The following is a 142,994-nucleotide window of genomic DNA, read 5'->3' on the forward strand; positions in this document are numbered from 1 at the left end:
ACTGCCTATGTTTTCTTCGAGAAGTTTCATGGTTTCAGGTCTTACATTCAAGTCTTTAATCCATTTTGAGTTAATTTTTGTGTATGGTGTAAGGTAATGGTCTACTTTCATGTTTTTGCACGTGGCTGTCCAGTTTTCCCAACACCATTTGTTGAAAAGACTTTCCTTTCTCCATTGCATGTTCTTGGCTCCTTTGTTGAAGATTAGCTGTCCATAGATGTGTGGGTTTGTTTCTGGGCTTTCGATTCTATTCCATTGATCCATGTGTCTGGTTTTGTGCCAGTATCATGCTGTTTTGGTTACTATAGCTTTGTAGTATATTTTGAAATGAGGGAGCGTGATACCTCCAGCTTTGTTCTTTTTTCTCAGGATTCCTTTGGCTATTCGGGGTCTTTTGTTGTTCCATATAAATTTTAGGATTCTTTGTTCTATTTCTGTGAAAAATGTTGTTGGAACTTTGACAGGGATTGCAGTTTATTTTTTTAATGATATGTTCAATGGATATGGAATTCTAGGTTGACAGTGTTTTCTGTCAGCATTTAAATAATGTCACTCCATTCTTTTGGCTGTATAGCGTGGGATGAGAAGTTTGCTGTCATTCTTATGTCTGTTCCTCTGTAATGTGTTTTTCCTCTGGCTGCTTAGATTTTCTCTTTTATCACTAGGTTTTAGCAATTTAATTATGATGTGTGTTTTGTTTATTTATCATATTTAGGGTTAATCTGGCTTTGTGGATCTAAATTTATAGTTTTCATCAAATTTGAAAATTTTTGGCATTCTTTCTTCAACATTTTTTTTTTCTCTCCACATCCTGCTTTTTCCTGAGACTCTTCATTATACTTGCTAATATCCTACAGGTCACTGAAGCTCTCCATTTTTTTCAATCTTTCTATGCTTCAGTTTTTAATAGTTTCTATTGCTCTATCTTCAAGTTCACTGCACTTTTCCTCTGCAGTATCTAATCTGCTGTTAATCCCATCCAATGAACTTTTCATTTCAGATATTGTATTTTTCATCTCTAGAAATTCCATTTTTTAAAAATATCTTCTACATCTCTCCTAATATATTCATGTTTCCTTTTTATTTCTACATATTTATAATAGCTGGTTTAATGTCCTTGTCCAGTGGCTCCATCATCTCTGTAATTTCTGGGTTTCTATTGATTAATTTTAGTCTCTGGTTATTAGTCATATTTTCCTGCTTCTTCTCATGTCTAATAATTTACTTGAATGCAGGACAACTGTGAATATTACTTTGTTCAGTGTTTGGTCATTGTTACCTTCCTTTAATGAGTGTTGGGCTTTATTGTGACACACCATTATGTGTCTATCCTGTTTAGCCTTCAAGACCTGTTTTTAAATTTTGCTAGGGTAGATCTAGAGTAGCCTTCACTTGAGAGACAGTTTTGTCTTATTACTAAAGTGTAATACCTCTGGGGTCTTCAATGAATGCCCAAGACTCTACTCTGGCTAGTCAAAACTTGCATGTCTCTCCATCCTGTAGGCTCTGAGAATTGTTCTTCTGACTTTCCAGTCATTCTATGCTCTGCCTGGTACTCAGCAAAGATCTCAGGGGATCCACATGCAGATTTCTGGAGTTGTTTTTCTGTGTAGCTCCCTCCTTTCCAAAACTTTGCCCTGCAACTCCCAGCTTCCTCAGCCTCCCTCAAACTCCAACCTGTCTCCTCAATTCTGCAAGGCAGTTGGTCCCTGTTTGGTTTCCCCTTCCTTGTGATTCTGCCTTCCAGAAAAATGCCTCTGGGCAGAACCCCAGGGTGAATGTAGGGCTCACTTCTTTTTGTTTTCCTTCTGATTTCGCAGTCCTGTACTACCTGTTGTCCAATGTCTGAAAAACAGTCCCTTCACTTTTGTCCAATTTTCCAGTTAAGTCTGGTCCTTACTCTATTATGGCCAGAAGTGGAAGTCCTGGGGAGCTTTTTAAAAATTCTCATTTTCCCGGGTCCTAATCCAGACTAAATAAAATTCTCTAGAGCAGGGGTGGGCAAACTACAGCCCACAGACCAAATCCAGCCTACAGTCTATTTCTATATGGCTGACAAGCTAAGAATGGTTTTTACAATTTGGATGGGTTGTAAAAAAACACAAAGAATGTACAACAGAGACTACATGTGGCCCACCAAGTCCAAAATATTTACTATTGGCGCTTCACAAAAAATGTTTGCTGACCCCTAATCCAGAGGAAGGAGCTGGGAACCTGATTTTTAAAAAGCTCCCAAAGTGATTATATGATAGCCATCTCAAACCAGTTGGTAGACCAGTATTTGGAATGCATTACTGTGGTGGAAAGAATGTGATCTTTGGATCCAGAGAGACCTGGGTTTTACTTCTTGATCTTGGATAACTGCTCTTAAATCTCCATTTCTACAGTTATAAAACGGTAATAATTGATATGCAGGAATGAAGATGAGAGATAAGGTATTCAGGTAAAGTACCTATGTGTGGTATAGCACAGGCCACCATAATTTTTTTTTTTCTACTGAATAAAAAGCACTCAATCTCTCTCTCTCTCCTCTCATTGGGTGAATGCTTCTGGTTAAAGTTACAAAGTGTGCTGATTAGTTCCACTAAAAACATGTTAACCTTCTCACATTCCCCACATCTGTTCCAAACTTTCCCCAGCAGCTTTCAGGCCCCTGATATATCTATCTACTCCTCCCTTTCTCCAAGATGGTGCCCTATTTTACCCTTTAATGGATTGAGACCTTCTAACACAAACTCTCTCAACTTTCCACCTCACTTTCTCTTTTGAGCTTAATCATTCCATCAGTACACCTAAACATCTATCTTCAACTGTCACTGTAATCTTTCACCATCAATTATCTAATTATAATACATTTTTTATCTTAGACTTTTCCTCTACTTACATACATGGACAAATTGCCTTTATTAAAAAATATGTCCAACTTATCATTCTATATTACCACTCTTTTAATTTTCCAATGAACTTTGCCTTCCCTGCCTATACTTCACCACTTCCCTCATGCTTTATCTACAAATTTAGTTTTTGTCTTCATATTAGACTACTGAAAAGACTTCCTAAACCCCAAATCCAAAGCCTTTCTATAATTTCTCATCTTACCTGTCTTACTGAAAAATTCTCTCGACTTGCCTTCTGGGACATTATATTTTCTGGTTTTCCAATCCAGTCTACACAAAGCAGTGAGTTTAACCCTCCTTGTGCAAACATTGACAGGTTATACCTTAAAAACCTTTAAAGACTATCTACAGCCTACGAAATTAAAACTCGGTGGCTTCACATTCAGGGCATTCCAATACTAGCTTTTCTGGCTTTATACCACGACTCTCTCCTAAATATTTACCTCACCACAGCCACGATGGCTTACTCACTGTTCCTCAAACATTCCCAGTGCTTTAGTACCTCCTTGTTACTCCTGCCCTATTTTCCTGTTTTTAAAGTTTAGCCATTCTTCAACGCCCAGCTCAAATGTTACCTCCATGAAGCCAGCTAGATGTGCCATCTCACACTTCTTAAATATCTGTGGATAAAGGATTAACAAAACTCCTTCTGCTCTACGGACAAATTTGATCCTGGGTTAACTTTCTAGCTCTGTTCCTAAGGAAAAATAATGGTAGAATGTTATTACTAGGACAGATTGCTTATGATAAAAATTACCTCTAATTGGCAATTTATACCTAGACTGGGTGAAAACTTGTATACATACCTGGTGGGAAGATCTAACTTTGTGCTTCTCTGAATGCAGTGACTCTTATAACAGGCAAGTCTCTTGCAGTGACCTAGAAGCTATGTCTGTGGAGTTATTACAAGAGATAGTGGCTCCTGCTGTATATGAGGCTTCTACACCAGGGTAGCTCTCGCACTTATCTGTCTTGTCTCTTGCACCTGAGTTATCATTTGTCTACATGTGCAGAGAATAATTCTTGGATGGCTGTGTGAACTGCCATGAGGACTACTCCCTCCCACGGAAGAGAAACACTTAATGATGCTGAGTTGGCACACTGTTTTCTGTGTCCTATATGCTTTTGAGTGAACTGGTGACAAATGTGACCTATTCAGGTCTTGAGAATCCAAATATTTAAGTCTAAAAAGGTTCCTTTGATAGGCATCAGAGGGCCATTATTTAGCTCACAGCTATTCATTTTGTGGGGCTCCCTACCCAACTCCCCCCAAGATCTTTGAGGTTAAGACCACATCTTTTTCATTTAGCAAAGTCTTTGTGGTATTGCTGTGTCATCTGGGTGAGTAACTTGAACAATCTGAAGCTATTTTGTCACCATTAATAGAATAATTATTTCCTACCTTAAAGGGGTCGCTGTGATGATTAAATATATGTAAAAATGTTTCCTAAGCAGTAAATGCTATGCCTAGGTGGTAATACTAGTATCATTATGCTAATACATAAATTAATATTCCTTCTTCTAAAAATATCCCTACAAATATAGCAATATTTATTAAACAGTTCATATATGAAAATTGATTTTCATCCCAATCTTCAGAAAATTGTAAAAGCAATTTATTAAGGAGGAGGCCACACTGATATGAAGCTGATGTTGCACTAAGAACTATCCTGCCCTCTTTTCTCCAACTCAAAGTCTGGTCTGCTTTTAAGACAGCAAAAAATTGTCTGCTCATCCCTTGCTGAAAGTAAAACAGTTCACCATCATTCCCACCCCAAACAAGTGAAGAGACATAACTTGTCCAAACAATGCCCAAGGCATTTAGTGAGCTGCTGGAAATATTTTAAGTCCGAGAACTGTAAGTGAAGTGAGATAGTTAAAATCTCCCTTTTATACTCCTGGCACCTCTTACATCAAATGCTAAAAGACAGAAGCAGCATTACTAAAAACTATTTTTGAAATTCTCAGGTATAGAGAATAAGGTGGATTAGAGAAGCAGGCATTTTGTAGTTTGTCTGGTAGGTTTCACCTTTAGGTAGCAGCATAAAATATCACTTTATAAGCAGAAATCAAACTTGATGTACTGTGGTTGGGGAAAGGCCACACAATCAATACTCCAACTCTCTAACAACACAGGGACAGTGGCTGTAACTCAGCCAAACCACTGAAAGAGTTTCATCACAGACTTCACCTTAACAATGAAAGGCTACGTCCGTTCCTGTTCTGTGTAACAGTGGACACAGTTAAATGTATTATTTATCCATATTTATTCCAGTCCCATGCTTCCTTAAATCTTATAAAGTATGATTGAAAATACTACTCCCTTTCTTTTTGCTCTCATCACCACTAGGACCCAGACGTTTTCTCACATTCCTTAGAAAATTTTATTTTTCTCTGTAAGCCCAATATTAGAAACTATCTGAGAATCAAGGGATCCCATTCCCTCCAGATGTGTTCTAGAGTATTTTTCAAAAAATGAAGCCAAGATCATTTCTATTAGAGAAATAAAACTGCATTAGCATGACAGGCCAAGGGAAAAGTTAGGACAATCTGACTAACTTTTGGATCTATTTCTTTTTCTGTGAGAACATTTTAGGTTTAAAATTTGGCTGATTCAGCGAAATATTAACTATAGCCATATATAATTTTGAAAGGCACCCTAACTTTAATAATCCTTTGATAACAGTGACGACATTTCCTTAATAATTACTCTACAGAAAAAGTGAGCACATATGAATACAAATTCAGAATTTGGTTCTGTATAAAACAAGAAAAATAGTTAAGGCCGTAATGTGGAAGTGGGGGCCAGGACAGGGGAATATAAGGCCAGTCATGCACCTCCAAAAAAACTGACAATCTTATAGTGTGTAAAGATACTACTGGCTATTGGTGATGTGTGATAATGGCAGAATCAGGGAATGTCCACAGACTTGATGACTGCAGGTGCAACACAGTGTTATGGCCAAGTCACAATGTGACCACTCTTTATATTAAAAGTAAGATTGTCTTGTACTTTCCTGTGGTCTTTCCCTCACCCTTATGGCTCCCATACAGGAGTGGTAATCGGCATTCAACTGCTGAAGGCTGTGAGAAGGGCACGAGGACCTCCCAGAAAGTGTACATGACCAAAGCTAAGGAACTAACCTGGCTGCCACTGCAGACAAGCTACATCACCAGAGTCCTTCATAATGTTCGCATCAACAGTAGGTATAAACCTTGGAGCTACAATTGAGAGTCACTCACCAGAAAAATGAGGTAAAAGCTTGTTAGCTTCACATAAACCACAGCAAAATGTATTCGGCACATATATAAGCTTTCTTCAAATTCTTTGTGTAGCAGCCTACTGGTTTTGAAAACGATAATGCTTTGTAAGAAAATTCACTGTTCAGAGACCAAAAAAAAAAAAAAATCACTCAGGGGGAAAATATAACTAAAGAACATTTATTTGTTTTTCACTAAGACTTTATCTTGAGGACATAACTAAACTGTGTCACCACCCCCCACCCCAACTTGAAGAAGGGTTAGTACAGTGAATGATATAAAGCAGGTATGAACAGTTTGAAGGACTGGAACCAACATTAACTGACAACTTCCATTTAAATCATCATAAAAATGTTTAAGTAAAAAAAAGGGGGGAATGGGGGTTTCAGATTGAACAAGATCCTCAAATTTCATCTAATACATTCAATCCTGGCTAGAGTGTACCAAAATGGAAACAGGATTACTATAATACAAAACTTTCACTAGCGCAGCTGTACACCTCTGTGTTCCAAGCCCACCCCCATCCCCCTAATGCTTCCAACTCAACTATTTCCCGGCCTGCTGGGCCTGCCGACGAAGGAGCACGTAGATCTTCTCTTTAATCCAGTCTTTGTTATAAGGCTGGTATGTCTGGGTATCAGCTCGGTAACTGAGGAACAGAAAGGTAATAAGCAAAGTTATAATGGTCAATTACTGTCATGTTTTTAAAACCCCAAATTATAACTGCCCAATGACGGCAAGGATATGCGCATGTTCATACATGAACTTAATGAAAACGTAAATGAGATAATTACATAACTGTTGAAGTTTAGATCACCTAGTAAAATCTTACAGCAGAAAAAGAACTCAAGGCCTAGAGTTAGGAAGTTAAATGCTCAATGTGTTACACAACTACTTCTTGACAGAGTATGACCAGAAACCGTGTGTTCTTTCTCCTACATAGTTACTATTTTTATGGTTCCTTTAGTGATTAAAAAGCAAAACCAAACACTAATACAAACTTCAAATTTGCTAAATTTGTTTCTAATTAACTTAAAAATCCTTAAAAACATGTTACTGCCACAAAGATTTCTTCCCTGAAAAGTATTAACAGAAGGACATCTTTTAACCTTATTTTAGGAATTGCTTTTTAAAATAATGCTCGAGGCTGACGGAGAATTATTAGAAGACATAATGAGCTCCAAAACGGCTCTTAGAAGAGAAGGGTCAGGAGTGCAAGGCCCAGCATTAGCAATGAAATTTGAGGGTTTTTGGAGTCTAAGGTGTCATTTAATAGCCAATCACACAAGGTATCTTTACAGGAATCAAAACTAGAGACATTCCAGCTGACCTACAACTGAAATCTAACTGGTTAAGCAACAAATTCATTTTTGGAGTAAAAACTAAAATTATAGTATAAGTATACTACACTGTACAATAAGTAACCAGAGACTGCCCAAATACAAAGCACATCAGTGTTTCAAAGCCATGTATACCATCTGTTGGAAACACTGCTCAGCATCCGAAAGAGGCAAAGATGCAGTTTGCCTAAAAAAAAAAATACCTTAGGGATATCCTAGAAAAACAAAACATGTAATTTATCAATTACTGTTTCATTTTAACCAGAAGTTTCATTTTTTAACTTTTCAGCAAAAAATTATATATAAATACAAACGATAATAATAAACACCTATTAGGAAGTTACCAATTGCTAGGTATTGCTTTAAGTGCTTATCTCAATCAACTCAATCCTTCTTACAACCCTGTCAGTAGGTTATGATTATAATTTCTTTTTTATAAAGAAGGAAACCAAGGCTCCAAGAAGTGCAGCAACTTATTAGCTAACTGACTCAGGGCAAGTGGTGGAGGACCAGAGTCCTCACTGTGAAACACTGAGCCAGAAACCTATGCTCCAATTTCTGGCAAGAGAAACAAACTCCAAAGTAGGAATGCTTTAGACCCTTGTCATAGTCTTCCCCTGAATGGTAAGGTCAGAATCTGGTTCATTAAAAATGCACAAACCTTCTACTTTTACAAAACGCTTCACCAAATAAAAAGAATTTGGCTTTTTACTAATGGCCTTTTGTTACAATGAGAAATACTCTACAAAGTAAAACAACTTTGACTATCCTTTGTTCATGCTTCCTAATTAAATAAGTGCTAATTTAGTCTACTTCAGGGTATAGCAGAATAGAAAACAATATTCATATTAACACTGGAAAAGAACTAAAAAAGGAACAGAATTTTTCAGAGCTATAATATCTAGGTGGGACAGCCTTATTTAGACCATTCCCCCAATAAGATCACTTGGGTTTGTGAACATTTAGGAATCCATCAACCCACGTGCTATTTACCAACTCAAGAAATAATAACAATGCCTTCTTTATGGAAAGCTGTGTGTTGATGGCTGTTAACTGGCACTTGAAAATGAGACAATTAAATGTTCAGTACATTAACAAAATCCCTAGCTGTTGGCACAAATAAGTCTTTTAGCCTAGTGTTATGGCCAGTGCAGGCTGGTACAAGAACAGGTTGATATAAACCAGAATGCAGGTTTCTACAAGGACAGAAGCTGTGGGTCTGAGCAGTGAAATCAGCCAGTGTCTTCATGATCCCGAGTTGTCTTCCTGATTAGCAGTACCTTCTCATTACAATCACCAAGAATGAAAATGTCCCTTTTGTCTCTAAGCAAACAAAGAAAGCCTGCATATTCAAAAGACTGTTATCTTAATCTTATAAGAGGCTTATTTAAAAAAAACCTTACATATTAGAGAACTGTGAAGAAATTTGTACTCTAACTTCAAATATATGAAATACAACTCCTCTATGCCTAAATTTTACTATTAAAGCATGGTCAGTTTGTCCTGGGTTTAACTGACACAAAAATTATATATGTCACAAAATATAATTTTACTTATTCCATTTCCTCCTATACTGGTTAAAAATTTTTTTTTCAATGTCCTGTCATTGCCATGCAAATTTAATAGAAGCAATGAGTACACAACAATTTACAAATCAAAAATGGACTCAATTCCAGGTCTGAGGAGTAAAGGCCAAGTCACAATCCTTGATTAAAGAGAGGGGCAGGATGTGTTGTCATAAGAAATGCCACGGCAATAGGTGACCTCTTTGGAAACAATACCTTATTTCTCCTGAATATTCAAATAACAAAAGGGGCATAACAAAGTCACATGGGCAAAATGGTTCTAAATCCTAAATTTGATTTTGAAAGTTTGCAGAGACCAAAAAAGTTTCAACATTAGAGATAGAAACATAAATAGCCACAGTTTATAGTTTTCCAGACAATTAAAAACTATAGATTAGGGGCCGGCCCTGTGGCATAGCAGTTAAGTGCTTGCCCTCAGCCGCTGGTGGCCCGGGTTTGATCCCAGGCACGCACTGATGCACCGCTTGTCAGGCTGTGCTGTGGCGGTGTCCTGTATAAAGTAGAGGAAGACGGCCACAGATGTTAGCCCAGGGCCAGTCTTCCTTGGCAAAAAGAAGAGGATTGCCATGGATGTTAGCTCAGGACTGATCTGCCTCACACACACACACACACACACACAAACCTATACCATCAATCTTTCTTCTATTCTACCTCAACTACTGTAGCTGGAAAGAATTATCTAGGGAATAAGTCTTCTATTTTGATTTAATAATGCAAATATTAGAAATCATTTTAGCACACTAGATGTAGTTTCTGGTTTACATTTAACAGCACAAAGTTAGAGATGTTACATTCTGTCGTTAATGACATACTTGTAGTATGTCCCTAAAAAACCACTCTTCTACCTTGTGTAATTTTCACACTGTCAAAAAGCCAACAAAACATCTCTTTTATTAGTTAACAGTACAACTGAACTCACTTGTGGAATTTGAAACTCATCTCATTCTACTTGTGGCAAATTTTAAAGAACCAACCTGCTCACTGTAATTAAAAATAAAGCCCTGCCCTGACGTTGTTACTCTAGGTAAACACCGAGTTCCTGCTGTCCTGTGCTCATCAAGCACTGGGTCCTCACAAATGTTCCAGGCATGGTAGATTTATCTAAATTTGACAAATGAGCAAACTGAGGTCTGGCAATATTAAGCTAATTTGCCTGAGGGAGCTAGCAAATGAGAGAGCCAGGATTCAAACTCAGCTGTGTCTAATTCTGCAACTCCAGTTAGTTCCTAACCACAACCTCCCAAGATGAGTAAAATCCGAACCTCGGCTTTAAGTAACTAACGCCCCACCTGTTGAGAACGAGCACCACATCCCAAAGCATCAGGATTAGATACCTGACGTCTTAGTAAGTGATTTTTATGAAATCACAAAGACAGTCATTAATTTTTAAAATAAAATACTTCATTTAAAGAATGAAGTGAGGGTATGCATAGGAACTCTGTTAAAATCTTAAGTTCCAACTGAAATAGCTAATGTTTAAGTGTGAAAATTTCCTAAAACAAATACCCTTAGGACAAAAATATATTTAAAAAAAAAAAACACAGTTTTATCAGATAAATAACTTTAAGATTTCTGAGACTATAAGACACTGCAAAATTTAGCATGAAAGAAGTCTAATTACATTCTTTCACTTTTGTTTAGATCATCCTCTCAATTCAGAATATAGCTCTGTAATATAAACAAAGGAAAAGGAAGATTACCAATAATTTTAAAAAGTTATGCCTCATATCATATTATATGAGTGACGTGCATTTGTACAACCAATATTTACTCAACATCAACTATGTGCCAAATGCTATTCTAGGCAGTGGGGATACAGCAGTGAAAAAAAAACAGAGCTCCCTGTTCTCAGATTAAATTCTAGAAGGTAAATATACATATTATTGGTGACTCCATATTCAGTAGATGATTCTGCCAACGGCTGGGCCTTGTTCCTTGAACTCCTCTCCTCCAATGATCTCGTCTCTTGCCCTTCCTTGGCAAGATCCCTATACACTGTCATTACCAGCAACTTCAATCTCCCAGTTTCAAGCATCTCATTTTCTGATCACTACTTCCTAATACCCCAACTTCAACAATCCTCTGACCTCACTAGGACCTATTAATCGATCTTATCTCTGTCTCCACCCGCCCCCCACTTACATTTCATGGTCGTTCTGTTCCCTGCGTAACACACCCTTGCATACCCTCTCAACTTTTAGCAAAATCTTTCCTAATTCTGTACCTGTAGACTCACCTATAACCAACCAGGTATAAGGGTGACTAGGAAAACACCATCATCACGATGGCTAACTTCATTATAAATTCATTATCAGGTACCTCATAAATTACACATTTCCCTAATCCCTTCACCCTCCTTGATTATTTGCCTCTTTTCACAAACTTCCAATACCTCCTCCCTCACCCTTAATTTCAAATGATGTCCTTCTTCCTATTTTCCTGAGATAACTAAAACAATCAGAAAGTAATTTCCCCAAGCTTCCACCACATCTGCCTGCCCTCCTTCCTTTACTATTAATGAAATGTCCAAGATCCTATCTAAAGCCATCAATTTCTCCCTCTCTACTAGATCATCACATGAGCCTGCAAACTTACCATTATTTCTTTCACCTTAAAAAACAAAATTTAAAAAAAAAGCTCTTTCTTCCTCCAGCTATAACCCCATTTCTCTGCTCTCCTTTTGAGCTAAATTATTATTCAAAAAAGTCTACAATTCCTCTTTTCTCATTACCTTAAACTCACTGAAATCTAGAAAGATTTTACGCCTGTCACTCTACCAAAACTGATTTGGAAGTCACCAAAGACTTCCACAGTGCTAAACCAGGGGTCAATTCTCAGTCTTTATTTATCTGACCTATCAATAATATGAAATACTTTTGAATTGGCTTCTAGGGTATCACCACTCCCTGTCCCTCCAATTTCGTCTCTTTCTACTCTCCCCATCATGCACCCACTCCTCTGCAGCTTCACAGGCTTACTTTTTTTTGTGATACTTTTATTTTATTTTATTTTTTTTGAGGAAGATTGGCCCTGAGCTGACATCTATTGCCAATCTTTCTCTTTTTCTTTTTCCCCCCAAGGCCCCAGTACACAGTTGTATATCCTAGTTGTAGGTCCTTCCAGTTCTTCTATGTGGGACGCTGCCTCAGCATGGCTTGATAAGCAGTGAATAGGTCTGCGCCCAGGTTCCAAACCAGTGAACCCCGGGCCGCTGAAGCTGAATGCGCAAACTTAACTGCACGCCACCAGGCTGGCCCCCTTCACAGGCTTACTTTTAACCTGTTTTACTCACTGCTCAATTCCCAGTGCCTACAACACACATGGTATATAGTTGGCACTCAACAAATACTTGCTAAATGAATATATACGTGTGTCTCTTTCTGCATGTGGTCAGACTACAAGCAGATCAACTATAGACATTACAAATCAACACAGCATAATATCTGCAGCTCTGTTGGCCTCTTATAGTTTTGAGCTTTTTACAGTAAAATAATTATAATAAAAACTTTCTTATTAATACATTTTATTAAAGACCAGAACTGGATCACTTCAATGTTTTGAGTGAGCAAACTGAAACGGCTATAACTGAAACAACGAAGAGGTGCAGAAAACAAAACTTAAAAAATTCCAAGGAAATGCTTGTTTTCACCAGGAACCTTTGCAAGACAGCAAGTCCAGGCCTGGCTCCAGTGGTGATCCAGGAAGCGCCTATGAGTAGGATCTATATGCTTTTCATCACTGAAAAGCTCACTTTCTTCTAGCACAGTGTCTGGCATGTAACAAATATTCAAGCATCTGATGACTGAAGATCATCTCACAAGGTGCTTCCATTTTCCTCTGTAAAATTAGCTACACTTTTACTTAGTCTCTTGTCCAAAAATGTTGAGAAGATTAAGTATTACAGACTAATTTGCTCCTTGGTAATAGTGACGATAAGTAGATTATCGATACAAATTATTATAACAAACATAATATGTTAGAAAAAAATTTTAATTTGACAAATCTCTGAGAATAGAAAACACAAGGGTCTAAAAAATCTCACTCTAACATACCAAAACATACATAGTTAACACTGGTTGGGATTAAAATTAAATTCCATTTCAGTCCTACATATATTTACATCTTAAAAATAATGTCATGAAAACAAAATAATCTTAGTTTTAATCCAAAGCCAATTGCTTTAGGACAAAGACTACAATGGAAAAAAAACTAAGAAAGAAATTATTTGATTTAAGGACAAAGAACCAGGACTTGAATTCTTAGTTATGCACCCTCTCCGCATCCTCCTAGTAAGCACCCTATCTGCATCAATTGGCAAAGTTCTTAAGATTTTCCGGTGCCTTTAGCTTTATGTTGCCAACTTAATTTATAAGCCATATGTAGACGAAATATTAATTATTACACAGTAGTCAAAATGCAAAGATCAGTGTCAGGCAAACAGTGAGCTCCCAATACCATAAATTGCCTCAAACAGATGGATAAACAATAGAAAAATACAACTTAAGAGATATAGTGGCTAATACTTACACAAGGCAGCTGAGGTCTGCCAGATCATCAATAAAATCAAACAACTGACTGATATCATATGTGATAGAGGGGCTGTTGGGATTCATTCTCTTCAGATGTTCTTCATACATTTTACAGACGCCTAAGAGAGGGGAGAAAACCAAGATCTTAAAATTGCATACACTTTAGATATGAGTAGTACTATATGTTGATATAATAATATTTATTTTTATAAAGTTGGGCTGGGGAAAGTCCAGTAAATTGATCACTTTTGTTTTAATTGTGACCTCTAGCGAATTTTGAAAAATTTTATAAATCACCAGAATGTTGGTAAATATTTTGTGCTCTAATAATAAAATGATTATTTGAAGCCATTGGATCTAAAAGGACTTTAAAGACTTGTCATATGATGGTTCAAACAAGTGCTGACATTGTGGGTCTTACCAGTTTTTCAATAAATAAGTATTCCTAAAGCCTCAGAGTAAATAAAGAAAAACACTGCACTTGGGAAGACGGATGACAAATGGATGCTTTTCTTTTCTTTTTTTTTGTGAGGAAGATCGGCCCTGAGCTAACACCTGCCAATCCTCTTTTTGCTGAGGAGGACTGGCCCTGGGCTAACATCTGTGCCCATCTTCCTCCACTTTATATGGGATGCCGCCACAGCATGGCTTGACAAGCAGTACGTCGGTGCGCGCCCAGGATCCGAACCGGCGAACCCCGGGCCGCTGCAGCGGAGTGTGAGCACTTAACCGCTTGCGCCACCGGGCCGACACCAAATGGATGCTTTTCTATCCTGCTTTCAAATTTGATAGAATGCAAAGAAAAAACAAAAATAAAAATGGCAACGAGGAGGAGATTATCATAACAGAGCACTTAAGATCCTGGACTCTGAATTCAGACTTGAATTCCAGCTCTGTCCTTTACGAATGACTCCATCCCCCGGAACCCTACACATCAAACAGAGATAACAACAGTATGTCTTCACAGAGCTGTTGTGAAGATTATGTGAAATAATGCATATAGAGCATCAGCACATGTAAGAAGCATATATCGTACTCAAAATAAGTAATAAAAAAAGACAATGAGTAAAGTCACTGATAGCAAGCCCACTTTATCATCATTTTTGAAAGAGCACATTATTTATTTAATTTTTATTGAGTGACACACTCTTCTCTTGTTCCCACAAAATGGAAATATAACCTTTTCAGTCCATTCCCAATACCAAATACTTGAAAAACAACTTCTATCCTGTATGCACAGGTCCTTCACGTACCTCTAAATTGACTTCATAAATTTCCTAATAAATAGTAATATTCAACCACAGAGTTATCAAAAGCTATCTTAGTTAGGGTTTTTGATTGATACCAGAACACCACACCGTGATCAAAGAATATCATTCATTGGTTACTGAATAAAAAGGTCGAAATGAAAAGGAAATAAAAACTAGGAAAATAACTTCATTGTTTATCTTAAAAAGGCACTGACCTGCAGCTACCATCATACTTAACGGTGAAAGACTTGATGCCTTCCTACACAGATTAGGAAGAACACTAGAATATCTGCCCTGGCCACTTGTATTCAACATTGTACTGGAGGTTCTAGCCAGGGTGATTTGGCAAGAAAAAGAAATAATAGGTATTCAGATTGGAAAGGAAGAAGTGCAACTATCTCTATTCACAGATGACATGACCTTGTATACAGAACATCCGAAGGAAACCACACAAAAAAAACCTATTAGAACTAACAAATGTGTGCAACAAAATTGCAGGATGTAAGATCAATATACAAAAATCAATTGTATTTCTATACCCCAACAATAAGCAATCTGAAAATGAAATTAAGAAAACAGTTCCATGGACAAAAACATCAAAAAAAGAACAAAATTCAGGGGCCGGCCCCTGGCTTAGCGGTTAAGTGCACACGCTCCGCTACTGGCGGCCCGGGTTCGGATCCTGGGCGCGCACCGACGCACCGCTTCTCCGGCCATGCTGAGGCCGCATCCCACATACAGCAACTAGAAGGATGTGCAACTATGACATACAACTATCTACTGGGGCATTGGGGGAAAAAAAGGAGGAGGATTGGCAATAGATGTTAGCTCAGAGCTGGTCTTCCTCAGCAAAAAGAGGAGGATTAGCATGGATGTTAGCTCAGGGCTGATCTTCCTCACAAAAAAAAAAAGAAAAGAAAATTCTTAGGAATAAATTTAATGAAAGAAGCATAAGATGTACATTGAAAACTACAAAATGCCACGGAAAGTAAAGAATTAAATAAATGGAACAATAATACCTCTCTCTCTCTTTTTTTTTTTTGCTGAGGAACATGCGCCATGAGCTAACATCTGTGCCAGTCTTCCTCTATTTTGTACGTAGGTTGTCACCACAGCATGGCCGCTGCCGACTGGTGTAAGTCCGCGCCTGGGAACCAAACCCAGGCCACCAAAGCAGAGCGCACTGAACTTAACCACTAAGCCAGAACGATATCTCTTATTCACGGATTGGGAGACTTAATATTAAGATGGTAATACTTTCCAAAATGATCTACAGATTCAATGCAATCCCTATCAAAATCCAAGCTACTTTTGCAGAAATTGACAAGCTGATCCTAAATTTGATATGGAAATACAAGGAACCCAGGATCGCCAAAACAATCTTGAAAAAGAACAAAGTTGAAAGACTCACACTTCCAATTCTAAAACTTACTATAAAACTACAGTAATCAAGACAGTGTGGTACTGCTTACACATAAAGATAGGGATAAGGATCAATAAAATAGAAACGAGTACACAAATAAACCCTCACATTTATGGTTAACCATTTTCCAACAAGGATACCAAGACAATTCAATGGAGAAAGAAAAGTCTTTTCAACAAACAGTACTAGGACAACTGTACATTCACGTGAAAAAAAATGAAGTTGGACCCATACCTGACACCATATATAAATATTCACTCAAAACGGCCCAGAGACCTAAACATAAGAGCCAAAACTATAAAACCCTTGGAAGAAAATATAGGCACAAATCTTCATGACTGGATAAGGCAAAGGCTTCTTAAATATTATACCAAAACGATAAGCAGCAGAAGAAAAAATATATAAACTGGACTTCATCAAAAATTTTTTTTTCCCCCCAAAGCCCCAGTGGATAGTTGTGTGTCGTAGCTGCACATCCTTCTAGTTGCTGTATGTGGGACTCGGCCTCAGGATGAACGGAGAAGTGGTGCCTCGATGTGCACCCGGGATCCGAACCCGGGCCACCAGCATCGCAGCGCGCGCACTTAACCACCAAGCCACAGGGCCGGCCCAGGACTTCATCAAAATTTAAACCTTTTGTGCCTCAAAGGACACTATCAAGAAAGTGACAAGACAAGCCACAGACTGGGAGAATATCTTTGCAAAACATATATCTGATAAAGGACTGTTAGCCAAAATATACAAAGGACTCCTAAAACTCAATAAGAAAACACCTCAATTAAAAAGTGGGCAAAAGATGTGAACAGACACCTCACCAAAGAAGATATACAGATGGCAAATAAGTGTTATAAAAAGATGCTCAACATCATGTCATTAGGAAACTGCAAATTAAAACAATGAGATATCACTATACACCTATCAGAATGGCAAAAACCCCAAACATTGACACCACCATATGCTGCCACGGATGTGGAGCAAGAGGAACTCGCACTCGTTGCTGGTGGGAATGCAACATGACACAGTCACGTCTGAAGACAGTTTGTCAGTTTCTTACAAAGCTAAACATAGTCGTACCATATGATCCAACAATCACACTCCTCAGTATTTACCCAAAGGAGTTGAAACCTTAGGTCCACACAAAAACCTGCACACGAATGTTTATAGCAGCTTGATTCATAATTGCCAAAACTTGGAAGTAACCAAGATATCCTTCAACAGGTGAATGGATAAAACAACCGTGGTACATCTATACAATGAAATATTATTCAGCAATAAAAAGAAATGAGCTAGCAGGCAATGAAAAGACATGGAGGAATCTTAAGAGGATACTGCTAGGTGAAAGAGTCAATCTGAAAAAGCTACATATTGTATAATTCCAAAAATATGACATTCTGGAAAAGGCAAAACTATGGAGACATTAAAAAGATCAGTGGTTGCCAGAAGCTTGGTGGGAGGGAGGGAGGAACAGGTGGAGCACAAGGGTTTTTAGGGCAGTAAATGGCAGACACATGTCATTGCACATATGTCAAAACCCACAGAAGGTTCAAAGCAAAGAGTGAAAACTAATGTCAACTACAGACTTTAGTTAATAATAATGTATCAATATTGGTTCCACAATTGTAACAAACGTATCACATTAACACAGGATGTAAATAGGGGAAACTGGGAGGGGGCAGGGAGGAAAGAAGAAATATAATGGAACTGTACTTTCTAAAAAACTACTCTAAAAAATTAAATCTATTAATTTAAAAAAAAAGGGGGAAAGAGGGAAAGCTCTGCTTCCCAGGGGAATATTAACTACTATAACAAAGAAAAACAAGAAAATTACCATTTGGCAACCACCATGTGAGAACTGATTCAGTACTTCAATTTTAACTTTAACTTTTCAAATGGAAAATAAATCACCATTTCTCATTTAAAAAGAAAAAAAGAGCTATCAAACCACAAAAAGACATGGAAGAACCTTAATGCATACTGTTAAGTGAAAGAAGCCAGTTTGAAAAGACTACATATGGTAATGATTGCAACTCTTATGACATTCTGGAAAAGGCAAAACTGTGGAGGCAGTAAGACGACCAATGGTTGCCAGGGGGCAGGGGGTGGGATGAATAGGTGGAACATGGGATTTTTAGGGCAGTGAAACTATTCTGTATGATAATGTAATGGTGGACACATAACACTATGCATTTGGCAAAACCCATAGAACTGTCTAACACAAAGAATGAACCCTAAGGTAAACTACAGACTTTAGTTAATAATGTATATCAATGTACAAATACTGGTTCATCAACTGTAACAAATATACCACACCAACCCAAGGTCTTATTAATAGATGACACTATGTGGGGGTGGGGAGAGGAAGTATATGGGAACTCTGTAATTTCTGTTCAATTTTTCTGTAAACCTAAAACTGCTCTAGAAATAAACTGTATTAATTAAAAAAAATTTAAAAGAGGTTAGGCTTCCCTAAAACCAGCAAGGTAAGTAAAGAGCATTGCAGAATCAAAGACCAAACATGATAATATAGGTAAGCTAACGACCTGCTTAAGGCAGCGTGTGCACAGCCGATCTTAATGGCAAGTACGGATGCCAGCAGAAAAAGGGACCTGAAAAGAAGAAAGAACAAGAGCCTTGCTCTTCTTTACAAATTAGGGCAGAATTTGATGGCAACCAGGAAGGCACGGTGCCAGCAACTCAGAAGCTGTCTCTAATTATTACAAGTAGCATTTTTTCACAGGTCTACCCATTGTTGGTTTTAAATGGACAGATTTTAAGTTTAACCCAGTTAGCTTTGGATAATCAACAAATTCAGGGACATGCCCAGCAGCAAAAGCAGTGACTATAAAATCTTTATAGGAAGAAATGAAGAATGGACAACTTGCTAGAAAGAGTGCAGGGTGTGCACAACTGGTTTACTTGATGTATTGATTAAATATAAGAATGAATCCAATTTATGACAATCCAATCTATGCATTCACATCAATGGTTTACTGAGTAAAGAAACATTAAGGGCTAAGAGGCCCCTTCACGGTGGTGTGAGCTTATCAGATACACAATAAATTATACTGATTTGGTTCCATCTGCCTTTATTCTCTGAGCTAATTTTTATTTTCTAACAACATTCTGATGGACTGTAACTAAACCTCAATACCTTTTAATGTTTATTTGTTTAATAAGCAGACTATTAGGTTCTGAAGGTGCCCCTGGAGCCTGCCTTAACAATGCAGGGGTGCTTGAGTTTAACCAGAACAGACAAGGGTACCTGTAAAATATTTACATAACATAATAATGAAAACCAGAATATCTACATAACAATGGGAAGCTTTGGAAAATCATTCATTATATACGTGAGCTTGATTTAAAAAAAAGTAAAGTAATATTTGCAGCAGAAAAGACAGTCTATATAATTAATGTTTCAAATATTCAACAAATACGGTCCTAAATATCTACTTTCTCCGCTCAAATTAACAATTCAAGAAATCTAGAGGAAAAAACAAACTCAGTCCCTAAATGAGACATATTCTAATAGTGAATGTCAGGAAAAACAATAACTCAAAGATGTCTATCCCTCGATTACTGTTTAAACTCACCTTCCATGCATTCATTCACAGACTCATAGTCAGCGTAAGTTCTGCCTTCTGGCCTCTTGGTAGGCTGTACCAGCAAAATGGTGTGAGACTGCAGCAGAAAAAAGTGATTTCAATATAAGTTTCTAACTCATATCTGAGAAATTCATAGTATGATATTAAAACACTATTAATTAGGGTGCTCTTCCTACACTATTTATGCCTTTGCCCAAGGGTGGCTGCAGAAGCTGGATTCACAGCTCCTCTGGAAGGTCTCTCTCAGCCTCCCAGTCCTTAACGGCTGCTTTCTCAAATTCCTATTACACTTACTGCCTGGAAGTACTCAGCATCAACTACTTTGTACTGTTTTTACTTTTGTATCTTTCTTCCCAACTACATCATAAATTTGCTTAGGTTTTCAATCTCCATTGATCACTTTCAATCTCTAGCCTTACTAAGTCCCTAATAAAAACTCAGCGATGGGCTGATGAAAGGAGAATAAAAGGGAAACACTACAATGCTTGCAAGCTCCGAATCAATCTGTGTTCTTTTTCCAACCTTAGCACAAAGGTGGAGTCACATCTTATCCAAGGATTAGACTCGAATGTCAAGGCATAAGATAAACTGGCAATATAACATTAATATATATAGTTAACATTACCCTAGAAAATACATTAAACTATCCACCTAGCTTATAGGTGATAACTTAAGGAGCTACATGGTACCAAAACCATGTATTTTTAAACATAAGAATCACACAAAATAGATAATCACACTATAAGAAATGTGAATATGTCTGAAGAACAGCAGATAGACTGAAGTCTTTCACCTCATACTCACTGGGGGGCATGTTTTTTGCTAGTGGGTCTATTTCAGAGCTTCTGGATCTGGGCACTATTACATTTTGGGCCGGAAGATTCCTTGTTGTAGAGGATACACTAAATACCAGTAGTACCCGCACCTCCCCCACCCCCATCCCCTCCCAGGCAAAGCAAAATGTCTCCAGACCACTGGTCTACTGAAATTATGCCCCCTTCCAATTTTTTTGCCAAACGTGTAAGGTTGATTAATTAAATACAAGTAAATTGCAACCTCACTGTAAACCCAATCCTGAATCAACCTATTCACATTCTTTTCTACTCTTTTGCTGTATTATTATTTTTGGTCCAAAAAAAAACCTCTCTTAATGACAAGCCCCCCAAACTGTTTTGAAATGATCAGAATTTTTAACCATCAACAAATTGGAACTGAAATAGCTAATGCCTAGACTTTCTAAGTAAGCACCAAAAAACAGTACTTTGAACACAACATGAAAAGCAAAGGAATTTATCATCCTCCTCCCTCCCCATCAAGAACCGAATCATTCTAATGAAAAGTTTGAGAGGCTGTGAGATAAAAATAAAACTTACTGACAAGAGATTAAGGGTAATTCTCACCTATAATGACCCGAACAAAGTCAAGACCTTGGTTAAATATTGATTAAACGCCAGAGACAGCATTATATATTTGTTATACAGAAGTTTCTGTAAGCCACTAACTCAAAAAAAGTAGATTCAACAGGTCATATGTTGAGAAGAAAATAATTTACAGAAACCACACTAGCATTCCTGCAATAGGGCTTGCCCTTTACACTAGCCATACCAGTTGCTACTATATTAATTTTGTTCTTACTCTAATGCAAATTAAACAACTAATTTACTTAAGAGAGTAAAGATATGGAAATAGCTTTTTATATCTAGTCTTAAAATGAACCTGTGGCAAAGTTCACTATTTTCAATACTTACTGTCCAAAGACAGGATTAAAAACTAAGAACAAAAAATGACCAAATTTACAAAACCGTAGTCAAAATGGTTATTCTCTTTTAATGGCAGTGCTTTCCTGTTACCAGTTTAAGATCATAATATCTCCCAAACCAGTTTTGGTCACTTTCTTCATATTGGAGCTATTTTTAAAACTCTTTGATTTTATTAAAAATCCAAATATATTTGTCTTATCAGTTTTCTCCTTCTTCTGGACAAATTTGGTCCTTGCCTTCCTTATGGTCCTCTTTCTTGGGGGAATGACCAGTACTCTCTCTCTCTATATATATAGATATATTCAAAATATAAGTACAGGGGCCGGCCTGGTGGCACCAGCAGTTAAGAGCGCGCGCTCCGCTGCAGCGGCCCAGGGTTCGCCGGTTCGGATCCTGGGCACGCACCGACGCACTGCTTGGCAAGCCATGCTGTGGCGGTGTCCCATATAAAGTGGAGGAAGATGGGCACGGATGTTAGCCCACGGCCAGTCTTCCTCAGCAAAAAAAGAGGAGGACTGGGAGATGTTAGCACAGGGCTGATCTCCTCACACACACACAAAATATATATAAGTACATATAGGCAAATGTGTATATATATTTATATTTGCCACAACAGGAAAATAAGATTGTGAAACCTAAATCAGCAAAAAAAGTTATGCAGAATTACCTTAATAAAATCCTTATTCTGATTACCAAGCACCTGTGATTCACTCTAATGAATACTTAATCTGGTTTTAACTTTTTTAAAATCTCACAAACATGAACTCTAAGAATAGTCATTCTACCATTGCAGAAATATTACAATACATACAATTTGTCTGTTAGCTTCAAATGCTTCCCCCGAACTACCAAAAAAAAAAAAAAAGGAAAGAAAAGAAAGAAATTTAAGCTTGTATCTCCAGTACTTAAGACTTTTGAACCAATAACTGTTCACTTTAAATACAAATTCTAATTTCTAATTTTACTCGGACTGATAAGGAATTATCGCTGATATCTGTCCAATGAGAATGGGTCGTTGATATTAACTGCTGTCACCTTCTCAGATTTTAATCGAAGCATGTTAACACAATACCAACTAGTGACATGAAAGTTAGAGAAAGAAGGAAACTCAGAGATAAAATGACTTGCCCAAGGTCACACTGCTAGTTATGACAAAACAGGAACTGGAAACCCAGTCTTCTAATTCCCAGTTCTCTTGGAGACTATGTTGGGTCAAAGACTGAAATATCTCAATTCAGAAAAGTACAGCGTGAGAAAGTTCCTTGTTAACGATAGCTACCTAACTTGTTAACAATAACTGCAGCAACCAGAAAACGAAAGTTGAAATGTGGAAGTAAGCATGATTCCCCATAAACCCTGGGAGTATCTCTTTTTGAGGATTTAAAAAAAAAAAACCACCCACCCATTCCACTACCACCCCGGTCGGATTCTAAGGAAACTGGAACCTCAGCTAGGCCTATCTTTCCAGCCTCCAGCCCTAAGAGAATATAAATAAGGGTAGGAACAGGATTGAAGAACAGGATAAACGCCAAAACAGACATCTAGGGATCTTAGAAAAGAGAAAAAACGTTACACGTATACATGATTAAAAAGGCAGAGCACAGGAAAACAAAAGGGAAGCACACTACAAAGCAAAGACGACCCCTCCTGGCCCACACGCTGGGTGCAGTAAATTGAATCTGTCAGCTTTGGGAGGTTTGTCTGACATCCCTGGCCATTGTTCCTACAGTACAGGCGGGAGCGCTTGGAGGGAAAGAGCAGCATCCCCACGCCTGCCTCTCCCAAGCAGCCATCGGGAGAGAGCGCATCCTCCGCACTGCACACCTCGCCCGGGCCAGCATGCGGGCGCGCAGCCGTAGGGCGGACCCGGGCTCCGGGGCCTAGCACCAGGCCCAGCGTCGCCGCGGCGGGAAGGGAAAGGGTCGACCCATAAGCTGGAGGGCCGAGGAGCAGCACGCTCGCGCTGGATGGGGTGGCTGGAAGATGTACGGGGCTGGGATCGCCCCGGAGGCTACAGGCTCGGGGAGCCGCAGAGGCTTTTCTCACCATCGCGCCAAACTCTTTCGCTGCTGCCGCTGCCGACACCACCGCCGCACACGAGCTCAGCCGCAACGCCGCCAACAGCCAATCCCCGCGAGAGGAGCCGCCGGAAGTCGTCAGAAGCGCACCGCGAAGAAGCCTTTAGGACCATAGAGGCTCACACACTTCCGGCAGCTAGAGCAGATACCGACTCTGTCTCAGCCATCTTGGATAAGGGCGAGAAGACACACGGGGTATGTTTCGGAACTTGAAAAAGAATCTTTCTTTCCAAGACGCTGCCTCCCATACTCTCGTTATTAGACATATGGCCAAAGTGATCACGGACATAGACAGTGACACAAGTCATCTTTCATTGGCCCTACTCAAAAATGGCGGTAGTATAAGACTTACGGGCCATAGGTCGGTTGTAACCCGGAAGTACCTTTCTAAAGGATGGGGTGGTGAAGCCATCCGGAAGTGGATATAATGAAGAGGTGCCACTTGGCGGCCATGGCAGCTGTAGTATCGGTGGCTCCGGGTCAAGGCCCAGCGGAGTGGAGTAATATGGGCAGCACCGGGTATAGGGCAGGGACAGCTTTGTATCAGCTTCGCTGTTGAACCCCTAAGAGCGATTGTTAGAGACCTGCAGGACTCCTTTCCCCATTCTAGACTCGGAGGAGAGTTTGCCGGGACTGGTGGGCTGGTCCCAGCCTGGGGGGATCACTGGTGTGGCTGCCCCAGGGAGATAGGGGCGTCCGGAGAACGAACAAGTTCGGTTGGGTTTTCCTCATTTTCCTGCTGCCGCCTGGGACGTTGTCTGTGGAGAGAGCGGGCCCATTGTGGCCACCTTCATTCCGACAATTGAGGAAATCGCTCATTCGCATATTTCCCCATTGACTCTTCCCGTCTCTAACTGCTAACCCACGGGAATCCAGTGATTGACATCTGAAAATACGGGGGCTGGGACCTAAGATTGCTGAAAGTTCTCTCTGGTGCTAATATCAGCGAAAAGGGGCTGTTTCCAGGTACGTTCAAGAGAAAGGTGTCTCGTGAACACATCTGCTGGTGGGGAGGACGAAAGAACTGGAAAGTCCACTTGTTCTCTTGGAATCACCACACGCATTTGAGAACCTAAGCACCCTTTGAAGCCACTGAAAATTTGTAGACTGGTGGTGGTGGGTGAATAAAGGAGGGCAGAATGGATGATTTCATCTCCATTAGTCTGCTGTCTCTGGCTATGTTGGCGGGATGTTACGTGGCTGGAATCATTCCCTTGGCTGTTAATTTCTCAGAGGTAAGAAATTCTCAAATTTTTGTCAGCTGTCAGGATGGCCGCCAGGAAGTAGTGACGGTTGTAAAGGGAAGCTACTTCCCCAGTTAATCTCAGAGCTAAAAGTCTTGTTAAGAAAGACTGTCTTTTAAAAAGATGCATGACATTTACTAATAGAAACAAACCTCATATTCAGCGCTGGAGTTAAGGGGAGGAGTTGATCCACTGAACCCCCTGAAATTGCATACCACAATTTGGGGCTCTGTGCGTTTTCCTGGAAAGAGGCACCATAACATTCTTTTGATTCCCAGAAGTTCCAAGGAATCAAAGTTCTAGATTGCTATCAAGAAATATAAATGGACAATGTTATTTGTCCATATGAGTTGAAATCAATATAACTTCCCTCTTTGAGAAAATCAAGCACAATTTTTTGGAGGAAAGGTAGTGTTTTTGGATACCTGTATTAGAATGAAAGTAAGAAAAAAAACTAGGTTGTTCTTAACTCACGTTTCCTTTTAAAGAAAGAGCATTGGAGTGGATATTCAAAGTTGTTTTCAAATCTGTTTGCTTAGAAATGAATTTTTTGTTAATGTTTTGACGTTTGGGTTAATTTGTTTGGTTATTATTACTTGAACAAACATTAACTAATGGGGAAGAAAGATAGATGAAAGCATTGTTCAATGAAAATGCAAATAGTTTCTTCAGGTTGTCATAAAGAGTTCACAGCATGCACAGTGCTCAAAGATTTGGGAGAAAAATTCTACTTTCAGAGGGAACAGCATTTCATAAGGAGGCCCTGGGGTTCAGCAGTAAAATAGATGCAGTTTCACTGCAGGGACTGGTGGGCTGGTCCCAGCCTGGGGGGATCAGCGATGTCGCTGTTCCAGGGAGATAGGGGCTTTCAAAGCAAAGGGGAAAGGAGATTGGCCAGAAGTAGAAAGGAAAGGTATGGATGAGATGTGGGGTAGGCCTTGAAGAAACCTGAAGGAAGAGGAGGCATTGCTGGTAAAGAAAATAGCCTGTGGGTGGGAAAGAAGATGGGACTAGATGTTAGGAGTTTGAGAAATAGTAAAGCCCACAGCCAGATGGAAGGGAGGCTTGAATTGTTGCTGCTCTTTTTTGTTTCCTTTTTTTATCTGTACTCCTCAGCATCTAATGATAACATTGAGCTAAATTTTATTTAGCACGTACATTACCTAACTTCCTTTGAGAAAGTCAGGTACAGATGAGGAAACTGAGACTCAGACAGATTATGTAATCTGGACAAGTTCATGAAATGTGAGCTGTTTTTTAAATCTAGGTTTTTCTGACTCAGAGCAGTTCTTAGCCACTCTGTCCATTGTGGCCAAGGTAGGAAGAACTGGTAGCTCATTCACCAAATCTAGGCCACAGACCTACTTTATTAGGTTAGCAGAGTGTTTAATTTTATTATTGTTAGTTTTTCCTCTGTATTCCTTCAAGACATCAGTTGGCTAGAGCTGAGTAGCCATAGATTGTCAGGGTCCTCCTTGGCTCTGAAGCCTCCTTCACTCATTTGGGCCACCTGCCTGTGCAGTGCCTTGTGAGTCTGCTATCTTTCCTCTGACATAAACCATATTTTCTTATAACCACGTTAGAATTGAATTGACGTTATTAGGGCTGACACTTGTGAGGTTTAAGTTGGTTTGTATATTTGAAAACTTATTGAGGTAACATTTATAATTCAAATAAGGAACTGATAAAACTTTTTATTTCTATAAAATGCTTAGAACTCTTCCATTTTCAGTATTCTCTCGAACTATCTTGAGTGATTTTTGCAATATGCAGGTATATGCTGCTTTTCTTTTTGTATGTGTTTACATTTCCTTTCAGTGAAATGAGTGGTGTAATTAACCAGGCCATTAATAAAGATAATTAGTATGACATGTCAATTATGGCTTTCTAAATTGATGGTCAAGTGGTCTTTTCCAGCTGTAATCTTAAAATGCTATAAATCAATATTCATAGTATCTGTTTATTACTACAGCAGAAACAATGCATTTTGAGATGTTAGAATAAAAATCAAAGTTATATATAACTTAGTCAAAGACATTTTAGAATTCAACTGGTGTTTTCTATCTCCTAGGAATTAAGCATTTTTTTCTAGACAGATTGTACTAGTATTATCGACCAATCTATCGTGAAACTATTGAGATGATAAATTTGTAAAAAATGAACTTCATTCATAGAGGCTGGGAAGCACAGTTTCTACCCTTAGAAAATAGCTCCCCAGATTCCTACATTGACTCAACAACTTTCCTTTTTAAGGAAATCTACTTTTCTTAGGGACTGGAGTTATTATAAATAAAAGGACCAATAAACCTAATTTATTTTACGGTTCATTTTCATTTACATGAGAAAGATGTGTTTTTAATTCATGTTCTTAATCTAGGTGCTGCTTTGTCATTCAGTACTTTTTTCTTCAAAATTTCTCAGAGCAGGAACAAAAGATCAATAAAGCCATTAATTAAGGCAGGATTACTATTTATAAATGAGTTAAAAATTAAGTAGTCTGAAATTGCTGTAGTGGCAGTGTATACCTGCCATGTCTGACTCTCAAGAGGTTTATGTGACATTGATTTCTCTGTCACTTTCTCAACATTCCTTGCCCCCAAACCAACTTTCTTGATGCTTTGCAACTTCTTTCTTGCCTTTTGACCTGGCAACTGTACCTTCCTGTCTAAATGATTTCTAAAACAAAGGAAAAAAATCTCGCATTCTCAAATGCATTTATAAGTAACTCTGATAATCAAGATGCTCTCTTCTTCAGCATATGGGAAGGAGAAAAACAGAACTTGTAAAGGAGGCCAAAGCATGCTTTACACAAATGAGATCCTGTCTGGAAGGGAGTTGGACACAGCACTTTAGCACTGTGTTATGTTTTTTAGATTTAGTTTTCTTTGGCTCTAAATGAAAATGTTACACAAGTAGGTAAAGAGCCTACAACTTAGTATTACTGGTATAAACCCTGTTTAGCATGTGCTCTTATTGATGAATGAATTAAGATATAAATGATGGCCAAAGGGGGATTTTAGATTAATTATCTGAGGATTGTTATTTGCCTGAGCATGTCTCTTCTTTGTCACAGAGCTGGTAACAGAGAGCAAGCTGCGTTTGCACCAGAGCCCTAGGGTGGTGCTCCTCAGACTATCTGGTAAATGACCAGTTTTTCTTCTTGTTGAATTTCCATTCCATTGCAGACGAATATATTTGTAATGAAATATTAAGAAAATCAAGTGGAAAAAAAGATACGCAAAATACAAGCCCAAATGCAGTGTTACTAGATTTAACAGACTATAATTATAATAATCGTATTGCTATAAAATTTTTTGAAGAGTTCCTCTCAGTTTTGGACCTTTCTTGTTGCCGCATTTTTCCTGTGTTAAAACAGTATAAACCCATAGGTATGCAGATGAAAGTAGTGCTGCTCCTACTTCAATAAAGAATTTAAGATGATGAGTAATGCGCTAATTTCAAAAGGAACTGTCTGAGACAGGTAGTGTGGTTTAAAATCAGTGTTACCACTTGAGCAAGCTGTTTAACATCCGTGTCTCTTCTGTTAAATGACCTTATAGGATTGTTGTGAAGATGTAGTAAAATAATATAAGCACAGGGCTTAATTCTGTGTCTAGAACATAATAAGAACTTTAGAAAACATTGAGGATTATTTTCGGTACTGATTACAAACCCCCCCTCTCCCCCCCCCTCAAATCATGGAAACTTCTCAGCAAGTTGTTTGGAATCCGAGAGATCTTGTTTGGGGGTTGGCAATCCTGTTTACTGTGAATGTTCCATTTGGAGGGGCCGGGGCTTTTCCTCTAGTCTCTCTGCCTTACAGTATTTTTTTTAGTATTTAACTTTTTCTTCATTATACTTATTCTCATTTTAAGCTTTGTTTTGTTTTTCATTTGTGAAAGTTTTGTGTCTATAACAACTGACTCATTCATAATAAATATCTTTGGGGCTTTGAGTTATCACCAAATCCAAGGTTTGTGTCTACAGAACAAATTTGTTCAGTATGCTATTTCTCCCACAATTGGTTCTTTTTGAAGAAGATTTGACAAAGTTGCATTTTTAAGAACTTTTGCGTTGTCTGGTATATTAGTCTTTTATTCTCTTATGGTAATACAAAAGATTTTATGCCTTGTTGGAATTTCACTTCTAAACTCTTAACATTTTAAACTTTGCATTCTCTGTAATTTACCCATATCTGGAAAGCAATCTGTAACTTTGTCTTTCCTCAGATTATTGTCTGAGAAAGTTACTGTCTCCTAAGTATCTTTACTTGGTGAAAGTAGGTTTAGATCAGTTAAAATCCAGCTACAGTCTGATTCGATATTATTTTCTTGAAAACCTTTCTTTTCTCTAGGGTATTATATGGATCAACATCATTGAAACTTATCTATATAATTAATAATACTAATAATAGTTAAGCTTATTGAGCTCCTTCTATGTACCAGGCACTGATGTGTATTATCTTATTTAATCCTTAGGCCAAGACTGTGAGATAGATGCTGTTAAACCTCACTTTACACGTGAACATCCTCAGGCTTGGAGAGGTCACAAACACTGGTAGAGGTGGGATTTGAAACTAAGGCAGTTTGATTACCGGTCCAAAGCACTTGGCCATTAAATGATTTTTCCTTTCCTAATGAACACTGTGTAAAGAAGGAATGAAAATATCATGGATCTAAATTGGCATCTTTAGCTCCCCAAATTAGGAACCTTCTTTATTTATTTATTTTTTTTGTGAGGAAGATCAGCCCTGAGCTAACATCCGTGCTAATCTTCCTCTTTTTGCTGAGGAAGACCAGCTCTGAGCTAACATCTATTGCCAATCCTCCTCCTTTTTTTTACCCCAAAGACCCAATAGATAGTTGTATGTCATAGTTGCACATCCTTCTAGTTGCTGTATGTGGGACGTGGCCTCAGGATGGCCAGAGGAGTGGTGCGTCGGTGCGCGCCCAGGATCCGAACCCGGGCCGCCAGTAGCGGAGTGCGTGCACTTAACCGCTAAGCCACGGGGCCAGCCAGGAACCTTCTTAACACCACTAACATTTTACCCCTTAAGCTCCCCAAATTAGGAATAGAATATCTTTAACTTCGCCAACTTTTTACCTTCCACAGTATATCTCCTGCTTTGTGCTTAGACAGTGTAGCAGAATTGAAACTACAGAGGTAAACAGTCTCCAAATACCGTTGAAACCCATAAGAAAGAACTATGTCTTAGATGCCCTTTAACACCTGCCAAATTGGAATCTGAAGCAGTTCCCATTTTGAACTATCCAAGATTAATTCCACACTCGATATCTTCATTGTTTAGTCAATAATAAGTGTGCTATTCAAGAACTGACATCGTTTTTGAGGGAAGAAGACCTGAACTGGATTCAGAATGCTTTTGTATGTGACAGTCTTAACCTCTCCTCTAAATGAATAATTTAGATGTGAGACTGTTGAATGATAATGAGGTTTAAGATCCTCGGTAGCTCAATTTGGAATTCCAGGAAACAAATAGTAATGCTATGAGTAAAGGCATTTCTTAAAATTTATGATGGGATTATAGAAATCTCAGTCCTCCTTGAATGCTAATATTCAACCTCAATCCTCCTTGAATACTAATATTCAATGTCTAACTTTACTGAAATAAAATAGAAATAGGTATCACTTAGTCTGGAAATTCTTCTCCCCCAATTATACGGATTTTTAAGTGACAGAGTCTTAGGGTTAACTACTAGATAATTACATCAAACCGTCTATTGCAAACCCTGTGGTTATCTAGGGTTTAATTTTCTATTAATCAAAAAATTATACTCTAGCTTCTGCACCTTGTTGTATGTACCTTTCATTAATTCTTTATGCATTTGAGAAGGCAAATTGGGAGAAGAAGACAGGTGCTAAAAGCAGAAAATGAAACAATGAAATGGGTTTTATAGAGAAACAGGTTAGCATAGTGCTTAAGAGTATAGATTCTGGAGCTAGACTATGTAGGTTGAGATCGTGGCTCTGCTATTTGCTGCTACATGAACCTTGGTAAATTAATTGAACTTTTAATGCCTCTTTTGTAAAGTGGGGATAGTAGAAGTACCTACCTCATAGGACCGTTGTGAGGATTAAATGAGCTAATATATGTAAAGTGATTATAATGGAACACGCTAGGCATAGTAATTATTTAATAAATATTAATTATTATAATGGAGCTGAAAGAGAAGAATATTGGCGGCACCTCTCTTGTGTAGAACTTGTCCATCCAGAAACCTCATTAATTTAAAGGACCAGAAAAGTCTGATTAGCTAAATAGCCTGAAGAGCAAGCATTTTACTTGCTCTCTACTGTCCTTGGCTCTCACTCGGCTCCTTTTTCTGTAATTCTAGTAGGCTAGTATGCCAGTTATCAATTTTTTGCCTCTCAGCTCCAAATTCTTCACTCTTCATTGACTACCTTGCGAAAATGGATGGGAGCCCTTTAAATATTTTTCCTTTGCCAGCTGGCACAACGTTGAGTGTTGTCAATAAAGGATACTGGCGAGAAATTGTAAGAGGAGGGGGTTTTCCTTCTTGGTTCTGGCATGCTTGCTCAGCAGGCTCCTAGGTGACTTCTCTGGCACCAATTCCTGTAGCGCAGGCAGCCTCCGCAGTGTCCATCTTCCCCAGCGCAGGCTCCTGTGCGTGTGTGGCTTCTCCAGTGCCCATCTCCTGCACTGCAGGCAGCTTTTCAAGTCCCAGACTCCTGCTGAACACACAGCAGTCAGTAGTTCCCACTGGCACCCGCTAGAGCGGTTTTATAGGAGAGTCTCTCCAGTAAGACACTGCCATGAGCAGCTTTTCCAACACCCTAGAGTGCAGATTTCCAGCAAGTTCCACCAGTGTTGCACCACAGAAACATCTCTGCCTGTGATATTGTGATTTAAATGAGAAATATATATTTGGTTTTCGTACTGTTTCTGGCATAGAGGTCCTAAAACCCTTGGAATTTCCCAAGTGGTGAGAGCCCTAAAGGTGTCTTTTGTTATGTGAATGAGGTGACTTTTGGAATGCCCCTAGGTAACCTAAGGGTGGGGGCTGGTTGCTGGGAGAACCAATCATGTGATTGGAGGGTTGGAACTTTCAGTCCCACCCAGGAGGGGAGGGGCTGGAGGTTAAATCAGCTGCCAATGTCCAATGATTTAATTAATCTTGCCTATTTAATGAAGCCTGCATAAAACCCTAAAAGGGCAGGGATCGGAGAGCTTCCGGTTGGTGAACATGTGGAGGTGCTGGGAGAGTTTCGAGCTCAGAGAGAGCATGGAAGCTCTGTGCCCTTTCCCCATACCTTGCCCTATGCGTCTCTTTCATCTGGTTGTCCCTGCGTTATATCTTTTTATAATAACCCAGTAATCTAGTAAGTAAACCGTTTCTCTGAGCTCTGTGAGCCCCTCTAGCAAATTAATCAAACCCAAGGAGAGGGGGTCATTGGAACCTCCAATCTATAGCTAGTCGGTCAGACCTGGCCTTGCGACTGGCTTCTGAAGTTTGTTGGAGACGGCGGTCTTGTAGGAGCGAGCCCTTAATCTGTGGGATCTGATGCTGTCTCCAGGTAGATACTGTTAGAATTGAGTTAAATTGTGGGACACCCAGCGGGACTCCCAGCATGGCTTGGTGTGGGGAAACCTCCCCCCACCCGCCACACACATACACACAAGTCGGAATTGGTCCCAGAACCTTTTACTGCCATTTATTGAGCTCCAGCCATGCCCTCTCCAGCAGGGTTTGGATCTCAGCCCTCTTGGGACTTTTTCTTTGAGCACTCTTATCTCGGTCATAGGATTATCACTGCTCCTTTTATCTGCTACTTTTATATTCTTTAGAGTTCTCTCTTACTAGCTAATTTCTCATTACAGTCATGCATGCTTAACAACTGGATAAGTTCTGAGAAATGCATCATTAGGCAATTTCCTCGTTGTTGTGGGACCATCACAGTGTACTTACACAAACCTGGATGGTATAGCCTACTACACACCTAGGTTGTACGACACTAATCTTAATGGAACCACCGTTGTATATGTGGTCTGTCACTGACCGAAATGTTATGCAGCACATGGCTGTACCCCAGTCCCCTGTTATTCTTTATATTAAACGTTCCATGTTTAAATTATTTTATAATTACTCTTTCTTGATTGGACTCTCACTAATACAACTAGGTAATGGGTCATAAAAGCGAATAACTACTGAGGCTGACCAGTGAAGCAGGCCTGGAGTAAGATGAAACAGTTCAAGTGTCATGATAGATGGCAGCTGACCTTGGGTGTCAGTGCTTGAGAGTAGTGAGAACCTGGGTCAGCTGAAGAGCATGTGCCATTTGATGACACCGGCCCTGGTGTTGCCAAATCTTCCTACTTTTCAGAAGCTGCAAATCCGTGTTTTTATATGAAATTTTCTGAATTTTACATTTTGGCTACTAATTCAAATATTATTACATCACTCTGTGGGCCAAACAACCCAGGTTTGTGAGTTACCAGTCTAGAAGCTCTGAGCTGGACTATCTGATTTCTTTTTTTTTTTTTTAAAGATTTTATTTATTTATTTATTTTCCCCCCAAAGCCCCAGTAGATAGTTGTATGTCATAGTTGCACAGCCTTCCAGTTGCTGCATGTGGGACGCGGCCCCAGCATGGCCGGAGAAGCGGTGCGTCTGTGCGCGCCCGGGATCCGAACCCGGGCCGCCAGCAGCGGAGCGCGCGCACTTAACCGCTAAGCCACGGGGCCGGCCCTGGACTATCTGATTTCTAAGCTGTTTGAAAACTAGACACAGCAAACTAGAAGGGATGGGGGAAGCTAGTAGAGGAAATATGTCACAGCATGACAACAAGGGGGAGACTGAAAAGCATTGCAAATTATTACAAAACCTCGAAGTGCAGTTGTTTAGAACTACTTAATAAAGGGGAAAACATCTCTGTGTTTACATTAAGGGTGTTGTGCTCTCTTATCCGACCACAGTACAATAATTGATAATGATAGCTACAGTGTCAACTTATGTGTCAAGTTCTGTGTGGATTTTAACAGTGACCTTGAAAGCAAAGAATTCTTGTCCTGTTTATAGGTGAGGAAACTGAGCCTCAAAGTTTACTAAGTTCAAAGCCACTATTTATATTGCGTCTAATTAAATGAACAAATTTTTTTAGAAATCCTGGCTATATAATGGAGGCTCTTTGTGAAAAATTTAGAAAACATGATAATGTGTAAAAGGAAAATAAAATCATGTTATCCCACTGTACAGTGAGAATCACTAGTAACATTTTTGTTTCTTTCCATTCTTTTTTTCTATTTGTTTGCATTTTTATTATGGTTGATGACATGGCGTATGTGTAATTTTACATTCTCCGTTCTTTTACTTGGTACTATAACATAGGCATCTTCTTTTATTATTAAAAACATGTTCTTGGCATTTTTTAATGTCTTCATTACGTTTAGTTATTTTATGTACAGAAATTCTTATTATGCATTTAATTTGTTCTTAAGTTTTTGTCTTGATAATAGTGTCGAATGAATATTTTTGTGTCGAATGCTATGACCATATTTCAGGTTGTTTCCTCAGGGGTAGAATGACAGGACCAGAGGGCATAAATGTTCTTTAAGAAGGTTCTCAATCTATATTACCAGGTTTTTTTTAATGCATTTTTTCAAATAAATGTGAATGACACTGTATTCTCACAAACATTGAGTGCTATCATTGTTGATTTTTAAAAGTTTGCTAATTTCATAGAGAAAAATGTATTTTTATTGTTGTGATTTTTCTGTTCAATTGACCTTCTTATATATTAACAATATATTATTTATGGCCAATGTTTTTCCAGGTTCTTTCCCAATGGGTTTTTGTTTTTGTAGTCACAGTGAACAATCCTACGGGATTTCCATTTGTGTTTAGTTCTTTTATGTTTAGAAAGGACTCTGATACAAAAAGTAAAACACATTAGTCTTGTTTTCCAAGATTGGAGGAAGTGGCATTCGTAAAGCATTGCTTGTTATTACCTCTGTGTCACATGAATTGGGAAAGGGGAAGCCTATATGCCCCTGGCAAAATGGCAAGGATCGTAGCATTGTTCACCCAAACTTTTATCCAAGTGTCTGGGTTTTGTTTTGTTATTTTTGCAGAGGAGGGGCTCTGCATGCTACTGGTGATATTGAAGATAACTAACAACAACAATACTCTGTGCTAGGTGTGCTGGTATTGTGCTCCTACGCGATAATAGAAGTAGTCATCGCAGCCCCTTCTTACAGAGGAGGACACTGAACTTGCTCAGGGTCACACAGCTGCTACTTAGAGGCAGGAAGCTTTTTGGCGTCTTGTCTCAGTTGTAAGGACTTGAAGAGATAAGTTCATATTTGAATTGTCTTCATTACCTGTTACTGACACTCAGCAGCAGATAATGTAGTAGTTACATTGATGTTAGAAAGCATCTCCTACTTGAAGCAGGTTTGTTTGTAAGAAAATGAAGAAAGGTTTTGTTGCCTGAACAGGAGTTCCTCTGTGCCCTATAATATTTCGTCTCTTCAGTGCCTAGAGCTTTGAAGGGATCAGTCTTATAACAAGAGACACATCTTTAATTTTTTAGGAAACTATAGTTGATGCTTTCAGTACTAAAATGAGCATGGTACCAGGGGGATTAAAATAAACTATTTTCAATATTAAAAGCTTTTAAAATTATCGGCTTATATTTAGTTGAACCAAACAATTTATTGACTGTTTGTATGAGCAAGGAAAGAAAAACCATTTAACTACCTTAGTGTCTGCCAAGAAAATTAAACTGACTTCAAAGCTTTGCACCGATAGTTAATGGCATTGAGTACAAGCTGTTGTTTTAATTAATACGTCTGGGTCAATCCTTTGACTCAGTCAGGCTACAGCTGTGAAATTGTAACGTGAGAGAACATAAAACCAATGGCATTGCACAGTTTGTGCCTCTCTTGAGCAGATATTTTATTTCTCTGACAGAAACTATTGCTCTGGGAACTCTCTTTTCATCTTGAACTACACTTGGAATTTGTAGTTCTTCATTTAAATACACCCTTTTAGTGATTTACCGTAAGCAAAGGAGAGAACCGGTCAGCATTTTAACTTTGACATACACAGTTTTGAGATTGAATCCCAAGTTGTGAAGTTATATGAAAGAATATAACTATACAAATAACACATCTTTAGTGCTTGAAATAAATCAGGTTGTGTCTAAAATCATTTAGGTAGTTAAGAAATTTTTAAAAAATAAAAATTGAATCTACAGCCCATGGCAATAATGCTTATTTTTTTGACTACTGATTCTTTTTTTCATCAAAAGTGTTGCCTCTGTAGTATTGGTCACCGTGAGAAGGTTAATAGACATTTACCAAGCTGATAAAATTTATGTACGATAAATAATCTTTTTTAAAGATTTTATTTATTTATTTACTTTCCCCCCAAAGCCCCAGTAGATAGTTGTATGTCATAGGTGCACATCCTTCTAGTTGCTGTATGTGGGACGCGGCCTCAGCATGGCCGGAGAAGCGGTGCGTCGGTGCGCGCCCGGGATCCAAACCCGGGCCGCCAGCAGTGGAGCGCGCGCACTTAACCGCTAAGCCACGGGGCCAGCCCCTAGGATAAATAATCTTTATATCACTTTGCTGAAGATTGAAACAGTGAACAAGATTTTGAGCTCCTTGGAAAAAAATAGGTATCATTTCAGATATTTGCATTAATGAAACAAATGACAGCATTGCCTCGCATTTACTGTGATGGAATCCCATTATGGTTCTTTATTAGATGTACTTGAGTATCCCTTGAGCCAAAGCATAAATTCCAAATCAATTAACTACTGAAAATTCTTGATATAGTTACATTTATAAAGAATATGTTAGGCGTGTTTCCCAGCACAAGTATTCTAAAGAGGTTCCACTACACTTGTATAATGGTGGGTACCAAGTCCCTCAGGCCTTGCATTGCTGGGCACTTCATTCATTCTTTCAGTAAACATTTAGGGAGAATCTGTTATGTGCCAGGTACTGTCCTATAAACTAAGGGGTTTATAGGACAGTACCTATATAATTATATAGGTACCAATAAATATATTGCAGTACTTGCAATAAATTTAAAACAAAAATCTCTGCCCTCACAGAACTTGCAGTTTTGGGAGAAGGTTACAGGGACAAGCAAACATAGTGTTCAGTGAATGTTTTAACTTCATTTGGTGAATAAATGTGCTTTAATTTCAAAATGAACTGAAAACATAATACAGTAATTATAGCTCACATTGCCTTCCCTCCAAGGAAATATTACAGAGCTAGATGATTCACTCAGATTTACCTTGATGATCTCTTCCTACAAATTCTCAAATTCTTTGTTTCTGAATTTTTTTATGGCTATACAGATCTCACACTTACACTGTAGATCGAGGTTTTCCAGGCTTTTGGGTTTCACAGGCCAGTAATATTTCTGAAATTAGGGAGGACTGATACAGGATAGCCTGCTTTTAATTTTGCCAAGTGAGGACACTAAAAATAAAAACTGTTGTTACCATTATTTCTTAAAAGGAAGGACCAAAAAATAGGTAGGACATAATCTCAGAATAAAGAATAGTTCTCAACATTGAAGAAATAAAACCTTATAAAAACTCATTCCATTGTCCTTATTTCTCTTTGCCATGGACCTTTAGAAACTATCAATAGAGAACAATTATAAATAATTATACTTTTGGTTTTCCTCTTGATGTTGCTAACAGATTCTGCTGACTCACACTATTTAAACAGGTTGTATGATTGAATGGTATCTTTTTTCAGAGATAAATTTTATATAGTGAATTGTATGTATTGTGTCGTGTGATGGACATTGTCTTGGAATGTACAGGGCAGCAGACTGCAATGTCACATCTGATCGTGCTTCTACCACTAACTAGCCTAGCCGTGTGATCTTGGGCAAATCATTTCTCATCTTTGGCCTTTGATTCTTCATCTATAGATTGAGAGAGGATCATTTCTTACATTTTCTTCCAGTTCTTAAACTTGGATTCTGTGTTGATAACTTTGGTAGCTAGTATCCATCTGTTTTTTTTGTGAGAAAGACCAGCCTTGAGCTAACATCCCATGCCAATCCTCCCCTTTTTGCTGAGGAAGATTGGCCCTTGGCTAACATCCGTGCCCATCTTCCTCTACTTTATATGGGACACCGCCACAGCATGGCTTGACAAGCAGTGCATCAGTACGTGCCTGGGATCCGAACCTGTGAACCCTGGGTCTCCAAAGTGTGTGCACTTAACCAATGCACCACCAGGTGGGCCCCAATATCCCTCTTTTTAAAGTATGTGTCTAAAGATTAATAAAAATTTTTAGTGTGTCTTTCTAAAAATTTGGAGCAAGCTCCTGTTCATATTCCTTCAGCTGAGAACATTTAATTGTTCATACGTGATTAACAAAGAGATATAATTTCATGACTGTGTGCTTTACAGGCTTACCATGATTTCTTTGTAATGACATTAGCTGCACATGGAGATTCAACTATTTTCTAGTTTGCTAGGGCCTTTGGGAAATTCTTATAAAATCTATTGCAATTGATAGTATTCAAAAGTTTGGTCCATTTAAATATAAGTGAATAAAACTATGGGTAATTTCACCTTGGCTACAAGACTGTCTAAAAATATTAGATTTTTAAAAATTACTGAAAATTTAAAAGGCAGCATTTATGATAATTATTTTTTACTTTCTTTATGGATTTGAAGTTTTTGTTTGTAGTGCCCATAATGTCTAAGTTATTCTGGATGGTATGTGTCCCTCCGTTGTGTTAAGTGGTGCTACTTCACCTGCATCTTAATTTTGTGTGGTATGCAAGCCTCAAAAACTCACTTCTGGGGCCGGCCCCGTGGCTTAGCAGTTAAGTGCGCGCGCTCTGCTGCTGGTGGCCCGGGTTCGGATCCCGGGCGCGCACCAACGCACTGCTTCTCCAGCCATGCTGAGGCCGTGTCCCATATACAGCAACTAGAAGGATGTGCACCTATGACATACTACTATCTACTGGGGCTCTGGGGGAATAAATAAATAAATAAATAAATAAAATTAGGAAAAAAAAAAAACTCACTTCTGCTCCTGCCTTTAAAACTTGTCTCAGTGTAGTACTTCATGTGGCTGCAGTGTAGAATATTATAAAGCACTTGTAAATGCCTAGTGATTTTGTGGATTGATCCAGAATTGTGAACACCACTGGTTTCTCCATGCAGTTATTGACATAAAATTGTAATGAGTGATTTTGAAGAAATATCTGTATGATAGATGAGACTATTTAAGATAAAATTTTGGAAATGCCTTTTAGTATTCTACACAGACCTCTGACCCTGGTTTCAAAGGGCTGCCATGAAAAACCTTTGTTAAAACTGAATATTTCTAAAATGAATCCTTTCAGAGGTCCTGGCTGAGTAAATTACTATCCAGGTAACTTTTTTATAAATATGTAAATTTATGGAGTAAAAGGTACAGATCTTAATACAGTTTGATGAATTTTGACAAATGTATACAAATGTAACTCACATCCCAGTCAAGACTTAGAACATTTCCATCATCCTAAAAAAATAACCTGCTGCCATTTTCCAGTTAATCCCCCCTACCGCTGCATTCCCGCACTAACCCTTCCTGCCAGAGGCAGCCACTCTTCTGATTTGTATTGCCATAGATTAGTTTGGCCTGCTTTTAAACTTTGTATAAATGGACTCATACGGTACGTACTCTTTTTGTCTGAGCTTCTTTCATTCAGACATCAGGATAATGTTTTTGAAATTCATTCATGTTGCTGTATGTAGCAGTAGTTTATTCCTTTTTGTTACTGAGTATAAGTGTACCACAATTTGTTTATCCATTCTCCTGTTGATGGACCTCTGATCCAGATTGTGGCTATTATTGATAAACCTTCCATGAACATTCTTGTATAAGTTTTTTTGTGGACATACATTTTCATTTCTCTTGGTAAATACCCAAAAGTGGAATCTCTGGTTTAACTTTATAGTTGACTACCAGTTTTCCAATGTGGTTGGACCATTTTATGCTCCTACCAGCAATGCAGGCGAGTTTCAGTTGCTCTGTATCCTTGCCATCATTTAGTTTTGTCAGTCTTTTTAATTTTAGCTATTCTAGTGGGTATGAAAGAGGTATCTCGTTGTAGTTTAAATTTGTGTTCCTGTTAATTAAATGATGTGGAACACCTTTTCATGGGCTTATTGGCCTTTCATATATCTTTTATGAAGTATCTGTTCAATGTTTTACCCGTTTTTTATTTATTTTTTTGTATGTATGTGTCTCTTATTGAGTTATAGAAGTTCTTTATATTTCAGATATAGGCCCTTTGTCAGTGTCTTAGGTTGGGTTCCCCAGAAAACACTCTGAGAAGGAGATTTGCATACAGAATGTTTATTGAGGAGTGCTCTTGGGAATAACAGCTGTGAAAGAATGAGCAGGATTAAGCAGATGGAGAAGTTGAACTGTAATTCAGTTGCAAGAGAGGCCTCAGTTTACCCCACAGCAGGCTCTGGAGCTGGATTGCCCTTCAGAGATGTCTTGAATTGAGGCAAGGGGATCGGGTTTTGTGCCTTCCTCCACACAAGCCAGTGGATTGGTCGTTGGGTGTGGACTGCCTTGGGAGAGGGAATATAACCTTAGGTTAGTCATTTCCCTTTGACCCAAGGTCAGTTCCTCAGAGGGACTCAGCTGTGAATCAGTAGGCAACACTGCCAGCTGCTGGGGGAGCAGGTGTCCTGGACCTGAAGGGGGCTGATGTGGACATTGTTGCCACAGCATCCACCACAGATATATATGTTGTGGGTATTTTCTTCCAGTATGTAGCTTATCTGTTCATTTTCTTTTTTTTTTTTTAATAATTTTATTTATTTTTCCCCCAAAGCCCCAGTGGATAATTGTATGTCATAGCTGTACATCCTTCTAGTTGCTGTACGTGGGACGCGGCCTCAGCATGGCCAGAGAAGCAGTGCGTGGGTGCGCGCCCGGGATGCGAACCCGGGCTGCCAATAGTGGGGCACGCGCACTTAACCGCTAAGCTGCGGGGCCGGCCCTTGTCTGTTCATTTTCTTAATGGATCAGCAAACATTTTAAATTCTGATGTTGAATTTTTTTCTCTTATGGTTTGTGTTTTTGTGTCCTCACTAAGAAATTTTGCCAACACCAAGATTGCAAAGATGTACTACATTTTCTTCTAGAAGGTTTTGGGTTTTAGGTTTTATATTTAGGTGTATAATCCATCAGGAATTAATTTTCATGTATGATGTGAGCTACGACCCAAGTAATTCTTGAGGGCAGTCAGCTCTTTCTCTTTTAGGTACATCCCTTCATCTCCCCTTCTCATCTCCCCTTAATTTGCAAAGCAGGGGCATCTTTCATTTCCATTTCCCAGAGTAGAGCCTGGTCAAAATGCTGACAGGACAGTCTTCTTCCCTAGCAATTGGTTCACTAGTTTGAATTGTGGAGTTCTGAAGCCAAGTCCCTAAAATGAAATGGTGTGCTCAGTCCAGTTCAGTTTTACCACTATTTTTGTCCTTCTTCAGGAGTAAAACTTTACATTCATGATTTTTTTTTTTAAACAAAGGCGACTTATGAATTGATTAGAGAGCAGGATGAAAAGATTAATTAATTACCATGTCACTTTACATAGAATAGAGCTGTTTTCCATTTGTGTTCTCCATGCTCTGACAGTTTGTCTCAAATGAATGCTGTGATTAGCAGTGCTTTAGTGAGTTTGGTAACTTGGAAAAGACAAAGACTCTTAGAATAGTTCAGTATTAAATATTAAAATAGTAACACCAGTTGTTTGGTGTCATTTTTCTGAAGTGCTTCAATCACTTTCTCCTATTACCTCCTGTATCTTCACAAGATATATAGAAATAGTTTATTTTACAGAAGAAAAGTTGAGGTGGTGAGTTGTTAACCAATTTGGACATGGAGTCAGTTCTATCTCCAAGCCAGTTCCTCAACACTGGATGCATTCAGAATACTCTCAGTTTGTGAGTAGCTAATAATGGCCAACCTGAATGTATGAAGGGCCAACCTGGCCTGTGTGCTAGGGATGCGGGGAATTCCCCTCTTGCTGTACAGCAAGTATTAGTTGGTGCTGACAATGCAGCTGTAGTTCCCCTGTTTTCATTAGAGACACAATGAGATAGAAATCCCTTCCTTCCTCCCAAACAAGGAGGGGGTGAGGTTTCAACCAGCCTGTCAGCTAAGAACCCATTTCCTATAGAGACAGTATGTGTGTGTGTATATATATACATATACAGACATATATATATACATATACACACATTCCCCCAGCCTCGTAGTCACACGTTCAGTAGTAATCAGTAATATCAGAGGTAATACAGCCGCTGTTATTTTGGCTAACCTCATAAAGGAAACTAAAACAGAAAAGTGACGTACATGATACACCACTAAATTACTGAAACTTTTTCATAGCAAAATACATAATTACCCCATTGTGGTTTTTAAGATCATTTTTCATGCTGCTAAGACTCCAGGAAGCCATATAGGTTTACACCACTGCTTCAAGAAATTTTGAAACATAATCTTTTATATGTTATGTGTCAGGAGGCACTCTCTCAAAGAAATCTGGGTAAAAAGAAAAAATTGGGATTAAGTTGGATTAAAACTCTAGATCCAAATTCATGGCATTGATTGTGATGGTGGTTTCACAGATGTATACTTACCTCCAAACACATCAAGTTGTATACATTAACTGTCTACAGCTTTTTGTATGTCAACCATGCCTTACAAGTCGTTTAAAAAAAACCCATAGAACATTTTAGTATTCAACTAAACATGTTTTTTTTCAAATTGTATGAGTAATACATGTTCATTGTAAATCAATTTTAAATGTTTTATAAATTATGTTATAAATTACATATTACATATTATGTTTATAAATTATAAAGTACAAAATCTGTTAATGTTTAATTTATACTTGTTCTACTTATATGTATACTTTTTATTACAAATATGAGATTATCAATACATATTGTTTGCCACCAGCTTTTTCCTCATAGCAATACATCATGACTTTCTATATCCATGTATAGATGTATATCGTAATTTTTGTGCTTTTTTTGTTGTTGTTGAGGAAGACTGGCCCTGAGCTAACATCCGCTGCCAATCCTCTTTTTGCTGAGGAAGACTAGCCCTGAGCTAACTTCTCTGCCCATCTTCCTCTATTTTTTGTATGTGGGACACCGCTGCAGCATGGCTTGATAAGCAATGTATATAGGTCTGCGCGCACGGGATCTGAACCTGCAAACCCCGGGCTGCCTAAGTGGAGCGTGCGAACTTAACCACTACACCACCGGGCTGGCCCCATATCGTAATTTTTAATGGCTGAGTGTTGTGGTACTGTGGTGAAGTATTATAGGTTATTCAGCCAATCTCCTTTCTTGAACCTTTAGGTTATTTTCAGGTTTGCACTCTTAATTAGTGCAGTGGTCGCCTTTGCATAGTTCGTTCTTTCTTAGGATGAATTTCTAGAAGTGAAATTGCTGGATCAAAGAATTCACATTTTTCAGGCTTTAAATCTGAATTGCCAAATTGTGGTCAGTTCACATTCCTTCCAGTCTTAGAAACTGTGCTCATTTCTCCCTATCGTGGATAGTAGACAAGTTTTCCCACATCGTTGCCAATCTGGTAACTTTAAAAATGGCATCTCCTCTTTTTAATTGGCATTCATTATTCATGAAGCTGACCCTTTTTCGTGTTCACTGGCCTTTGTAGATTTTGGTCTTACAAATGAGCAGCTCACAGTCTTGATTACAGGTACTTAAGAAACTTTTTTCCATTAATTCATCAATTTTTTCAGTAGTTTCTTACGTTTTCTTTCCAGGAGCGACTAAAGCTGGTGACTGTTTTGGGTGCCGGCCTTCTCTGTGGAACTGCACTGGCGGTCATCGTGCCTGAAGGAGTACACGCACTTTATGAAGATCTTCTTGAGGGTGAGAGCGAGAGAAGGGCCTTCTTTGAGACATGTTGTTGACATGGAGGGTTGAAAGGACAAGCTTAGTGGTATTTTTTCTGAACACGGTTTATGTTTGCCATAGAATTCTACCCAGAGAAGAGTTCTTAAAACATATTTTTTGACATCTTTGACACTGAACACATCCTTAGCAATTTGTGAATTGAATGCCCCAATTCAGGAATACCACTTAAGATTTATTTGCAATAACCCGTGAATTCCAGTCTTTGTATGATAGTCCTTTTTTAATGCCCACTCAAAAACTTCCCAAATCCTACATGATAGTGATTATATTTTTAGTGTTATTTAATTGAGAAAATATATACATTTGGATTCAAGGACTCTTTACTAGTAAACTTTGTAAATAATTGGTGAGGACCCCTGCAGTAAAGGATAACTAAAAAATTAAAGAGGTCTCTGCTGACCCTAATAACAACAAGCAGAGAACAGTATAGCTGTGTGGGAGTAAATACTGGACAGTGAGCTTGGTTCACTCACCTGCTAAATAATTTGATCCTTCACACTAGCTTGAAAGCATACTTGATTCAAATTTGTGACTCAGCAAAATCAGATTACTACTTGTCATGAAACTTCACAGATAACCTGTGAAGGATTGAAACCACAACTGTTAAATTGGTGAGCTGAATCTTCAAATACTGAGAGTCTACTGGACTTTACGAATAGTATAAAGAGGTAGGCACCTTCCAGATTTCTTACTAGATACAATATAATACAGTCATGTGCTGCATAACAACATTTCTGTCAGCAACAGACTGCATATATGAGGTGGTCCTATAGGATTAGTACCATATAGCCTAGGTGTATAGTAGGCTATACCATGTAGGTTTATGTAAGTATACTCTATGATGTTCGCACAATGACAGTTGCCTAACAATGCATTTCTCAGGACTTGTGCTTGTTGTTAAGCGACTCATGACTATGAATAGCTTTTCAGATCTCCGTAGAGTAAAAGAACTGTATCCTTCATCCAGAGTGATGATGCCCTTATGCCTGGGGCATGAATATGGGCATAATGGTGTTTGGTAGGCAGAGAGTGGTGGCAGATGGTATATTTAATGATTGTAGGGGTCTTATTGCAAAATAGGACAGAGGCTGAGAATTGGTCAACTTTAAGGGGAAAAAATAATAAATCAGGAGCCTTAAAGCAATAGTTTCCACTCTTTTTTGATCACACATCCTATTGGGAAAAAAAGATATATATGTACTATTGCACTGATTTACTGTGTACATTATAAAACACACTCCTAAAATAGAAAATTTTGGATTATGAGATTTAAAGTAAATGTGTATAGGTCAGTATTTTCTTTCAGATCTCAATGGATTGTCTTGAATTTTTCCAGGTATGATTATTCCACTGTAGAGATCACTATCTTGATATACTAGAAAATATTCACACCATGACTAAATAGACAGTTAAAATTTTTTTCTCATGGGCCAGCTCCGTGGCCTAGTGGTCAAGTTTAGTGTACTCTGCCTCAACAGCCCAGGTTCGGTGTCCGGGCCTGGAACCACACCACCTGTCAACGGCCATGCTGTGGCGGCGACCCACATACGAAATAGAGGAAGATTGGCACAGATGCTAGCTCAGGGTGAATCTTCCTCAGCAAAAAAAAAAAAAATTTCTAGGCTTTATAGCTAAGAAAGAACTATGGGTAGCAGTTGTTTTCTAAACTTGTCTGATAAAAGTTCATTAAGGGAGGGGTACATTTTAAAAGTATAGTTTTCTGGGGGCCGGCCTCGTGGCGTAGTGGTTAAGTTTGCATGCTCCGCTTCAGCAGCCCAGGGTTTGCAAGTTCGAATCCTGGGTGCAGACATAGGCACCCCTCATCAAGCCATGCTGTGGCGGCGTCCCACATACAAAATAGAGGAAGATGGGCACAGACGTTAGCTCAGAGGCAATCTTCCTCAGCAAAAAGAGGAGGATTGGCAACAGATGTTAGCTCAGGGCTAATCTTCCTCACCAAAAAAAAAAAAAAAAAAAAGTATAGTTTTCTGGCTCCCAACCTAGACTACAGAATCAAAATCTCCAGGGAAGGGGCCTGGGATTATCTATTTTTAACAAGTTGTCTAATGATTCTTATTAGACAAGTTTGGGAAACGCTGAGGTAGAGGAAAGAAGTGCTTCAGGTATAGTTTTTTTTTTTTTTTTTTCATTGAGGGAGATTGGCCCTGCACTAGCATCTGTTCCCAGTCTTCCTCTTTTTCTTTTCTTTTTTTTTTTTCTCCCCAAAGCCCCAGTACATAGTTGTGTATCATAGTTGTAGAGTTGTAGCTCTTCTATGTGGGATGCCGCCTCAGCATGGCTGGATGAGCAGTGTGTAGGTCTGCACCCAGGATCCTAACTGTTGAATCCCGGGCTGCTGAAGCAGACCACGAGAACTTAACCACTAGGCCACCAGACCAGCCCTGTGTTTGTTTTTTTAATAACAGTTTTATTGAGATATTCTTCATATAACATATTTCAGGTATAATTTTAAGGTTAAATTTAGCTACCATGTGTTGAGTTGTGTTCCTTTAATTTTCAGTTTTCTTGGTTTTGGCCAAAATAATTTTGTGAACTCATTTGAAAACAGATACAATGGGCTTTATAAACCTGCTTTTCTCAAAATAATCATTTGGGTCTCTTTAACCTTTCATCATGGATTAGTCTCCAACTCTAAGCTATTATTTAAACTTTTTTTTTTTTAATTTTCATTTATATATTTTGTACTCACTCTTTTTATTGTACACATCTGTGAGTTTTGACAAATGCAAAGTCATGTTATCACCACTGCAATCGAAATACAAAACAGTTCCATCACACCAAAAACATTCCCTCACACTGCCCTTTTGTAGTCAAACCTTTCCCCCACCCCAGCCTGTGGCAATCACTGATCTGTCCTTATAGTTTTGCCTTTTCTGAATGTCATGTAAATGAAATCTTGTAGCCTTTGGCTCTGGCTTCTTCACTTAGTATATTGCATTTGAGAGTCATCATATTGTTCTGTGTATCAGTGGTTTGTACCTATTTAATTCTGAGTAGTGTTCCATTGTTTGGATGAACCACAATTTGTTTATTCCTTCCCCAGTTAAAAAGACATATGGGTTGTTTCCAGTTTTGGTAATTATAAATAGTCACTATAAACATTTTGTGTACAGGTTTTTGTGTGAACATGAGTTTTTATTTCTTTTGCATGTTTATAAATAGAATTGCCAGGTCATATAGGTAAGCGTGTGTTTAACTTCATAAGAAATTGCCAAGCTTGTTTCCAAAGTGGCTGTCCAGTTTTGCATTCCCATCAATAGTGTATGAGAATTCTAGTTGATTTCTCTTCCTTGTCAGCACTTTGTGTTGTCTGTTTTGTTAGTTTTTATTTGTTATTCTAATAGGTGAATAGTGGTATCTCATTGTGGTTTTAATTTGCAGTTTCCTAATGGCTAATAATGTCCAATATCTTTTTCTGTGTTTGATTGCCATTGTTATGTCTTCTTTGGTAATACCAGATCTTTTACCCATTTTTTAAATTGAGTGTTCTTATTATTGTATTTGGAGAGTTCTTCATATATTCTGCATACAAGTGCTTTATCAGATGTGTGATCTGCAAATATTTTCTCCTAGTCTATGGCTTATCTTTTTATTCTCTTAACAGTATCTTTCACAGAGTAGTTTTTAATTTTGATGAAGTCCAATTTATCAATTCTTTCTTTCATGAACTGTGCTCTGGTGTCATATCCAAAATTACCATAACTTCTGAAATGAAATGCTACGTAAAAAATTATAGAAATGAAGGCCATTTTTTGCCTTCAGTATCTAACTGTTGAGTATTTACTAGATTTCTGGCCTTATATTGATTTTTAGCAGTTCAGAGATCTAAGATATAGCCCCTGCCTTCAAGAATTCACAGGCAGGGCTGCCCCCGTGGCACAAGCGGTTAAGTGCGTGCGCTCCACTTTGGCGGCCCAGGGTTCACAGGCCCGGATCCCGGGCGTGCACCGACACACTGCTTGTCGAGCCATGCTGTGGTGGCGTCCCATATAAAGTAGAGGAAGATGGGCACGGATGTTAGCCCAGGGCCAGTCTTCCTCAAGAAAAAAAGAGGAGGATTGGCATCGGATGTTAATTTAGGGCTAGTCCTCCTCACAAAAAAATAAATTAAAAAAAAAAAGAATTCACAGGCAATGGAAAATGAACAAATTAACAATCAATGACAGCAGGGGTTGGCAAATTTTTTCTGTAAAGAGCCAGATTAAATATTTTAGGCTTTGTGGGCCGTATGGTTTCTGTTGCAATTACTCAACTCTGCTGTCGTAGCATAAAAGCAGCCATAGACAATCTGTGAACAAATGAGCATGGCCGTGTTCCAATGCAGCTTTTATTTACAAAAGCAGGCACCAGCCCTTGTATTGTAGTTTGCTGATGTCTGAGTTATGATATAGTAAGATAAGACCTATGTTAGAGAAATATCCAGTGTGCTATGTATACGTGAGGGGAGGAGGACACAGCAAATCTCAAGGAGGAGGGGACTTATGAGCTGAGTCTTGAAGGACAAAGTGTTAGCCAGGAGAAGCAGCATGGAAGGCCCATGCATTCATTAATTCATGCAGAGTGTAGGCAGAGACAGGTATGGGAGCTCAGTTTGTTAAGTGTTAAGTGGATGGCTCGTTAAAAGGTAATCATTCAAATCCTCTCCAATAGCATCTTTATAAATAGCACTGAATATTGTAGCTACCTAAATTATGTGATTTATTTCACACGGGTAGCTTCTTAACATCTATAAATGTGAAAGATTAAATCGTGGTTTTATATATTAAAATGGAAGCATACCCGAAATTGCCTTATCTTTAGAGCAAATCACGTGTTTTACTTCATTTATTTCACATTCTTAAGGCCATGCTAAACTATTCTCCAGCGCACAAAGACGACCTACTTGAAAAATGATGAGTTCTACCATTTCAGTATTGCACATCAGAGTACTGCATTTGAAGTTTATTGATTTTTATTGAAATATTGCATACAAAAAAGTATATGTCATACACACAGGAAAGCACACATATTGGCAGTGTATAGCTCAATGATTTTTCACAAACTAAACACACTTATGTTAGCATGAGGTTACATTTTAATTGTCCAACATTACTGATTCAAGATTCTTAGATTGCTTCTCTCTTAAATTTAATTATGTTTCATCTCTGAGCTTTCAATCAATTCTTTGACTTAAAATCCTTACTGCTGACAGTTTTGCTTGTGTAAGGGACTGGGTGGGTACATACAACTTGCCCACTTTTTTCTCCTGACCTGTCTCGCATTCACCTGTCCTTAGTTGACCACTGCAGCCTAGACTTCTAATTTCCAGAATATGCCCCTTGTTCCAAAATCATCTATTTTGTCCTCTGAGTCTCTCTATACCTCCACTAGTGCTGTCAAACTGAAGGTAGTAGCAACTCAGTGGGTCTTGAAATAAATTTAGTAAGTTAGACTTGTGATCAGCATTTAAAAAAGAGGGAGGAACAAAGACAGAGAAAGAGATAGACAAATGGAAGAGTGCATTGTAACCATTGTAAGGTTAAGTACTATTTTGTGAAAGTTTTTTTAGTTTTTCAAATATATATGTGTTTACTAGATCATGATATAAAATTTATTTTTTGCTATGAGTCATGCTTTTAAAAGTTTAAAAAACATTGTCGTAAATCTCATTTCAGCAATTTCAAAAGCTGCTTAACATTAACATCAGAATAACTACTGATATTCATAGCCCTTGTTTAAATTTAAAAAGTGAACATTTATTTGCTGAAGGATATCTTATCTCTTAGAGAAGTACTCCATCTCATTTTAAGATGCCAGTGTAACTCAGAGATATTACGAGAAAAAAGTTACAGGCAGATATCCCTCATGAATATAGATGCAGCAGTCCTTTACCAAATATTAGCAAATTGAATCCAGAAATATATAGAAAGGATAATACATTTTGACCAAATGAAGTTTATCCCAGGAATGCAAAACAGGGGTTGGATTAATATCCAAAAACCAGTTTAATTTATTATATTAATCAAATAAAGTAGAAAAACCATTTGATCATCCTTAACAGGTACAGAAAAGCATTTGACAAAATTAAACTCCCATTCATTAAAAAATTATCAGCAAACTAGGAAAGAAACTTCCTTACTGAGAAAGGGCATATTTGAAAAACCTGCGGATAAGATGCCTAACATTGGGAACAAAGCAATCCTGTCTCCTCTCAGCCTCTTATATTTAACGTTATCCTTGGGGTGCTAGGCAGCTTCTAGCCTGCAATAAGGCCAGAAAAAGAAAGAAAAGGCATAAAGATTGGAAAGAAGTCAAACTGTCTGTTTGCAGATGACATGATCATGTATGTAAAAATGGTTAAAATTTAAAAGCCTCACAAATATCAAATGGTATGGAGCAACTAGTACTCTCATACATTGCTGTTGGATATGTAAAATGGTACAACCACTTTGGAAAACAGTTTGACAGTTTTTTATAAAGTTAGACATACACACAACCCATCAATTCTGATCCTAGGTATTTACCCCAGGGAAAAGAAAATGTTATCCACAGAAAAACTTGTACCTGAATGCTCACAGCAGCTTTATTTATAGTAGACCAAAATTGGAAATAACCCAAATGTCCATCACCAGGTAAAAGGATAAACAAATTGTAACGTGTCCATACAGTGGAACACCACTCAGCAAAAAGAGGAACAAACTACTGATACACGCAAAGCATTAGATTTCAAAACATTGTGCTGAGCAAAAGAAGCCTGACACAAAAGAGTACATATTGTGTGATTCCGTTTATGTGAAATCCTAGAACAGGGAAAAGTCTCTGGGGACAAAAAGCACGAGTGCCTGCCTGGGACCGGGAGTGATGTATTGACTTCAGAGAAACACAGGAGAACTTTTCTGGGATATTTAAATATACTATATGTCGACCTTGGTAGTAGTTACTAGAGTTTTTACATTTGTGAAAACTCGTTGTGTTTTATTTTATGTAAATTATACCTCAATAAAGTTGATTTTTCTTTTTTAAAAAGAGAGATTTAGACATTTAACTAAAAAACAAGTAAAGGAAATTACTATTAGAAAAAATCTTCAGATGAAAAAATTCCTTTGGGATGATGAAAAGTTCTGGAGATGAACGATGGTGATGGTTGCAGAACAATATGAATGTACTTAATGCCACAGAACTGTACACTTAAAAATGGTTAAAATGGTAAGTGAATTTTGTTATGTATATTTTACCACATTAAAAGTAGGTTAGAAAAAAAAAGCTATGAAAACAAAAAATCTGTCAAGAATTAGAAAAATATATGAGTTTTTATTATCTTCGGATGACACGTGCTTTCTGCCCCTCAAAAATGACTTTCAAAAAATTAAGGCAGAGTCTAAAATATTACAACAGGCTTGTGCAATTTCTTTGGTCAAAGGTTAAAAAAATGTTTAATTATAGACATTAAATGTCTAGTATGTTAGCCTCTATTCATGAAACACGGCAAAGATAAGAATTATGGCCTAGGGCCGGCCCCGTGGCTTAGCGGTTGAGTGCGCATGCTCTGCTAGTGGCGGCCTGGGTTTGGATCCCGGGTGCACACCGACTCACCGCTTCTCCGGCCATGCTGAGGCCACGTCCCACATACAGCAACTAGAAGGATGTGCAACTAGGACATACAACTATCTACTGGGGCTTTAGGGGGGAAAAAAAGGAGGAGGATTCGTAATAGATGTTAGCTCAGAGCCAGTCTTCCTCAGCAAAAAGAGGAGGATTAGCACAGATGTTAGCTGAGGGCTGATCCTCCTCACAAAAAAAAAAAAAAAAGAATTATGGCCTTGAAGCATTTATGCTTTGAGTGTCAGATATGTAAAATATAGACTAGTAGTATTACCTGGCCAGGTATCATTTACTGTTATTCAGAGTCTCCCAACAGTCATGATATTTTTAGAACTGAATTTAGACTGAAGGATGTGCCTCTTTTAAACTGCACTGCCTTTTTGGTTTCTAATTAGTGATTGCCGCCTGGTATTTTTTAAAGCTAAAAATTTTATACTCAATTTGCTCTTTTTTTTTTTTAATTTTACTCATTTATTTATTTCCCCCCCAAAGCCCCAGTAGATAGTTGTATGTCATAGCTGCACATCCTTCTAGTTGCTGTATGTGGGACACGGCCTCAGCATGGCCGGAGAAGCGGTTCCTCGGTGCGCGCCCGGGATCCGAACCTGGGCCACCAGCAGCAGAGCGAGTGCACCTAACCGCTAAGCCACGGGGCCGACCCTCAATTTGCTCTTTATTTGCAATTTTTCTATAAACCTAGGTGTAAAAAACTAAATGAATTTGTTTGTAATTATTTTCATTGTTACTGTTCTTCATTTGCCTATTTTCATTAGAATAAAACTTACTGCAGTTTCTGATAAGATTGGCGTGAATTTCTCAGCCAGAAAGGAGGATTTGGGGATAATATCCCCTGGGAATTTGCTTGTTTTCCCCTGTTTCCCCTAAAATCCCCTGTTTTCTTGCTTGGTGATTTGCTTCCACTTCCTAGGTTGCGGGAATAACAGGCAGTTAAAAGGTCCGCATGCCAAAAGCAGAAGACACTTGGGAATTTTTTCATCATGAACTTTAAGTTAAAGGAGTTTGTGATTGGCTGGATTACAGTATATGAAGTGGATGTCTTTGCAGTAAAGTGAATAGAGCTTGAGATACAAAAGAATGGAAGCTTCTACATGAAGATGTTTAAGGGGGAAAACGCATTTTTCTCTTTATGGTTCGCTCTACTTTAGGAAAACATCACCAAGCAAGTGAAACACAGAATGTGATTGCATCAGACAAAGCAGCAGAAATACCAGTTGCCCATGAACATGAGCACAGCCATGACCACACACAGCTGCATGCCTACATTGGTGTTTCCCTCGTACTGGGCTTTGTTTTCATGTTGCTGGTGGACCAGATTGGCAGCTCCCATGTGCATTCTACTGATGGTAAGTGGTTCCAAGGTTTTTTGGGCAGTACAATAAATTTGCAGTTTAGAAAGTCACAAATGATAACATAATTCAGTATATGTCAATGGCCTTATTTAGTGCTGAAACTCTTGTCTGTCTCAGGTTCCGTTGAACATTTTATTCAGTTGGGGGACCTAGTGAGTTGTGACTTGTGGCACAAGGGAGTGTTGATTGGGTTATTACCCTGGTTATCTTAAGGCTGTTGGCATTTGGTTGAGAGTCTAGGGCAGAAGTTCTTAACCCTTTTTGTGCCATGGAGCCCGTAGGTAGTTAGCCTAGGGGCCTTTCATTGGAATACTGTTTTTAAATGTGTAAAGCATAATGCATAGGATTACAGAGAACACCAATTATGAAATAAAGTTACCAAAACATTAAAACAAATTTGTGATATGGTAGTGTATATCTTCTTTATCAGTGAATTAAATAATGAGATGATATATTTAAATCATAAGCAAAGTAAAGTTAAATTTTTTTAGGACATCAGTATGATAGCTGTTGTTGCTTAGCTTGACTGAGAACATTAAATTGTAACATGGGCTTTAACAAGGCAACAGAGGGTCAAGTTGACCAGCCAGTTGATTTGGATTTTTGTTTTGATGGTAACTAGTGTAGAAAATCCTGATTCACAAAGATATTTTCTTATATATACTTAAACACATTCCTAGCTTGCTTTCCAAGGAAAGATAAGCTTCTCCCAAGGACAATTAGAATTCTCCAAGACTTTTTAAATTTAACTCTAGTCATATTAACTTCTTTGTCTTAAAATCAATGAATTCATCTTTGGCTAGGTCAACATCTTTGATATGGTTTATATTAAATAAAAAAGGATGCTGATCCATGACATAACTTTGATGCCATAGTGATAGAAACAAATTTGAAAGAGTTCTACTAGACATAGGGGTTTATAGATATCTGTTTTCAAATACATTGATGGAGAATTTTGCAGATAGGAACTACTGGAAAACAGCACAGATATCTTGGTCCCAGTGGGAGATCCCATGACTTACACTGTTTGGTGGCTGAATGACTGTGAGGTGCAGAGTTGCCTGATAATTGCCTAGCTCCATCAGATGAGTGTCTACAGGCTGGAAGACTAATCATGCAGTGTGGCAGCACTTCTATAAGCCCTTAATTTAAAGTAGCGATGAGTGACAGTAATAATCTATCTGTATTAAGATATCTAAAATGTTTAACTGTAAAATGATAGGAAATTATCTGGCTTCTATTGGCAATAAAGTGTAGGTAGTGCTAATATTACTTGTGGTTTGTTGTCTACATTCATAATTAAAGGAAGTGCTAAATTTCAGTTAGAGGTTAGTAAAAATAAAAATGCGTTTTTTGTCCAAGTTAAGGTCACAAACAAACCTTGCATTCTACCTGTGTTCTCCTGTGTGGACCTCAAGTTAAGAATCCTTGATCTACAAAAAAAGTCTGTAGAAAAGGAGGCAAAAGACATGAATAGATAGTTCCTAAAAAGATATAAAAATGGTCCTTAAACTTAGGAAAAGATATTCAGTTTAACTTAAAATAAGAATGCCAGGGCCAGCCCTGGTGGCCTAGTGGTCAAGTTCAGCGCACTCCGCTTCGGCAGCCCAAGTTTGGTTCCCAGGCGTGGACCTACACTACTCGTCTGTTAGGAGTCATGCTGTGGCAGTGGCCCACATAAAAAAAGAGGAAGATTGGCAACGGGTGTTAGCTCAGGGCAAATCTTCCTCAGCAGAAAAAAAAAGAAAGAATGCCTATCAAAATTCCTCTTAGATGCCATTTCTCACCTGTCAGGCAAAAATTCAAAAGCTTGATAATACACTCTATTGGCAAAGCTATGGTGAAAGAGACACTCTCATATATTGCTCTGGGAATGCAAAATGGTAAAGCCCCTGTGGAGGGGAATTTGATAATATCTAACAAAAACTACATGTGTATTTACCCTTTGACAGAAAAATCTCACTTCTAGGAATTTACTCTGATAATATGGCTCCAATATGAAAATACATATGCACAAGACTTTTCAGTGCAGCATTATTTATCATTGTAAAACCACTTTAATGTCCAGTCATGGAAATTGGTTGAATGAACTGTGATGTGTACATACAGTGGAGTTCTGTGTAGCTATGAAAAAGAATGAGGAATCAGATCTTGGTGAACTGAGAGGGAGAGATTTTTAGGAAATATTGTTAAGTGAAAAAAAAGCAAAAATATAAGTAAGCATCTATCATATACTGTTTCGTGTAAGAAAGAAGGAGAAATAAGAAAACATATATATATCGATCTGCTTATCTTTACAAAAAAGAAACATTAGAAGGATCAGCTAGAAAACAAAGTTGGTTGCCTGTAAGTGGTGGGGAAGGCTTGGGGCTATGATTGGGCAGAAGGGTTTTAGGAGGGCGTGACACTTCCCGGGGATGCCTTTTTGATATAGCTTTGACTTTTGGACACATATTAATATTCTCCATATTCAAAAAATAAAATGAAATCGACAAGGATGGGGAAGGTAACTGAAACAGATGAACTGTATTTCAAACATATAGTACAATCATACTGAAGGGGATTTAAAAAAACAACTAATTCAAGTAACTTACGAATGTAGTATTTGACTGTGTACCTTTAGTCTTGGGTGGGGTTGTGGGAGAAACATAAACAAATACTGAATTCTTTTTAATAGGCCTTGCTTTTTGTACTGGTATGGGCAAAACAATTAAACTGTTTTAGATGTACTATAGGACTGAGCAAATGAGTCAATGTGTTGATGTTGGCAGAACCACAGTTCTCGCTGTGGAATGAGGGACATACAAATATGCAACGGGAGAGGGCAAGAAAGATCCCCGGTAGGGATGGGTTGGAATTGGAGCTATTGGATTCATGATTTCTAAAATGTATATGTGTACATATATACATGTGTGTGTATGTATCCATATATGTATGTCCTAGCCCTGTCTGCGGAGAGGGCCTAGAAGTAAAGACACTCCACTAGCACCCATTATACCAGGGCTCTTTGGAGAAATGGCTGATTCCAGGACAGGGGCAGAGTAAGTACAAAATGAGCTTGGAACATCTATTGCTCAAAAAAAAGTAGGAAGGAAGGAAGAAGATGGAAACATGTCACAGGATATAAGAACCAACTTGAAGGAGTTCCCACTGGCCAGATCTAGGACAATTTGAGCACCAAAATAATTAGAAATAGTGATGAAGTATAAACCATTGAAAAAATGGGAATCGATGAGCACATCCACACGAGAGAGAGAGAGAGAGAGAGAGAGAAAGATAAAAGAAAAAAGGAGGGCCCTTGCTTACAGTAGAAAGCTAAATGCCAACTGGTAAATGTGGAAAGAATTCTGGAGTTAGAAAATTGTTTTTGAAACATTCATAGTAAAAATTGGCTCAGGCAAGAATATCAATAGATATTAGGACATTATAAGATAAAGAACATCAATAGATGTTAAATCTAGGCAGTAAATTTTGATTTGCTTATTAGTTCCAAGGGAAAAAGAAGTAACTAAATGAAGAAATCAGACAGTGTCTTGACCAGATGATCATCATTGGCCTTCAGCTTTCGGTGTGGGAAAGTAAGTTCCTATCAGACCAGCCTCCTTAGAGATAACTATAAACTCTGGACAAAATTTAAAAAACCACTACCTAAAGATACGGAGGGTGACCTAAAGCAGGCAAATTCTGGAGGGGAGTTAGTACCTGGAACAGGGTGAGTTTCCTATTTTTACTGCTTTTAGCAGTCAGTTCCCTGTGGGTTAACTAAAACTCTAATAGAAAACTCAGTCTTTGTGGACTGAGGAACCAGAAGACTGAGTTCAGTGTAACTACTGGCAAGTGAGGAAAGAATCTTAGAAAGGATAGGGACAGAGAAATGCAGCCCCAAATTCTGTGTATAAATGCTGCGGAAGTCTCTGGCCGAGCCCTGAACCATGCTTTCGTGGGCAGACTCCAGGCAGCTCAGTTAAAGATAAAAGAACCAAACAGATTTGAGCAGCTGCCCAAAAAACAAGAGTTTACCATTTGAGCCAAACCAAATTACTTAAAGCAAAACAAAAAATCAACACTCTTTGGAGGACTGTAAGAGAATCCAGAGTATCCGTAAGATAACGTTCACAATGTCCAGCATATAATCCAAAATTCACACTACCAAGTGAGCCGCAGATGTGCCTCTAGATGTGATATCCTGAGAAGTGTCGCCTATGTAGTATTCCATCCGAGAAGGCGACACATCAGACAAACCCAAAAGGAAGGATCATTCTATTAAAAAACAGGAAAGGCACAGAGAGGGCAATAGATTCTTCCAAGATATCAATGTTACTAAAGTCAAAGGCAGAGAAAATGTTCCAGATTAAAGGAGACTAAAGAGATACAACCTAAGTGGAATATATGATCTTAAACTGGATCCTTGCTGGATAGGAAAACTGCTCTGAAAGACATTCTGGGCAATTGAGAAAACTGGAATATGCAAGAAAGATTAGAAAAAAGCATCAGTGTTAAATTTGCTGAAGTTGATAACTGTACTGTGATTATATAAGGAAATATCCTTTTTCTTAGGAAATACACACTGAAGTTATCTAGGGGTAAAGAGTTATGATGTAGGCAACTTATTCTTAAATGGTACAGAAGAAAAAGATGTATGTATATGTGTTTGTGTGGTGTGGATGGAGGAAGAAAGCATGAGGACAAATGATAAAGTAAATGGGGTAAAATATTATATACACTAGGTCATTCTGAGAAAAGGGTATATGAATGTTTTTTGAACTATTCTTGCAACTTTTTGGAAAATTTGAAATTACTTCCAAATAAAAAAGGTTTAAAAAAAATCATGGAATTAAACTTAAACAAAACAAAAAATACCCTTGCTATAGAAAGGTTTTTAATCTCCTTGCATTTACTATTTCTTTTCAATTTTTTTCCATAGACTTTTTTTTTTACTAATAAAGTCTTATCTTAGAAAATTGATTTAGAAGTAAAAGGTTATATTCCTGTGCTTTATTCCAAATAGCAAATGAGGGCCGGCTCCGTGGCTTAGCGGTTAAGTGCGCGCGCTCTGATGCTGACGGCCCGGGTTCGGATCCCGGGCGCGCCCCAGGGCACCACTTCTCCGACCAACCCGAGGCCGAGTCCCACGTACAGCAACTGGAAGGATGTGAACTTATGACATACAACTATCTACTGGGGTAGCTTTGGGGGGAAAAAAATGAATAAATAAAATCTTAAAAAAAAAAAAAAAAAACAAATAGCAAATGAGTAGCACCCTCTGTTGGATGATACCTGACTCCAGCTGCTTTACATGGTTGCCCACAGTGGCCTCTGTGACATTTTTCTTTCGATTCTTGCCAGTGTCCATTTAAAATGCATTTATAGGCCCATTAGTGTCCTGTAATCCTATACAAAGAATTAAATGTAGCGTGTGTTCCTTTATGCTTCCTCCTGTTTTGTCTCTGAGGTCACTGTTTTTGCTGGCTTTCATGTATCTGATGACCGGGCTTTACCTATTATCTGCAGGCTTTTATGTATTATTAAGTATCAGTAAAAGTTAATTCATGTATTAAATTTATTCTGAAGTATAGTTTTTTCTTACAGATTTATAAAAACTGTGTTTTAATTTTAAAGCCTCTAATTTTTACTTAGGGGGTTCTTGTAACTAGACCACAAGACTGTATATAAAGAAAGCCAAAACAAGCTTGTCGCACAGTGTAATATGATTGTTCTTCCCAGTTTGGGGAGATATTGAAATATTTGTTGTCTCAGAGCAATTAGGCGCTTTCCTGTCCCTTCCTTGCAGTGTTTTAATTAGAAGATAAATTTTATTAGTAAAAAGATAACATGTTGCTTTACTTGTGTACACTTTTTCCATTGTAAACCATTCCTTCTGTGCGCTGGGCTCCTCAAGAAGATGAAATCCCTCAGAGTTTATTTGACTAATGTCCATCTGTCATTTCACCTGGCATTTTGATGTCCACATCTTTTAACTTTACATTGTTTGGACATTATTCACTTGCTTGTATATTTCTTATGATAGCTGTAACAGTCATGAAATACAGATAAATACCAACTTTTTTCACTCTCCAACAAGAATTGATTAAGCAACTATTGGGTGCCCAGTCCTGTGCTACATTCCGGAAGACATGTAAAAAAGAAATAGAAAGAAGTAGAAAATGTAATTCTGTATAGTTTACAGTCAATTGGGAGATATAAGACATATTTAAGTGAAAACAGTTTTATATATCTAAGGTGGTGATACAGAAGAAACCTTGAAGTAGCATGTAGAGACTGCACAGAGAGCTCTCCATTCCTAGGCAAGGGGAGAGTTGTTTTGAGCTGGAATTAATCTTTGATTCTTTCTTGAGGGAAGTGGTCCTAGAATTAGACTTTAAACAAAATGTCTAGGTTTTGGATTGATGAGCTGAGAAGTTCAGTACATGCCAAGAATTAGGAGTGAGGAGATTTGGGGAAAGGAGAATGAGAATGTTTTGTTAGAGGATGTTAGAGAAACTGGTTTAACTGGACTGGATGGTGAGAAAAAAGATGATACCTGTTGATAAAGCACTTAAGAACCTACTGAATAGAGCCGTTTGGACTGAATTTGAAAAGCAGCAGATTCTTAACTAGTTAACTGACACATCAAAAGGGTGGCAATTCAGGAAGATGACTGTGACAAGGCTGTGTAAGGTGAGTTTGAGTAGGAAGAAAAGAGAGTAAAGGGAAACGAGTTGGGAGCCTACTGCTAATTAAGGTTTGAGTTGGTGAAAATTTAGGTTAGGATGGTGGCAATAAAATGGAAAAGGGGAAACGTGACGGACATTTTGATGTTAGAATAAAGATAAAGTTGCAGGAGGCTGGGGAAGAGGAGCAGGTAGACAGTGACAATTAGATTGGTCTGGAGAGAAGCAGTGAGAGGCCACAGAGCACATTCCATGGAGAGGTTGAGGGTTAAGGGGCGTGAGGCAGTTGGGGGTTACATATGGTTTTTTCAGGGAAGGCTGGATCAAATGAGGAGTTCCCTCCTGCCCACTCTTCAGGACAGGGGACTCTTAGTGTTTGAAGCAGAAAAAAACAAGACTGTAGGGAGAAAAATAATGATCTGCTACTTTAAGAGCTTTTGAAGAATTCTTCCACCTCTAGGTAGGGGTTCTAACAGTTTCTATTTCACATTGCTTAATGGCTGACTTGCTTATTTTTGCTACAGATCCAGAGACAGCAAGGCCTAGCAATTCCAAAATCACCACCACGCTGGGTCTGGTCGTCCATGCTGCAGGTAGGCCTGGATCGCAGTGGAACCCTTCTTTTCTGTCACACAGTCAGGGGTTTAGTGTTCACATCACAGGGACCATCCACATGAAATGCTCTCGGGCTGGCCTGGAGGACAGGGTTGCTTAATAAAGTCCTCGAACACAAGTATAAGCTCTGGCATACTCAGTGTCAGGTCAGGGGTTTGCAAGCTCAGGATGATTTTTGTATTGTTTTTTTTTAAATTTTTTTTTTGTGTATGTGAGGAAGATTAGCCCTGAGCTAACATCCGATGCCAATCCTCCTCTTTCTGCTGAGGAAGATTTGCCCTGGGCTAACATCCATGCCTATCTTCCTCTACTTTATATGGGACGCTGCCACAGCGCAGCTTGACAAGCGGTGCGTCGGTGCGCGCCCGGGATCCAAACCTGGGAGCCCCCGGCCGCCGAAGCAGAGTGCACGCACTTAACCACTACGCCACTGGGCCAGCCCCTGATTTTTGTATTTTTTAATGGATGAAAAAAAAGACTATGTTGTGGCACATGAAAATAACTTGAAATTCAAATTTCGGCATCTATACAGTTTTATTGGAACACAGCCATGCCCACTTGTTTAACTATTATCTGTGGCTGCTTTTGCACAATAATGGCAGAGTCGAGTAGTTGCAAGAGAGCAAATAGCCTACAAAGCCTAAAATATTTCCTATCTGGCCCTTTAAAAAAAAAGTTTGCTGACCTCTGCCCTAGAATCTCATCTGGAAAAGAGCCTCGGCACTTTTGTACTGACCAGCCCTGCTGCCCAGTATATACTCAAAGTACTAATTGAGGCAGAGATAGGCTGTAGAAGGCAGAAGTCTTAGCGTTGCTGATTGGGCATGCCCTAGAATCATAACTCATTTATGCCAAGTCCTAGTGTCTTTATTTTGCTTTTTCATCTACAAGATTCAGAGATGCTTCCTTTGAAATTCTTTGTTATTACAATTTGATTTATTAATCAGTGGATTTTTGAACATCATATGTTTTCCAGTAACAACAACAACAATAGTAGCTGACATATTGAATATTCTGGGCCAGGTGCTGAACTCTTTACATACATTATCTCATTTAACCCTCATGAAAACCCTAAGAATACATACTTTATTGAACCCATTTTAGAGATGAGGAGGCTGAGGTTCAGAAATGTTAAGTAACCTTCCCAAAGTCAAATCCAGCTCCACCCGACTCTAAAGCCCCTGCACTCCACCACTGCACTGTTATAGTTGTTGTTATTTATAGCGTCTTACGTTTCTCTTTTTCCAAATTTAGCTGACGGTGTTGCTTTGGGAGCAGCAGCTTCTACTTCACAGACCAGCGTCCAGTTAATTGTGTTTGTGGCAATAATGCTACATAAGGTAAGCAAAACTTTGATGTAAAGTTTGATGTTGAATATATTCATAGTTAAAATTTCTCTGGTCATTAACATTTTTCTGGAATGGGAAAATTTTTTTAGTTATTTTCATAATTGCTCCTCATTTTAGACAATTGAATAATTCTGTTCCTAGCTGTTTTTTTACTACTGTTTTCTTAAACTTTTACTTGAAAAGGTTTTATTTTTTTATGGTCATATACTCAAACTGTTAAATTCTCTACAAATTACTATATTTCATAGTAATTTTTGTTCATAAATATTTCTCTTTTCCTATATTCTTTTCTTGACTATTTCTCTTTTCCTGCTATCTAAGAAACACACACCCACAAATAGGATATTTTCTTAGCTTAGAACATTAGTTCCTAAAAGGCAGAGCTCAGTCTTGGTACTATGCCTGGTTTTTTTGTATGAGAATTCCATCAAATGACATGTACTTCATAAAGTAGGAGCAATCCATACCTCTGGAGTAATAATAAGGGATAATTTTTCTTTTCCAGGCACCAGCTGCTTTCGGGCTGGTTTCCTTCTTAATGCATGCTGGCCTGGAGCGGAATCGAATCAGAAAGCACCTACTGGTCTTTGCCCTAGCAGCGCCAGTTATGTCCATGGTGACGTACTTAGGACTAAGTAAGGTACGTGTGACTCATTCCTAGCTTCTCTAGACAGTGTCTCATTCTTTTGTGATCTCCTAGAACCTTTCCATGCCTTGCAATTCTGTCTACTAGGGCTGCAGCTCTTAGCAGCAGCCATCCTCATTTTACTTACAAGTCTGGAAGTGACAGGTGACGGGAGGAAAATCTTAGAACCACCCTGACTCAGGGCTCATTCGTGGGAACTGCTTTCCCCCATACTCTCTCTGAAGGTCATTGATTCTTCTGAGTGTCATTCGATTCATATTTGATGTGATAAAACTTATATTAAAGGAACATATGAGAAATGAGATGGTTAAAGAATGGTTAAGTTCCTGTCAATCCAGAGTTTGTTGATCTGGATTGCTAACAAATGAGGTGTTATAAACCCCTTTTCTGTTCACCTGAAGAGCCTTATCTTCTTTCAGTCAGTGAGCAGTGTATAGTTCCTTCTAAAACATTACCCTGTTTATCACTCCATGGATCAGTATAAGTTTTTAGAACTTTTGGCAGGAAGGTATGATAATTCTGGAGGCATGGGGTTACATGTTACATTTATGGCATATTCTTTTCTTAAAATTTTAATTAATTGTGTTAGTCATAGGTCCACTTTTTTTTTTTTTTCCCTGAAGATGCGCCCTGAGCTAACATCTGTTGCCAATCTTTCTCTTTTTTTGCTTGAGGAAGATTAGCCCTGAGCTTAACATCTGTGCCAATCTTCCTCTACTTTATATGTGGGTCACCGCCACAGCATGGCTGATGAATGGTGTAGGTCCGCGCCTGGGATCCCAAACTGAGAACCCAGGCCACCAAAGCGGAGCACACCAAACTTAACCACCAGGCCACGGGGCCAGGTCCACTTTTTAAATAGAAAATGTTGAAATTGTGTGAAGTTTAGCTTATGAGATATTTCTAAGCTCTGCGAGGGCAAGTACTGCATTGTGATTACCACTGTATCTCAAGCACTGGCCTAGAGCCTAGTGCATAGACGATGTTTGTTAAATGTTAGTAGACTAAATAAATGAATGTATGAAATTTAATATCTGCATTAATAATGCTGTTGATTCCATCTTAAGAATAATACAGGCCAAACCTGTTCAACCAGACTCGAAGTTTGTTTGAAAAAGCAATTGTGTACATCACCAGTAGTCTGAAAGCCTTACTTGGAAGCTTCCCATGAATAACAAAATTGCTCTGATTTCAAGATGTCCCCAGTGTCCCAGATAGCTCCAGTTGGGAATATGGAGTAGTTTTTATTGGGACCTCTTCCTGACCCTGAATTTTACCTGACTTAATTTTTCTTTTTTCTTTCTCTCTCTTAATTCACAGAGCAGTAAAGAAGCGCTTTCAGAGGTCAACGCCACTGGAGTGGCCATGCTTTTCTCTGCCGGGACATTTCTTTATGTTGCCACAGTACACGTCCTCCCTGAGGTGGGCGGAATAGGGCACAGCCACAAACCCGACTCCACTGGAGGGAGAGGCCTCAGCCGCCTGGAGGTGGCAGCCCTGGTTCTGGGTTGCCTCATCCCACTCATCCTGTCAGTAGGACACCAGCATTAAATGTTCAGGTTCCAGCCTCAGTCCTTGGCCATTTGCCATCCAGTGAGAACAGCCGGCACATGATAGCTGCTCATGTCCTCGGTCTTCTTGTCTCGCCTTGCCCATCTCACCTGTATTCCTAGAGTCCGGAGGGAGGTGAGATTAAAACCTGGAGTAACGGAAGGCTTTTAGGGTAGAAACAACATAATCCGATTGGATATGGACATTCCGTCTTATTGTCTTTTAAAAGGCCCTTGGCATTTTGAGTTGTGATGTTTCTCTTAACCCTATTCTCAGGGAAGATGGAATTTAGTTTTAAGGAAAAGTGGAGAACTTCATACTCACAATGAAATAGTAATTATGAAAATACAGTGTTCTGTAATTAAGCTAAATCTCTTTCTTAGTTTAGAGGCCCTGCCACTTTATCTATTGGTTTTTAACATGGTTCTCACCGTGTAAGACTGGTGCTTTAGCATCTCTGCTGCATGCCTTGATAGAAGGTCGTAATGCCTACTGTCTTAGATGCTGAAGATAATTGTAGTAAATTTGGGGCTAGAGTCAAGAAAATGACAGCAAGACACATTGAAAGCTGACTTTATATTCAAGAGAGATGTCCACTGAGAAGGGATGTCTGGAGAGACTCTAACAGCTCCTTGTGCGCAGGCCTCTCTAGAGAGCCTGCGCTTCCATCCATCCCATGGGGCGGCAGAGGTAGCCTAGCTTCTCAAGAGGTGACCAGTGTTCTCTAGCGTTTCTTTTTAAGTTCTCCTTTGCAGAATACCTGCCTCCAACACATTCTTCTAGAGGAGCCAAGTTCTAGTAGGTTCAGGCCTAGGCTTTCCTTCAAGAACAGTCAGATCCCAAAGTATCTTTGGAAATTAAGAGATGTTAAATTTTAAGTGAATTTGGATAGTTACTGACATCTTTGTAGTAACCTTTTTGAACGTAAGATTACCAAAACCTATGTTGTCCCTTTTTTTCTTTTTAAGTATTTATCTTAGCAGACCAGCAGTCCTTCTGGCAAAATACATGGTGCCCCTTGGGGAGTGCTAGGTCAGCCTCACATAAGCACCTGTAGCAGTGAAGAAAGTCAAGATATATCACAAATGGGAAGTGTTTGCCTGCTGATTTAAAGCTTATTAAATCATGTCTCTTGTCTCTTCATCTTTTCTTTTCCATGCTTTTCTCCTGAGTTTTCCCTCCAGCTCCAACTCCCTACAGTTTGCTGCTTACTGCTGGTGGTGATGTTAATATTTGTGTGAGTTGAGTTCTCATCAGGACAACCACTTCTTGAACTGTGATGATGAAGATAATATTGTCTCTATTCTTTATTCCCTTCGGTGAAGTTACCTTTGTGTCAAATGCAGCTTTGTTAAGCCCTTAAAATCTCACTTCCTCATGTGTGATATGACACAATCACTAATATTCTGGTAATTTACACAATTGAGATAGTAAAAGTGTTAAACAAACTAGGATAAATTTTCCGTATTTGCCAAAATCCCTGTAAACTTTGTGTTATCAAATGTGTGTAATATTGTATTATTAATTTATTTTGATTTTCTGTACCATTTCAAAACACATAACATAAAGAAGGAATCAAGACTATTTTCTTCAGGGCAGAGGATTTAGGAGTTTGTAAAATGTTTTATGTGACACTTAAGCCAGCATGTCTACAACTTCTTCATTTCCTTCCTGGATTCATCACTGGGTCAGCAGCTGTGGAAGTAGAACTCGCAAGCCCTCTGCTGGCTGTAGACCAAAGTAGCATTAATAGGGCACGGTTTTGTATAGTGGCTGGCAACCATGGCGTACAAAATGAAGACCAACAGAAGGTACAGCATGGAAAGTGTCAGTGACTTTCCTGATAACAACTCTGACTTATGAGAGCCCCGGGGTTTCATCTGGTCCTTCAGAATGACATGGTTGCCTTGATTCTCCCTAGAAATTTACTTTGTTAAATAAATAGCACATTTTAGTGTCTGGTTTGGTTTGGATAGTAGCACTTTCTGCCATATCGTTGTGTGCAATGATCCGACCTTTGTTCTGCTGGCCAAAGCCTCTTTCAGCAGTGCCTTGCCATCACTGAAAAGTTGGGCTAGACTATCTTGCTGGGTAGGGCCTTGAGCTCTGGCAAGGACTGAACCTTCTAATTTCCAAATTTGCCTTCCCCTCTGGACCTCACATTAACAAGCAAAACTTTCAAGACCTATCAGCTCTCGGAAGCTGTGGGCTTTCCCAGACTTTAAAGCTGCTGCCTCAGGAACTGCTCACTTCTTTCCTGGTCAGCAGGCAGAAATAGCCATACTAATCTCATAGGGCTCAAATGCATCTTCAGGCAGCAGGGAACTGAGCAGCGTGGCAGAGGCCTCCTTCCCTGGGAGAAGAACTTGCCCATGGTGGGCAGTGTTCCAGGAGAGGCCACATTGATGGTCACTTATTGACACATTTCAGTTCCATTTTCCCCTTTTTAAAACTGCCTCCTTAGATGTGGATGCCTTAATGCTCTCACACCTTTGAAAACATTGGCAATACATAAGTTGCTGCCATGATTACAAATGGAATTATTGGCTACCAAAGAGATGCAATTGATGATGAAAAGCATGGTCCTTCCTTCCTCCTAACCAAAGTTAATCTTAATTGCAATTTGACTCTCTTTCCTTGGTGGGAATAGTTTCTTCAGAGTCTGAGTGTTCTCTTAAATGGCAAATTAAGTTGAAAAAAACTACTGATCCGTTCCCCTCACTTGTTCTCCAGTGAATTGCTTATCAGTTCCCATTTCCCTGAAGCAGCGATGTTCCAGGTCTGATGACTTTCCTGTTCACGCTGCTGCCAGATTTCTTTTTTTAGGCAAAGGCTCTGCACTGGAGTGTAGAGAGTTGGAAACGGTACCACCTGCAGAGGCTATGTGTTCTCTCTTCCCTTCATCACCATTTTATTTCCCTATTCAAAACAGCCCAGTTAGCCCTGTTCCTGTATTTTGAATCACTAGACAAAAGAGAGAGGTGGCCGTTTTGAGTCGTCAGTTCTTTGTAGAAAGGAGAAAATGTAATTGTTTGTTTTTACCAGCCTACTTCTAAGTGTCGCTGCCTGGTTTTTCTCTTTTTCAAGGATTAGAACTAGGAAGACACACCAGCATTGGAGTGTACTAAGCCCCTCAGATCATGGTAGCTAGGTACTGAACATGGGAACTGTATTGTCAATGGCACAAGCCCCCAAAGAATGTTCCTGCCTAGGGCGCCTGTGGGCCTCTTGGGAGACTGAGAAAATGACTAGATTCATCCCAGACTGCTGCAGGGTGAGGTGAGAACCTCTGTAGGTGTCCTACAGGGGAACCTTCCTTGCATGAGAAAATTTCTGCTCAATACAGCATGGTCCCCATCAACCAAAGAGCACTGTTGGAGATGCTGTGAAATTAAGACCAATGGTGGAACCAGAGACATCTCGATTCACCTCAGGAGACCTGAGGGAAATTTATGACTTGTAGAAAAGGACAAGACAACCATTAGGAATTCTCTAGATAGGCCCAGCCTAATAGAAGGAGATCAGCTTTGATTTTTATTTCTGATAGCATCTTCTAGCAAGTTGGAAGTCTCGTGGGATAACACTGCAGTTCCCCTGCTTCAGTAGCCTGAGCGGTGATTTTAAATGTCCCTTTTCCTGGATCCTTTGTAAACATGAAATCATTCCATGGATGGCTGCCTTATAATTTTGTCTCTTTCCACTTTAATTGTGAATGGTTAAAAAATGTTTTTGCTGTTTTCTGATTTGTTTTCTGATATTAAATTTTTATTAGTGCATACCTTGTGTGAGTGGCTCGTTACTTACCCTCTCAGCAGTTCATTTTTCTGTTAGATGACCAGATTTGACCCACATTTGAACGTCAAAAAAGGTAAGGAAAAGCTTTGAAGGGCGGAGGAAAGATGTACCTAGTGTATGCACACCCTTGAGGGAAGGAAAGGAGAAGGGGAGGCTCAGGACTCAGTACACCACCTGCCCCGAAGGATACCAATTCACTGATGGGTTTTTTTTTTTTTTTTCTGTGAGGAAGATCAGCCCTGAGCTAACATCCATGCTAATCCTCTTTTTGCTGAGGAAGACTGGCTCTGAGCTAACATCTATTGCCAATCCTGCTCCTTTTTTTTCCCCCAAAGCCCCAGTAGATAGTTGTTTGTCATAGTTGCACATCCTTCTAGTTGCTGTATGTGGGACGCGGCCTCAGCATGGCCGGACAAGCCATGCGTTGTTGCGCGCCCGGGATCCAAACCCGGGCCACCAGCAGCGGAGCGCGTGCACTTAACCGCGAAGCCACGGGGCCAGCCCTCATTGATGGTTTTTCGGCGTTGCCGTTGTAGTTAGCAAATATTATTTATGAAGGTCACTCTGCTCCCAGAAAAGAGGAGCCGGTAACAGATTCAAATCACAGGGGATTCATTTCAAAGGCCAGAGCTGCTCTATGAGGATATAGAGGCTATAAACAACTGACCCTGGAGCAGAGATTTAAATACAAGTGCAATCCGTAAATTTGATAAATGTTTTCTCCCTCTGTGGACTTTGGTACTGTGGCCCATTTCTTAACTTACATACAGTTAAGTGTTATATACAGTGGTGTATCACTTATGTGTACAGTTTGTATGTTTAGTCATTAGATTTCGGTATTTATTCCTGGTCCACTCTGTGCTGCTTTTCTGTGTGTATCACATGGGCTACAGCTAGTTACAAAGATTGTGCCCGGAGTGTTACATGTTTCCTGAGAACCTCGCCTCATAAAGAAGAAAATAGGCCGAAAGGACGTGGTATTTATGATCCTGCGCTTCTTACAGAAGCCTTCTGGTGAGTGCCTCATCCCTCCTGTGCCTTGAGCAGTGGACTCTGAAATCTTAGGAAGCCACCATTATTAAGTAACAGCCCTTTCATTCTGCTGCCCTGAGATCAAAATGTATGTAAATGTATATAAATATAAATATATATAAATCAAAATGTGTATAAATAAATAGGGTTAGCCAAAATAGCCAGCAATCCTTATTCTGTTGAGTTTTGTTTCTAATTTTTTTTTTTTTTGGTAAGGAAGATCAGCCCTGAGCTAACATCCATGCCAATCCTCCTCTTTTTTGCTGAGGAAGACCGGCCCTAAGCTAACATCTATTGTCAATCCTCCTCCTCTTTCTCCCCGAAGCCCCAGTAGATGGTTGTATGTCATGGTTGCACATCTCTCTAGTTGCTGTATGTGTGTAGTGTGGCTGGACAAGCGGTGGGTTGGTGCGCGCCCGGGATCTGAACCCCGGCCGCCAGTAGCAGAGTGGGCGCACTTAACCACTAAGCCACGGGGCCGGCCCTGTTTCTGATTCTTATATGCTAGAGTGGGATCCTATAGTGTAGTTTTTATAAGTAAGAAATAAGCAATCTTGTGTCTTGTCCTTACGTCTAGAATACCTTTCTCCCAGCTTCTTTCCTTCGTTCAGGTTTTGATCCAAAGTCTCCTTCAACTAGGCCTCCTCTGAGCACCCTATTTAAAATGGTAATCTGCCCCACTCCCACCCCAATGCTCCTTACCCTGTTCTGTCTCTTTTTCTGTGCACTGATCACCTTTTACTCTGCTTTATAATAGATGTCTTTACTTTGTCCCTCTTCCCTGCTAAAAATATAAGCTCCAGGAAGCTAGGTCCTCCATACGTTTATATATGTTAAATGAATTGGTCTGCTCTGGGGGAGCCCTTTTTTCTAATCTGTGCTCTCCCCACCCCCTCCCCAGCTGCAGCCTTCTGTTTGGCTCTACCTTTGTCTCATGCTGAGTAAGGGCTGCTTGGATGTCAGCGAAGAGGGTGGGAGTCAGGGCACGGGACTGAGTGTGCAGGTGGGAAGTTAACTGGATTCAGGTTACTAATCCAGGACTAACTAACGGTAGTAAGGTACTATGTGACCGATTTAGGGATCTGAAAATCTGGATCCCATTTCTGGCTCAGCTATTGATGTCTGTTGCAATGTTAGCCGTTGCCCAGTTCTGTAAATTTCGGGTAGGAATGTGAGTGAAAGCATGTGTCCCCCTCTGATTGCCTCATTTATAGAGGGATCCTGACAAATTCAAGAGCCGTCAGAGGAGGGAGTCCAATAGAGAGAGGATGGAAAGTCAGGGCATTTGAGGATGCTTGGAACGAACTGGGTTGTTTGTCTACCTCTGGAATGCTCTTGGGGGCAGATTTGATAACCATCATCAGATTCTTAAAGGACTGTCCAGTGCAGGAGAGCATATATCTTATGTTCTCCAGAGAGGGGAACAGAAGTAAGCTGAGCCCTGCCTCTCCTCCACCCACCTCTTCATTCAGCAGCATTAACTGAGCCCTTCCTATGGACTAGGCACTCCTAGGTGCTGAGTGTGCAAAGGAGTAAGGGTCAGTTCCAGTCCTTAAAGAGCTTGTGGTTCAGTGAGGGATGCAAACAAGAAAACACAGTTGCCAATAGTGAGGAAAGTACAGGGAGACAAGGAAGTGCAGGGCACTAAGAGAACATGTAGGGGCAAAGAACCCAGAGTAGGGCTTCAGGGAGAACATCCAGAGGGTGATGGGACCTGCAATGAATTCAAAGGCTGAGCAGAGGGCTGGCCTCGTGGCATAGTGGTTAAGTTTGCGTGCTCTGCTTCGGTGGCCTGGGGTTCAGAGGTTCAGATCCCGGGCGCGGACCTACACACCACTCATCAAACCATGCTATGGTGGCTTCCCATATACAAAATAGAGGAAGGTGGGCACAGGTGTTAGCTCAGGGCCAATCTTCCTCACCAAAAAAAAAAAAAAAGAAAGAAAAAAAAGGCTGGGCACAATGAGCTAGTGAAGAAGGTGGGAAAGGTTCTCTGAGCAGAAGGACCTACAGGGGCAAAGGCCTGGTGGCCTGTAAGAATATGGACTCTGCGTAGAAGAGTCCACTGGCTGAAGGAGAGGGGACAGGTGGCATTCAAGACATGTCAGTCCCCTAGATGATTTCTAAGCTTCCAGATTTAAAATTCTACAGATAATTGGGCCTCACCAGGGTCTTTGTAACTCCTGCCTCAACTCAACCGGGGTCCCTTCCCAGGGGCAGTCCTGGCTGGCCTCTGAGTTCCTGTTACCACACGGATGACTCATGGATGTGGTAGTCTGCAGTTTCCAGATCCTTGCCCTCCAGGGGCTCCCCTGGCACCTTGAGATGGATCCTGGTGACTTCCTCCCTCCCTCATCCCTGCTTGTCTCCCCCACTACCTGGCTGGAGCCCAAGGACTCCCTTCATTCCACTCCCAACATCTGTGTTACAGTTATATACAGAGCACCTGACTCTGCCTGGGAGGGGTGTCCAGTCTTCCTTGCATCCTTTGGTTCTCCCTCCCCACACTCCTGTACCATCAGCTCTCTGGTTTATTTAAGGGGATATGCCTTGGAACAGAAAGCATCCCCACCCAGTGTCTTCGTCTGTGTGCTCAGACCTCTAGTATCACTGTCTCACCAAAGCCTCCACCCTCCACCTCTCCTTTCCTTCGAGCCCCTGCGAGAATTGGGTCTTCCCCCTGGGGGGAGGACAGGGGCAAGAGGGGTTTAGGAGTGTGAGTAGAGCCTGTGGTATGCTCTCTTCTGTCCTCACCTTTGCCTTGTTCAGTATTGAGAAACCAGAAAAGAACATGCTATTGGACCTGGAAAAAATATTCCAAGGATAGCGCAATGTTGAGAATTGGAAGGGCCTCTTTTTGATAAATGAAGCCACAAAGGTTTCAAAGTAACTTGCCCAAGGTCTTTTCGTTGGCTGGAGCTCAGACTGGTGCCCAAGCCCCTGGCACCTGGTCTGATGAATTGCTAATTCTGTTCTAGATGAGAAACCAGCACCCTAGCTCTCGCTCAGACGGTCTAGGAGACTGTGTGAGATTGTAACAATAAATGGCTATGGGCCAGTTCGGCCTCGTGGCTTAGCAGTTAAGTGTGCGCGCTCCGCTACTGGCGGCCCAGGTTCGTATCCCGGGCGCGCACCGACGCACCGCTTGTCCGGCCATGCTGAGGCGGCGTCCCACATACAGCAACTAGAGGGAGGTGCAACTATGACGTACAGGAATCTACTGGGGCTTGGGGGAGAAAAAGGAGGAGGATTGGCAATAGATGTTAGCTCAGGGCTGATCTTCCTCACAAGAAAAAAACAAAATAATAAATGGCTATGGGCTTATTGGCCAGACTGAACACGTCCTCCCACCCCAATGAAATATTGTACTTGCTCTTAGAAGTAAAATTCTTGTATACATTTTATTTATTTATTTATTTATTTATTTATTTAATTTTTTTTGAGGAAGATTGACCCTGCGCTAACATCTATGGCCAATCTTCGTCTTTTTCTTTTTTCTCCCCAAAGCCCCAGTACATAGTTGTGTATCACAGTTGTAGAGTTGTAGCTCTTCTATATCGGATGCCACCTCAGCATGGCTTGATGAGCGTTGAGTGGGTCTGCGCCCAGAATCCGAATGGGTGAACCCTGGGCCTCCGAAGTGGAATGCACAAACTTAAATGCTACACCACCAGGCCGGCCACCATGTATGCATTTTAATCTACACATCACCCACAAGAGGGAGCACCGAATACCTTCAGTGTTTCTGAGCAGTGTGCTACCCACAGCGATGCCCTTGGATGCCAAGAGCCCCTGTTAGTGCTGTGAAGATGCTGGCAGGCTGGCAGGGCAGCAAGGTCCTTGGCTACCCCCAGAAGCACTTCTCCATTGGTAACCTTGGGTGTGAGCAGTTGCTGGGCAGAGAGAGAGCAGAAATCTAGCAAGAGGCTGATGCTGCTGATAACAGAGCTATCTCGTCTTGTGCAAGGGACTCTCAGTCTTAGGACATCTCGAATGGGGGACTGCCTGGAGATAGGGCAGTTGGTCTGTGCCCGCACATTCTCTCCCTTGGCTCCCCTACCCCATTAGTCCTTTGGCCTACTGGCTTCCAACCTACATGCGGGGCCCTCTACCCCACCTCCCCTCCCTCTCAGGTTCCCTGGGGGCAGCCAAGCCTTGAGACTGGTAAAGGAGCCTGAGACCTACCCCTGGCCTTAGGAATTGCAGTCAAAGTGGAATACAATTTAGTAAAAAGAGATAAGTGTTTCAATCCTCAGAAGGGGGGGGGGAATGGCATCAGAAAAGGCTTCACAAAAGAAGAGTCACTTGAGCCGAATTTTGAAGTAGTACTTTGGGAAAATAAGAAGAAAAGCATTCTAGACTGAGGGAACAGCAAGGGAAAAGATGTGAAAGAGCGTGGTGGCTTCTCAGGATATTAGAACCCGTGTGGATGGAGCAGAGAGTGGGTAGGAAAGCGACTGGGGTGAGCCCGGACAAATCCGGAACAGATTGTGGAGGGTGTTATTGTCAAAGGTCAGGAGTCGGGAGCTGGAGTAGAAGGAATGGAGACCCAACCAAGGGTTTTATTTATTTTTGTGTGTGTGTGTGAGGAAGATCAGCCCTGAGCTAACATCCGTGCCCATCTTCCTCTACTTTATATGTGGGACGCCTGCCACAGCGTGGCGCGATAAGCAGTGCGTAAGTCCACGCCCGGGATCCGAACCTGTGAACCCCGAGCCACCGAAATGGAGTGCCCGAACTGAACTGCTATGCCGCCAGGCCGGCCCCCCCTACCAAGGGTTTTAAACAGTAGGCTCACATGATCAGCTTTGGGCCTTGAAAAGATCACATGAATGATGATGGTGAGCAGGGACTCCTTGGGGGATCCTGCTATAGTGGGGATACTCATTTGAAGAGGCTATTTGCATAGTCCAGGTGGAAGAGGGCCACATGCAGCAAGTTGGGAGGCCCAGAGAAGTCCAGTGATTGTCGTCAGTTCACGCAGCTAACGGCAGAGCCTGGACTTAAACCCACCTTAACACGAAAAGCCATCTAAAGACTGCTTTCACATACATTCCCAGCCAGCCCACAGATTCTGTTTTACAGATGAGGGAAAGCTGAGGGTCTGAGAGGTCAGTCTCTGTTGGGGTGGCAAACTGAAACAAGAAACTGGAGCAACCGAACAGGGCCAAGTGAAGATAAATCAAGACAGTAAGCATTTGTTAAGCTCCTACTATATGCCCTGGACTCCGTCCTCAAGGAGCTCACAGTCTGGAAGGAACATAAACACAGAGAAAAACTCCAAACAAAGCACGCACACACATGCCAGAGTGGAAGGATGGCAAAGGTCCACAGGAACCAAGAGGAGTGAATTGGTCCCACAGCCTGTGGAAGTCAGGAGGAGCCTGAATGATGGAATTGGAGGGGGGAGAGAGGTTCAGTGGAAGAGATCTGATGCTGCAGCACAGCCTGGCCTGGAGCCCAGTTCTGTCTGCCTCTTCTGCTTCTGGGCCCTATAGGGATACTTGTGCTGGCCCAGCCACCAGACTGACACGGGTGCCAGGACAGCTCAGGGAACTTATAGCAGGAGCGTCCCTGCGTCCTTCACTTGGCACCAGCATGGCCAGCCCGCCTGAGGGTGGGGTCAGGGACAGAGAGGGCTGGGAGCTGAGAAGGTTGCACTAAGGGAAGAGCCACTTTTGTCCAGGTTGCTGGGAGCTTTTGAAGCCCAATCAGGGTGTGACTCCTGGGAGACCCATCACTGTTTCCTGTCTGAGAATGTCTTCCTGCCCATTCCTGGCTGGAGTGGGTTAAGTAAGACTCTGTGTCTGGCTCACTCTGGCTGAAGTGAGCTGGACCCCAGCCATTACTCACACATTTAACTACCATGGGCTAGTATATAAAATGGCCATGCTAATGCCTGTTTCATGGAACAATGGTGACCATCACATGAGCCTGCAGACTATTGATAAAAGCAATATTATGAAAACGTATGTTCTTTTGTACAGTATAGGAAACATTCAACAAAATGCAAAAACCTAGAGAATGGGAGAAAATATTTGCAAACCATTTATCTGATAAGGGGTTAATATCCAAAATATATAAGGAACTTGTACAACTCAATAGCAAAAAAACAAATAACTTGATTAGAAAATGGGCAAATGACCTGAAGAGACATATTTCCAAAGAAGACATACAAATGGCCAACAGGTACATGAAAATGTGCTCAACATCACTAGTCAGGGAAATGCAAATCAAAACCACAATGAGATATCACCTCACACCTGTTACGATGGCTATTATTAAAAAGACAAGAGATAAGTGCTGGCGAGGATGTGGAGAAAAGGGAGCCCTGGTGCACTGTTGGTGGGAATGTAAATTGGTGCAGCCACTATGGAAAACAGTATGGAGGTTCCTCAAAAAATTAAAAGTAGAACTACCGTATGATCCAGCAATCCCACTCCTGGATGTATATCCAAAGGAAATGAAATCACTATCTTGAAGAGGTATCTGAACTCCCATGTTCATTGCAGCATTATTTACAATAGCCAAGATAGGGAAACAAACTAGTGTCCATTCATGGATGAATGGATAAAGAAAATGTGATATATATATAACATGGAATATTATTTAACCACTAAAAAAGAAGGAAATCCTGCCATTTGCAACAACATGGATGAACCTGGAAGACATTATGCTAAGTGAAATAAACCAGACACTGAAAGACAAATACTGGATGATCTCACTTATAAATGTGGAATCTAAAAAGTCAAATTCCTAAGAACCAGAGAGTAGAATGGTGGTTACCAGGGGCAGGGAGGTGGGGGAAATGGGGAGCTGTTTGTCAAAGGTACAAACTTTCAGTTATAAGATGAATAAGTGCTGGGGATCTAATGTACAGTTGATAATACTGTGTTATATACTTGAAATTTGTAAGAGAGTAGATCTTAAGTGTTCTCACCACACACACAAAAAAACAGTAACAGTGTGAGGTGATGGATTTGGTAACTAACTTGGTTATAGTAAGCATTTCCCAGTGTGTACATATGTTAAATCATCACATTGTACACCTTTAAAAAATCATGTTGTATAACCTAAATACATATATACAATTTTTATTTGTCAATCATACCTTAATAAAGCTGGAGAAAAAATTAAAACTATAAGAAAAAAAACTGTGCTCATTATTAGGAGTCTATGCCTGCACACAGCTGAGAGGCTGGAATTTTATAGTGCGAGTAGAATTGCATCTTCAGTTCTGCAAGAACTTTGAGCCTTAGGTGAGTTGGCAATTGAGAGAAATTACGAGAAAAAAAGGGAAAGGCTGAAAGAGAGGTCTGCATTTTCCCAGACTGCATGTCACATGGCAGTGTGCTGCTGTGTGACAGGTATGGTCGCAGCATTCAGATCAAATGAATGATGTATCTTGATCCTGCACTTTCCCTCATTCAATGCATATTTGAGGGCCTACCATGTTCCAGGAAATGACCAGCTGAGTGGTCTTAGGTAGACAACTTTTTTGAACTTCATTTTTCTCATCTGGAAAACTAATACGTACCTCATTGGAGCTGTTTCAACCATTAAATGCAATAGATAAGATGTAAATTATATATTTAGAACATCAGCTGTGTCTGAGCATGGAGGGCACTCAAGACCTTGAGTTTCCACGCCGACTGGTCTCACTTAGTTCCTGATAAGACCCGGCAGCCCCGGCCCACACTTGGTCTAGGGCACTGCATTGGCAGCCAGCTTGTTTTGCCTCTGTAGAACTGTCCGCCAGGTATTCAGCACTCCCACCAGCTGGGGCAGAGAACACAATGGAAGCAGAAATGGCTTCTCCAAGGCTGACTTGGCATGATCTGGACTGGTTAGTTGAGGGAAGCAGAAGCCACCTAGGTATCCAGAGAGCCACTAAACTCATGCTGGTTGCCTCAGGGCAGTCTTTCCACCCTGCCTTAGCCGCCATTATCTGTGGTCTGTTCAGATGTTCTGTATGCAGAGGGAATGGGCAAAGATTGGTTTCCCTTTGCCACCGAAGAAGTGTGTGCTCTATTTCTTCCATTGAAGACACTGAATCTTTCCCAGGAACCATCTGAGCTCACTCAGCCCTTCTCCTTGGGAAGGCCTTTCTTAAAAACGATTGCAGGTATACTGCGTTTCTCCGCCTATGGCTCACGAGCTCATCACTAGTTCCTCATCACAAGCAGCCAAAGCTGGTGCTGACCTGATTAAGCAGAAGAGGAATTAATTTATTAGAAGGATATTGGCAGGGCTAAAGAGCCAGGCTTGACCTGAGGTGAAGCTTCCAGGAATGCTACCCAAAACCAGGCTGTAGAAGCAGCCTGATGAGGAAGCTGCTGCCACAGAGCACTTGATGCTGCCATTTGTGTGCTGCCAGGAGCCACTCACCTGTGACTGCCACTGCAGCCGTGCAAGAGCTGCTTGCTGCACTGGGAACCAAACCTTGCAGCCCCAGCTGACCCCCAAAACAAGTCAGATGCCTTTGGTACCACCTTCCCTTGAGAAACTGATGCCTGTACATGCTTTTTCCTCATGTGTTGTCACCTGCAACTCAAAGTCCTGTCCCAGTGCCCCTGACCAGTGACCTCCACACCTCAGGCTTCTAACACAAGTTTTCTAGCTTCCATCTGGGGAAAGCAGCACTCCTAAAGTGGGAAATTTTCCAAGCATTGGGAAAAATAGCCAAACAATGAGTGAAATGTCCATTTTGCACTCTATCCGTGAGGTCTTGTCATCTTCTTAGTCCTGTCTCCTCCCACGTGGTGGACCCTGGGCCCTGTGTTAAGGCTGGGCCTGAGATGTTCTGCAGGGGCACATGAGCCATGAGGGGCACAAGGGAATTCAGATGGGTCCCCTTGGGCAGTGAGCACCAAGGGGATGCTGCCTGGACTTGGCAACCCCAGAGTTGGGTAGGGGAAGGGTGCCAGGCCCCTTCTTTTAGTGAGGAAGACTGGCTTTGAGCAAACATTCTGATTACCTCTGAGCTAACATCTGTGCCCATCTTCCTCCATTTTGTATACGGATGCCGCCACAGCATAGCTTGATGAGTGGTGCCTATGTCCACGCCGGGGATCTGAAGCCTGGGGTCTGGAGCGCCCCAACTTAATCATTACACCACCAAGCTGGCTCCACCAGGGCCCTTCTTATCTAGACTCATAAAATGTTAGACCTGGGAAGGCCTGGGGGAGCCTCTAGTGAGTATCACAAACTCAAATGCCTACAAGGAGGAGCAAGTTGGGTAATAAATGAGTGAGGTGGCTCTGTGGAGAATGCCATTTCAGCATTAAAATTTAAAATTTTAAAAAGGTGTGCAAATGCTGAGAAGAGTTAGAAAGTGCTTGCCCCGGGGAGGAGAGGGGGGATGGAGAGTTGACTAGACAGGAGCATGAGGGAACTTTCTGGCCTGATGGAAATGTTCTGCATCTTGCTTGTGTATACATTCATCAAATAAACATCAAATTAATATGCACTTAAGATCTGTGCATTGTATCCTATATTAACTATACCTCATTTCTTTTTTTAAAAATTTTTTTAATTTAATTTATTTGTTTATTTTTTCCCCCAAAGCCCCAGTAGATAGTTGTATGTCATAGCCGCACATCCTTCTAGTTGCTGCATGTGGGACGCGGCCTCAGCACGGCCGGAGAAGCGGTGCGCCGGTGCACGCCCGGGATCCGAACCCGGGCCGCCAGCAGCGGAGCGCAGGCACTCAACCGCTAAGCCACAGGGCCAGCCCTATACCTCATTTCTTTACTTGGGCAAGTTAATAAGGTATATAAACTGATTTGGCTCTCAGGCTACCCATTTGCAAACTTCTGTTCCAATCCGACTGCATCTTAAATGTGAGGAATCAGAGACCCTAAGGGGTTAAAGTGGTTTTCGCAAGGGCGCAGGTGAATCCTGACTGCCTAGAGATGCCCAGCGGCTCCTCAGCCTGGGAAAGGGCGACTGCAGCTGGGCTAGCGGGCTACCTCTTACTGCGCAAACTCACTTCCTCGCCTTTGGAGCGGTGCCGCCAGGCAGCGGTGCTAACAGCCTTTCGGCGGGCGGTCCCCAGGGGCGGACGTCTGCCCCAGCCTGAAAGTGAGCGGGTCAGCTAGAGCCTTCGAGAGGAGCGGAAGCGGATAGAGCGCCCGGCCCCAGGAGCACGGGCCAGGCGTGCAGATAAATCACGGCCGCAAACTGCACTGACAGTTCGGGATTGGCATCGAGTGCCAAATGCCGACGCAGACGGCCAAGTTCTGGGAAAAGAAATCTGATCCGCGCGAGGCGGCGGTGGTGCACAGTGAAACCCACCTGAGGGGACGGGGAGGGGCAGGGAGCGGCCGCCGGCCCCGGTGGAGCCTCCTCTCGGGGCGGGCGCTTCGGGCACTTACCGAAGTCTCACCTGGCCACCGCCCTGCCTGAGGAGGTACAAGCATCTCCGCTTTACAGGTGAGAGCACCAAGGCTCACCGCAGCTTCACGCAGCTGTGTAAGGACTGAGGTGGGACTCCAAGCCCGGTGGTCTGACACCAAACCTTTGCTCTTTGCTCTCCCCCACCCAGAGGCGATTGGGGATCTGCAGGAGTGACTCCAAGCCCGTCACAAAGCAGACGTGTTCTCAGTTTCGATGTAGGCGCTGCACGCGACAGGGCCCCGAGGGGAGAGGTGGACGCGAGGGGTGGGGGTGGGGAAGTGCTGTGGCCGCATCCCGGGGCAGGGCGACCCGCCGCGACCTTCCGGATGCACGGAGCCCGGCCCTCCAGCCGGCGCCCGCACTGATTGGCGCTCGCGGCCGGCCTCCAGCTGGCTCACCTGCCCCTCCCAGCCAATCGGGGCCACCAGAATTGGGGCTGTCGCGGGGAGGGGGAAGATGCTGCCGGCTGGAGTCTGAGCCGCCCTCCCTGCCGAGTTCCCGCCCGGACCGCCTCCATCCCGAGCCCGAGCCGCAGGCTGCGCGCCCCGCGCCCCCTCGGCGCCGCGCTCCCGCGGCCCGGCCTCTCCGCGTCTCCGCTGGCTGCGCGCCCCGACGGCGCCCGGAGCCGCCCGCCGACGCCGCCTCCCCGTAGCCTCCCCCGGAGCCCCGCGTCCGTGCCTGCCCCGGGCGTGGGTGGGCCGGGCCGGGGGCAGCTCCGCTGAGGCAGCATGTTCACGTCCAAGTCCAACTCGGTGTCGCCCTCGCCGTCCCTGGAGCAGGCTGACTCGGACGCGCTGGACATCAGCACCAAAGTGCAGCTCTACGGCGTGCTGTGGAAGCGGCCCTTCGGGAGGCCGTCGGCCAAGTGGTCCCGGCGGTGAGTGCGCCTCCCGCGCCCGGTGAGGACCCCAGGGAGGGAGCCCATGGCCTAAGGACCCCCCACCACCCCTTCAGTCACTGTCCTGCCTCTGCCTTCCTTTATGACCTTGACCTCGCTCCATTTCACTCTGCGCTGACCACTCCCCACCTCACAAGATGTGGATCCCAGCGTGGGCTGGGGGCATCTCTGCCCGAGGGCTGGTTGAGCTGGGGTGGGACCACCGGCCTTGGAGGTAGTGGTGAATGCTCTGGGGACTGGATCTAAGTCTGAGGGGGGAGGTTGGGTGCGGGCTGAAGAGATCGTGGCCGTGGTGGGAGTCCAGCTGGGTCAGGTTGGGCCAGACACAGCCGCAGAAGGAGAAGCCGCATCTCCAGCCAAAGACGTCCTTCTGGGACCCCTATTGCCAATTCCATCATCTACACAAGCCCCCCTTCCCCAGGCCGCGAGGAGCAGGTTTAGAGGTGGGCCAAGGGTGTCCTACCTGCCCCCCATCCCCCCTGCTTCGTCTACCCCCAAACGGTACACACTGAGGGAGCTGGGCTGCTGGCCCTCCTGAAAGGCTCAGGCCAGGGGAGGGAGGAAGGGCCAGGAAGGTTCTGTGCCCAACCTTGGCAGAGTGATGTTGGCAATTCCTCCAACTGTCCCTTGAAATAATTTTTGAAAAATCTGTGCCAAGGGAAAAGAGACTCCAGTGCCTCAGGCAGAGAAGCCAGAAAGGAATGGAGGAACTAAGCTGGGTGGAGACGGGGCAGAGCCTGAGGGAAGTGGGGGAGGGGATGGATGGGCTTGACTGGAGGATTGATCCATTGGAAGGGGTGGTGGGAAGGGTCATAACACCCGGGAGCCCCTCTTTCTGGTGCCCAACTCAAAGGCAACTCCCCAGACATCAGTAGCCACTTCCCGCTTATAAATGGGCCTGGAAGGTATTGGAGGAAGGAGGAGGTCACAACCCTGAACTTGAAGGAAGTCCCCACTGCTGGTTTCAGGTGTTGTGGGCCATCTTCTGGACAGTGTTCACCTTTGAGCCAATCTCAGTTCTGAGATTTGCTGCTGGAATGGCCTATAGAACTCAGACCCCCATCTGGCCTCTCCCTGGAGGTGTGACCCTGCCAGGAAACTAGGAGTGTGTCTAGATGCCCCCGCCCATCCCTTGCCATGAGTCGAGCCTGAGCAGGCGGGCCTCCAATGTTCCCAGGACCACAGATCACAGGGATGTGGTAGTGGTTGGTTCCGATGTTCTACTTTGATGAATAATTTAATATTTTTACAAGGCCTCAGAACAAATGGGGCTGTGGAGGGTGTTTCACATTTTACATAGCTGTTGACATAACACATATTTTTGTTAGTTCTGCCTGCTTTCTCTCTGGGATTTAATGGGACATAGGCCCCTTGAGTTCCTCTGTCTTTGGACTTCTCAATGGAGGCCTGAGGCAGCATGGAGAGCATCTTGCAAGGGGCTTCGTGGGCGGTGCTGTCTGAGCTGCAGTGCCAGGAGCAGCCTCGTCTACCAGGGCACTCGAGTGGGGGTGGGAAGTCTGCTTGTAAGTTCAAGTACCATTAGCAGGATGTCCTTCTTCCCCCTACCGCTCCTGCCTCAGCTGCTCCAGGCAGCCAACGCTCCTTCCCCATTGGGTTTGGCTGCTGTCCTTGGCGTTGCCTCTGGGCCTTGTCCTCCAAGAATTCTCCTGCAAGGCATTTTCACCTGACTGCATCCCTAGTAAATGCTGGGGCCCGTGACCGCCAGGGTATGTCCCCTAACCTCACCCACAGTTGTGGGGACCTGGCCGCTGCACCCACAGTTGATTCCAAGGCTGGGAGGTGTCAGGGGCAAAGGCTCCCAGTTAACAGCACAGTGGTTGGGAGGGGAGCTTGGAGAGCTAGCACCCCCCACCCCAAGAATCTCCCTCAGCCTCCACAGCCACTCAAAAAACATCCAGTCTAAGAACAGTGTACATGCTCTGCAAATACAGCTTCAAGTCAAGTCCTCCAGCCCCCTTCCTTCCAAGGAGGTGGTCACCTCTGTTCCCTGCCTTATAAGAATTCTGGAGCTGCCCCTGTGCAAAGACTGCCCCTCCCCTGGGCTTAGGAAAGTGCTGACATCCCACCTGCCCACTCTGGACCGCTGTCCATGTTCACAGTTCGGGGAGTACACACAACACACACACACACACACGATTTAGCCTTGGGTCAGTGAAAGAGCCAGCCAGAGAGGGTCTGGGGGTGGGGGGGCATGATGCTAAGCTTAGCCCCCTCTCACTTCCCAGCAGGGCCCCCTGGGCCCCAGTTCCCCATTTGTGAAATGGAGTCTCTGGACCTCAGCTAATTGGTGACCACAGGAAGGCTTGGGGAGGGGGCAGCTCAGGCCCGCCGCTGTGGAGCCTTGCCATTAGTGCAATCGATGCCCTGGCTGGGGCAGCTAAGGGGAGGGGGCCTGGAGAGGCTCCTGCGCTGCATAAATAACGAATGGGCAGGATGGAACCGGCTGTGGCCAGCTGGGTTTTGTAAAACCTCTTTGGCTCAGGCTAAGTCTCAGGGCAGGTGCCTCCAACCCTGCTGCCCAAGCAGCCTGGCCCTTCCTGGGGTGGGACGATGACCTTGAGCTAAAGGGTCAGCTTTTTTGCTAGGGGCAACAAAAGGGGAAAGAAATCAAAAACATCACTTGGCAGAGATGAGAGAATCTGGGAGAGGTGTCTAGAGGATAAGGTTGATGACTCCATCTTCCCCTGAATCTATGAGCAGTAGAGACGCGAGTGCGAGAGGGAGGAGCAGAGTGCCTCAGCCTCGCCGTGTCAGCCGCATGGTGGGGCTGGTTTGGCCGGACTAACTCTTTCCCAGGGTTTAATACTGTCTCCAGCCTTCTAGTCCCTGTTCCAAATCCCTTCTGAACAACTCCCAGGCGGGAGCCGCCGAGGAGGAGGGCCCAGCCAGGGGCATCAACACTCCTTGTCCCTCCTTCCCCCGCCTGGTGTAAGGTGGCCAGTGCGGCCTGAGCCCAGCTCAGCTGCAGGTCACTCTCGTGGAACATGGGTGGGTCCCTGCCTCAGGGAGCTAAGATTCACAGTGTCCACTAAGTGCCAAGGGACCATGGAGACAGTGGGCACATTTCCCAAATCTCAGGCCACAACCTGCACAAGTGGAAAGGCGATCTGGCCAGTTGGTGGTCACCCTACCAAAAAGATCTGGGGAGACTGTCTTCCCAGAGGCGTTTGGGTCTAGGGTTTTCATCTTTGGCTCTGAGCGCTGCTTCCTAGAGGTGACACTGCAATACCCAGCTGTCCCAGAGGGCTGAGGGGAAGAGCCTAGCATGTCACCTCCACACACCTCACTCTGGTGGCACTGGGATTTGGTCTCACTTTCTGGCTCACATGGCACACCCACAGCTGGCTGTGTGAGGTGACCCCCCAAACACAGCTGTAGCCTTGCTGCTTGTTTTATCACTGCCGGAGGGTGCCCTCAGGCCCCTCTTTTTATAATCAATTAGTGTTCCCCAACTTCTAGAGTGACAGCATTTGGGGATGGGCAGTGGCTAGGTGGCAGCTGAGGTATCTCCCCAGATCCCTCTGTCCATCACCCGCCCCCCCTGCCACTAAGGTGGTGGCATCGAGCTTACACTCAGTCCTGAGGTGAAGGACAGGGGCACAGTCTCTGGATCACAGCCATACAATGAAATAACACTCAGGACTTCAGGCTTCCCTTGGGTCATGGGATGATTCGCCTGGACCAACTGGCTGAAGTTAAGTGAATTGATTGTGCAAACAAGCCACACTCCCCCCCACCCCCAGAGCTGTCCCTAGCGGCTGTTGCTGTCCTGTTTGAGGATGAGTCTCCCCTCGCAGGGGCTGGACCTCAAGCAGGGCCCTTGCAGGTGTCGCGGCTTCCTTCCCTGCAGTACTCGGGAATAATAAAGCCCTCCTTTTGAGAGCAGCTGTGGCTGTGGTGGAGCGTGAACCTGGGCTCAGAGGCGGGAGCTCTGACTTCCAGCCCCAGCTCTGCCGGTGACCAGCTGCAGGATGCAGGCCGGGCGTGGCAGTCTCCCCTCACTGACGGCAGCGTCTCCCGTACAAAGTGGGAGCGGGTCACACTCTGGTTCTTAAACTGTTCCATGGGTGATTCTAGAGGTGGCTGGCCTGTACTGAAGAGGGTAGGGAGCAGGGCATGGGCTCCAAGGCCCTCACCCACTTTACCCAGAGCCTCTGCGCTGTTACCTGTTTTACATATTCAGCTTGTCTTTACTGTATTGTTTGAAGAATTCTGCTAACATTTTTTTTAACTCCCTTGGACTTGAAGATCTCTGCATAAGCTCTAACTTGTCATCACTCGTGCGCCTCACAGGTCAAGTCCTGTGGTCCTACCCTCTCAGACCTACTGCCAGACAAGTGGCCAGATGAGCATTCCCTGAGCATACCAGGACACCCAGAACGAACAAAAGGGACACACTGGGGGCTGTGTCATTTCTGCCTGCCTTCTGAAAAGGACACTCCCGATAACTGTCCTTCCCTGGCTCTGGGACTTACCTGGCCCCAACCCCCACACACCCATTCTCAGGGCCTGAGGGGTTCAGGGATAAGGGGAAGAAAGGTCAGCCAGACTGGCTGTCCCACCCTTCTGTGAAATGTAACCCATGGGTGGCTCCCACGTCCCCTGGGTTCTCACTGCCCTCTTGAGAGTGGGGTAAGTTTGGCCCAAGGTCTAACCCCACAATCCTGAGGAGTCTAAACCTGCACCAGGGTTTCTGCTAATCCCCAAGAGGCTCTAAACGCTTGTTTCCTTGTTTATGAATTTATTTGCTGTCCACTGTGGGTGGTTCTTGTTGTACAACCAGGCGTGGAACTCAGCTCATTCCCCTCTTCCCCACTGCCACGTGGACATATTAGCCTCTCACACAATGTGTGTGTGAGTCTAGCAGACTGTGATGAAGAGCAGGTTTGCCAAAGAGGAGGAGGCATTGAAATCACAGAGGTGCAAACACTTGCTAACTAAGTGCTAGCTCCCTGGTTTCTCAAGCCTTCCAGGCACCCCATCTCACCACCACCAGAGATGGGATTCTTCACCCCTGTCTCAACCCTGTAGGCCCCGGACTCTTGCATCTTCCCTGGATCCTCTCTCCTCTGCACTCTCCCATCACCCCTCCTCCCCAGTGCCCTCCAGGATTTCCCTAACTCCAAATTTCTCTCTCTCTGATGCAAGGCCCTTTCCAGCCCTTACTCCCAAACTTCGCTTTTGCATCTCCAGACGTTAAGGGGCTCTGCAGAGTGGATGGGCCTTTCTTTAACAGGACTCTCCCAGCTTAGAGGTACCTGTGGGTCTAAGTAGCATTTTCCCTCCCTTCCAGCTGGATCTTTTGTGAGGCCAGTGTTGACCATCAACCTCCGGTTGAGCCCTTGGTGCATCCAGAACTCTGAGGAGGGCAGTAAATGTGGAGCAAAGCTTAGGGAAATCCTTCCTGGGTCCCCTAGTTCCTGTTGGATGGCACCATGCCCACCCTGTCACCTGAGCTGGAGTCCTGGCCCTCATGTCATCCCAGACTCTGCTCTCCCCGCCCTTGTCTAGTTATTCAACAAGCCCTGCTGACTTATCAGCAATAACCAATAACTCTATTATCACCAATAACTCTAATTTGCCCCTTTGCCTGGCTGTGGACCCCTCAAAGCCACCCTACCCATGTCTAAAACTACAATTTGACCTCACAGATGCCCTGCTAGAAACCCATGGGCAGCTCCCCTCCTCCTCTGCAAGGAGAAGCCCAGACTTCTCGTGAGGACTTCATACCCCGCCCTGCTCTGGTCCCTGCTTCTCTTTGACCTTAACTCACCCCTTACTCCCCATCTCCTGCACCACTGCCCTCCCCTCTTGTACTTCTCTGCCAGTAATACCAGACATATTTTCATAACCTTGAACACACCATTTTCTGCACATGCTGTTCCTTCTGCATAGAATGCATTTCCCCCTTCCTTTTCCTCCCAGATTCCTGATAACTCCTATTCATTCTTGAAAACCCTGCTCAGTTGTCACCTCCTCTCAGAGAACTCCCTTGGCTGGACGTCTGAACCATTCATTCCTCCTTGGTCTGTACTCTTCCTGTGCCTCATACAAACTTACAGTGTTTCAGGGTACCCTGGTGCTTTACAGTTATCCCAGCTCCCCACTTACCAGCTGTGTGATCTGGGGCATGTTACTTAAATTCTCTGTGCTCCACATACCTCACCTAGCTCATGTGAGGAGTGAGTGAGTTAACACACATAATGATGATACTAGAACAGTGCCTGGCACAAAGGAGGAGCTCGATAAGCATTAGTTATTTTTTAAATTATTGATTTCTACGCTCTCTCTGCTGCATTTGACTATAAGCTCCTTGAGGGCAGGGATCCCAAGCCCCGGGGCCCACCTGCTGTGTCAGGCGATTTGTTAATGCTCTCTGACCTGAGCTGACCTTGCAGAGACAAGCTAGGAAGACAGACATCATGAGTGCTGAGGAGGGCCAGGCGTCAGGGAGCACGGCAGCTGAGAGCAGGGACTCTGTCAGCAGAGAAGCTGAGCTCCAAGTTTGCCACTTACTGGGTGCTGAATCTCTCTGGGCCTCAATTTCCTCACGGGTGAAGTAGAAAAACAAATACCCCCATCTCTCAGAGTTGTTGTGAGAGATTTAAATAAGATCATGTCAATAAAACACTTAGAAAAGTGAGTGTCTTGGCGCCTCGTAAATGCTCCTTAATCTGGAGGTGAAAAGACCGTTCTTTAAGACCAGAGAGAGGGGGCCGCCAAGTTGACTTGGACCCCTGACCTCACACGCACACTCGGGCTTCACAGCCCAGTGGGGCGGACAGGAGAGTCCTGAGGGCTAGGGCTGGCGGGGACACAGCTTCGCCCAAGGCTGAGGTTGGCCCCGGACAGGAGGGGGGCTTTGGACAGGAGGGCGGGGCAGATGCAGGCAAGCGCCGTGTGTTTGCTCAGGGAGCGGGCCACGTGGGCTGGAGCCAAGAGCTCCTGCCAGTAGGAGCCGTGTGGGTGCCAGTGGGAAAGGAGGTCTGGGGAGGCTGCGGCAGACACTGCACCTAATAATAATACACAATAATAGTAGTAATATAAGCAAACATTTACTGAGTATTTACCATGTGTCCCACACTGTTCTAAGTCTTTGTGTGAGGAAACCCATCTAATTATCCCGACGACCCTGAAAGGTGTAGATACTGTTATCCTCACGTTAGCCTGGGGAGGCCAGGTGACTTGCCCTGGTCATGCTGCTGCTAAGTGGCCGAGCTTGACTCTCGGCTACCCCAGCCTTGACACCTCCCGCCTCTGGCCCATCTGCTTCCTGCCCAGATGCTGGCATGAGGGAGAAGCAGCTCCTGAGGCAGCGTTGGGTGGGGAGGAGGAGCAGGGACTGTCGTCCGTGGGTTCCAGTCCCAGCTGCATCTCTGCCCTAGCTGTGTGACCTTGCACACATTACTTGACCTCTAAGCCTCAGTTTCCCCATCTGTAAAATGGGAATAGACAGCTCCACCTTCCAGGATAGTTACATGGATCAAGTACTCTGATCCGTGTCAAGCACTTAGCACGGGGCCGACCCCCCGAGAATAGCTAAGGAAACGGTGACTCTCCAGCCTTTGCACAGCCAGCCCAACTCCGCAGGGCCCAGAAGGAGGTGCCCCCTGGCCTGCAGTCAGAATGAGAGCGTCTGGGAGCTCAGGGACTTTGGAGGAAGGGGCAGGAAGAGGAAACGACCTTCTGCATAGGGACACTCAGGTCCTGGGCCCCCACCTGCTGAGAAGAAGCTGACATCAGCTGTAGCAGTGGAAGGTCCCCGAGACAGATTCATACGCAACGCTGGCCCTTTGGGTCCTAGAAGTGCGCTTGCCAAGCGTGCCCTTTGTTAGTGATGCTCTTCCCTGCCAGCCAAGGAGTCGCTCTCCTCCTCCAGGTCTTGCAGCTCCCCTCCCTGGCCCCCACCCCCACCCAGACCAAGCTGAGAACAGCTGGAGCTGGGCCAGGCTTCGCATGCATGGTGTGTGGGACCTTCACAATCCCTGCAGCCCACGGGGCCCCCAGGCCTGCTGAAGCCTGGCCAGCCTGGAGCAAAGGCTGCCCTGGACGTCCGTCTTCCCCTGCGTCTCTCTGTGCCTTCCTTCAGAGGGCAAGAGGAGGAAGGGCGTGATGTCTGGGGGACACATCCTGTGTGCCAGACAAGTGCTGAGGACTTGACATGCCTTCACTCACCAGATCTGTTGTCCCCTATTGTGGTGACAGCCGCTAAAGGATCCCCTGCCCTTGTCCCCCCGAAAGTCTGTTCTCAGCACAGCGGCCAGGCTGAGTCTTTTGCGACGTGAGTCAGATCAGGGCACTCCTGCTCAAAACCCTCTGTGGCTGTCTCCCTTACTCAGAGTAAAAACCGGCCTCTATCAATGAGCAGTGTGACCTTCAGCAAGTCATTCACCTTTCTGCTTCATTTCTGCCCATATGAAATGCAGACACCACCTGTCCCATAGGATAATTGTGAGTGTTAAATGCGTTAACAGAGGTAACCGCTTGGAATAGGCATGGCTTAGGGTAAGTGCTAAATAAACATTAGCTTTATTGATGTAAACATTATCATTATTGTCATTACACAATCTGGCCCCGCTGCTTTCTGCCTGGCTCCCTCTGCTGCAGCCGCACAGAGCCAGGCATACTTCCCACCCCAGGGCCTTTGCACCTGTGGTTCCTCTGCCTAGAACATCTTCCCTCTCTTCAGATTGTCACCTTCTTAATCAGGCTGTCCCTGGCCACCCTGTTTAATATCGAAACCTCCCCACCCACCCCTCACCCATCGCTTACCCTCCATGGCATTTATCAGCATCTGGTAAATGGCATTTATTTACCGTCTGCCTCTCCATTACGCACACACTCACTTGCGTGTTCGCTCTATGAGGACAGGTGTTTGTGTGTCTCTTGTCCACACTCTGTCCTCAGCACCTGGGATGTTGTCTGGCACAGAGCAGGAGGGCAGCAGTTATTTGTTGAATCAGTGAATGAACCTTCACAGCACCCCCAGGAGACAGATATTTGCACCCGCATTTTGTAAAGGAGCTTGGCAAGGGAAGCTCAGCAAGCCTGCGAGATTGCTTGAGGCTGTGGCTTGAGGGGCGGGATTGTTTGACCCCAGAGCCCCCATCCTTCCCTGCCTGTGTGTCTAATGGTCGACTCCTCCCACTCCAGGCCCTGGCTGGGTGCTTTGCTCTGAATGGGGAGGGGGCTCCAGAAGCATCAGGAAGGCAAGAGGGATTTGTATGAGTCAGCTCAGGCTCCCATAACAAAGTACCACAGACTGGGTGACTTAAACAACGGAAATTTATGTCTCACTGTTCTGGAGGCTGGAAGTTGAGATCAGGGTGCCGGCATGGTCAGGTTCTGGTGAGGGCTCTCTTCCTGGTTTGCAGACGGCTGCCTCCTCCCTGTGTCCTCACGTGGCAGAGGGAAAGAGAGAAAGCTTCCTCTTCCTACAGGGCCATAGTCCTATCGGATTAGGGCCCCATTCTCTGGACCTCATTTAACTTTAATTACCTCCTAAAGATCCTATTTCCAGACAGTCACATCGGGGGTTAAGGCTTCAACACATGAATTTGGGGGACACATTCAGTCCACAGCAGTGTCTCAGAAGCCATTGGAAGGGGAGGAGGAAGCCCTGGGGGAAGCCTGTCTCACTTCCTGGGGGTGATGGGTACTCAGACCATGGGACTGTGCCACTCAGTCCTGTCCTGGGTGCTCTGCGAATTGGTGGAGGGATAAGCACAGTCCCATTTGAGCCTCACAGTGACCCGTAGAGGTCGGTGTTAGCACCCCCATTCTACAGACAAATAGACCGAGGTTCAGAAAGGTGAGCCTACTTACCCAAGGCCCCCGAGCTGAGACATGGTGGGCCTGTCTGATGCCAAAGCCTGTGCTCTTAGCTACTCTGTGAAGGTCCCTTGAAACAGGCAGGGGGCATCTCCCTCGGCCCACAAGATGAGAGGGCATGGCCCCGTCCTCCAGGAGCCGAGCATCCCCTTGGGACAAGATGAGAAGATGGGGTGTGGCAGTGGCACTAGGTGGCGAGTGCATGGCTCAGTCAACAATGCAGGAGGGGCTCAGAGGGCGGTGTGCACTGGGCTGGTCACCAAGCGGGAGAAGGGTCCAGCCAGATGAGGAGTGAGAGGAGGGCGTTCCGGGGAGAACTGCACGGTCTCCTTTGCAGGATCATGCAAACGTGGTGAGGGGGAGGCAGTGAGCACGGTGTTCACCTGGAGAGGGAGGCTGGAGGGGACAAGTGGCGGGAAAGCCGAGGAGGTGGACAGAGCTCAGCGCCGGAGGCCCAGAGGTGCCCACAGTTCTGCAGAAGGTGGTATTCGCATGCTCTTTCTCCACGGGGGGCAGGAAGGCCTGCGGGAAGAGTTGGCCTTAGTAGGAGGTCGCCTCTGAGGTCCACAGTTCCATTCGGTATCCGGCTGGGCCGAGAGGGTCGGTGCGGATAAAGAGCATGGGTTGGCGTGAGGCTCACACCGAACACAAAGCTGAGCTTCACTTTCCTGGGGGAGAGGTGGCAGCTATGGACCCTCCCCACAGCAGCTGTGGCCTCAGGAAAGGTCATGTGGCTGGTGGAACCTTCAGAGATTCACTGACGTCGTGGTGCCCAGCAGCAACTTTTCAAGCCCCTCACAAGAGGGCGCGTCCAGCCAGTGGTGTGCTGGTAAATGTTTAACAACTGGCTCTCTTGGTGTGGAGGGGAGCACTGTTTTGTAGTATTTGATGCTTTTCATGGTGTAAGTACTCCCACTATGACTGATCTAGCTACCAACGCAGGTCACTGAACGCAGAGCAGGGGAGAGTCACTCCGTTGCTCTTGTGAGCCCGTCTGAGTCAGCTCCAGCACACCACTGTTTCCTCAGTCCCATCACTACAACAGCGGCGTTAGCCGGGGGCCTGGGAGGAGGGAGCCAGCCACTCTGGGTGTCCCTGAGCCCGGGGGCTTTGAGGCCCAATTGGATCTTCTCCCAGCGGACACCCGGTGTCTTAGCCTAGTCAGCTCCAATCGTTAGTCCTATGAGGGTCCCCAGGGTGCGTCCAAGTGTTCCACATGTTGGCGTCAAGGCTGTCATCTCCCCAACAGGATGTACCAAGGTCCCGGAAACCCTGTTAGACCTGAGTCCCCGAAGGAGGCTGTGGAGCAGCCTGAGACCAAAGGGAATGCAGGCGTCACATGCAGACTGCAGGGCTGGCCTTGCCAGCCTGGTACCCAAATTTCATTCAGTTACTAACCTTCATGATTACTTGTCAAAAGACCCATCTTGGAATCTGGTGTCTTCTTTCTCCACTTCCACCCCTCCTGGGGTAGACTCTAAGGGACTGGAGATAATGGCTCCAGGGGTTGAAGATCCCTGTGAGGAAGGACCACAGATGCCCTCCTGTGCCAAGGGTGGTGGTTTGGGGGGCTGGAGGCAGCCAGACCTGGAAGCCACTTGTGGGCCTTCCACTTCAGCTGGCCACTTGTGCGAGGGTTGGGCAGCCTGGTGGTGGGCAGCTGGCCAACTGAGGCCTTTCCCAGATGTGGCAGGTGAGTTGGTGAGGATGAGTCTGAGCTGGCGTCCCCATTGGCTCCCCAGGTGAGTGCAGGGCCCCCAAGGGTGCTCTTGTTGTCCCAAGAAAGCTCACCCTTCTCTCCTGATTGCCCTCCTTCCCCCACCTCCTGTAGGTTTTTCATCATCAAAGAGAGCTTTCTTCTTTACTACTCTGAGAGCGAAAAAAAGAGTTTTGAAACCAATAAATACTTCAATATACATCCTAAGGTGAGGCAGCCTCTCCCAGGGCCACAGTGGGGGAGGGCCTAGAGGGGACGACGGGGATGGTATCCTGTGAGGGTAGGGGACCATCTCTTCTTGCTCTGGTCTAGCAGGGAATCTGGAGAACAAATCCTTCTTGGGGCACAAGACCCCCTGCCCCTCCTGGGCTGGGCCCCCCACCCTCCTGGGCCACAGATCCTGCCCTGGCCCTACCTCTCCCCTCTGGGAGTCAATTCTGGTCTGGCTTCTGGCCTGGGGCCCTTGGAAGGACCTGGCTTTGGCTGAGGGCTCCCAGAGGCCTTCAGTGACTGGGGCTGGGTGGGGTGGGGGCTGCCTGTTCGAATTCTTTCTCAGGGTGTCATCCCTCTGGGGGGCTGCCTGGTGGAGGCCAAGGAAGAGCCCAGCATGCCCTATGCCATGAAAATTTCCCACCAGGACTTCCACGTGAGTAAGGCTCTCCCCTCAGCCTGGGCTCAGCTGGGGCAGACCAGCTTCTCTGGGACCCCCAGGTCCCTGGGGGAAACCCCTCCAGTGGCCTGGCCTGGGAAAGGTGTCAGTGCCATAGGGATGTGGGATGGGAGAGCAGAGCTGGGCCTACTGAGGCCTGGGGGCAGCCTCCATCATCTTCGAAGTAGCCTCTTCTCAGGTACACCCATGGTTCCTCTTCCTGGCAGGGAAACATCTTGCTGGCTGCCGAGTCAGAGTTTGAGCAGACCCAGTGGCTGGAGATGCTGCAGGAGTCTGGGAAGGTGTAAGTGACCACAGGCAGGAGGGGGCAGCCTGAGGGTCCAGAAGGGGAGAAGGGTATGGGCTGGGCCGACCCTGGTCTCCCTGCCTCTGCTGGGATCCCGGTGGGCACTGAGGACCCCAGGAACAGGCAGAGTGGGAAGGAAAATGTCTGGGTCTCCTTGAGGACAGGGCTATGGACGAGGGGCGAGAGGAGATAGGCCAGGTTTAGAGCATCTGTGAGGGTCTCCTAAGCGAGCTTTGCTCGCCTAGAGTCACAGGTGGCAGACGTCGACACCATTTGTCTCCAACTCTTGGGATAGAATCCAGCATCACTAGTAGGATTTGGCTGCCTGATGACACCCATCTCACCTCCCCAGGCCCTTAATTAATCCTAGCACAGACCAGAGTAGTACTTCGTAAATCAGAGTCCAGATCACAGAAACCTCCAGCCCAACACAGTCTATCTGCACGTAAACCCCTGTCCCAGCACCTGCCTATTCAAGCTGGGTCACGCTTTTAGTTCGACAAATAACACTGAGTGCATGTCCGTGCCAGGCCTTGCTCCAGGTGGTGGGCATGCAGTGGTGTAGAAAGCAGCCCAGGCTGCAATCTCTTCCCTGCTCCAAAAGCGCCGTTGGCCCAGCCCACTTTGGTGGCCCACTTTGCAGCCTTGGCCGGCCTCCAGGGACTGTAACTGATCGATGCTGGTGGCGTGCCCAGAGCCATGGGTGCCAGAGCGAATGCAAGCTGGGATTCCGGAGGAAAAAGGATGGGCGAGTACAAAACATGCACTTTCTTTCTCCTCTGCCCTTCTGTTTTAACGATTTTATGTGTCGTCCTCTTCTCTCCTCTGTCCCATCTGCCCTCCCTCCCCAGGACTTGGAAGAACGCCCAGCTGGGAGAAGCCATGATCAAAAGCCTGGAGGCCCAGGGGCTGCAGTTGGCCAAGGAGAAGCAGGAGTACTTAGGTTGGCTGGAGGCGTGGGCTGGGGGCTGAGATTCCCTGATGGCAGCCCCTCAGGGCCAGGGGCTTCTTGGAGGACTGAAGGGGTGTCTTGGAGGGGCTCAGCAGGCTGTGAGAGCCAGACACCAGCTTGGACCCTGGAGGGCTTTATGGCGTAATAAATGTCCTTTGGGCCAGCATGACACAAGGTGGGAAAGCCTAGTGGTTAGGAGCCTGGGCTCCGGACCCAGCTTGGTCGCCTACCTGTCGACTGTGTGTGTCTTTAGGCAGTACAGGCTCTCTAAGCCTCAATTTCCTCATCCTTAAAATGGAGACAAAACTAGTCCTTAGCTTTCAGAGGTGATGGGGAATTGGGGTAAATGAGACAATGCCTCTATGCGCTGGTGTCAGGCGTGCAGTAAGGGCTCCATAAATCGTGTTGATCTTATTGTCCTGCCCTGGGCCCCAGATCCTGGACTTTCCCCCACAACCCGCCCCCCCGCCCACTTTAACCCTGACCACAAGGTCCCAGGCCCCTGTGCCCGTGACTGGCTGGTAAACAGGCTGTTTGGGAAAGAAAGTGAGTCTGGGGGTTTGGTCTTTTGCCCAGGACCCTCTCCCCTGCCGCCTCCTTAGACTCTTGGGGCCCCAGCCCTGGTTCCCCTCTGCCTGCTCCAGACATCTACCCTCCCCATGTAGCCAGACTAGCACAGAGGTTAACAGCACCCCTGGGGTGCAGAGACACACTTGAGCTTCCAAGAACGAGGCCGTCTTTGCCTTGTGAATGCGCAAAGCAGGGACAGGGCTGGGAAAGGAGGGTGGCTCCTGCCATCCTCAGAAGCCGGCCCCTCCCTCTGGCTGGCCTGGGCGGGGCAGTGCTGACCTCTTAGGAGATGCTGAGGGTGACAGCGTTACCACGGCACTGGCCCCTCAGGACCGGATCTGGAGGGAGCTTCTTGTGAGAGTGTGTGTGCTCGCTTTGGCAGACAAACTGATGGAAGAGACCGAAGAACTCTGCCTTCAGAGGGAGCAGAGAGAGGTAGGTGCCACCGGGGCCGCTCAGAATCGCTGCACCCTGCCCCACCTCCCGCGCTGTGGGCCCCTCAGTGCCCAGATGGACTCGCTTGTGTTTCTGGAATTAGGGAATTAGGGAATGATGTTGGAAAGCTGGGCACCTAGAGAACTTGCTGGAAAAGCAGACAGGCCGAGCAGGGAGGCCAATGAGATGGCAGTGCTTGGGACTTGCTGTAGCTTCTTGGCAAGAAGTGTAGTTCTCCTCCCCAATCCCCAGGGACGAAGGTAAGAAGGGTAGGTGACCACCTTCTGGAGAAAGAGCCATCAAAAATTTTATACGCTGGGGGCCGGCCCAGTGGCGCAAGTGGTTAAGTGCATGCGCTCCGCTGCGGCGGCCCGGGGTTCCTCGGTTCACATCCCGGGTGCACACCAACGCACTGCTTGGCAAGCCATGCTGTGGCGGCGTCCCATATAAAGTGGAGGAAGATGGGCACAGATGTTAGCCCAGGGCCAGTCTTCCTCAGCAAAAAAAAAAAAAAGAGGAGAATTGGCAGATGTTAGCACAGGGCTGATCTCCTCACACACACACAAAAAAATTTTATAAGCTGTGTCCGTAGGTCATGAGCTGCTTGCCCCTGGTGACATTCACGGGAGGCTGTGATGGCCTTTGTTACCCACAGAGGTGCTTCTGGCCCCATAAAGGTGATGGGATTGGATGATCTCAGAGTTTCCTTCATTCTCTAGATGTCCATAATACAAGTCCCAAGGGGGCCGAGCATTTGCCTGAGGCAGCCTGTGGGGTCAGAGAGACCCTTGCTTCATTTGAGGGTGGGGAGCTGCTGCAGTCCATTTCACTTGGAATCTCCATGCAGCACTGGGCCTTGCCAGTTCTGAGGAGTCATTACCTCCCCTGAAGGGCAAGGTAGGGTAGTGGTTAGTGGTGTGGACTCTGGAGCCAGGCTGCCTGTTCATATTGGACCATCACCACTTCTAGCTGTGTGACCTTGGGCAAGTTACCTAACCTCTCTGAACATCAATATTCTCACATGAACAATGGGGATAATAATAGAACCCATCTTCTTGGGGATATTGTGAGAATTAAATGAGATTTTATATATAGAGTGTTTGGCATACAATACGTGATTAATGAATATCTGTGTTTGTTAGTATTACCATCATGTTATCAATTATGGGCCCATCCTGCATATGAACTGCCTGAGGCCCGAAGCTGCAGAGTGGCCCGGAGGAGCTCTCAGAGGGGGGCCATTTCTCTTGTCCAGTTGCTTTTCCTCGTCCTCTCCCAGGCAAGGCATAGGGTGGGCCCATCAGCCTTGGCTCAGTGCTGCTTCTCCAACTTGACTCTTGCTGCCTCCTCACCCTTCCCATCCACCCCTCACTGGGCTCTGAAACAGGCTGTACAGTCGAGAAGCATCATGGCCCGTAGTACCCCACCCATTCCCAGGGCCTGGCACAGCCCCTGGCCCAGGAGGAGTGCTGGTAAATGTCTGTGCAAGGACTCAATAATCGAACATTGTTGATTTTTGTAATTTTACATCAGATCTTGATGTGAATCCAGTAGGACAATCCACCCTCATTTTTCTTCTTCCAAATATTATCAGATATTCTTGCCCGTCTATTCTTCCAGCTGGACTTCTGAATCATTTTGTCAATTAACAACAACAACAAACCCAAACCAAAACAAACAAAAAACAGAACCCTAAACCTATCGAGGATTTGTGTGAGGATTGCGTGGATTCGAGGATTCGCAGCGTGACAGCTCCGAGCCTTCTTCCACCCGGCAGCGTATGGGCCTCTGTGTCTCCAGGCTTTCAGTCTAGGTCCCGCATTAAAGCTTTGGCATTTTCTTCATACAGTGTTGTACATTTTGAGAAGTGATACTTCTGGTGGGTCGTCAGCAACTTAAAGACAGATAATTCAGGAAGCCAAGGGATGGCATGGAGTGACAGACACAGCCACGGGCAGGGAGAGAGGCAGACTTATCCATCAGAGAGGCTAAATCTGGGGCAGCAGTCAGCCGGAGGAAAATTTAGACACTCTATCTAGGTCTTTAGCCAGGAAATGAGGACAGAGGAGACCTCGCTTAAAGCTGTAGCATGTTGAAGGAGGGAGACCTGTCAGCTGTGAACTCCCCGGTTTTTTGGTACAAGATATGAGAGAGACTCACTCGGGCCCAGCTGGTACCCATGGTGAAGGCTGCTCTGGGCAGGCAGGGAGGAGAGGACGGTGCCTGGATTCACACTCCCAGGTCAGCTGCTTGCTCTAGATCAGGAATAGAGCTCACTGAGTCATTCTGTCAAGCTTTCTCCTTCCTTAACTTGCTTATCCACATCGTAGGTCTGCGTGTCCCCTGCAGCTTTCCTGTCTCCACTCCAGGTCACAGAGATATTGTCTGGGCGGGCCTTGGGCCACTTGCAAAGGCGTTTGGTACAATGGCCCAGCCATAAGATGAAGATTCTCTGGTCTCTAAGAGGCTCAGTGAAATAGGATGCAGGGGAGTGCTTTGTGGAGGGGCCAGGCCCATGCAGATGTGCGCGCTGTGATGGTGCATCCCTGACATCTTCCATGTGGCAGAAAGGGCCTGGGACTCTAGGGGCACGAGCAGAGTGCAGGGCAGCCATCCTGGGCTCATCTGCCCGAGGCCAGCAGACCCTGTCTTTCCTTGGGTGCAGGTACCTCAGATGTGCCTGGCTCCTGTGGCCTCAGCTCTCTCATCCTCTGGAGGAGTGCAGTCTACCTACCTTTCCTTTTCTGGCTGAATTGTGACAGCTTAGCCTTGCATGTGGCCAGGCATATGGGAAATCAGAACTGCCCAGGGCCAGTCAGGCAGGGCGCCTGCCGCCTGGGGTGCTCCCGCTCAGAACACAGACTCTTGGAGTTGGAAAGAAGCTCCCACTTCAAGGTGAGGCTCTTTGCCGACCTCCCTGATGGATGTTGATCCTGATTTTGTGATGGGCAACTCACTCCCTCTGGAGGTGTCCTTTGCCTTATTGCTCCATTATTTGAAAGCTCTTCCTTTCATTGAGCTGGAATTTGCCTTCTAGTGACTTCTTTCCAACCTTATACTCGTGCAACTTAAGTCAGGTCCAAGAGTCAGAAGAACAAGCACCATATGGCGGAGGAAGGCTTAGCTGCAGCAGGTCTTGGCTGACCGCAGTCTGTGGCAGGCTTTCTACAAACAGTCGTACCATCCTGGGCTGCAGGAACAGAAGGTTCTGGCTGTTCCAGGTTTAGAAGTTGTGGGTTCCACTCTAATCCGTACTGGCTGCAGCTGGACATCAGCTTTATATAAGAGTCATACAGGGGAAATGAAAGGAGGAAAAGAAGTGAGCAACCAGGCAGGAGATTCTCTTTCTTTTTCCTCTAATATATAACCTTTTTACTAATAGAAGAAATCACGCTCTTTGTAGAAAACCTAGAAAACAAACTTTGTCCTTAATTCCACAGTTGACAGACAACTATTGTCAACTTTTCATTGTTTTTCTTTTCAGTCTTTTTAAAAAGTCTATTATTCTTACATATGTTTTAAACCTAACAGGATTATATCAGATACCAGTTTTATGGTCTGCTTTTTTATTAGACCATCATTAACATTGTACCTTCAGCAATTTTCCATGTTATTCAATGCACTTTGAAAACATCAGTTTTAATGACCGTGTACTGATTCATCATATGTGATGTTTCATTTAACTGATCTTCTATTTTTGGACATCTAGGCTGTTTTCATTATCATAAATTATGCCACAGTGAACATCCTTGTACATAAATCTTGGGCTACTTTTCCAATTATTTCTGTAGGATAGATTCCTATAGATGAAATTACTGACTCAAAGGGTGAGAACTTTTAAGACTCCTGATGCATATTGCCAAATTGCTTTCCGGAAAATTTGTACCTATTTACATTCCCATCAGCAGTGTATGGACATTTCCATGGGTTTAATCATTTACTTTCTCCCATTTCAATTACAAAAAGATATCCCAGTGGAATAGTAAGTAAAAGGAAATATTCACAAGCTGGAGTGTTGGAGAAAGGGGCTCTCTCCAGGGAGGAGAAGCCAAGGTTGTGGGATGGTGTCCTCAGCTGGGTCCTGCGTGATCTGTTCCGGAGCAGCAGAAGCCAGGTGCCTGTAAGAGTCAGGTGCCCTTGTGATTTTTCAAGTCTAAGCCCAGGGATGCTTGCAGCCCATAACTTCCCCAGTCCCATGAAAAGCCCTGCCACAGCAGGCAGAGGCCACCAGAGAGAGGAAATAAGTTAGGTTTTTGGAATCTGAGGCTACAGAGAGGTTTATCATCATTAGCGATACCATGTGAGAATGTATTAAAGTAGAGGTTTTCAAACTTTTTGAAGCTCTGAACTATTCTTTCATTAAGAAGGGGGAGGTCTACAAGAATCAAATTTTAATTATATTTATATTATGTCTATATATGGCTGTATCTACCACAATAACACACAACCCCAAAATATTCATGGCTTTGAACAGCAAAGATCTGTCTGTCACTCAGCTGCATGGGTCAGCTAGGGGCTCTGCTCCACGTCTCCTTTCTCAGGGATCCAGGCTAATGGAGCCTCCACTGTTTGCAACAACACTGGCTGCCACGGCAGGGGAAAGGGAACATAGCATGTCATGCCCTGTCTCTTAAAGGTGTCTGCCTGGAAGTGACACATTTCTGCTCACAATCCATTGGCCTTACCAAGTCCCATGGGCCCACCCAACTTTTGCAGGTACACTGTGGCCATGCAGTGTGCCAGGAGGTGCGTCAGAATGCCAGCGAGCAGCCCTAGTGCTGACCATTAACGAGCCACCCCACAAGTGCCGATAATGATTAGAAGGAAAGAAAGAGCAACTTTTTGGGTAAGAAGTTTAGGGATGGAGAGCAAGGTGTTTAGAACCAGACTCTCCCATTTCCTTCAGACTCTTCCCTTTCATCCCTTCTCTGTATCTCCTCAAAGCCAATGGCACCTTCTCCCTACAGGCAGCCCCACTCGCTGGCAGGGTTTCTGTTATCCTTGAGAACAAAGCCCCTGGGTGAAAAATGAGAGTGTAATTTGGAGCTAGAAGATGAGAAAGAAAGTGGATCTAGAAATAATATCCTCCCCCAGTATAAAATGTGGAAGAACAAAGCAGTTGTCACAAAAATGCTTCTAGCTAAGCTTCACTTGAAGAGTGCCCCCAACACCACCAGCCACTGAAGCCCAGGAAAACGGATCCCCGGAGGCCACATACTCGCTGGGAAACACTGTGCCTGCCGGCGTTCCTGAAGGGACTGGTTGGGCCCCCTGGGCCAGCCTGTCCCGAGTTTTCTGGATCTCCTATTCCCTTGGGGCTGAGTATAGGAGAAGCTGCAGCTTCTTTGTACTGTGCTACTTTGCTTCCCACATGCCTTGAGAAAATAGAGTCCTTATTCTCTGACTTTTGGATTAGAAATGGCTTTTCTTTGCCAGTTCTAACAGATGTCACTCCAGGGATCTTTAATGGAAATACATACTCCCCGCTTTTTCCTCCAGGGCTTGAGGGCCAGCCAACATGCCTTAGGATGTGAGCGACTGGAGTTGCCCAGCGGAGTAGACATTCAGAATTATCATCATGTCCAGTCGCAGGAAATGATGGGATCATTTCTACACCCTGCCTGCAGCATGCTAAATGTGTTTTAAATGAGCCCAGCTCATCACAGATTTCGGTTTTGTTGAGACTGTGTGTCACTGAGTGGGGCCAGGGCTCCTCAGGACTTAATTCCAAGTCTGGTCCAGTGTGTGCCCCAGACTGAATCCCAGAGGGTCCCCTGGGTTAGAGTGAAGTTCCTGACCTCAGGGCCCTTTGCTGGCGTGACTCTTCTCTTCCTCTCTGATTCTCCTCAGGAGCTCGAGCGCCTTAACCAGGTGCTGGAGGCCGAGAAGCAGCAGTTCGAGGAGGTGGTGCAGGAGCTGAGAGTGGAGCAGGAGCAGATCAAGAGGTGGGGGTGGTGCCCCGGGAGGGGAGGAAAGTGCACCTGGTTAGGGCACATAGAACCCACGGTCCTGGTCAGGTCTGGAGAGGCCTCTGCCTAGCAGATGCTCACTGCTTGATGACTGGGTTTGGGTCTATGGTTTGGCTCCAGGCCTTGGGATGTGCCCAGAAAAAGCTGTAGACCCCACACAAATGGGCCACTTCTGCCCACTGGAGCACGAGGCATGGGCAGGTGTGGACAGGCATTCCCCCAAACAACGAGCCCCTCCTGCCTCCGTCAAACCTTACTTCCCCAGGCAGACAGGACCAAGCGGACCTTGCAAGACCGAGCAAGACCCCCAACATTCCCTGTCTTTCCTGCACAGTCCCTTCACACTCTGGCTAATGATGTCCCTTGAGATCTTTAGTCCCACATATGGTTTGCAAACCCAGTTGCACATTATAATCATCCAACAGAATTAGAATCTGCTGAAAGTAGAGCCCAGAAATCTATATTTTACAAAAGCTCCCCAGGACATTCTGATACAGCCTATCCAGGAATTTGGGGACTGCTGATCTGGGTACTGTTGGTGGTGGTGGTTGTCATCGTCATCGTTGTCATCATCATCACTATTGATCATCAGTGATAGCCCAGAAAGATTTTTCTTGCAACAATCTTATAAAAGGAAGTCATTAGACATGTATTTGGGGGAAGGAGAACTCAGAGGATCTTACCAAGTAAATAGCCAAGCTCCTGCTCACTTCCAGAACTGTGCCAGATGCTGGAATAGAAGATAAGTCATCTCCTTGAGGATCTGGTTGGGAAAACCAGATTCACACCCAGGGAACGTCAACACAGTAATATATAACCAGGTGCTAGGAGGCGTGGTGCAGACTCCCTGCGTTAGAGGAGTTAAGATACATGCGTGATCCCTGTGGGCTTGAGCAGAGGTCAGCTTGAGCTGGGCCTTGAAGGATGGGTCAGAGTTGGAGGATTGGCAAGAGAAGGGAAAGGCATTCCAAACAGGAGGAGGGGAAACCGAGTGTAAAGGCCTGAGATGGCCCAGGCTTGTTGAGAAAGCACCAGGGAGTTTATCACCCCAGAGAAGGGCCTCAGCCGTGTCCCGTGTCATGAGTGTGGGTCTAGCAGGGCTGTCCAGGAACTCAGGGGGTGAGGCCAGGACCCCTTTGTTTCTCAGTGCTTCTCTCTGCCTGGGGAGTGGCCCTGGATTTATCCCAACTGACAGATTCACGTGTCCCTGGAGCAAGTGACTTCAAACCCACTTGGCCGGGATCTCCTTCTGTCAGCCCCGGGCCCCTGCATCTGCCATCAGGACCCAGCCAAGCAGAGGGCCTGGCCTTCCAAGGACCACTCTGAGCTGGATCGGGAGGTGACGCAGAAGCTATTCTGTGTACAAAGGGGACTGGGAGGGGTGGGCACTGCCATAGCCAGCCCTCTGTCCCCGCAGGGAGCTGGAACTGACTGCGAGATGTCTCAAGGGTGTGGAGCAAGAGAAAAAGGAGCTGAGGCGCCTCACAGAGTCCCTGCAGCAGACGCTGGAGGTGAGGGGCTGTGGAGGGCTGGTTGACTGGGAGGCAGGCTGGGGGGTTGGGCCACGTGATGCTGTTTTTCCATCAGGGTTTCCCCAGAAGGTTGTCTAAAGGGAACTGGGGCACCAAGGGGCTCTGATCTAAAGGGTCTCTTCTCTGTGGACCGTTGGGAACTCCAGCCAACACCTGAGGCCTGAAGCAGGACCCAGAAGGGCAAATTCAAGTTTGCCCTTGCTGTGACTGTGGCCTCAGGAAACCCACCTTCTTCAGAGCTTATATTTTTATACCAGATGGAGGATTGATTAGGGGGTGGCAGGGCCACGTACCACCTCCTTCTTGTGGCTCATTCACTTAGCTGCTCGTGGTTGAAATTGAGCGTGAGGGGAAATCAATGCCGGGTCGCCTCCATTTGATACCACAGACTCTGAGGGGGAGGAGGAGGTGGCGTGCATCAAGGACAAAGTGCAAACTCCTTAGCATGGCATGCAAGGGCAAATTCTGGCTCCAGCCTCTCCTCCCCTGCTGCCCACTCTCCCTCTGCTGCCCCTCTGCCCCCACACAAAGACACCCCACCCCTACTCCAAACCCCTGAGCTCACGTGCCCCGAGGAAGCCAAGCTCTTTCATCCTCCACACCTTCGCCCACACTATTCCTTCTACACAGAATGTCCTTCCACCTCTCTGCCTGGAGAACTTTCATCCTTTTAAGACTCAGCTCAAACATCACCTTAGTCAAGCTTCCCTGACTCTTCTAGGAATTTTCTCTGAGCTCTGGGCTCCCACAGCACTTTCTACATCTGTTGAGCACTTAACACACAAGGTTGTGGTTTTGACACTGTGGACTTCACTAGACTGTGTCTTAAGGTCTCTTCAAGCCCGGCACCTAGAGCGAGCCCAGCAGGTCCTGGCGGATCTGTAATGTTGACTGAATTCATGAGCTGCCTTGCAGACTGTAGGGGTCTCTATTCTCCCTTGACTGACTGGGGCTTTGTTTCCAGTGCCTTTATTTGTTTATCTTTCTCCACTTCACATCATGGGAGGTGGTTCTCATGGATAGTTTCAACTCCAGAATTTCTGGGTAGTGCAAGATCCCAGTCCAACAATGTCTAAAGCTGCTCTTGGGCTGGTTCTTGTTGGGTGTTTTTCACATGAGCCTAACACACTCCCTCACTCGCTCCTGGAGGAGGAAGGACCCCAGAAGGTCATGATGCCCTTGGCCTCGGGCTCTGGTTGTAGTAGGTGCCACCGCCACTGGAAGCTGCATCGGGCCCTCCCTGACTCCCTCGATGGAGGAGTAACCTTGCCTCGTTGTGAGGAAGGAGATCTTGGTTGGCCTTTTACCTCAAGGGAAGAATGAAGACCTTTCAGGTGTCCCTCATAGAGAACTGAGAGAGGAGGGCATCCCTTTCTGGAATTGAAAGGCATGTGAGGGCAGCCATGGTGGAGAACCTAAATTAGGCTCTTTCTCTTCCTTCTCTCCCTTCTTTCCCCGCTTCATGCCAGGAACTCTCCATAGAAAAGAAGAAAACCCTGGAAATGCTGGAGGAGAATGAGAACCAACTGCAGACACTGGCCAGTCAGAGTGAGCAGCCCCCTCCCAGCGGGGGTCTCCATAGCAACCTAAGGCAGATCGAGGAGAAGATGCAGCAGCTCTTGGAGGAGAAGCTCCTGGCGGAGAAGCGGTGAGGGAGCTTGGGACTCGTGTCCATGATGGGCTTTGGGGTTTGGTGACTTTCTTTGAGCTGGACTCTTGGGTTCTGGTTGGCATTGACCACATAGGTCACTCACTTCCTTTCGCCTGGGGCTCAGTTTCCTCACCAGGCAAATGGGAAGAGAACCTTCTCTAACCAAAGCTGACTTGATAATTCTCCCTTGCATTGGTGTGAGCCACACAGATGGTCACTGGGTCTGTATAACAATGCTTTGTGGCAGGCGGGCAGGCCCTCTTAGCCCCTTTTTACAGAGGAGGAAACTGAGCTTTGGAGGGGTTATAGGGCTTTCCTTGAGGTCACACAACTAGCAAGACCTGGGCCCAGGACTCCAGTCTTCTGACTCTGAGCCTGGGGCTCCCCTCACTGGCCACCCCGCCCCTCTCATCACCTGGATGCCAGGACCCATGAAGTTCGGGACTCACGAAGCCTGGTCCAGGATTTTCCAGCTAGGTCTCTACAAAGGGCTGCCTCCCACTGGAAACCCCCTTTGGCGAGTGAGCACTGAGTGAGGGCCTCTTCCGCCCGCCTTGCAGGATGAAGGAGAACGAGGAGCGCTCGCGGGCCCTGGAGGAGGAGCGGGAGTTCTACTCCAGCCAGTCCCAGGCGCTGCAGAACTCGCTGCAGGAGCTGACGGCACAGAAGCAGCAGGCCGAGCAGGAGCTCAAGGTGCTGGCCCGGCCCCCTGGAGGCTGCTTGCACTCAGGGACCTCCCCGCAGCTGGAGACTTCCCTCACACGCCTGCACTTTACCGGGCGGCTACCTGAGTTCTCTCTGCCAATCTGATCAGCCAGGTGCAGGCGATGGAGCTTCCACGAGGGGAAGCTCACTGCCTGCCGCTTCGGGGGGGCATCATGTCAACACCTGCCAGGTGCAGGGGCCGAGTCCAGGCCATCTGGTCGAGGGCATAAGACGCGAGGCGAGATGTGGTAACTTCCCTCCAAGTCCGGAGGCCACAAAGCCCACTTGAGCCGGAGGTGATCGGGGAAGGCTTCCAGGGGAGATGGCAACTGCTCCCCAGGACCCACTTCCCTCTCCCTCCCTCTCCCTCAGGCTGAGGTGAAGGTCCGCATGGACCTGGAGAGGCGTCTGCGGGAGGCAGAGGGGGCCTTGCGGAGCCTGGAACAAGGGCTCAACTCCAAGGTGCGGAACAAGGAGAAGGAGGAGAGGATGCGGGCTGACGTGAGCCATCTGAAAAGTAAGCCTTGCCCTCCGGTGCCTGGTTCACAGGACCTGGTGTGCATTAGCTGATCCGTAGATACTGATGGAGTTTCTTCTCCAGACTCCTGCCTGCAGGCATCTCCTTGGCTCGGCTTCCTTTTGGCTATTGGATCTGAGGTGGGGGTGTGGGGGGAAGGCCTGCAGTTCTGCCCCCTTTAGCAGGTGGCTCTCGTGTCCCAAGGGAAGGGGTCAACTCTTTCCCGCTCATCCCCACCAGGGTCCTTGGGAGGGGCGGGCGGGCGGGGTGGGAGGGAAGGATCAGTCGAACTTTGTCCGCAGGGTTCTTTGAGGAGTGCATCCGGAACGCGGAGCTGGAGGCCAAGATGCCGGTCATCATGAAGAACTCCGTGTACATCCACAAGGCGGCCACTCGCCGCATCAAGAGCTGCCGCTTCCACCGGCGCCGGTCCAGCACCTCCTGGAATGACAGTGAGTGGCTGTCTGGGTGCCCTGGTGGGTGGGGGTGGTCACAGGCCATTGGTGACAAGGCAGGAAGAGGGCAGGGTAGGGAGTGGCAAGGGCTGGCGCAGCTCTGAGGCCCACAGTGTGGCCTTGAACCTGGCTCCACCAGCCTTGGGCTTCTCCCAGGATTATGGGAGCCCGTGGATGCGAAGGGGCTGGGAGAAGCTCAGCAATGGGGAGGATGGGGAGCGAGGGAGGTGGGCTGGAGTTGGGGACAGGGTCAAGCTTTAGTGGAGGGAGGGCTGTTCATGGGCCAGTGGGGCCACTGTCTCCCCAGTGAAGCCGTCTCAGTCCTTCATGACCTCCCAGCTGGAAGCCAACAACATGGAGGAGCTGAAGGAGGTGGCCAAGCGGCTCAGCCGAGACCAGCGCTTCCGGGAATCCATCTACCATATCATGGCGACCCAGCCTGGACCAGCCTCAGCGCTTCCCCGGGGCGGGAAGTGATGGGCTCTCCTCCCCTGCCTCCCAAGTCTTTCCTCAGTGGGGGCGGGGAAGCGGCGGCAGGGGGAGGCCTGACTCTTACCTGGCTCCTCTCCACTCTCTTCTGGGCCAGAGCTCCACCTTGGGGTCAGCCTCACCCTGAAAGCACAGGGGCACCACCCACCTCACCTCCACCCCAGACCCTACCCTTGGGTGTACACTGGGCCCATGCAGGCCCAAGCTGGGTGCTGCCTGGTTGTCACAGTGAGGCGAGGAAGGGTCCTGGATGTAGGTGGGGACTTTTTCTGGTTGGAGAGCCCACTGTGCCTCTCTGTGACTCTGACACCTTGCCCATCCACGTGTGTGAAGGCCTCCCCTCCCCACCTCAACACTTGCCTCCCCTGGGGTTCCTAACCCTTCAGAGACCCATAGACATCCCTCAGCCAAGGCCCCTCACTTGGACCGCATCATGGGTAGGGAAGAAAGGGACCTAGCACAGCAGCTTCTGGACTCATGGCACACCACACTTGCCATGGTACCACCTTTCCTGAGGTTGGGCCCTGGCTGTGGGACCACCCACTCTCTCCCCTCCTCAGGTGAGCTCACCCACCTGCAGCCTCAGCACCCTATGAGGGTGGTGTGACAACCCCCCCACGCCCCCACCCCCACTGTATCTCTCCTGCATAAGTACCTAGGACCCTGGGTCCTGGGCCCTGGCTGGGAGCTGGGGCCAGCGGCGATGCTGAGGGCTCTCCCAGAGGACGCGTAGCAAGTCAGGGAGTGAACGAAGGCGGCCCTGGCTCCTGCATGATCTCCTGGTTGGGCAGGGAGGCAGCTCCCTCTGGCTACAGGGGCCCTGCTGGTCCATGGGATCACAGAAATCTCCCTCTCAGCTGCCCCTGCTTCCATCGCCTTGCTGCCCCCTCTCCCTGCAGAAGCTTTACCCAGGGAGGCAATATGATCACGAACCTGGAAGATGGGGGCCTGGACCGTGACAAGGCCGGTAGCCATTGGTGGCTCTGTGTCCTCGGGTGAAGCTGAAACACTATGTGCAGCTTGTGTGGAAGACCACCACCCTGCAGGGGGCTGAGGGCTGGGGGTGTGTCCCTCACCCGTGGACAGACGGTCGGCCCTGCTCTTCTCCCTCCAGGCTCTCCCTCCCAAGCTGCCTGAGGTCTCCCCAGAAAAGGAGTCTACCTGGGATCGGGGTGCTCAGGGACACTGGGGGTATTAAAGGTGCTGATTCTCTGCTGCTTGGAAAACTGAGCGAGGAGCCCAGAGATGGACAGAAGCCCCAGGGAGCCTGCAGCCTGGTCTGTGGGAAGAGTGTTGCTGACTCAAGCAGTGCATGTCCACCGCTGGGCTAGCCACCAGGCAGATCTGCCCAGCTCTGGGCTAACGGCTGCCTGGTGAAACTAATCTCCACCATCCGTTCTCGAGGGGGGGGCAGTGAACTTTGCCGGCTTCAGCCAGTCTCTGCGGAGTCTAGGAAGGGACAGGGAGGAGGCATCTGAAAAGGATGAGTCTAAATGTAAAAGCTCACGTAGAAATCTGCATAAATCTGGAGCTCGTTTAATATGTATGTAGGATGGACTTTGCAGTGAAGAGGAAGATTTATAAAACCAATTACTGTTTTATTTTTTGTTTGTTTTTAAAGAATTAGATTAATAATGGTTTGCTCATGGAGAAAGGTCTTTTGGAAATTTTCAAATGCATTTTTTTTTTCCCTGGGCAAGTTATTAACCAGAAAGGAGGGTGCTTTTCCATGCACATTCACCAATCCCTGATTCCTTTTCTCCTATTTCACCTAGTACTTTCCATGCCTCAGGCAAGCGGGGTTATCTTCAATCAGTTAATCAATCTGTAAGTATTTGTTAAAAACTCACTATGTACCCAGCACTGTAAATAGAAAAAGAGCAACATCTCTATATGAAAATATGAAAGGGTGGAAATTGCTTGCTGGAAATATATTGATCTGATTTTTTTTTTTTTTTTTTTAAACCCTTACTCCTTGGCCAATTAAATGTGTTTCCTACAGTCTGGCTTGTGGTGTGGTCATTGCTAGAGAGATGTTGCCCTCTGCAGGCCAAATGTGGAATTACAGAATTACCTGCCTGTACTCCACACGCCCACGCGGTTCTCTACACAGGACGATGCACCCCCATTGCTGCACCTCGCGGGAGTGGCTTCTTAATAATTAACTGAAAAATCTGTGTTCCCGCCCTGAGGTCCTGGCTGTCCTCATATGACAAGGACTATCAGCTGGATTTTCTTCTGATTTGAGCACTGACCCAAGGGACAGAGCCGACTGCGCCAGTGGGAATAGCCTCAGGGAGACACAGGAACCTAGTTTTATGGCCATTTAGTGTCAGTATCTCCACTGGAAATTGACGATTTTTCCTGCTCTGATGAGGAGAGGTTTATGCTTTTGTTTCCTAATCGTATAAGAGAGAGTGAGAAATGGGAATGACTGGATTCTCCTCCTATACGGTTTGTTTGTTTCCTCATAGGATGGATGATCTATCATCATGCCCCGACCGTTCCTGGTTTGTGTTGGTCCTCAGCAACATTATTAATGGCTCCCCTTTTGCTGTCATATGTGTCCCAGTTTGGATGATAGTTCCGTGGTCATGCTGGTTGAAATGCTTTTCCCCAGTGATATGTTAATGGATGAAGCACAAGATCTGTAAAACACTTGGGTTCTGGCCCACTCGCGAGCTCCCAGCCCCTGGGAAGGATCTACTGCCTGTATTTGTCTCTGGAGGGATGTAGTTCTTGCCCCCCACCCATCCTATGCCACCCAGCTCTACATGCTGGGCAGCAGGTGCCGTCCAAGTGAAATTTGGAGTGCACAATGAATGATGATGGTGGAACAGAAACTCGCTCAAGTTTCAGGGAGCCAGCCCCCAGTGTGTCAGATTTGGCCTAACTGGAAGGTAGTTATTAAGCCCACCAGACAAAGGAGCGCTCTGGAGCCCTCAGAGAAGGGCCAGCAGCCCCTGGCGAACCTTGTGCTTCTGCGATGAGCCAGGATGAAGCTGCTCAGACCTCTAGGCCACTGCAAGGTCCCCCTCAGGGCTCCCCAAAGTCAGAAACCGGGGACTTTGACTCAGGGGGAAGCTGCTGACTTGTCTCGCCCACTGCTGGTGAGCAAGGGCAAAGAGGTGTCCTTTGCAAGGCTTTGGGAGAGGATCAGTAGTTGTTCTTGCTGCTTGGAAACAGATCCACTCCCAGACATCTAAAGCAACTGGGAGAAACAGGTTATTCAGACTTCCAAGTGGGTGTAGATGAGTGTGGTGTAAATGCTCCAGGTTCAGTTCTCCTGGCCCCTTGCACAGCCTATCTCCTCTTCCCTCCCCTAGACCTGGGCTATTACGCACGGCTACCAGCGGCTCTGACCCAGAAACAAGCTTCCCTCTCTAATCTGCTGTGTTAAAGACCTTCAGGGGAAGTTCAGGAAGCACTCCAAGCCCAGGAATCCTGGGGGTTGGGGTCTTAATAAACTAAAATCCCTTGTGGTGAATTCTACCTGCAACTATCACCCCGTGTTTAAATATGGTTTGGCTCTGTGTCCCTCTGGCTTTGCCCCTGGGTGAGACTCCGTGGTCAGGCAGGGAAGTTGGGGTGAGTCAGGGCTGCTCCGAGGCAGAAGGCTGGACCTCGGGGTTCCAGGAGCTATCCAGGCAGTTGCAGAGCCAGCTGATGGTGCCCTTGGGGCTCATGCTGTCTTTGCACTCTGCGTTGCTTCCCCTGGAGGCTCTGACACCTGCCTTGGGGCTGGGAGTCCCGCTGTGAACAGACTCAAACCGCCCTGCTATCCCGGCAAAAACTATGGCTGATGGGCCTGGAGGGTCACTAAGCACAAAGAGAACCATTCCTCCCGCAGAGCAGTGCCCTGGTTGACAAGAAGCTGAGGGGAGGAACTTGCCCCACACTCTGCCTGCTGTTGCACGGGGTTGGGGGTGGGGGACCGACGGGGAAATGTCAGGCCTTTGCTTTGCTGCTTACCAGCTCTGTGGCTTTTGGAAAGTCACTATTTAAAATGTTTTATATATTTATATATTTCTTACTAGGTAGGAGATGAACCTCTTAAATCTCACGAGGCTGCTCTGAGCCCTCGCAGTTCTGAAGTTCTATGACTGGGGAACTTGCAGCCCTGGAATCAACAGAAACATGGCTGTGGCTGCCGGTGCTGATCAAGAAGACGCAGTTCTCCCGGGGTTCGGTTCCCGGGTGCGGAACCACACCACTCGTCTGTCGATTGCTATGCTGTGGCAGTGGCTCACATAGAAGAACTAGAAGCACTTACAACTAGAATGTACAACTATGTACTGGGGCTTTGGGGAGGGGGAAAAAAAGAAGACACAATTCCCAGGGAGAATGTTCTGGCTCAGGTTGAACTTGGTGCCATGCCATTGTCAGATGGGATGAAAAGAGGAACATTTTAGTCTTGAGATGAGAACTGATAAGTGATTTATTACCAAAAGGAAAAGGTAATTGTGACTAATTATGGTGCTTGCAAGGCTTTCCTGGGGAAGGAAAGATGTCCATTCTCATGTTCACCCTGGTGTCTGAGACCATCAGTCAGCATCACTTCTTTCCATCTTCATTCAACAAATATTTAGGGTGGTTCTATTACATGAAGTCAAGGACCTACCAAGTCCTTATTATCCCTATCTCTTACTGTTGTTTTTTTCATTGTGGTAAAATATACACAAGATAACATTTACCCCTTTAACCATTTTTAAGTGTACAGTTCATTAGTGTTAAGCACATTCACACTGTTGTGTAACCAATCTGCAGAACTTTTCATCCTGCAAAACCATTAAACACTAACTCCCCATTTCCCCTCCCCCAGCCCCTGGCAACCACCATTCTACTTTCTGTCTCTGGGAATTTGACTACTCTAGGTACCTCATATAAGTGGATTCATATAGTATTTGTCTTTTATGTGACTGGCTTATTTCACTGAGCAGAATGTCCTCAAGGTTCATCCATGTTGCAGCCTGTGTCGGAATTTCCTTCATTTTTAAGGCTGAATACAGTAATATCCTATCACTTACTTTTAGAAAGAAAAACTGATTGAACTATAAGTTTTCTGACAAATTGTTGGCCAATGGTGAGGGCCCTGCCTGTCATAAGGGATGAGAGAGCCACAGCTGAGGGGAAGGTGGGTCCCTACACTTGCCTTTTTCCAGGCTGCTCCTCATGATGGTTAAGGAACGCTTTGGTGTTACTTCTTCCTTCTTCCCAGCAGATGGCAGCATGCTCTGAGCTGGGCCAGCTGGTTGCGGTGGGAAAGTGAGTGGAGGCTCCCAGACAAAGGGGAGGGCTTTGTGACACTGCCGAGGTTCTGCATTATTGGTGTTGAATCTCCCAGTTGTTCTCCTCTTTAAGATATGAAACAAAAGTCTCTGCTTCAACCATCATTTATTAAGATTCTGTTATACACCATGCACTTACACACTGATTTCTCTTTTTTGTCCTCTCAACATGCCTCTTCTTGTTTTACAGAAAAATGAAACCCACAGAGGTTAACGGACTTACCCAAGGTCACACAGCTTCTAAGTAGAGGTTCAGCTATTTGAGTTCAAGGCCAGAGTTCTTTCTAGCATATGCAAATGTGTAAATAGTGACATGTTATATGTAAATCATTATATGAAAATGTAAGTATGTACATTATTATATGTAAATTATTTTTAGTGAGTTTCCTCCCTCCCTCCCTTCCTGCCTCCCTTCCTTCCGTCCTTCGGCAAATATGTTGAGCTCCTCTATGTTCTAGGCCCCAAGAATCTCCACTCAGATCTTTTCTGTTATGGGTTCTTAAGGGATTGACTCAGCTGCTTGGAAATTGACAGCCTCCAAGAACTCTTCCTTTCTAAAAGTCTGGCTAGTCCAATGTCGCAGGGCCTCAGGGTTGGAGCTCCTCATCCTAAAGACTTTGCAAAGCAACCAGGCCTTTTCTTGCTGCCTCCGACCATTTCTAGGCAGACAGTCACTTGACCGTCATATTCCTTGGCCTTCCGCACACTCCCCAGCCCAGTGCCCTCTGGAGCAGAAGTATCCTCTCACAGAGGAGGCAGCCAATGGGAAGCCCTGGGCTGTGAGTGTGGGTGGTCCTGCAGAGCCAGTGGTTAATCCTGAGAGAGAGGCTAACCATCTGACCTCTCGTTTGTAAAAGGAGGATGTGGAATTAGATGCTATCAAAACCCTTCTCCAATTCTGAAGATCACAATTCTCAGCTGGAGATTGCTTGGAGGGTGGGCTTGTGACCCAGGCTGGCCAATGAGGTGAGAAGTCGGCTGGGGGACTTCTGGGACAGGTTTCCTCACTTTTCAAGAGTCCTAGGGGAGATGCAGTCCCTTTACCTCCACTGGACATTTTGTGTCTAGATATGACATCTAGAACCAAGGTAGCCAGCTTTTGATTGTGAGGGCAGCTGGCCTGAGGACTGAGCCATGTCCCTCGGGTAACTGACAGACAGACGGAGAGGAGCCTTGGTCCTCACTGAGTTGTCACTGAGCTGACCAACAGAGCTCTGCCCTATTCCATGACTTCTTGTTATGTGAGCTAATTTATCCTTGCTTATTGTTTAGGCCATTTTTTTTTTATTGATGTTTTAATGGTTTCTAACATTGTGAAATTTTGGGTTGTACATTTTTGTTTGTCCATCACCCCATATATGACTCCCTTCACCCCTTGTGCCCACCCCCCACCCCCACTTCCCGGGTAACCACAGTCCAGTTTTCTCTGTCCATGTGTTGGTTTATATTCCACATATGAGTGAGATCATACAGTGTTTGTCTTTCTCTTTCTGGCTTATTTCACTTAACATAATACGCTCCAGGCCCATCCATGTTGTTGCAAATGGGACGATTTTGTCTTTTTTTATGGCTGAGTAGTATTCCATTGTATATATATACCACATTTTCTTAATCCAATCGTCAGTCGAGGGACACTTAGGTTGCTTCCACTTCTTGGCTATGGTGAATAATGCTGCAATGAACATAGGGGTGCATAAGCCTCTTTGGATTGTTGATTTCAGGTGCGTTGGATAGATTCCCAGTAGTGGGATGGCTGGATCATAGGGCATCTCTATTTTTAATTCTTTGAGGAATCTCCATACCGTTTTCCATAGAGGCTGCACCAATTTGCATTCCCACCAGCTGTGTATGAGGGTTCCTGTTTCTCCACATCCTCTCCAACATTTGTTGTTTTTTTTCTTGGTGATTATAGCCATTCTAACGGGCGGGCGTGAGGTGGTATCTTAGTGTTGTTTTGATTTGCATTTCCCTGATGATTAGTGATGTTGAGCATCTTTTCATGTGCCTATTGGCCATCTGTATATCTTCCTTGGAGAAGTGTCTGTTCATTTCCTCTGTTGTTTAGGCCATTTTGATGGGATTTTCTGTAATTTTTGAACAAGAGCTGCCCAATCGATAGTAACCTTAGCTTTTTCAGAGTTGTTGTGTGATCTCCGAAGTCTGAAGGCATTTTCCTAAGGAAGTCAAAGCATTTTTCAATCAGACTGGGAACTAGAATTCATCTACTCATTCATTCAACAAATATTTATTGAGAACCTACAATCATATTTTTAAAAACTCTGTGACACACTTTCCCCCCTACAACTCAAAATCTCTGTAATTGCAATGTATCTTACATTGATGGCATGTTTTTATTGCTGCTGGCCGCATGGCAGTCTTGGTGGGGTCGTCATTGCCTTTGCAGGCATCCAAAATGTACAGAACGAGTGTCAATAGTTTGGCAAAAAAAAAAAAAAAAAGCAAAATCCCAAAATACTCATGGAGCACGCTCTTAACAAATAAGAATCAAACGGTAGTGGGGGAGGTGGTGAATCAGACAGGTTTGGCATCACTTGTGCAGTGGCTGGATCCACAAAATTGTAAAACTGGCTTGAGAGCCCAGCATATATGACACTTGGTTCTTTTATGGATCCTTTTGAGAAATGCTGCGTCATCAACACTCCTGATGCCTCAGCGGATGGCAGCGTGTGAAAAGATGGTCATTGTCACTCTCAGTCAAGGAGAAAGGCGTCAGATTTGGAATGAGAGGAAGTTCTAGAAATACCTTAGCCCACTTATTTCACTTCTTTTTCCCATTTTATTATGCACAAGAGTGATTTATGATGAAAATCTGTGACTAACTGAATCTAAGAGTTCTTTCAATAAGTGTAAAATAAAAATTCTGGGTGAAAGCGTAGTGCCATAGTTTAATTGGCAGAATTTTTTATTTCTTAGTGGTACCTAAAATAATGGTGTGCCTTATACTCAGTGATGTCTTAAGTTAAATGATATGTACTGTGTGCCCAGCACTGTTCTGCTGGGGAGATGACAGTGAACAAGAGACAAAACCCTGGTTGTTCGTGCAGGCTGACTGTGGAGAGTCCTATACATGTCATTCAGGAGCTATATGACAGCCACTTTTTATCAACCAGAGGCTTCCAAAGTTGCCTTGGGGTCGTAGTCTACAGCCATCCACAAGGATTTCCCCTTTTCATTGTGCCTAGAAGTGGCCCAGAGCACCTCTGTTCTCATTTAATTGGCTGAAACTCAGTCACATGGCCACATCGTGCTGCAGGGGAGTCTGGGAAATGTAGTCTGGCTGAGCCCCCAGGAAAAAAGTTGAATATAGGTACTGATGAGCAGCCAGTGGTCTGTGCCGCACTCTGTAAGCAATATGTGGAGGTGAGAGAGAGTCCCTGCAGCCCAGGTCCTCCCTAAAGAAAAGGAAACAGGAACACCAACCTGCTCATCCTACCACAGTCTGTCTGGGGATGCTGTCCCAAATGTCAGACACATCATCGAATAGAAAGGTGTTCATGGCTCAGAATATTAGCTCCATTGGTAACCAGGTTTTAATAGACCTAGTTTTGATGGGTTAATGGAGCCTGTAGTGCTTATCCTAAACCATGAATCTCTACTTGAGCTATATTTGGGCAAAAGATATTTTTCAGGAGTGCCTGGAAAGCCCCAGTTGCTGATACCACCGTTCTGCCTGCTCAGAGAGGCTGGAAGGGAGTGGTTTGCTTGCTCAGTAGGGTATGTGCTAGTGACTTGGAACGCCGAGCTCCAGCCTTCAGGATGTAGAACAGAGCAACAGAAGGCCTGCGGAGGAGTTGGGGTTTCACCAATTACAAGCTGTGTGACTTGGGCAAATTGCTTAACGTTTCTGGGCATCGGATTCCTCAGGTGTAAATGGACGTTCCTCAAATTTTGATGCAGCTGTAGCACCTGCCCTCACTACCTCACAGGTTGCTGAGGATCCAGAGAGCTGAAGTCAGGGGACACCTTTGTGAACTGTAAAGCTTTATACAAACACTCGTATTGTGTTGACGAGGAGAGCACAGCGTCTGCCCCTGGGTGGGACCCCTGAATGCTCCTTGAGTGAATGAGGGTGGTCTTACCCATGCTCACTACAACTGATTTGACATTTCTAAGCCACTTGTTTGAAAGCCTCTACCTCTCCTTCCCAGACACACACACACACACACACACACACACACACAGTGGGGTTGTTCCATTTGGTATTCGGAGTAAAGCGTATGAGTCAAGGCTGAGGAACAGGCCTCATATCAGTGGAAAATCCTCAGGAAAGGGGGGAGAGCTGGGGCTGTAGCTGCTGCCTCATCCTGTGTGGCAGCTGAATGCATTTTTCGTTGGCAGTGCCTGGCTATGGCTGGGAGTGCCAGGAGGTGCCTTTATGCCAGGTGCACACAGCTTGGTCTCCCCTGCTCAGGCCAGGGTTGCTTCCTTTGTGGGTTGGCTCCTTTCTGTAGCTCCACTCTTCAACATGAACCATTTCTGTCATTCCCTGAATCCCGTGGCATGTTCCTGTGTTCCGGGGCCTTCCAAGCCTTCGCGGTCTCCTCTTGCTCCTCTAACAGTCCCTAGAGTGGAGAGGGGTTGGGGATAAGATGCATTCTCTCTATTTTAGAGGGGTGCAAATTGAGGCACAGACAGGGGAAGGGATTTCCTCAGATGGGGCCCAAGGTGCGGATGGGAGGTAACTGAGAAAAATTCACTTGGAAAGAAGGAGGGCCTATCTGGACATTTCTTTTGTGATGACAGAACATATTGGCTTAGGGGGCTGGGAAAGGTTCTGAATCAAAGTATTAGCCACAGGAACTAGGGCCTCAGGCCTTAGAACTGGGGACTCTGAAACCAGGATGTTGGCTCTCTCTCTGCTTGTCTTTGCTTCTCTTTGTGTGTTGACCTTGCTCTCCCACTGCAAACGTCTGAGAGAGGACATGGCCACTGGCAGCCCCAGCATGGCACCCTAGAGGAAAGAGAGAGTTCCTTTACTGAGGTTCCCTGTATTCATCCCAGGGAATGAACTGGTCTTGCAGCTCAGGTCATATGCCCACTACTTGTTTGAATCACTGTTGTGAATGGAGAGAACCCATATCTGTAATTGCCCAGGCAATCCACCAGTACAGAGGGGGCTGGGAAGAATGTGTGCAGAGGATAGATGCAGAGGAGAGTGTGTGTCTGTGTGTCTGTGTGTGTGTGTGTGTGTGTGTGTGAAGTGCCGGAACTGTTGCATCTCGGGGTGAGCAATGTTGAGGAGCAGAGGCTGCAGCAGGACCACATCCTCTTTGGGCTCCAGCAGCTTCCTGAAGGCTGGGTCAGCAATGGTTGTCATGGCAACAGCTTGATGGGAGGTCTTAAGGAAAAGACTGAGGCTGGAATGTTTTGAACAATATTTGCCTATAGATGAGTCTCTCTCTTGCTAAGCGCCAAAGAAAGACAAAGCCCAGCTATTTGGGTCCATCTCACTCTGAGTAGAGGGGTGTGGGGTTGAGTTTTGGTTTTCCTTGCTGAGGCTGCAGGGGAGGGCTGGCGCCATCTCTGCCTGCGTGGCTGTTATGGGTTAACAAAGATGTGTGTTTCCGCACTTAAGGTTTCTCGCAGAGCGCACGAGATGAACATGCACTGCCATGAAGTACACGGGGCTGGTGAAACACCCTGCCATATGGTCTCCCTGCCTCCAGCCTCTTATCCTCCACTGCTGCCCAAGTGATCTTCCCAACAGGTCAATCCCGTCAGGTTGCTTCTCTGCATAAGTCCTTCAGTGGCTCCCGATGCCCAGCGGAATCAGCCTCAAGTACCTGGGCTTGACACGCCTTGTCCTCATGATCTTCCTTTCACTGACTCTCCGCTTAGCTATCATTCTCCTCCATTGGCTCTCCTTGCAGACCCGTATTCCCGGGTGGCTTCACGCTGTGTGCTCGAACCGTCTTCCTGCTTCCACAGGAGAAGGTGGCCTCCTTTAAACAGAGTGTGACAACTCCTCCCGTCCGTGTGACTCTCTGATGAGGAGAGTACCAATGGAGTGGCCTTGCCTTGAGCCTCTGGAACCACACTTTCCCCTCTGGGTGCCTGAGGCCACGGCCAAGGCTGCTCAGCCCTTCTGCCCTCCCTCTGCCAGGTTGGGCTGCTGCCCTTTAGGGGCAAGCAGACTAAGATAAATAAAAGCCCTTCTCCTTAGTTCCTTTTGAGCCTTGGAGGAGGGTGATTCATTCCTTCATTTGACACAGATTTAAAGAATGCCTGTTATGTACTCAACACTGTTCTAGACACTTGGATACTTTAGTCGCCAAAAACCCCTGCCTCATGGAGCTTATGTTCTAGCAGGGGAGACAGACAGTAAACAATAAATATAAGAAAAAACTAAATTATATACTATTTTAAGAGGCCCTAAGGGCTATGGTAAATAGAAAAAGTAAAGCAAGGTAAGTTCGGGAGCCCCAGGAAGGCAGGGTGGGTGGGTGGCAATCGTATCTAGAGTAGCAGGCTCAGCCTCGTATTAGTCTGCTCTCGCAGCTATAACAAGATGCCACAGACTGGTGGTTTAAACACAGAAATTTATTTCCCACAGTTCTGGAGCCTGGGAAGTCCAAGATCAAGGTGCCAGCAGGGCAGGTTTCATTCTGAGGCTCTTCTCTCTCCTGGTAGGCGGCTGCCATCTTGCAGTGTGCTCACACGATCTCTTCTTTGTGGGCAAGGAAAGAGAGCTCTGGCGTCTCTGCCTCTTCTTCTTCTTTTTTTTTTTGTGAGGAAGATCAGCCCAGAGCTAACATCCATGCCAATCCTCCTCTTTTTGCTGAGGAAGACCGGCCTTGAGCTAACATCTATTGCCAATCCTCTTCCTTTTTTTTTTTTCCCCTTTTTCTCCCCAAAGCCCCAGTACATAGTTGTATGTCATAGTTGCACATCCTTCTAGTTGCTGTATGTGGGACACCGCCTCAGCATGGCCGGACAAGCGATGCATCGGTGTGCGCCCGGGATCCGAACCTGGGCCACCAGTAGCGGAACGCGCACACTGAACTGCTAAGCCACGGGGCTGGCCTCCTCTCTTCCTCTTCTAAAAAGGACACCAGCCCTATCGGATTCTGGCTACACCCTCGTGATGTCACTTAACCTTTATTACCTCCTTTCAGGCACCATCTCCAAAGACCATCATATTGGGGGGTAGGGCTTCAACATATGAATTTGGGGGGACACCATTCAGGCAACAACAACCCTCACTGAGAAAGTGAAATTTGAGGATAGAATTCAAGGAGGTGAGGGAATATCCGGGGGAAGAGCATGACAGACAATGAAATGGCTACAGAAAAGACCCTGGGGGCAGGAATGTGCCTGCATGTTGGAGGAATGGCAAGGAGGCTAGTGTGGCTGGAGGGGGATAAGCAAGGGGACAGCATAGGAGGTGAGGTTAGAGAAGTAAGGGGACCAGATCATCCAGGGCTTTGTGGGCCATGTAAGGGCTTTGGTTTTTCCTCTGAGAGAGATGGGAGCCATCACAGGGAAGTGAGCAGAGGCATGACATGATCTGACATGTTTTAAATGACCATCTGCTCTTGTATTGAGACTAGACCCTGGGGGGAAGGGTAGCCACAGGAAGGTCTGTTAGGAAGCTCTGCAGAAATCCAGATAAGGAATGATGGCAGCTTGGACCAGGGTCATAAGAATGGAAGCAGTGGAAATGGTCAGAGTATGTATCCTTTTGGAAGGGAAAGCCCACAGGACTTCCTAACAAATTGGACACGGAGTGTGAGAGGAAGAGAGGAGTCAGGATGATGTCAAGATTTTGGCTTGGGCAGTGGGAAGAATGGAGTTGCCATCAGTGGAGATGGAGAAGGCTGCAGGCAGAGCAGGTTTAGGGGAAAGGACCAGATATTTCAGTTTTGGGGATGCTGAGTTTGAGACGTCTGCTAACTATCCAAGTGGATATATCAGGTAGGTCATTGAACATATAAGCCTGGGGTTGAGAGAGAGATCTGGGATGGAGATGTAAATTTGGGAGTCATCTCATGGATTTAAAGCCATGAAGACAGGATGAGATAGTCAAGGGTGTGAGAGAAGGGTCAGGACGAAGGTCTGTCCCTGGGACACCCCAGCAACAGGAGGAGCCTGCTAGAGAGACTGAGAACAAGGCTGTTACGCTCACAGTCAGCATTCTCAAAGGAGGACAAATGGAGATTGATAACTAGAGACCACTCTCGTAGCTTCCCGGAGCAGGTTTCCCATCTCACCATTGTTAACCTCCTTACAAGGTCCAATTCTCAGGCCATCTTCTAAGATTATTATGCTGTGGCCCAGAGTTTTTCAATGTTTCCAAATCTTTGACTTTTTTTTTTTTTAAGGTAAGCATAAACATCTGAGATTAGAGTTAAAAGCTCTGACTCTGATCATCCTCTGATTTCCAGCTTGTAGGGGTAAGACAAATGCCTGGGAGGTTTCCTTCCCCCCCATGCCCCATTTTGATACACTTCATGAGGGGCATTGCCCCGCTGCTCCTCCTCCCTGTGGATCCCCGGCTTGGCAGCCTCCCCACTCCCATTCCCTGGCTTGTTCCCACCAGAGGATCTTATGTCCTCACCTACTCAGGCCAGAGGAACGTCAGTCAGCCTTCCCGGCTGCCTGCACCCCACACTAGTCCTGGAGTGTGGCTCTGTGCAAGTCCACAGGAAAACATCCCACGGGAAAACAGCCTCACTCTTTGCCATGACTCACACAGCGTTGGTGATGCTCACGACTCATTTTCTCACTCGAGGCAGAGATAAGCCTTAGGGGCTTCACAGGATGATTAATAATGAGAAAACTTTCAGAGATGCTCCACCTGTCCTCCCAAAGCCGCTGGAAAGGAACACCAGTAGTTTGAGATTCCAGGCTCTCCTCTGCCTCGTGAGTGAGGCAGAAGCAGCGAAGGGTCCCCTGGAGGACTCTGTGCTGGGTGAAAGCCGCTCTTTGCTTCCACTGGAGAGGTGGAGTCCTGGAGAGGCGGTCTGGCTCCCCTTACCTCTCCCTTCACAGCACCATGTGGTCCAGCTGGGGGGCACCAGGCACCCTTACCCAGTGTTCCCTCAGCTCCCTGCAGTGTCCTTATCTTCCGTTCTACAGCTGAATAGATCTTCCTGTATTCAGTCAGGTGCCACCCCTCACCCCCAGATCCACCCTCAGAATTCAAAAACAAAATAAAAAAAAGTTGCTCTCTCATTATTGAATTTTGTGCTAATTATTTCTTCTGAAAATCTGCCCCTCCCCTCCCCCCTCCACCCACAAACAGGCTGGTGCTATTAGCACAGAGCCTGGCCTTCCTAATGCTTGTGGAATTGAATCACTGTAGAGAAAGCTAGAAGCCCCGTTTGAAGAGGTCACCCCCAAACGGTGATTCACGACAAGTGAGAGTGGAAGGGAACGTTTTCTGGGAGCGGGTAATGGGTCAGCCTGTGGACCAGGTAGAGCAGAGTTTGAAAATACATCCAGTATTCTAATATAATTTAAAATGATCATCATCATCATCATTATCTAGCATTTTTGTCCTTCAAACCACAGGTAGTAAAGCTTGATCGAATGTTTATGGGTAGCTATGAGTTTAAAAATGTTGAGAATTAGGGTCTAAGAGATTGTTTGCTGGTAAGTGCAAGGGGTGGAGTCTCCCCTGAAGGATAGAGTTGGTCCTTGGGACAGTGACCACAGCATGGCCAATCGCAGAAGAAACTGCTATTCCCTGGGGCTGGAAGTCTGGAGTGGGGTGGCCCTTGGAGATTTGACTCACTGGAAGTCTTATTAAGGAGGCCAATGTCCAGTGTGTACACACCACCAGGCAACTGCTATCTAACTTACTGTGGATTTTCTTGGCGGAATGGTTAATGGAAGACAGAAAAAGGAGAGGCAAAGGACTGTCAGGAGAGTGACTGTTCCAATCCACATGAGGACTCAGGGTTCCTAAGATAATAGAGACGAAGAGACTCTAATCAAGAGAAGGGTATGAGAGACAATCACTATGCAATGGGTGGAGCCCCATGAGGTTGACCAGCACCCTCTGATTTCATTCTTTTTACAAAGAGACTTTCTGATCTCTCAAAGAAACCTCTCCGTCCCCTGAATAGATTTATGCCATCTCAGAAGGATGTGTCTCTGTGCAAATGAAGGGGTACTTTTCCATTGTAAAAGACGCATTGGCACCTGGAGTTGGGGGGTGGCTGATGTGAACCTCTTTCTCAGGGTGGATCAGTTTCTGAAAGAGTTTTTGGAACTGCAGAGTCAAGGACCAGGCTAGGAGTGGTGATGACCCCATCAAGGTGTGGAAGACGCCAGGTGCCCGACTGGAGAAGGTCGTGGGACTCTTCTAAAACAATCACGGTAACCGCATACAGCCATCTATCTGCAGGGGTGAACCTGGACCAGACTGTCTACCACCACCTATTGGTCCCAATGAGCATTTAGGCATCTTTCACACAGGGACTGTATTTTATACACCATGTGCCCCTCCAGGGAGCCTGCTGCAGCCAGGATATGCTCACTATCCATCTCCAGCCCAGTGAGGGCTTAACTGAAATGGGGACTGGCGGTCCCAACAGTGATAACCAATATTGTGAGGCTCCTTGCTGTTGATAACATACTTTTACCTCCATTGTCTCAGTTTACCCCCCAGTCACCCCATGAGGAAACAGGGCTGATGCTTTTACAATTTCCATTTTAAAGATGAAGAAACAGAGGTCAGAGAGTGCTGTCTTCAAGAGAAGCTTGAAATCCCATTCTGCCCAGCCCTGCTCACCCTCCTCTCCCATCCCTAAGGAGTAGGATGACGCCAGGAGTGACCAATGCCTGGGGAAGGACGTAATGCTAAGCCTACATGATGGGAAGGTGGCCTGCCTGGGCTCTTGATGCTCGGGCACTTCCCTCCTTCAGTGAACATGAGATGTGTGTATTGGATCTGCTTTGCCTGGGTCTTGGACAGAAGTTGTTGCTCATTTTTCCTTGTCATGCTTTTCCTGGGACTCACCTTTCCTTCCTATGGGAATGTTAAGTAGTTTTGGGACTTGAGAAAAGAAAAATAGGCTCCTTAAGTGAGCCCTCAGGAGTCCCTTACATGGGGCAGCTTGGTCCACCAGGGCAGACAAGCTTCAGTAATAAAGAGTTCGCATTTGTCTGCCCCGTGATGGGATAGGGTTGGAGGATACAGTGTCTCTGGCCAGATACCATTACCCTGTCCTCACTCTGCTCACACCATACACTAGTGACCTGCCCAAGGTCCCACTGCCACGAAAGGTAGACCTGGGGCTGGAACTCAGCCCAAGTCCCCATCTCTTTCCTTCTGCCTCTTCTAGTCTTGAGACAACACCAAGTCAAAATGAGGGGATGGTACTACAACCTTGGGCATTCTGGGAGGAGCTTTGCACACTGGTCCCAGGTTCCCACTTGGGTTCACGGTGCCATGGTGCATGAGCTCCACACTCAATCATTAACATTCCTGCAGCTGCCCTGGGAGACAGGGTGGCCTGTCACTGAGGCAACTCCCACACTGTGACCACAGCTCTTTCCCCAGAGCCTGTTACCAGCATGAGCTAAAGTCCTCGAGAGCTTCTAAGACCACTTGAAGGAGGAAATGTGCTCTATATCTAATTTTCCTTCCCCTTCTCTCCCATTCTCCCCGTCCTCCTTTCTTTTATCCTTCCTTTCCACCCTCCTTCCTCCCATCCATTCACTCAAATCTAAGTAGATGCATCCCTGCAGCGTGCTGTCTACTGTCTCCTGTAGGTTAAGAAGCCTCAGAAACCGAATACTTCCCCTGAGTCATGAGCTGTGCTGAATTATTCATAGACCAAATCTATTGCAAATTTCAGAGTGATTTTTCTTCAAGGTTGTGGTTGTGAGGGAATGGGTAAAAGGATTAATGAACATGCCTAACACTCGTGGAGGTCAGAAATATCATCAGAAACCAGCCAGTCTAGTGTCTCTGTCTCATGAGGTCCTAGGACAAGCGCAGCGAAGAGAAATGTTGTGTGTCGGGATTCACACAGCCTTGGCCTTGGGTGGATGGAACCCTGGTCTCTGTTAACTCTTTAATCTGTGGATTGATAGATCAAACACACCAGCAGATAGCTGGGCCTCACTCAACCTCTACACCTGCTCGAATCTATTTCCTTCTCAGCTGTACCATTCAGAAGGGGACCAGGGTAGCCAGAGTTTTCTGACAGAGACGCTGGCTGGAGGTGGTGAGCTCCCCAGCACTGCAAGTGTTTGCATCAGCAATGATGAGCAACCATCAGCATGCTGTAGGAGGAGCTCCTGATTTGAGTGGGGTTGGACTAGATGTCTGTGGATGAGCATTCAAAGCCATCCTGTTGATCAGTTTGGGGATCAAGATCATCCTCACATCCGAGAGCCTTAAAATTCTAGGATTCGGCTACTAGGGATGATTTGGTCTCAAAGCAGAATCTGAACTTTGATTCACTTAGACTCAAGAATGGTTGGTTTTATCAGATGTTGCTTCTTGGATTCACCTGCCAACTGTTGCCAATCCCCTCCCTCCTAGTCTTCATTAATTCCCTGCAGTGCCCCACTGTTGGCATCATTCTGCTGGTGACTCCTGGAGTCTCCCATAGCCTCTCCTACCTTCTAGCTGACTCTACAGAGAGGAAGTGTAGCCTCATGGAGAGACCAGCAGGTCTGGAGCTGAGTGGACTTAGATTAATATCTTGTCTTCACCATTACAGCTGTGTGACCTTGGGAAAATCACCTAATCTCTCTGATCTTCACTTTCCTCTTCTGTAAAATGAAAATAATAACACTACTTATTTACAGGATTGTGAGGTTTAAATGAAATAATGTAGATAAGGTACTTAGTATAGTGCTTAGCACAACTCTCTCCATTGTAATTTCTTTTGCTTCTTGCCCTTGACTGTGGTATATGCTATTCCATAGACCCCGCTGTGATAGAAACTTCTAATTGTCCACTAGTGCCCATTCTCCCCTTCTTCTCTCTTAGTTTTAGCTTGACATATGGTTATTTAGCCAGAGACCACATTCTCCAGTCTCCCTTGGAGCCAGGAATGACCATATGACTGAGTTCTGGCTGGTGAGATGTAAGCAAAAGTGACGTATGCAACCTCTGCAAGAGGAAATTGTTTGCCTCCTGCCTCCTGTTTTTTCCTGGAAAGTGGAGGTGGTGCTGATGAGGAAAACACTCTAGAAGATGGCAAGGTAAGATAGAAGGAAGCTGGGCCCTGGACACCCTCATGACATGGGACGATCTACCTAGCCTAGACCACCTGCCTGCCCATGGACTATGTGCAAGAGAAAGATACACCTCTTCTCAGCCTCCTGCTCATCCCTCGGGCCTCGGCTTAGATATCACTTCCCCTAGGAAGCTGTCTTTGACCCTCCCATGTCCTCACTGAAGCACACATCCTAGTGTCCTACAGAGACTGCCACCCTGCCAGACTGGGAGCACTTCCCGGCAGGGACCACGATCTCCTCCCCCCTCATTTTCTCAGGATCTGGAATACAGTAGGCACTTAGTAAATGCTGAATAAATCAATAGTACTGCCACACACTTGCAAACTGCCTTGGTTCTTGGCTAAAGGGATCTTAAGCACCATGTGCTTAACCCTCGGCAAGAACTGAAGAACAATTCCCATTCTTCTCCAAACACACCCAGGGCTTTCTTCCATGTCCAGTTGGCCAGCCCAGGCCCTGGAAAGAAGTGCTCCCCAAGGGGGCTTGTTGGCTGTGGCCAAAGCACAGCCTAGTGCCGGACCATAGTTGGTGGGAGTGTATTTCCGTAAGACCCCTGTTATTGGGAGAGCTCCACCCCAACGTGAGACCCAGCAGGGTTTTGATTAGGTCTGCGAAGTGTAGCAGGAGTTACCCTCACTAGATTATTTTTGCCTTGAAAACCTGGGTAAAAATAGAGTCTCTTGGTAATAGGGGGAAAAATCCATACATCAAATTTTTTTTTTTTATAATTTTATTTATTTATTTTCCCCCCGAAAGCCCCAGTAGATAGTTGTATGTCATAGCTGCACATCTTTCTAGTTGCTGTATGTGGGTCGTGGCCTCAGCATGGCCGGAGAAGTGGTGTGTCGGTGCACGCCCAGGATCCGAACCTGGGCCGCCAGCAGTGGAGCGCGCACACTTAACCGCTAAGCCACGGGGCTGGCCCCCATACATCAAATTTAATTGGAAAAGGTGTGCAAACTCTTTTATAATTTGTTTTCAACTTATATACAGCTGTGGAGGTCTGTTTGCAAACCTGGGACAGGCAGTCCTGCTGGGTTTCTCTGGTCACTGTGTAGAGGGAACTATGCACTGTCCAGTGGACCAAGGCCTTGGCAGCCAACTCTGGAAGCTGGGGCTCTGGCCTCCCGCCAGCCTTTCCTTGAAGACACTTCCCAAGAGCATTGGCCTTGGCCGCAGTTAGATGCTGCTGCTTTTTATGAGTCCTTCCTTCTCTTTTGCCAGACCTTTCTGTGGGGTTCTCTGTGCAGACGGCGGCTTTCATTGCAGCCTGAGGGTTCAGAAGAGCACAGTCTGCCTGCCTCACCGCCCATCAGCCTTGGCTTTGGGGACTGAGTGCGAGCATCGTCCACACTCCCATATCGACCTCCAAACATGCACAGTTGTGATCCCACCGCCCAGGGGCTCAGAAACTGTGTCAGCTCTCCTAAGGGCTCGGTGGGCCCAGTGACCTCAGCCCGGCTGTAAGCAAGTCTTCAGGAGTTGAGTTTGCCCCAGAGCAGGGGGCTGTATCCTTTAGCCTAAGAAGAAGGAGACTGTGCTTTTGAGAAGAAGGAGAGTCCTCCTCAGAGCGGGGGATGCAGACCCCACACTTGTCTCAGGCGTGTCCTCTACCGTGACCACAAACATATGGTGGTTTAACTGTCCCTGGTGTTTGGACCAGAATCCTGTACCTTTGTAGACACACCAGCCACGTTTTATATTGGCCTGTTTTCATTCTAAAGGGCTGAGCCTCCTAGGATCCAGGCTCTGAAGGCCGTGTTCAGATTTCCTCCCTGGTGGAGCACAGGGAAGGGGGGTACGATGGGAGGCCACCTGCAAATAAGCCTCAAACAGGGGGGTTGTCTGGAGTCATTCACCCCTCTGGTCACCCTCCTGGGTTCACATTAGCTAATGTTGATGCACGGTCACTTTTCCGAAGTTCATGTTCACCTCACTCACATGTGTCCTGGTGACAAAGCACGTGGAAGTCATGAATCTTTGTGGTCTTAAACTTTAAAAGCCTCAATATCTGTTGGTTTTAAACAGTCGCCATTTTATACTATATTCTGGTATAGATATCCAGAAGCATGTACCAAGGTCTTAAGAAAAACATCACTGGGGAAATCTAAAATTAAGACAGTTTTATGCTTTGACTTAATTTTGTCTGAGAATTGAGGAGAAAACTATCTTTATTTGGCTTTTGGGGGGGACACCTCAGGAGCTTAGTTGAGGGTCAGTGACCCCATCCTAACAGACTGTTAGGGTCTGTGATTTGGGTTGACCCTGGACACCTCCAGCCAGGCTCTCTGCATCCCTTCTAGCACTTTCTCTCTGAGAGTGAAGTTAGAAATAGTTCATGGTGGGCCGGCCCCGTGGCTTAGCGGTTAAGTGTGCGCGCTCCACTGCTGGCGGCCTGGGTTAGGATCCTGGGCGCGCACCGACGCACCGCTTCTCCGGCCATGCTGAGGCCGTGTCCCACATACAGCAACTAGAAGGATGTGCAACTATGACATACAACTATCTACTAGGGCTCTGGGGGAAAAAATAAAAAAAAAAAAAGAAATAGTCCACGGTTACTTCTGTTTCAACAAAGCTCAACTTTTAGAACCACCTACTTAAAAAAAATCATGAGATTAATCATAAAAGCTATTTATTGAGCACATGTTATGTGCCAGGCACTGTGCTATTCTCTGTGTATGCTTTATTTCATTTAATCCTCACAACAACCTGTGAGGTAGGTACGATTATTGTCCTCGCTTTATAGATGAGGAAACTGAGCTCAGAGAAATTATATAATTTTCCCAAGGTGACCCAAAGGCCAGGTGTGTCTGACTCTACAGGTTTAACCACTACTCAATTTTTGCAAGAGGGCCGATTCCCAATGAAATGGATAGAACCCAGGTTCGCCCACTTTGGGGAAGGCTGTGTCCTACCACCCATATCGAATGGTCCTAGAAAAACACTTCCCAACCCTTGTGTTCATGATAAGGGAAGGCTCTGAATAGGCATTATATAAATAAAAACAACAAAATAGTGAGGTCTGAGTTTCTTTCTTTTGTCTAATATGAGTCTGGTTTTGCAGCTGTAAACGTCCTAATCACTCTCAAAGTTAAAGACTCCAGAAATTTTATCTCCTGCTGTTTGGCAAAGCCGGCTTCATGGCGGTGGAACGTGTGTGGTCACACGGGTCCTGCACTTAGACGGGTCCCATGCTTGGCTTAATGCTCTACGGTAGCTGTCTTGAAATTGTTAATAATATTTGAATGAGAGCTCATGCATTTTCCTTTTGCACAGGGCACCTGCAAGTTACGTAGCTGGTCCTGTAATTTAGGAGATAAAAATCACACACTGTGACATAGAGTAGCCACAGCCTTGACCTACCCCAGAGCCAAAGCTGACATGCTTGTGGCACCCCCTTGTCTACTCACTCTCTCTGTGTGGAGAGTAAGTGACCATAGGAGGCAACCCAGAGGAGACGTCCACTTCCCGCCAGGCAGCGAGGGCTGGTGTTGACGTCAGAGCAGGAGCCTCAGCACCGACCCCATCAGAGGAGTAGGGTTGAATGGAGAGGGAGGGACCCTTGACCCTATTTGAAAACCTCAGGAGAACGGGAATAGGGGGCTCAAGGTTCCCTGAGTTTGGGTTTGTTTGATGCTGTGACTGGTGGCAAATGGTCTGATTTCAATGCCTCTGATGTGAGTATGTCCTTCTGATCCCAGGTCGGAGTTCAGAGCCTTCGGTACCCCTTGTTTTGAAACCAAACCATTGAACCACCACACCAGTGGAGAGGGCTCTGCGTAAACAGGTGGGGTGAAGGCTGGGGAGGGGTGCAGTATGAGCAAGGCAGGGGAAGCACCTGGCTCCCCACTAAAGGCCACCTGGAGGCCTGGAGGTCCTGCCCCTGGTTTAACCATAAAGAAGCTAAAGTGAAGGGCAGAGTTGGGGAGGAGAATCAGTGCTGTCTGGGTTGGCTCCTGTCTTCACTCCTCTTTCCAACACACAGATATGCCCCTACCATGCTCCTTTGGCTTTCTCACTTGTTTATTGATGACCCTCCACACTCCCAACAACAAGCTGTCTCCAGGCTTCTCTGTGGAGGCTGGGTCTCCAGCAGCCATCTCTGCCGTGCCCGACGTTCTGCCCCAAGGTTCATGTTGTCATTACATATTAGGGAGGAAAGTGGAGATCCTGGTTCTTAGGCTCTGGCCACGGTGAGATCAACTGGGGCTGAGGGTGGTGTGGGCGGGTGGGAGGAGGAGACATCAGTGAGACACACCATCTGGACAGCACTTGAGATTTAGAAAGAATTCATCCAATCACCAAGCACCAGCAGCCCATACAAAAACCAGGGTCCTTTTTTGCTGGATTGTCATGCTTTCTCTCCTCTAGTTCAGCTGCAAAAGATCTTCCAAGAAAGGAAGTCCAAGCCGCCTTGGAGTATTTGGCTTCTGTGCTGAAATCAAGGTTTATGAATTATCACTGTTGGTTGGCATCTGTAGACATGTGCTCACTGCTTCCCCAGACTGCTTCCCCAGAATTTGGAGCGTGTTAACCCCCAAACTGCCTTACTGCTAAGGCAGAATTTTGGCATCCCCAGCTGCCTTTGCTGTCTCTATGCTGTCTGCCCCCAGAGCCGTTCTCTGGCTAGCTCTGAACTGGCAGCCTGCTCATGGCCCTGCGTTGTCATGGAGAAGGTTTTAGAAACATACTGTCAGGTTGCGGGTGTATTTCTGCCACCTGGAAACAAGTGGGTTTGTACAAAAGCCACAGTGGAGGGAGAGAAAGGGCTCTTAGAGGGCGGAGCTGGTGCCAGGGTAGCTGGCTGCGGCAGAGAGATGGGAGCCTGCACTGCTATTGGCTGTTTGGTATTCTGGGCAGGCAGCAGTGTGCTGATCAACTTGCTTGTTGCAGGACTCCTGGGAGCGTGCATCAGACAGAAGGCCACGGCCTCTGCAAAAAAGTTTGCAGATTCTAGGGAAATGAAATGCCGTGCAGCCCAATCTATGTGGGGAGACCAAGCGGGCTCCCACTTAGATGCACTGACGTAAATTTATGCTTCATGCAGGTAGAAAAGCTGCCCTTTGCCCATGTGTGCCAGCAGGCTGCCCTTGACCTGTCTGTGCCAGCTCCTTAAGGGACATCTCTTTCCACATGAGACCTGGATGCTCAGCCATCTGGGCACCTCCATCCTACCCCCACCCCCAGTTCCTTCAAGGGCTTCAGACAGCCCATGTAGGGCACTATTCACCTTGTTGTCTGGTGCTTTGTAGGTCAAAAGACAGTTGAATATCAACAATTTCATATTGTTCAGCCTAATTGAAAGCTTCAGAGCAATCTGGTGCCTTACTTCAGGATTAGACGATAAAAACATTAAAGAAAATCAGTAATAAATATTTTCTCATGCGCAATAAATATAATCTATTACCTTCTAAATCATTCTAAATTCTAGCACTCTTGTACGTTTCAAGTCTTCACCTTCCAAATGATATACCTGCTACCAGTTATGTTCTCAGAGTTACAAATCATGGTGCCTTTCCCCTCAGCTTTGTGTACTTTTTCTGCTACTTTAGGTAGAAACTAGATCTCTTCTAGTTCCCACAGAGAGAAGAGATATCACAAAATAGCTATCTTCTAATGGATTCCAACAGTTTGTTAATTGGTTTAATCACAACACAAGTAACTGTATGTTTTCATTACTTGTACATTCTTTTTGCTAGAAGTTTTGGCAACTTTCGGAAAGCCCCTTCGAGTCAGCTTGCCTCCCCTTGTCTATGTAGATCTGACATCTATAGACTATGAACATGTTTTGATTCGGGACCTAAATAGCAACTATCAGTTTCTAAGACACCTGGTCTCTCCTTTCTTCGCCCTGGATCTTGCTCCAGCTGCCTTAAGATGGCTCCTCCAGTGAGGGGCCTCTTCTTCCTCTCTTGAGGCAACTTATGTAGCCATGCTCAGACTCACAAGATATATATCGCGCCTGAATTTTTATGTCTATGGCTTCAGCCTAGTATTCCCCAGACTCTCTCTCTTTTTATTCCCTTCCTTTATTTCTATGCTGTCACTGCATTTTATTTTTTCTTGAACATAATGATGCTTTTACTTGTTTTAATAACCCTCCGTAAATCAACTGTTTCTCTTCCCAAAGAAGCTTACTTACCCCCATCCCTGTCATTTGTTTCCACTTCTTTTAGTGGAAGTGAGAGCCCAGGCAGAATTCTTGACCTGCCTCTGGCAACATAGGCAGACTATGAAATGGAAAGCCAGAGCTTTTGGCTGGGCCCATACCAAACAATTAAACTGCTTCACTCCTAATAGCCTTTTGTTGTGAATCTCAAGCAGGAATTACTGGTCTGGTAAATGACACGTGTGTATCAGGTGAGGTTAAGTCCACCCTACTGGATCGCCCTTTGCAGGAAGGAAGCAGGCGAACCACTAGACTTTCTCACTCGAACCCTTGGCTTCATGTGATAATGACAACAAGCACTTAACCTATGTCTGAGGAAGGAGTAGCCAGTTATAACTGGCAAAACTGAGCACAGGCAACACCCAGAAAACAACACAGGCAGCTGATAACCCAGAGATGGAGACGGCAAAGGGGAGATTTTTGTTACACTGCTCTAATGTGTGGCTTTTTTTTCCTGCCTTCAGCAAGATGTAGTCTTCCAGAAAACCACATACTTAGGAAGAGTTGGGAAGCCAAGTCCTTGACACCTGCAACCCCCCCCAAAAAAGATCAGAATGAATGAGTGTCTAGAGTGGAAACCCTTAGCACAGTTTCTGGCCAGGAGAGGGGACTTATTCATATCATTCAAGTGGACAGAGGGACAGATGGTGCCTTAACTTTCCTTTGAGCTTTAAAATATTGTGATCTAGTGGCCTAGGAAGTGGAAGCCTAGTCCCAAATGATACACAGTTGCCAGGAAGGAAAGCATTGCCAAGGAACAAGGAGGTAAGGCGGTAGGGAGAATCTACTAATAGGAGTTAATCACACATGCAACATGAACTTGACTTGGGCTTGCCTTCTAGAGCAGTGGTTCTCAAACTTTAAAGGGCAGCATGAATCACCTGAGGACTTTGCAAAAAGCAGACTCTGAATCAGAAGGTCTGGGGTGGGTCCTGAGTTCTTCGTGTCTAGCCACACCCCAGATGATGTCAACGCTGCTGGTCTGTGGACCACACGCTGGTGTAGCAAGGTTCTAGAACAGTACAACTCAATAGAACTTCCTGTGATGATGGACATGTTCTACATCTGTGCTGTCCAATACGGTGGCCGCCAGCCACATGTGGCTGTTGAACACTTGAAATGTGGCTAGTGTAAACGAGGAGCTGAATTTTTAGTTTTATTTAAATTTGACTAATTTAAATTTAAATAGGCATATGTGGTTAGTGACTACTGAACTGGAAAGCACAGTTCTAGAGCAGTGGTTCTCAAACCGAAGAGGACATCAGACTCACCTGGACGGGTTGTTAAAACACAGATTGCAGGGTCCCACCCCCAGAATATCTGATGCTGATCCTGCTGGCCCAGGACCACCTTTGGAGAACCTCTGCTCTAGAACATGCACCACCCCAGCTGGGGGAAGCTGTAGGGTTAGCACAAGAGTCCCTCATCTTTTCTCTGGGCAGTGAGCCTCAAGATCACCCTTAGTGCCAGCAGGACCCACTTGGTCCAGATGAGGTGTGAGCTTTCTCCCTGCAGGCCTAACACATGGGCATAGCAGCAGTGATTCAAATGGCTGGCATGGGGAGGCTCCAGGACGGCCACTTTGTCAAAAAATATCTTTCCCACCGATTCTCAAGAAGCAACAGAACATACTAGTTACAAGGATTTGCTAGACAGCCAGATAACTGAGTCCAAGCCCAGTTCTGCCCAATACTAGCTGTGTGACCTTGGGCAAGTGACCTAAACTTGGTGCCTCAATTTTATCATCTGTAAAATGGGAACAATAATAGTAGCTACCTCATAGATCCTGTGAGGATTACGTGCTTAAGACAGTCAGCTGCACGGTGTCAGTGCTTAGTAGGCATTAGCTGTCATTTCCCCTGCAATCCCAGTATTAGCAAATTTTTCCCTTTGGCTATGCATCTTGGTCACCCTGTGGGTTCTCTTCAAACAAGCAGATGTTCCTGGGAGGCACACTCTGCCTACTCTACTATCTTGTGAGGGCTCAGGAGGCCTCTAAGGTCCCCTGGGGCCTCCCTGTAGGATATCCAAGGGCAGAAGAAAAGTGACAAAGCAAGAGAGCTCTCAGCAGCTTGCCACCCTCTTCATCCTCACTTCCCGATGCACAGCGGGACGAGCACTGCCGGTTGGCCTGCTCAGCACCTCTGTGCATTGATATATGTCCAGAGAGGGGAATGGGCTTCTACAAACCCAGCTAACCTCCATGCAGCTGTCTGCAGGGCCAGGGGGCAGGAAAGGAGATTGGGACATTTTCTGAGCCTTTTCGGAGAAAGTCATTTGTTGAGGATGAAGCGATGGAATGCACACCCTCCTCTCTCCTTCCTGCTCCAAAATCTGCTCCTATAGTGAGCCCATCAGCTCTCCCCCAGATTGGGCTTGTCTCAGATTCTCTTCTTCTTTCCCAAGTGGTCATAGCAGAGATGGTTGCAGGTCCCAGAATTCCTGCCAGGTGCCACGTCGTGCAGTACCACAGCACCCCAGAACAGTGGTTCTCCCACAACCTCACCTACTTGGTTCTGCTAAAGATGCTACCATAGAATTTAGGTCTCACCAGGACAGAAACACACCCTCTTTTCCCCAAGAAAGATATACAAATTTTAAAGCATTCTGTCGTTTTAGTCATCATTTAGGAAGTCTTAAAATAAAATTTCAAAGATTATCATCAGATGTCAATTTTATTGCCGAACATTTGGTAAACAAGGTAATCCCTTCCCCTCCCCCAACCCCAGACGACTTCACATTCCTAGTGAACCATAATTCCAGAGCCCCTCCCTTTGTAATGGCTGGGGGATTGCTGCACAGCAAGGAACACAGACAACCACAAAGGGCTGCCATCCAAGCCTGGTGCCCACCAGGACCACCTGGCTGAAGTTCAACTACCCCATTCCCTCCTTTACCACCATCCCGAGTTCAGAATCACAGTATCCACAAACTGAGTGCTATGTGCCAGGGACTGCATTGTTTTCCAAGCATTAACTCATGTAACAATTCCCCATGAAGTATGATTTATTGTCCCTATTTTACAGATGACAAGGGGGCATGTGGGACAGTGGGTAATAGTTTGAATAAGTCAAGACACTTGCTCCTTTGCCAAATGCTTTGCCTTGAAGGTATGGTAACTGCATGGACTGGATTTTCAGAACTTTGTAGATATCAGTCATTCTGTCACACTGAAATGTTCTGAATGTCAACATTTTGGCATCCAAATTCCATTTCCCATCAGTCTCTTACAAAGTAGGGGGGAGAAGTGTAGTGGCAACACAAAAATCCTTTGTCACCCACGTTGCTCAATGACCGATTTGGGAAATATGGACACCAGGCTTTCAGGCTAGAGCCTGAAGTTGCCTTGGTGCTGGAGGTAGGTGGAATCATGGACCCCCATCAAGGGGCAGCTCAATTTTCCCAGAACTTACCCTTCCCTGGAAGAATAAGATGGCTACAGGTTCCCTCCCTCTGCTAGAACACTGATGCTGGGATTGGTAGGAGTGTGTGTGCATGTGTGTGCATACGCACATGCACACTCAAACACAGGAGTAGATATGGATCATCTTTCTGACAGTCTTGTGAATTGTGCAAGCATCTGACACAAAAACACGCCATCAGTACTATACTGGTGGAGAGGAAGAAAGGCATGAACACTTCAAAATAGTGGCTAATTTAAAAATCACTTCAGACTAGGTTTTTGTGCTCATGTGGCACATGACAGTATTTGATAAATCAGGAAGTAACAACACTGCAAACAACGACAACCGGTGTTCCTCAGAGACAAACCACATTCCCCTTCTATATCCTCACATCTGTGTCCTAACAGCTACCAACACCACCCTCTGTCCCAGCCCTGACCGACGTGAAGCCAAAGTAGCACCAGGGACAGTATGAAGGGCTGGGGCGTGTGGGGGTCTGCATGGGGCTGGGGGGAGGTGCATGAGAGAGAGTACCAGAACTCCACGGAACAGAGCACATACGTGAGCAGACGAATCGCTCATCTGTAAAGAGTCACGTGATCAGGTGTAATACTGCAGGTGCTGCATCAGACACCCAAAGCCAATGTGTCACATATAAGGCTGGAACAACATTCCCAGAACTGTGAGCTATCTGCCACGTCCCTGATGCCCCTCTCCAGGCTGTGTCAAGAAACGCCACGTTTCCTATGTTCCTCTGCCAAATGTTTCCCTGGGATGTACAGGGCGGAGATGCAGTCACACAGTGGAGGAAAGGCAATTCTACATAGCAACCTGTGGGTGACCTCAATCACCTGGAGGTCTTAAGAAGTGGGATATCCTGGTTCACTAAACGTTCTCATCAAGTTAGGATCGATCAGAAATCTCTTTTTGCTGCAACTTTAAAACCAGAAATGCTTCAGAAATGTTGAGTTTCTTGTCTCAGCAAGAACAGTCAAATGATGGAGCGGGTACCCTGTTTTGGTGATCTGGGACTCTGCACGGCCTAAGGCTCAGTTCTCTAGGTCAACAATTATTATTTATGCTGCTTCCATTAAAGGCATGACAAATAATGCCCTTGGAGGTAATTAATCTGTCTTTCTTTTTACTGTAATTTAAAGCTGATTAAGTACATGACCTTATGAATTTGACCTGATTAATCAAGGCTCCTCTGAGCGAAAGCAAACAGCATGACTAGATGATGGTTGGTTGGAGGATGGTGTGTTTCTAGGAAACTGAAAAGTCTTGAATTTTGTGCTTGAAGGACCATTAGGTCTGCATGTGGATGAAAACCAGGGTGGGAAGGTAGTTAAGCCCAATGGGGAAATAAAGGTGTCTGCTCATGACATTGCAGCATAACTGGTCCCCAGGGTCAATGATCAGAGAGACTGTCTCCTCAGTACCAAGAGCAGTGCCTGGCACAGAGCAGATGCTCGATACAAATCTGCTAGTGCCTGGCACAGAGCAGATGCTCGATACAAATCTGTCAAATGAATGAAGGCGTGCCCACCTAATCTATTCTGTACAGATTTCCTCTGGTCACCATTGATTTGTCCATCATCCATCCATCATCTATCCCTCTCTCCATTCAGTATTCATGTGCTTACCATATGTCAGGTGCTAAACCATGGGCTACAGGAGATTTAATGGTGAACAAGATAGAGCCTCTTACGTAGAGTCAGTCACCCCTGTTTCAAAGGACTTTTTAAAGGAGAGGGAATGATAAGTGGTGGGCTTCACAGAATGGCCTGAACACACATTGCATTCTCATATGCCTTCACTACCCCACAGACTCTTCGTCTTTGGCCAGTCCTACTTACTGCTCCCATTGAAGACTCAGTCTGTGTGCTTCCAAAAGGAAACTTCCATCTTCCAGTCCAGATGTGGTGTAGCCACTGGTCATTGCTTGAGCAGGACACAGGAACAGCATCACTGATGATTCCACCTGAAATGGTTTTGTCCTGCTTGTTTCCTTGGTAATGAACCAAACTAAAGCTTCTTCCAACCCTTCCGATTCCTCCTCACCCTACTTCACGTTCTCTCTTTTCTAAGCAACATTCCAAGAGGGCAAATGTGAAGGTCTGTGGCCATTTCAAGGCTGCAATTTCCCGGATGGCAAGAAAACTTCCAGCCTGGTGCTCAGAGGTAAATTCTGGGCACTTGTTAGAATGTTCACATCGGGAGAAGTAAGCCTTTCTCCACTCATCGTCCCCACAGCCCCCTACCCTCCAACTTTCTCTGCTGCATTTCAGAATAAGAAACACTTTTCCTCTCTGGCATCACTTTGAAGAGAAGAATATAAATATTGGGCCCAATAAAGGATTCTGGAAATTGCTCCTCCTCAACGAGCAACATGATCACTTATCCTAGAATATAGAGATGGGTCTCTATTCTAGAGGATGGTCTGAAATTTGGAGAAACCATTCTTTACTATTACTAGGTTTAGCTTCTGTTTTTCCTTCAATTCTACGTAGCTATATGGATTTTTTTAAGAATCCAAAATTTTTTGACTTTACATAGTGCTGTTCTCTAAGTGCAAACCTCTAATTTGGTGACATTCAGATCTAGACCTTTGCATTACATGTGACACTATGATCTGCAACGTGCTTTTTTTTTTTTTTTAAAGATTTTATTTATTTTTTCCCCCCAAAGCCCCAGTAGATAGTTGTATGTCATAGCTGCACATCCTTCCAGTTGCTGTATGTGGGACGCGGCCCCAGCACAGCCGGAGAAGCGGTGCGTGCCCGGGATCCGAACCTGGGCTGCCAGCAGCGGAGCGCGTGCACTTAACCGCTAAGCCACGGGGCCGGCCCTGCAACGTGCTTTTCGAGACCATTCCTTTCTGCGCTAGGTCACGATAGTACCTTACACTCTCTGGGCAGAGTACAGTCACATGGTGCTTTCTGTTTATAGCCATTGCACCTGCAGTTCCAAAGTCAGGGAACCGGGAGCACCACTTTGGTTCTGATTCATCCTCACAGTGTTTGTGTGAGGGGGAGGGTAGAGCTCATGATCCCCATTCTACAGGTGGGGAAACCAAGGCCCAGAGAGGTGATCTACCCAAAGTCACTCAGGAAGTCAGAAAACAAACTGAACAGAGAACCAGGGAAGATCACCTATGTACCTTTCAGCACCTGATCCAGAAAACCAGATTGTGTCGTTCTCAAATGAACGCACATACTTCGGAAGTAAGCAGCTTTCGGTGGAACTTTCTATTCAGATTTCAAAAGCCCTCTAGCAAATCAGGAACCACAAGGTAAGAACCAGGACCACATTAACCTTTTAGTTAAATGCCCCTGACCCACAGACAATGCCAATTATTACAGCTCACTGACAACCTGGTTACCAACAAGAAGAAATTTTGAGGGAAAAATTCACCCATTCAAGAAATAAACCTTGGCACAGCTCCTTCGCGGTTTCACAAACATCTTAGGTGAGACACCTAGGCACTGTTTCCTTCTACACACTACGCCTGTACCTGCTGACATGTAATTGGGAAGTGGGGGTGCTGATGGAATGTGTGTGTGCATGTAATACCAAACATTCTAGTGACAATTCTGCCCAGCAGAATATACATGAAATATGTCTACTATAGTAGCCCTCTACCCTGATTCTTTCTTTTTTTTTTGGTAACTTTTATTTCCTGATCCTGGTTTAATATAAAAAGTAATGTCTTACTTCCCACCTTCCCTGCTGAGGCAGAGTCAGTGCGTGGATACGGCTGGGGGCTGATTTCGGCTTCACGGAAGGGAAGCACTCTAAGGGTTAAAGTTGCCTGAAGACAACCAAATGGAACTTTCTAGACCAGGGAGTGGCCTGGTATTGCAAGTATTTTCCCCCAGAGGCTAAATGACCATCTGTCCATGACGCATTGACCCTTCCAATGCCAGGAATCCATATTCCCAGAAACAAAGTAGGCCAACAGCAGCCCTCCTGCCTCCCAACTCCAGGTCAAGAAAGGCACAAAGAAGACCAACAAATAATACTGAGATGGAGCTTTGGATTTGGGAGACCTTGAGGAGAAGAGTACTGATGGCACCACCCGGCCAATGGGAAAGGTGAGGTATGGACAGACCGGTTGAATCCTCTCAGTCATAGGTGAGAGGGAACCAGCAGTTTAAGGGGGAGACTCTCTTTTTCCTCACGTGGGGGAAGGGAGGAGGAGAAGCTACACTACCTACAATAAGGAGCACATCTCTCAACAGCAAAGAGGCCATTCCAGCTCTTCAGCCCTCACAGTAAATCGCCCTCAGAGCAGTCATGATGATTCCTTCACAGGGGGAATCCTACACTCCAAACTCTCCAGGGCCTACCCCCAGGACAGCATCCAGGGCTGGAGATGCAGGCAGGCTTGGCCTGGGCAGGCACATAAGGTAGCCCTGCTGCTTAAGGCATGGCTGCTGTCTGCGAGAAGCGGGCTCCACACTGGGAGGTGGGCATCAGACACCACCTCCCCTGAAACTACCCTGTAAGAAAGTGTAATCGGGTGGAACACTGCTGCCTAAGGGACTCGCCTCCCCCAGGGGCTGGGGGCTTCCACTCAAGCTAAACAGCATCACAACCAACCGATTTCTTGGGTCACTTGGGAGAATAAGGAGGGAGAAGAAAGACAAATTGATCATTATTTGCAGGTGATTGTCTAACTGGAAAACCTAGGGGAACCAACCGAAAAACTATCAGAACTAAGACCGGAATTTGCTCAAGTGGCAGATCAAAAGCCAAGCGTACAAAAATCAATAGCTTTTCGGGTCACTTGGGTGTGCCCTAACATCTTGGAAGGGCTGTGCTTTTCTGCGAGGCCTCCGAGCTTTGTGCAACTTGCCATATTGTAAGAGACGGAGGTGAGCCAGGGAGATGCCTCCGGAGCTGCGGTGACCGCGGTCGTCTCAGACACCAATAAGTGAAAGGCGTCTGGGGTGACCCCGGCAGAAGGGGGCAATCACCTCTACTCTCTCTCCGAGGGGGGCCCTCCCCCCAGTCCAGACCCAGCCCCTTTCTCCCAGCTCTTTTCTGTTCCAACACAAAAGACACACAGGAAAGCTTGGCAAGGGCCGGCTGCGGGAGCCACAAGGGGTGGACGTGGTCAGATTGAGCTATGCCATCTCCAAACGAAGTCAGTTTTTAAAAACAAAGGTGGCACACTGACAGGTCTCGAACGTCTATCCTCTCGATGTCTCATTGGTCAGAAGCCTGGTGAGGCCAGGCGCTGTGTCCCGACGGGGGACTCCCACAGTCTGGTCAAAGTGGGTAAGGGAGGCCCCTGGGGGCTGAGAATGGTAGTCTGGCCAGCGCAGAGCGGCGGTCATTTTCGATCCAGGCTGGCGTGCAGCTGGGCCTCCCGCACCATGCGGTCGAAGGAGCGAGTGTTGGTCTCTTCTCGCACCTTCTCGCGCACGTGGAAGGAGGCCCGGGCAGTGGAGCGGGCGCTCTCCAGTGCGCTACGCCGCTCCCGGGTCAGCTGCTCGCTGCGCTCCAGCTTGCGCCCGATGGCTTGGAGCAGCTCCCGCCGGCGGCAGTCTTCGTCCCTCTCCACCTTCTCCTTGTTGGCGCGCTGTGCCCGCTCCTTCTCCAATCGGCTCTGGCCCACGCGCCGCGCCTTCTGCAGCACTGCCTCCTCGGCCGCCTGCGCCGCGTGCTGCAGCCGCCGTTCTCCGGCCCGAGCTAGCGCCTCCAGGTGCGCCTGATGCTCCCGCTCTTTGCGCTCGGCCGCCGCCTTGGCCCGCCGACCCTGCAGCTCCTCCCGCCGGGCCCGCTCCCGCAGCTCCCGAGTGCGCTGCTCCACCAACTGCTCGTAGTTCTCCTGCGCGCGGCCCAAACTGGCCTCCAGGGAGCTCCGCAGGCCCTCTCGCTCCTCGTGCTCCTGCCGGGCCCGGCCTTGCAGCAGCGCCTCGTGGCGCGCCCGCTCGGCCCGGCTCAGCTCCCGCTTCTCCCGCTGCAGCTGGCCCTCCTGCTGCTGCTTCGTGCGGACAGCGCGCTGGGCGCGCTCCCTGCGGACCTGCTCGGCCCGCTCGCGCCCTTCTTGCAGGCCCTCCTCCCGCTGCTTCAGGTTCTGCTCCTGCTGCAGCTTGCGCAGTCGGTCCTCCCGGGCCGCGCGCTCCGCCCGCTCCCGCCGCAGCAGGCCCTGGCGCTCGGCCAGCTCCCGCCGCCGCTCCTCGCTGCGCTCGCACTGCCGCTGTCGCCGCCGCGCCGCCTCGCGCTCCTCGCGGCCCCGGCGGCCGCGCCGCTCCTCCACCTGCGCGGCCCAGGCCCGGCGGCCCTGCTCCAGGGCGCGCTGCTTCTCGCGCTCCTCCCGTTCCCGCCGCTGCTCGGCGCGCACGCGCTGCTGCTCCCACTGGCCGTGGGCCGCGGCACGCTGCTCCAGCAACAAGCGCTCCTCCTGGTGCCGAGCCAGCATCAGCGCCGCGATCTTCCGGTCGCGCTCCGGCACACCGCGCAGGCCCCGTTCGGCGCGTACTTGGCGCACGATGCGCTCCACCTGCTGAGCTGTCTGCGGCGAGTGGCTCAGGTCTCCGAGACTGAAGCTGCGGCCGGTGAGCGGAACCAGGGCCAGGGCGGCCGGGCGGCCCAGGGGGTTGGGGGCGAAGGATGCGGACCCCGCCGGGCAGCTGTTTCTGGCTGGGGCCCGTGGCGGCCAGCGCAGCTCCCGCAGGCTCTCTCCGCTGTAGGACGACGATGACGCGCCAGACTCCGAGCTGAGAGTGCCCTCGCGCCGGCGGGACAGTGAGTCTAGCGAGTGGCTCTTCCTACTTGCCCGCGAACCCGGGGGCGGAGGTTGGGTCCGGGCGGGAGAAGGACTGGAGGAGGCCTTGCGGGCCGCACGCGGCGCGGGCGAGGCCGGGAGACTGGCGCTGCTGCAGCTGCTGCTGCTGCCTGCGCTGGGGGCCGAGGCCGCGGCCGCCGCGGAGCCCAGTGGCGTGAAGAGGCGCCGCTTCTCCTCGCGCACGATGCGCTCGCGCTCGGCCCGGCACTGCTGCAGCTTGGCGCGCCGCTCCGCCTCGTAGGCCTCGTACAGGCCTGTGGCCACTCGCATGGAGCGGCCGGGGGCCTCGCGCACCAGGTCCGCCAGGGCCCGTGGCAGCAGCTCCACTGGCTTGACGGCGCAGCGGGCGCAGGCCTCTAGCGAGCGGGGGCTGGTCAGCACGTAGCGGCTGCCCTCAGCCTCTGGACAGTCGAAATTGAAGAGATCGAGGTGCAGCAGCGGGGACTGTTCCCGCCGCCCGCCTTCTGCTGCGCACGGGACTTCAACCTTGCAGGGCACCGCCGCGGAGGCCGAGGCCGAAGAGGCTGCGGGCTGCTGGGCGCCCTGGGCGTCAGGGGGCACGGACGCGGCGGCTCCGTCCCCTCCTGAGCCTCCGGGCTCGGCTCCCGCCTTTTCCTCTTCAGGCACGGGATCCACCATGGCTGAGCCCCGTCCTTTTGTGGAGTCTCTGCGGATGACAAGGAAGAGACGTCGAAGAATACATTTCAGAGCAGTTCCCCTCTCCCCATTCATATTCACCCCCTCCCAACTTAATCCGCTTTGGGATTAGGCTCAGAGCCCGGTGGAACGTAAATCTTAATACCGATGCCCTGAAAACCCAGGCGCGGGGGGGCGGGGACTGGTGCACAGAGAGCAGTCTCAATCTCCCTGAGCCCCGGAGTGGGGCGGAGGCCTGTGGCCAGCTCCCCTCGGCGTCTGTCCCGCTAGATGCAGCTCCTCTCTGTTGCAAGTTAAGATGAAAAGATCGCGGTGCAGGCAGTAGCCGACCAGGGAGGCGCTGGAGGATTCCCGGGAGTATTAGCGTATTTGTTTGTAGCTCAGGCGGGCGACCAGGGATGCAGCTTTGGAACAAAAAAGGAACAAAAAAGGAAGAGGCCTGTTCCTCCCCAAAGTGCATTGCTGCGGGGACCCCATTGCCTACGGAAGAAGTTTGTGGTCGATTTCCCCCTGCCAAAGGAGCCCCAGGCGCAGGCCCAGGGGTGATGGAAAGGCTGAGAGAAATGCCTTAGTCCCAAAAGACCTCTCCGGGAGGGGTGATCGATTCTTGCTCCTGCCTCTTGGGCAGGGCTTGCTAGCAGCTGTGCCTGCCTTTCCCCCCTGCCCCCCACCGGTTGTTTGCTGGGGACAGAGAAAGCGCCTGGGTCTTCCAAGATGCACCCGATCCCCTCCAAGTCTGAATGTGCTAAAGGCACCATCCACTCCAGTCTAGGCTCGGACACCTGCCCCCGGATGCCCTCCAAGGCCCCCCACCCTATTCCAGCGAGGTGGGCTCCTGGGGCTTTGGTAGCCCGGGAGCTCCCGGGTCCCGGGGCCGGTTCACTTACCGCAGGTCCCGGCCTCGGGCTCCGCGCCGAGGGCTTTTGTTCGCAGCTCGCCGCTTTCCCTTGCGCCTCTTCAGTCCCTGCGCCGGCGGGGTCGGGTTACTGCCGGCTGCAGCCGCGATAGGAGCCCCAGCTGCCACCGCAGCCACCGCCAGCGTCTCTCCATGGGGCCCGCACACACCCCAGACGCTACCTACACGCGGGAGGGGGAGTGCGACAAGGTCTCCCTAAAATAACGCAGCTCTGCTCCCTTCCCTCACACTGATTCTTAAAAAAGGAAGCCGGGTTCCATCGCTGCTGCATCCCTCGCCGCCTCGCCACCGCAGGTCTTTCGACGCCCCCGGCGCCTCCTGGTGGACACTCAAGGGTGTTGGTTTGTTTGCTTAGAGGGCGAAGATCTCAAAAAATGTGTGTATATTCACCAAGAAACCCTATTCGTGCAGCACCTTAACTGGTAGAATGAAGGAATAGCTTGGCTTCTTTCTCAAGGGGACCCTGAGAAGCAAATAAACTTGACAGTGCATAACTGCGTAGAAATATGGCTCCTGATCCAAACTATGATTTTATTTTTGAAGAAAAAGTAAGAACATTCAGAGGTTTGAGGCGGGCAGAAGATCTGTGACTAGTGTTTAATACAACATTTTAGGACTTCCGGGTTCCAGATAATACAAATTAAAACCAGAGAGTGCCATTTAATGAGTGTTGTTTTGAGACATCTCCTCACCACCTTTTTTCCCTTTTGAGTAGTAGTGGCCATCCCAGACAGATGGGAGGAGGACTTGAGGCAGGGGGTTGTAGGGTGGGTGAGACATAACATTAGAGAGCATGGTGAACTATGTTGTTAATAACCTTGACATTGTCAGATAGCGAGTGAAGAGCAAG

At 45.5% G+C, this 142,994-nt stretch overlaps 4 protein-coding genes across 6 annotated transcripts; 2 read left to right on the top strand and 2 right to left on the bottom strand.

Annotated features, from left to right (window-relative positions):
- Positions 1-6,317: 6,317 nt before the first annotated feature.
- ERH (ERH mRNA splicing and mitosis factor) lies at positions 6,318-23,801 on the bottom strand. The gene is made up of 4 exons (XM_058567205.1): positions 23,695-23,801; positions 19,877-19,964; positions 13,612-13,732; positions 6,318-6,807 (listed from the first exon to the last, which is right to left on the bottom strand). Exons 1-4 carry the CDS (start codon positions 23,695-23,697, stop codon positions 6,705-6,707), a joined length of 315 nt encoding a protein of 104 aa, XP_058423188.1. The 5' UTR covers positions 23,698-23,801; the 3' UTR covers positions 6,318-6,704.
- A 115-nt stretch (positions 23,802-23,916) lies between these two features.
- On the top strand, positions 23,917-67,543 carry SLC39A9 (solute carrier family 39 member 9). Of its 3 annotated transcripts, none has more exons than XM_058567202.1 (7): positions 23,922-24,961; positions 43,810-43,918; positions 52,732-52,929; positions 60,131-60,199; positions 61,476-61,561; positions 62,076-62,210; positions 63,537-67,543. In XM_058567202.1, exons 1-7 carry the CDS (start codon positions 24,866-24,868, stop codon positions 63,765-63,767), a joined length of 924 nt encoding a protein of 307 aa, XP_058423185.1. In that variant the 5' UTR covers positions 23,922-24,865; the 3' UTR covers positions 63,768-67,543. The 3 variants fall into 3 exon arrangements, with proteins under 3 accessions (XP_058423186.1, XP_058423185.1, XP_058423187.1); XM_058567204.1 differs by lacking the exon at positions 23,922-24,961 and adding an exon at positions 28,061-28,109; XM_058567203.1 differs by lacking the exon at positions 52,732-52,929 and having other exon boundaries at positions 23,917-24,961.
- An 11,772-nt stretch (positions 67,544-79,315) lies between these two features.
- On the top strand, positions 79,316-107,696 carry PLEKHD1 (pleckstrin homology and coiled-coil domain containing D1). The gene is made up of 13 exons (XM_058567206.1): positions 79,316-79,869; positions 91,574-91,667; positions 92,016-92,105; positions 92,336-92,412; positions 93,267-93,358; positions 94,320-94,372; positions 100,223-100,317; positions 101,759-101,852; positions 103,343-103,521; positions 104,085-104,217; positions 104,602-104,746; positions 105,049-105,198; positions 105,509-107,696. The coding sequence occupies exons 1-13, from the start codon at positions 79,721-79,723 to the stop codon at positions 105,676-105,678; spliced, it is 1,521 nt and encodes a 506-aa protein (XP_058423189.1). The 5' UTR covers positions 79,316-79,720; the 3' UTR covers positions 105,679-107,696.
- A 28,640-nt stretch (positions 107,697-136,336) lies between these two features.
- Positions 136,337-142,375, bottom strand: CCDC177 (coiled-coil domain containing 177). Its single transcript, XM_058567207.1, has 2 exons — positions 142,116-142,375; positions 136,337-141,238 (listed from the first exon to the last, which is right to left on the bottom strand). Exon 2 carries the CDS (start codon positions 141,208-141,210, stop codon positions 139,114-139,116), a length of 2,097 nt encoding a protein of 698 aa, XP_058423190.1. The 5' UTR covers positions 141,211-141,238; positions 142,116-142,375; the 3' UTR covers positions 136,337-139,113.
- Between the last annotated feature and the right edge of the window lie 619 nt (positions 142,376-142,994).

The sequence above is a fragment of the Diceros bicornis genome, chromosome 24, assembly GCF_020826845.1.
Source record: "Diceros bicornis minor isolate mBicDic1 chromosome 24, mDicBic1.mat.cur, whole genome shotgun sequence".
NCBI classification, from domain to species: domain Eukaryota; kingdom Metazoa; phylum Chordata; class Mammalia; order Perissodactyla; family Rhinocerotidae; genus Diceros; species Diceros bicornis.

Excerpts from the sequence above, each read along its gene's own strand:
- ERH (XM_058567205.1), bottom strand. Across the intron at positions 13,733-19,876 it reads TGTGAATGAATGCATGGAAG|GCGTCTGTAAAATGTATGAA; the intron begins GTGAGTTTAAAC and ends CCCCTCTCTTAG. Across the intron at positions 6,808-13,611 it reads GCAGACCTCAGCTGCCTTGT|TTACCGAGCTGATACCCAGA; the intron begins GTAAGTATTAGC and ends TCTGTTCCTCAG.
- SLC39A9 (XM_058567202.1), top strand. The coding sequence starts at position 24,866 with ATGGATGATTTCATCTCCATTAGTCTGCTGTCTCTGGCTATGTTGGCG. Across the intron at positions 60,200-61,475 it reads TCTGGTCGTCCATGCTGCAG|CTGACGGTGTTGCTTTGGGA; the intron begins GTAGGCCTGGAT and ends TTCCAAATTTAG. Across the intron at positions 61,562-62,075 it reads TGGCAATAATGCTACATAAG|GCACCAGCTGCTTTCGGGCT; the intron begins GTAAGCAAAACT and ends TTTCTTTTCCAG.
- PLEKHD1 (XM_058567206.1), top strand. The coding sequence starts at position 79,721 with ATGTTCACGTCCAAGTCCAACTCGGTGTCGCCCTCGCCGTCCCTGGAG. Across the intron at positions 92,413-93,266 it reads CTGCAGGAGTCTGGGAAGGT|GACTTGGAAGAACGCCCAGC; the intron begins GTAAGTGACCAC and ends CTCCCTCCCCAG. Across the intron at positions 103,522-104,084 it reads AAGCTCCTGGCGGAGAAGCG|GATGAAGGAGAACGAGGAGC; the intron begins GTGAGGGAGCTT and ends CCCGCCTTGCAG.
- CCDC177 (XM_058567207.1), bottom strand. The coding sequence starts at position 141,210 with ATGGTGGATCCCGTGCCTGAAGAGGAAAAGGCGGGAGCCGAGCCCGGA.